This window comes from Elephas maximus, chromosome 25, assembly GCF_024166365.1.
Source record: "Elephas maximus indicus isolate mEleMax1 chromosome 25, mEleMax1 primary haplotype, whole genome shotgun sequence".
Classification (NCBI taxonomy): Eukaryota; Metazoa; Chordata; class Mammalia; order Proboscidea; family Elephantidae; genus Elephas; species Elephas maximus.
In genome coordinates, this window is record NC_064843.1 from 10,077,048 (window position 1) to 10,220,856 (window position 143,809).

A 143,809-nucleotide genomic window follows, 5' to 3' on the forward strand; every position below is an offset into this window, starting at 1 on the left:
GGACAGCCCCAACTCGGCCAGAGGTCGGCGTTCCCGTTGACGCCCGCGAGGGGGCGGAGAGGCCGCGTACCGCGCCTGCGCAGCACAGCGCCTATAGCGGCGGCCCCGGGAACTGCCCCAGAACTGCGCCGGCGCAATCGCGCGGCGCTAAGGGGAGGGGTTTCGTTGCGCCGCGCGCAAGGACGGGGAAAAACCAGACGGGATAGGGCGTGAGTCCGCGCGTCGGGGACGTCCAGGCGTCGGCCCACTGCGCCTGCGCGCTGCCCGCCGGCCGGGGCGGCTGGGGGGTGGGGCGGGGGCAGGTGTTGCCTCTTTGCATTCTTGTACCCTAGCGCGGCCCGGACATCGCCCAGGTCGCCGGCACCATGAAGATCTGGACGTCTGAGCATGTCTTTGAGTAGGTTTGGGGGTAGGTGGGCAGGTGCGGTTAGGAGTCGGGGCGAGGCAGGAGCCCCTTCAGGAAGCTTCCAGGCGTCAGGCCTAGTGAGGAGAGCTGAGCCTGGGCCCCACAGGGTTCTGGGTGCGGGGGCGCCAGGGTCACGACCCCGTGGGCGGGCCAGTAAGGACGCCCCGGGCTCACAGGCCCCTCCACGGGCGCAGGGAGCGAGAGAAGAAGCCACTTCCGGCCCCCCAGCCCGCGGAGGCCTGGGGGGGGTCACGGGGGCGTCGCGGAGCACGTGGGCTTGACAACGCTCAAGGTTCCGGCGGAGGCTCCTGGTTGTGACTTCCGGCCTTGCAGAACCGTGCAGGGAGGTGGCCCCGAGGGTCCAAGAGGAAGGTGTGGGCTTAGTGAGAGCCGAGCTGCCTGGCCACCTTTGCGGTGGAATTCTTAGCTCGGAATGTGAACTTCGGGTGAACTCAGGCCACCAGGATGCGAAACCTTTCCCATAGCTCGTTGACCTAGGGAACCAGCCTTGAATTCGGAGCCCAGAGTTTAGGTCTGGCTCCCCACGAAGTGTGACCTTGGGTTACTCATTGTCATGCCAGAGATGGAGATGATGGATAGTGTCGTGAGGGCCTACCGGATGGTGTGAGGGATCTTGGGCGCCACATTCAGTCATAGCTTTTGGTTTGTGTGAAAGCTTTCATAACAAAAATAGGCCGTAAGCCAGTGGATGTTAGGAATCAAAGCCCATTCAGGTTCTATGGTTCCATGTACAAAAGAATCACAAATATAAGCACCTATATTGTTTTTCTCCTAAATAAATAGTTTCCCATTTAATCCATCATCTCACTGATTTGAGATGCCACTTTTGTCATAAACACTGTTGTGACTCAGATGTACATAATTTTCTGAGCTATCTGTTGCGTTCTACTGATCTTGCTGTCATTGCCACACTCTTTTAATTATTATAGTTTTGCATTATAGTTTACTTGAGTTTTAAAAAGTGTTTTTGAGAGCAATTTTAAAAGAAGTTGAAACGCTTTTACATACTGGGTGAATCAGACACATCTGAGAGTCCACTGTATACTGGAAAGTATAGAATATTAAGATCATAAGGAACCCTTTCCTCCCTAGTGTTTGCAGCCTTAGGTGGGGGGTAGAAAAGAGGGACCTTAATTTTATAGTCTTTCTGATGTTCTTTAATCTTAGCACTTCCTTCTCTACTCAATTTCAGTGCCTGGGACCGTAGAGGATTTCTTTCAATCTTGGTCTCGCTGGGAAGGCTTCAGGGGTTCTTGACATTTTGTTTCCTTAGAACTTTCTTCTTCCTTCTCTTCTCTAACCCTCCTCAGTCTGCCTTATGCCTTACCCAACTCTACTGTCTTTGCCTGTTTCACTTTTTCCTCTCTTTCTCCCCTTTAGTGTAAACATCCAGTAAGGCCTGTTGTTAACCTTCCGTCTTAAGTTTCATTAGTAATTCTTAATCCTTTCTCTCTTTGTCTCTCTCTGTCTCTCTCTTTGTTACAGATCTCTCTGAGATTCGGTGAAGCTTCTGGGATCCTCCCAGAAGATAGACATACTTACATGAACATAGTCCATGTACATGTATGCTTTCTCCCCAGATAATCTGGGCTATTTGGTCCAGGTCCCAGCTGATACTCATCTATGGCACCCACATCTGTACCTTCAGCTCTAGCCTCTCTTGAACTTCAGATCCTTATATTTGGGTGCTATCCAGGCATCTTTTACCCATACGTCTCACAGGCACGTCACACTCAGCATCCCTGAAATTAGGTCCTTATCTCCCCTTCCAGCTTACAGTCTCCTGTGTTTTCATCCTGAGGAAGTCGCTATCTAGCAATGACTTCTAAGTGGTCATTCTGTGTCTTAACCAACTTTGATTGGGTAAGAAGCCTAGCGTGTAGTTGGTGCCCTGCTGAATTCATTCATTGAGTCCTTCATGTGTTCCAGGCATTGTGCTATGAATTGGTTGCGTTTTGATAAATAAAAGAGACATTGTTCTGCCTCGGTTGCATTAACAGTGTGCCTGCCTCATTTTATAGGTGAAGAAACTGGGCAGGTTAGTAATCACTAAGCCACAGGTGGGTTCTTCTGACTGCACTTTGATCCTGTGGCCTCCTTGGCTGGGGCTGTTTCATTGTGAGATTTTTTTCACATAGCTACGTAAAAGTTAATTGTTAATGAAGTTAGTTGCTGGAAGACTGTTAATCGCACTATGCATCCTTCGTAATATTTGAGCTAGTTAACATGTTTCCTGAGAAGTCTGAGTCCAAGCTAAGTCAACGTCGCTATTTTCAGGTCACCTCAGAGAGGAGAGAGGCACTAAATTACAAATAATATGTAACCACCCTGAAGCCATGCAATTATTAATTTTTCCGAGGGGGTGAGGGAAAAGATAAGTGCATGGAAGTCAGCTACCCAGGGTATATGGCTGGATGAAGACCAGGAAAAGGTTCACGTGATTTTCATTTTAGATAGTTGCCTTGGTAACAGAGTGCTAGACCTGTGTGCCTTTTTTTCGTGGGACTGTTTAGATTTCTGAAGCCGCTCCGTGTATATACCTGTGTTGATTGCTGAGTAAGGCTTGAGATGAAGAACAGAATGAGGTTCATTTGTAGACTATTAAAGAGCATGTGAAAATATTAAAAACGGTGTCACTGGTTGTCCAGAGTTCTGGGAAGTGAACAGTGCTGAGGTTTTCCTTCTGTTGACAAGATGTGGTTGTCAGTCTGAGTTCTCTGAAAAGTTGCAATACAGTATTGTCTACCTGTTTGCTTTTAGAAAAATAAAAGTATTGCTGTGGTTTCTCAGTCAGTGTAGCTCAAAACATTCTCTCCAGGTCTGGTCATTTTCCATTATATGAATAAGGACGGCGTGAGCACATGGGGCCAGAATCTGACTTAGGTGGACTGAGTCACCCTAACACTCATTATAGTTAACTGGGGGCTCTTTCAAAAAGGCTGTCTTCTGTACCAGCATCTTCCTCACATAAGCTGTAGAGTGAACACATGGGTATCACATTTTGAATCGCCCAAATCCATGCACTTTTCCAAGAAAATAAATAGGCTGCAAGTTCTCAAATGGACGTGAGAGCATCTCAATTTCAGTCTTAGGTGCTAAATAGGTGCTTAGTATATCAGGAAGGAATATTAGCAAATGACACATGAGGAGTGCCATAAGAACATGTTATTGTATTGAGTGACCTTTTGTAAAACAAATCAGAATCACTCCTTTGAGAGAAACAGTGGATTAAAATGGGCTTGGAGGGGCCACTGTTGTTTATTACCTTAATAGAGAGAAAAATGTGTTTTTAATATCATGGTATTTAAATCAGTAATGTTTTGGACCTTTTTGCAATACCTAGGAGAATTTAAAGTGCCTGTAAGTTCTCTTACTCTTGTTGCTTCCTTATATCTTCATAGAATTGGGGTCAGATGAAAGAATAAACAGTGTAATAACCACAGTTTTTGCCGTTTATTTCTACAGAATATAATTCTTAAATGTATTTTTATGAGTCAGTGACTATAGGAACAAAACTTACTCGTGAAAGTTCATAATGGTAAACAGGAAGTACTGTTACAGAAACTACTATAATGCTCTGTAAGCCATTTTAATCATTATAGACATTAGTTTTACCATATAGCCCTGAGCTGCAGAAATACATGTTGAAAATGTAGACTGATCCCACTCGGCTGATGTTTCAGAAAGTAATTTTTCCTAGGTAAACTAATTAAACTTCAGTTTGTTCAATTAAAGTAGTTCACTTCTCAGAAAAGAATAACTTGATAGGTTATAAAAATCGTGTAAGTCGTGTGCATATTTTAAAATGTCTCGTCTTTCTGGTTCATGCTGGCAGCCACCCCTGGGAAACGGTCACGACAGCTGCGATGCAGAAATACCCCAACCCAATGAACCCCAGTGTCGTTGGCGTCGATGTCCTGCACAGACACGTGGATCCCTCTGGAAAGCTGCACAGCCACCGGCTTCTCAGCACAGAGTGGGGCCTGCCCTCCATCGTGAAATCTGTGAGTGGGTCTTCTTGCCTGCACAAACGTGGCTGCCGTGGAGAAGTTTCTAAACCACATTAGAATTTCAAATAGGTTTGTGGGAGCACATTCTGAATGTCATTTTTGCATCAGTCCAAATTATATTATAATAAACTTGAGTTATGAGTGTATAATGAATTGGAAATATTATTACAGTCTTCATGAAGGCACCGATAAAACCTTCTGAAGGAAGCCAGCTAATGCTGTATAATCTGAAAGGAGTTAAATCTGCTTTTCCTGTTTTTGCCAGCAACTTGAGATCAAAAATAAGATGTAGAAGGAGTGTCTGGTCCTGCCTGCTAGCTCCTGTGGTCAGTGGTGGGTTGTACACATTAAGTAAAGAGTATATTCTCAGACCTTGCTGTTGACACATTCATTCCAAATTCTGGTCCTCCTTCCCAGTGAACACAACAGTTGAGTTACGAGCGAGCAGGCTTTAGTAAGCTGGTTTTTAACCACCAGGAAACTGGAATGCCAGTTTATCATCATGTGACAGAAAGACTGGTGTGATTAGTGGATCCAGTTTTCTGTAAAGGTTCTCTCTAGAAGGTGGGTCCACTCAGAAAACACAAGTGCACATTTCTGAGCAGGAGTTCTCCAGTTGCTTCCTCTGCACAAACCACTGCATTAGATAGTGGAGGCGCAGAGCTGAGTGGGCTTGGGATGCGCCTGTGGTCAGCGCAGGGTGTCCTCCATCATGACATGGCTGTTTGTCTGAAGCATGGAGCCCCCACACCCTCTCTAGGAAGATACTGGCGGTCGCTCTTGGGCTCTGGTCTTTTTTAGGTGCCATGTGTGCCCGCACCCTTGGTTTCTGTAGTTCAGCTTCACCATAGCAGTCCCTGCATGCTGCTCTTCCTGCATGCCTTTGCAGTGGGCTGGCTCTTCATTGCCTCTGGGAAAGAGTTTGTAGCTGGCGGTCTCCACTCCTCCATGGTGTGAATTCCCATTGCTCTCAGATGGGCCTCCTTTCTGATCTTTGTCTCCTCGTGTTTTTTATGAAACAGGTTTTTGATTCAAGACATAATACATTTTTACCCTCAGAATAAAATATTGGTATACTCGGTAGGAATTCCTTCTTCTGGTTGCTAATTCTGAATGTTTTACTTAGCTTATTGGTGCAGCAAGAACCAAAACATATGTGCAGGAACACTCTGTGGTTGATCCTGTAGAGAGGACAATGGAACTTAAATCTACTAATGTAAGTTTTGGCTCCCTTTTGTTTTAATCTGAACTTTGGACTTAGTCTTTCATCTCTTGTAAAGTTGTTTATAGGTGAATATACCTTCTTCCACATGGTTTAGATAATCAGTACTTAGCGGCTGTGTGTTGCTTGTAGCTGCCTTCCCCTCCTGCTCCCATGGTCCCAGCTAGCTCTAGGGGATAAAACCCACAATAAGATGAATTCAAGGAATGCATATAGTCTTAGTGTCACTATATTCTTTCTCAAATTTATTGATTTTATTAAAAAGTTGACAGTCAACAGATTTAAATTGTTTCTGTAGCAGTATCAGTGGTTTATTTATTGTTGAGTTTTTGTTTTTGTGTGTGTGTGTGTGTGTGTGTACGTAGCTAGTAAGATTTTGGTTTCAGGGTTAATTTTGAAAACATTTTTCATCTTAGTTTCCAAAATGGTTTAACTATGTTTGTTTCGTTTTTTTCATTGTATAGATTTCGTTTACAAATATGGTTTCAGTAGATGAGAGACTTATATACAAACCACACCCTCAGGACCCAGAAAAGTAAGTAAAAAGTGTTTTTAACAAATTCATTTCACAGTTGGTTGAATTTTTTTTACCAAATACTTCTTTTAAAAAATGAAAATTGGGTCATTCTGGAGCTGTGTAAGTGTGTTCTCTTCTAGAACTGTTTTGACCCAAGAAGCCATAATCACTGTGAAAGGAGTCAGCCTCAGCAGTTACCTAGAAGGCCTCATGGCAAGTACCATATCTTCAAATGCTAATAAAGTAAGTAAGCTGCTTCCTCAGCATGCAGGGTTCCCTCATTTCATGTCATGGAGGAGCTTGGTGCTGAGTTTGTGCTTGTCCTTGTCTGCAGACTCTTTCAACCACCATGCGGCAAGAGCTGTGTAGCATAAGGCAGCTGTTTGCACAGTCTCTGGGTCTGACCCTTACCAGACTGTCAACCTTGGGCATTTCAGTTAACCTTTCAGTGCCTCAGTTTCCTGTCTGTGCAGCGAGGATTAATTTCCCATTCTGCTGGGTGTTTGTGAAGAGTAAACGAGAACATACAGAAAGCTTGTGGCCCAGGGCCCAGCATGTAGGAAGTGCTCTGCTGGCGTGTAGCTGTGTTGTCATCATTTAAAGCAACCTTGTTCATTATCGCACCCTTCCCCCAGATCTGTTTTAGACATTTTTTCCTAATTGTCCTCCCCATGAGATTTTAATACCACAGAATCTGTCCTTTATACATAAAAAAGAGATTCTTTTTCTCTACCACCCCTGAGCTAATTTTTGTCCCATTGGTTTAAAGCAAAAGTAAACTTAGAGAAAGAGATGCTTAATGCACTGTTTATAATACATGCTTATTTATAATTATTTATAATTATTTATAATGCATGCTTATCTATAATAAATTCTTCAGCAGTCAAAAGAGACTCACTAGATGCTTCTCCATGTCAAGCAGAGTGTTAGGCTAGGCTGGGGATGTGGTGGGGAGCAAAGCAAACGCGGTCCCCAACCTCGTGGATCCAAACACTGAGAAGCGTGTCATTAGGAAAGGAAAGGAACACAGAGGTATGAATGCTTGATGAAGCCATGGCTGGGTGGTCAAGGGGGTTTTTCTCCCTGTGATGTTTCTGGTGAGCATGAAGGGGGAGTGGGTAGTCATGAGGGGGCCAGAAAAAGTAGGTCAGGCAGAGGAGCTGTATGGGCAGAGCTTCTGAGATGGGAAGCAGGGGATGCTCTTCTCAGTCCTTCTCCAGGAGGGAGGGGCAAGAAGAACGTCAGGGGCCAGATCCTGCAGGGCCTTGTAGAGGATTTTGGTTAAAATGTGGACAGTTCTCACCTCCAGAAAAATCATGAAATAAGACATCACTGTCATTTAATTGTAGGTTCTTTTTAGAACATCTTTTGCATACAAAATAAAAATCAGTTCATAGATCAGGCCAGTTGCTCAAGGCATTTGATATTGGTAGATAGCATTAGGGAAGAAAAAACCAGTACAAGAATGACTGTTCATGAGGCTTCGGTGGTTATCCCTGTGACACTCCTTGTTACTTCCTGGTGTGCTGTTGATTTGATTTGCTTTGCTCTCACTTGGTAACAGTAAATGAACTGACACTTTTTTAAGGGCCGAGAAGCCATGGAATGGGTCATCCGTAAATTAAACGCTGAGATTGAAGAACTGGCAGCCTCAGCCAGAGGAACCATGAGGACCCCGATGGTGGCAGCAGCATTTGTAGAGAAATGACAGCAAGAGTGGTGTGCGGCAGCAGGTCCCAGGTCTCCATGCTGACAGCATATTTATTTGTTATTTAAGAAATACAATTGTATTTTAGGTAGACCTTTTTTTGTTTTTAATAAGCTGGAGAAAGTCTGTGTGACTTCAGATCCAAACAAAGCGGTGCAGGGCTTCTAAACTAAGAGGGATCATCTGAAAATAGTATTATTTGAAATGACCTTCTGTTTTGAGGGCTCCAATATTTATGTGAAAATTTAACAGTTTTTGAAAAAGGACTTTGAAATTGATCTTGGCATATAGAATCTGCTGAAGGTAGAATGTGAAAGCTTTCCATGCATTGGAACTCTACCTGGCTTTGGACCAACCCCAGAACAAAGCAGAGCCACTTTCGGGTACACAGGCGGCCCTGTTGCACTGGATTTCAACAAGCATGTACAAAGAAGCTCACTTTAAAAGGAGATAGTGTATACTTTTAAAAAGCCATATTAATTTGTATAAAATACCTTGCTCTGCTATAAACCACCATTTAAAAAACCACAGTGCTTTGATTAGGTACTTAAATGATATTTTTGGAGTGAAAATTATTATTAATGTATGATTCCAACAAAAATATGATTTTATTGTATTAAAGAGTACTGTATTGATTTGCCAAAGTTTTGTAACTTAGTAGAAGTATTACCTTCCTTGGATTTGTACTTGGAAAAGTCTCTGTGATTTAGTATGCTGTACTGTGGGCTGCCTCTGTTCACTGACAAATAAAGTCATTACCTGAATTTTGCAGCACTCTAAACAGAAGAACAGCTGTTCACATCTTTTAGCATTTCACATTTGCCTAACTTATAAATTGCCATGTGTCGAAATCATGGGTCTGTAATTGCTAAAGCGTGATATGTCAGGTTATTTGAATATAATTACTTTTTGAAGTAATTCTGACCACAAAACATTTTTACATGAAGAGCTGTACATCATTTGAAATTACTCAAATGATGTCTTGATCTGAAGCATAAATTCCAGGTACTTAATGTTTTTAATAATACGGTGCCGCTGCGGGGTGTAGGGGGTGGTGGGGAAGAAAAAAGAATGTAAGAAAAATAAAAGGATTGACCTAAGCTAACCACTGATTGAATTGCACTGCAGCTTCTGTCTTTGGGAAGTCCTTATTTTGGATGCCAGAGGGCAGCTGCAATCGGAAAAACACCATCCAGTAAATGTATTTTATTTCATATTTTGTAGCAAGTAATTATCAGCACTAAATAATATCTTCGATACTTTCAGTTGTTGAATTCAGCGTGTTTCTGTTAAAAGGTGATTAGCTGTTGCCTTGACTTTAATACTTCTAGTCAGATTTCCTATAAAAGAGACCAGCTAGTATATGTACATAAACCACAGAGACAGTATACCAACCTATTAAAAAATAACTTTTTTTCTACTTAAAATATTGTTTAGCTTGAGATTTCTTAGGATATTTGTAAAAGCAGGTTAAATCCAATAAAGTTTCTGATTATTTTTTGTAAGCAGAGATGGTTTTTACAACTGAAGTAACATTTCAGCTAAACAAAAAAATAAACAAAGCATTGTTAAATATTAATATTTGATAAAAAGTTGCTTTGTGTAATTTACTTAAATTAGACTTGTTCTGGAACAGGTATAATGTCCTAATGAGAAAAGATTTCTAAACAAATTCTTTATCCTTTGATTTTTTTTACTCTGATCTAGTGGTAAAATTCTACAAATTTTCATTTTCTAATATGTCACCTTTTTAAAATAGCTAGTAATATACAGGTTTTACTTGTTAAAATACACAACAGGCAATTGCATTTAAGAGGACAAACTGGAATAGACTGTAGATTAAACGCTTGGACTATTGAGCATCTTATCAGCTATTTAATATTAAAAATGTAAGTTACAGGAATTAAGGGAAACCTTTCTTGTTAATAAAAACTTTCTATTAACTGTGATGTTTTTCCTGATTACAATCTCTTTTTTAATAAAAGTGGAGAGCAAAAAAAAAAAAATTTTTTTTTCCAGGCAAGAAAACCCTAATTGCTACAGGCCATACATATATGCCTGTATTGTGAGGTTAAGGTTTCCTTCTCTAAATTAGAAACATTCAGGGTTTTTCATTGCCGCTGTGGTATTTCTCTTGCCTGTCCAGCTTTCCGGCCCTCGCGTTTTATTCCCGCTCTATCTCTGGCCACTGTTTTCCCCCTCCTGGGTTACACCCTAAAACTAGAGTGTCAGGAAGAACCGGCATGCTTGCTGGCTGAGGTTCCACTTGTGTTCCTACTATGTGTATTTTTAATGTAACTCCGGGGAAGCAGATGCTCAACTGGTTTCTGAGTTTCAACCACCAGGACCCGGTTGTCTTCCTACAGTAGAGGGGCCAAGCCAGCTGCCGCTCCCTGTGAACGAGACATAGGGCGACTTAATAGGGCTAGCCGCCGCGGTGAAAGGCATCTCCGATGCGCGGCGGGTCCCTGTCCCGTCGCCCGGCCGTAACCAAGGCGGCGGCCGACCCGGCTGCTACGGCGCTGGCTTCGCAGCCCGGCTCCAACACCACGCGGTGCCTCGCTCGCGCGGGGCGGGAGACGAGCGCGAGCTGCTGCCTTCCTGCCCCGGCTGCCCCCGCCTGGGGCACTACGGAAGCCCGAGGGGCACAAGTGCGTGGCCTCCGCGGAGCCAATCGGCGGCCGCGGGCCACCGGCCCACCCGGGGATTGGTACTCGGGCCCGGGCCGCACGCCCCCATTGGCTCCGACGCCGGGGAGCTTTCCCGGCAGGGCGGCAGGGGCTGTTATTGGAGGGAGGGGCAGGGTAGGAGCGGCGGGATTGGCAGTTCCTGAGGCCCCGCCCCTTCCGCTCGCAGACCTGACCTTCCGTCGCTGGGCAGCCGGCTGATCCGACATTGGCGGTGTCCTCGCGATTCGGACCGACGAGCGCCTCCCTCGCGACATCATGGTGGCGTATTGGCGACAGGCTGGGCTCAGGTAGGTCGGGGGCTGCGGGGGGCGGTGCTGGGCAGGCCTGGTCGGGGGTCACCCCGGGCAGGCGCCGGCGCATGCCGCCCTCGGTGCCCCGACAGCCCGCCAAGATGGCGGCTCTGCACAGAACTCGGCCTGCCCTCGGGGGGAGTGTGCTCAGATCTCCGTCCACTTCCCCGACCTCGGGCTGGGGACGAAGCCCATCGCTCTTTTTGGCCTCGTCTCTAAACTGGGCCGGCAAACCCTGCCCCTTCCTACCTTGTAGCATCAGACAGAACATCAGCGGAAACCTGTGCCAGATGTGTAGACTTGGCAAGGAATGAGCAGTTCTTGTCTAAAGCAGTCTTTTCTTTCTGAATTATGTGTGGTTTATGTTGTAAAAGCACTATGGTTGCATACACTTTGGGAAATCAAAAGGGTGATCAGATTCGCTGTGACCACTGTTAGCAGTTATCGGCTTTCCAGCACGGAGGTGGGGCGTTCAATGTTGCGGATACTGACTTCTGTTGGTCTCAGATTTCCTTGTATGTAAAGTGGGTGAAGGTAAAACAGGTGATAGCCCTGTTGCACTGTAGAGAGCGCTGTGCAAAGGTGAGTGGTGGCCTTTGGAGAGATCGAGTATGGAGCCCTCTCGAGGAGTAATGGGAAAACCATTGGTCTAGGTGTCACACCTGATTGCTTTACCTGCCCACTGACTGAACAGGTGACGTAATCTATCGTTTGACTAGGTGTAGAACTTTCCAGTGGCAACATCCTTTGAGCATATGACTACCATACACAGCCCGATAACTCGAGAGCTTCTTGGCTTGCAGAGGTCAAGCATAGTTTTGTAGAGTTGAAGGGATGATGGTCCTGTGGTTAGATGCCATGTGTTGAGCACCAGCTCGACTTTCCTTTGTAGTGACAATTATCGCGATCCACCAAGGCAGCTGTTACTCTCCGTTTGTTTTATTCTTTTGCTCTTACAGGTAAATAAAGAAGCCAGAAAGGTTGCAGCTCGCCCAGTTAGTAAGAGTGGAAGCAAGCATTAGAACTCTCATCTCTGACCCCCAAAACAAACTAAAGCATGAGAAGAGACAGGATTCCCCTCCCCTTCTTGTTTTCAAAAAGTGTAAAAAGTTAGCTGACGTCTTTTGGGAAATAAGATGTTCATGGGAGTCCATCTCCCAAACAGGAAGCAGGCTTTTAGATATTTTACAAGCATTGATGATGTTCTCCAGGGACTTTTTCGTTTAGAAACCTTGATGAGGAGCTGTTTTGAGTGGCATACTTGTGAAGCAAAATCCATTATTCTCAGGAAAGCTTTTAAATGATCAGAGTAAGAACTGTATTATTTCAAAACACTTTTTTGTCTCTTAATTATATTTACATCACCTTATAAGAATAATATAAAGATTTTAAATAGAGGGGAAAAAAGTCCTGTTGTAATCTCTATATTAACTTTTGGTGTATTTTCTTGCTTGCACTGGGGGATTTTAAAAAATATTTATGCGTCTTTTATTTTAAATTAGTAAAACTTCATTAAAGAGAAAACACAGTACAGAGGAGAAAAACCAAAGATCACCCACCCAGATATCAGTTGCTACTCTAGCACGTTTCCTCCTAGTGTTTTTCCTTCTGCTGTTAGTCATTTATAAAGCTAGTTCTGCAGTAATGTACAGCCGAACCAAAATGAAAGGTATAGGGAGAAAAACAAGAACACAGTAATGCAGCAGTCTGTTTGGATCATTGATAATTAATTTTCTCTTTGTTCTCATTTTTTTCCCAGCTACATCCGCTACTCCCAGATTTGTGCAAAAGCAGTAAGGGATGCAATGAAGATTGAATTCAAAGCAAATGCCGAGAAGACATCTGGGCACAGCGTAAAAATTGTAAAAGTGAAAAAGGAATAATCTGTAAGTCACTGGTTTACATAGAAGAAAAGTTGCATCTTAAATTTTTTTTAGAGCACCTTAAAACTCAAAGCATTTTTAGTCTTGAATTCTCTTTTTTTTTTTTTTTTGGCCAGTAAGTACATTTAGAAGTTAGTTAGTGGGATAATAACTTAAAGCACACAGGTTACAGAAGTCTGGCATAATCAAGAATGTTGTTTCGGCCCTGACAAGTGGAAGTAATTGGCACATTGGTTTTCGGTTCATTTAGCAATGCCTAGGTACAGAGCCATCTTATTGTAATTAAACTTGTTTCATTTGTCGGCACAAAATCAGATACTTGGGAGGATAAACTCCCCCACTTCTGTAATTGCTATTGGAGTTACATAAGAACCAGTGGCATGAAAAATTACAGTTCTTTTCATTTTTATTTCCCCCACATTTGCTAGTGTTCTCACAAATCTCTGCTTCCTGAAAATAAAGGCTAGAAGTACAGGCAAGGGTCCTACTGTTTTATCAAGTAACAGAATCTACAAGACCCTGTAGTGAGTAGTATTTTGCTAAATTTATGCTTTCAGAGGGCTTGGTTCATTTTACTTCTTCAAAGATGTTAGTGATATAAAGTTACAGTTCTCGTGCAATAAAAAGACAGTTTTATACAGCTTGTGAGTTAAGACTTTTATGCTCCAAACTAAAGTGATTTGATCTCTAAACTACTCTGTTGACATTGTTACTTCAAAGATAAGCAAGGCAAATTATCGGAGAGATGTTTTTCAGATTTAATTTTCTTGTTTTGCTTTAAAAAAGCCTCAGACCTACAGTAGCAAGGCAGTGTGATAAATATTAATCCTTCAGCAGCTTGTGGTTATGAGCAATTTTAGTTATCGGAACTGTCTCCCCTAAGCACTTTTCATTTTCATTTTGAATTAGTAAATATTTTATTACAAGTCTAGAGATGTAGTGTTTTGAATTTAGCCCTTGTTTTAGGGGCTCTCTGTCTTATCTGATATGTTGGGTTGTTTTGTTTTAACAATGAGCTAACTGAGAAAATCACTTAGCTTCCCTCTGCAGCGTCACCGAGCCAGGCTCTGCATCCAACTCTGGTAACTTTGTGATGTCCTTGGAGTCATGAAGTAATGTCTGGCTCCTGTAAACAAAATAATGACCCCTGTACGTTACATCCTACAGGAGATGGGACCCTACCCCATTAGCACAGAGGATTTTTGTGTCTTTTGAAGGCAAAGTGATTTCTTTACTGTTAGGGGAGGGTTTGAGTTTACTTAGCAGGGAGATGCTGTCCGGCTAAGGCTGTACATGTGAGCCAGCACTCTGTACAACCGAGTACCAGGGCTCAGCCCCAGCCAGGTGAATGGATGCCACGGTTCTATTGCTGAGTTTATTTCCCATCATTGTCTTGCATTTTTAAGAGAAAACAAAGGACTGGCAACTGTTGCATCTTCTTTTTCCTCCTAGACCCTGACTAACACTTGAAATGCTGCATTCCCAAGGTGAAGACCTGTGGGCAGCGTTGTGGCAGCTCCATCCGGGGGAAAAATGCCTGTCTTGTTCACAGATTGACAGTGCCAATAAATGGAAGTATGGTTCACTCTTGCTCTTGGTTTTTTGTTTCCGTCAGACTTTCTCTCCTTGTCGGAACTGTCTGCACAACTGCACGATTATGACACACAAACGGGGTTTTTGCAGAAGGGAAGGGAACACACTTAACATCTGGTGACCAAAGGGCAACAGAGAGCATTTTGAAAATGTCTCAAAATGGAAAGTTCTGTTTCTCATGACATTAATTGGTGGTGTCAGTTAGCCACTGTCATTGGGACCGTCTCAGCCCCTTATCTTTGAGTCGCAGAGGTCTTGTCCGGGTAGCAGATGGGTCATTATCCACTGTCCTCGTCCTTTTGTGTAGGCTGCAGCATCTCCAGATAGCCCTGCTTTTAGGTAAAAGCCGAAATAAAAGTAAGTGCTGAAAGCACAGATTAGAAGCCCAAATCCTAAACTAGCACTGATATGTAGTGTACACTTCCAGCCTACAGAGGAGTGCTCCTAACATCAGTCTTTACAGCAGCACCAGATGCTTTCATATTGTTTGATAAATGAATCTATATTCTGGTAGCATCTCATAGGAAATGAGGCAAAGCTCTTCAATAATTTGCTTATTGAGTTGACAGCCGAGCTGAAATTGAAATTGAAGGTTCGTGCTTGCCGGCTGAGCGTGATGATCACAGCTCTGTGGCGTTTGCAGGGTGATTCATTTAGTCATTAAAAGTTTAGTGATGAAGAATTGTTACAAGGGTTTTGGTTTTCTCTTCCTCTGAAACTTGGAAGCACTTGGCCGAGTGGAACACCGTGGCAGAGTTTAACTGCTTAATGTTAATTCTGTTTGTGAAGAATGGAGGAACTTCGGCAGGAGGTTTGGAAGCACCGTGCAGCTTCTGCACTAGTGGAGTTCGTACTGTGGAACTTAAGCTCACAGTAATGGGTCAGGGCAATTCCTGGCAGTGCTGAGGATGAGCTGAAGGAAATGTCTTTGCCCGGGGCTTCCAGAGACGACCTCTTGTCCCAGCCCCAGCCTGACACTTGACATCCAGGTTTTATTCATTCCAGGTTAGGGCATGGGTGGGCAGTACCCCAGCTGGACGGGAGAGCAACGCCCCCAGGCCCTGGCAGGTCCAGAGCCCCTGGAGTCCTTTACCTCAGGAGTGTCTTGCTGTTTTGACGTCAAAGCACCTCTGTGTTGGGGCTGTGGTCTCCAAGACTGAGGTTCTAGGAAGCACCCTTCATTACAGGGAACAGGGATAAATGAACCCCAAGGCTACGGGGCCTTTCTGATACCAGACGAAGACAGTCACTAATAGGCAAAGGGCTAAGTTACTTCCAGGCAAGTAATTAGAAGTCATTTATTACCAAGGCAGATGGGATAATGGGAGCCGAGGGTTAGGGACAGGGCTTCTGATACAGAAAGAAAGTAACTGAGTAAAAGGCAAATGTATTGCCTAGCAAAGGCCCTTGGAGCCTATCTATCTCTCCGATTTAAAAAAGTCCCGATAGCATGCTGAAATATGCTCCCTGCATCCTGGCCTGCAGGCTGTCTGTACCCAGTACTGTGCCCAAGTTTCCTGGGGACCCTGGTCAGACCTAATCGTGGGTCTCTTAACTAGTCCGTGATCTCTGAGGCAGTGAGTTAGTGCCGTTGTGAGTGGAGCGAAGGAGTCGAACAAGCTCCAGATGCTGTGAGTCTGTCCTCTCCACTCAAAGCCGTGTCGCCGTAGCAACCATACCGCTCAAGGAATGAGCGTTTCCAAACCAGAGGGGACAGATCTCTCTTGGTTTCTAGTTAATGTTTTGTTTTCCTTTGTTTTAATCTATTTCTACCATATGAAAGAGTAGGATGGTGAGATGCATTTTGAAATATTTTTAACTACTTAAATTAATCAGTCTGGGCAGTTAGACTCCAAGAAAAGGAATTTATTTAGTCTGAAATAAAGCAGTTTAGCCATTTGAAATTGAATTTCTTGGTACTTCAATGATTACTATTGAGCAAACAAAAATCTTTGCAGCCATATAAATCAGCAGGTTTTTTTTTTTTAAGATTTAAATCCGTGTCTTCCCTTGCATCTTTGTAATTGCTTTTTTAGATTTGAGAGAGAAAGTGCTAAAGGAAACAGTGCCTAAATTCTTACATAATCCGAGGTTGTAAATCAGCCTCTAAGGAACTTAGGAATGTCAGACCCAGAGTGGGTAGCTGCAGTTCTCAGTACATGTGCTCTTGAGTTCGGTGCCTCTTGAACTACAAGTACAAAGTGTTTGAAACAATGGGTTTTGCTTGTAATTTTTTTTGTAGGAAGTGTTTAAAACTGGGTTTTTTTTTTTTAATTATTATTTGTTTTAATTTTGTCTATAGGAGGCTTGTCGGTGCTCCCGATGACAAGGCTTTCTGTGTGTGTGTGTGTGTGTGTGTGTGTGTGTGTGTGTTTCAGCTATTCCCTTGAGATGAATTAGTGAAGAGTGAGATTTCGCAGGGCAGCCAGGTGACATCTAGCTGCTTTATTATTGTAGATTCCAAACACAGGTCAGGACCTGAGAACCCAGGTGCCCACACGCACCTATCTGTCCATCCCCTCTCCTCATTACCGGCTACCCACGGGCGGCATCCGAGAGCCGAGTAGCAATTCTAGAAGGCCGTTAAAGCCCTCACGGTTACCGTGAGGCAAGGCGGCTGTGCGTCAGAGCTGGGTAAGCTGTAATTACGAAGTATGGGTGATTTATTTGATTGCGCGCTTGTGTATTCGGTCGTGCTGTAATGTGTGCAGATTAAAACCGTGTAATGGCTAATGCTGTGTCATCGTGCAAACATTTACGGCAACTTCTGCAAATTAATTTGAACTAAAAGTTCCCTAATGAGATGACGCCCTCCATCCCCGGGAAGGACACTGCAGCTGCCACTGCTTAATTCCAACTTGTGAATGGTTGCTGAGGGCAGCCGGGTGCCCTTTCTCAAAGAGCAAAGAGGCTGCCGAGCATTTTCGGGGATGATGGCAGAATGAAAGTAAAAAGGCATTTCAACAAAGCCTGTACAAGGAAAGGCAAAGACAATCATTAATGAATTCCCAGAACCCAGCACTGACCAGAAACTTAAAATACACAAATATGTTAAAAGCTCAGCTCTTCAGAAATAAAGATCAGACCACCGGGCTTCTTTAGTTTTGCCTGTCTCTGTTTTTTCTTTTGTGACCGGGTGTTTTTGTGGCACGGGCACCTGCTTTCTCCTGTGAACGTGCTGAGGTCTACACAGCGTCCACACATTTTACTAGTACCTGTTGACTCAGTGCATGTTAGTTAGAGCACCTCATCTATTCGTTAGTCACCTGAAATTTCCGGAGGCCAGCAAGCACAAGAAAGAGGTAGGAGGCTGGGTGCCGTTCACAGAGTCTTAGCCACCGGGGTGCCAGGCCAGGATTCCAGGGTGTGTGTAAGTGCCACTAAAGAGTTAAAAATCAGTGTTACCCACAGTGGCTCCCCACAAACCCACATGTGCAGCCCGATGCCTGGCACCCTGCTATGCAAACAATGAATACCCAAGACACTTTTTTTTTTTTTAAATAAAGAGCACTTTATGATAAATTCACTTTGCTATTAGAAGAAAAGTTAACAGAGTGCACTGGCAATCAAGCCCTTCAAGGTGACTAAATGCCAGCAGAAGACCCCAGTGCCTATCAGTTCTCCCCCCACCCCTCTCCAAGCAAATAGCGAGTTGTGTCATTCAGGGCGTTGCAGTGCAGAACAGGCTTCGGATGCTCGAGGGAAAACACTAATCTTCAGAGAGCTTCTTCCAAACGTGGCTGTGCTGTCCCTCCAGCTGATGGCGTCCGCCAGGCAGCTTCTCTCTCCTTAACGTCCCTTGTCTTCTGGCCCGGCCTCCTCCCCCTCTGCAACCCCTCCATCTTCCTCCAGAGCCACCTTGGCGTCTTGAAACCGTTGGTACTCGGACACCAGGTCATGGGTATTGCTCTCCGCCTCTCCAAACTCCTGGACGTCCATGCCCTCACTGGTGTACCAGTGCACAAATGCCTTCCTTCTGAACATGGCCGAGAACTGCTCCGAAACCCTGCGGAACAGCTCCTGGATGGCCGTGTTGTTGCCTAGAAAGGTGGCGGCCATGCTGAGCCCCCGGGGCGGAATGTCGCAGACGGCCACCTTGACGTTGTTGGGGATCCACTCCACGAAGCAGTCGCTGTTCCTGGTCTGCACGGCCAGCAGCTGATCATCCACCTCCTTGGTGGACATCTTTCCCCGGAAGATGCAGGCCACCGTCAGGTAGCGGCCTCGGCGCGGGTCGCAGGCTGCCATGATGTTGCGGGCATCAAACATCTGCTGGGTGAGCTCGGCCACCGACAGGGCGCGGTACTGCTGGCTGCCGCGGGCGGTGAGTGGGGCGAAGCCAGGAATGAAGAAGTGCAGGCGCGGGAAGGGCACCATGTTCACCGCCAGCTTGCGCAGGTCGGCGTTGAGCTGGCCCGGGAACCGCAGCGATGTGGTGATGCCGCTCATGGTCAGGGACACCAGGTGGTTGAGGTCCCCGTAGGTGGGTGTGGTCAGCTTCAGGGTGCGGAAGCAGATGTCATAGAGCGCCTCGTTGTCGATGCAGAAGCAGGCGTCGGCATTCTCGATGAGCTGATGGATGGACAGCACGGCGTTGTAGGGCTCCACCACGGTGTCGGAGACTTTGGGCGATGGCATGACACTGAAGGAGTTGAGGATGCGGTCGGGGAACTCCTCCCTGATCTTGCTCAGGAGCAGTGTGCCCATGCCTGAGCCCGTGCCCCCGCCTAGGGAGTGCACAATTTGGAAGCCCTGCAGACAGTCACAGCGCTCGCTCTGGCCCCTCACCAAGTCCATCACGCTCTCGATCAGCTCGGCCCCCTCGGTGTAGTGGCCCTTGGCCCAGTTGTTGCCCGCCCCGGAGTTACCTGTGGCAAAAACGAGGCATCAAGTTACCTCAGGAGCCCTGGTGGGGCCACCGTTAAGGGCTTGGCCGCTAACAGCAAGGGTGGCGGTTTGAACCCATCCAGCAGGATAAAGGCCTGGCGATCTGTTCCCGTAAAGATTACAGCCTAGAAACCCTATGGGGCAGTTCTACTCTGTCACATGGGGTCACCATGAATTGAAATCAACTCGATGGCAACGGGTTATATCAGTCCTGAAGGAGCCCTGGTGGCAGAGCAGTTAAGCGCTCAGCTGTTAACTGAAAGGTCGGCAGTTTGAACTCACCCAGCAGCTCCACAGGAGAAAGTCCTGGCAATCTGCACCTGTAAAGATTATAGCCTAGAAACCCTATGGGGCAGCTCTACCCTGTCACATGGGGTCCCGATGAGTCAGAATACACTGGATGGCACCCGGTAACAACAAACGACAAAGCTGCCTTGCCCAGAGTAAGGTGGTGGTGTCAGAGAGAAGGTACCACTAGGAGGCATCCTCATCTCTTCCTGGTAGAACCTTCTGGAAACACCTACTGTGGATAAAACTATCAGGCTGGAAAAGGGCTCCGAGTCTGCTAGATCGGATGCTGTCCATCGTCCCAGGCTCCAGGTCCACCAAGACAGCTCGAGGCACATATTTCTTACCTGTGTACAAAAATAGGAAGAAGCCAGCGAGATTGTTTTTCTGAAAGTTAATGTTTCCTCCAAATAGAACTTTGTGATACTGGTCCAAAAAAAAAGAAAGAAACCAGGTGTTTCAGAAGGGGATCTTTGGTACGGTGGGGATTTTACCACCTTCCATCATATCCTTCCCCATCCACAGTCACAAAAATCTATAAAATACCTTAAAAGTACTTTTTTCACTGTTGCTTTGTTAGTTGCATGGCCAGTGATAGAGATTCTGATCCTTCCTATTGGAAATTATTCTGGTTTTCATTTAAAAACAACCAAAAAAAAGGGATCTTAAAAAAATACTTAGGAATAAGTCCAACAAGGGACGTAAAAGCCCTATACAAAGAAAACAACAAAATACTATTGCAGGAAACCAAAAGACTATATAAATGGGAAAACGTACCATGCTCATGGGTAGGTAGACTCCACATCATGAAAATGTCAATTCTACCCAAAGCAATCTACGAATACAATGCAATTCTGATTCAAATATCAACAGCATTCCTTAATGAGATGGAAAAATTAATCACTAACTTTATATGGAAAGGAAAGAGACCCTGGAGAAGTAAAGCAGTATTGAAGAAGAAGAATAAAGTAGAAGGTCTCGCACTACCTGACCTCAGAATCTGCTCTACAGCTACAGTAGTCAGAACAGCCTGGTACTAGTACAACAACAGATGCATTGACCGATGGAACTGAATTGAGAACCCAGATATAAATCCATGACCTATGGCCACCTGATCTTTAACAAAGGCCCAAAGTCCATTAAATGGAGAAAAGACAGTCTTTTCAACAAATGGTGCTGACAAAATTGGATGTCCATATGCAGGAAAAAAAAAAAAAACAGGACCCATACCTCACACCATACACAAAAACTAATTCAAAACGGATCAAAGACCTACCTAAATATAAAACCAAAAGCTAAAAAAAATCATAGAGAAAAAATAAGGTCAATGCTACAGGCCCTCGTACACGGCATAAATAGGATACAAATCGTAACTAACAACACACAAATTAGATAACTGGGATCTTCTAAAAATTAAACACTTATGCTCATCAAAAGACTTCACCGAAAGAGTAAAAAGAGAACCTACAAAGTGGGGGAAAAAAATTGGCAATGACATGCCCACAAAGGTCTAATCTCTAAAATCTATAGGAAAATCTAACACCTCTACAACAAAAAGACAAATAATCCAATTTAAAAAAGGGCAAAGGCTATGAACAGACACCTCACCAAAGAAGACATTCAGGTGGCCAACAGACACGAGGAAATGTTCATGATCACTAGCCATTAGAGAAATGCAAATCAAAAATACAATGAGATACCGCCTCACCCCGACATTACTGCTGTGAATAGAAAAAACAGAAAATAGCAAATGTTGGAGAGGCTATGGATTAGATTGGAACTCTTATGCACTGCTGGTGAGAGTGCAAAATGGTACAACCATTTTGGAAAATGATATGGTGCTTCCTTAGAAAGCTGGAAGTAGAAATACCATATGATCCAGCAATCCCACTCCTAGGAATATATCCTAGAGAAATAAGAGCTGTCACACGAATACACATATGTACACCCATGTTCATTGCAGCTTGTTCACAATAGTAAAAAGATGGAAACAATCTAAATGCCCATCAACAGATGAATGGATAAATAAATTATGGTACATACACACAATGGAATACTACACAATGATAACGAACAATGATGAATCTGTGAAACATCTCACAATATGGATGAATCTGGAGGGCGTTACACTGAGTGAAATAAGTCAATCACAAAAGGACAAATTTTGTATGAGATCGCTATTATGAAAACTCATGAAAAGGTTTACACACAGAAGAAACAATCTTTGATGGTTACATGGCAGGAGAGGGATGGGGAGAGAAAAACACTAACTAGACAATAGGTAAGTGGTAACTCTGGAGAAGAGCAAGACAGTACACAATACTGGGGAAGTCAGCACACCTTGACCAAGGCAAGGCCATGGAAGCTTCACAGACACATCCAAACTCCTTGAGGGACTGAGTTACTGGGCTGAGGGCTGGGGACCATGATCTTGAGGGACATCTAGCTCAATTGGGATAACATAGTTTATAGAGAAAATGTTCTACATCCTACTTTGTTGAGCAGCGTCTGGGGTCTTAAAAGCTTGTGAGCGGCCATCTGAAATACTCCACTGGTCCCACTCTGTCCAGAGTGAGGGAGAATGAAGAAAACCAAAGACACAAGGAAAGATCAGCCCAAAGGACTAATGGGCCACACCTACCACAGCCCCCACCAGACTGAGTCCAGAACAATTAGATGATGCCCAGTTACCACTACCGACTGCTCCGACAGGGATCACAAGAGAGGGTCCTGGGCAGAGCTGGAGATAAATGTAGAACCAAACTCTAACTCACAAAAAAAGACCAGACTTACTGGTCTGACAGGAGAAATCCTGAGAGCATGGCCCCCAGACACCCTTTTAGCTTAGTACTGAAGTCACTCCTGAGGTTCACCTTTCAGCCAAAAGCTGATACTAACAGGCAGTAATACCCATACCTCAACCATGTATATGAGACCAAATGGGCATACCAGCCCAGGGGCAAGTACAAGAAGGCAGGAGGGGACAGGAAAGCTGGACAAATGAAAATGGGGAGCCCAAGGTCAAGAAAGGGAGAGTGTTGATGCATCGAGGGGTTGGCAACCAATACCACAAAACAGTATGTGCGTTGTTTAATGAGAAACTCATTTGCTCTGTAAATGCTACAGCACAAATAAATAAATAAAATAGAATCAAAACAAAAAACAAGACTTAAACAAAGTGCCTAAACTAGGAGTCCTGGTGGCAAAGTGTTGGACTGCTAACCAAAAGGTCATGGTTCGAATCCTCCAGCTACTCCAGGGGAGAAAGATGTGGCTGTCTGCTCCTGTAAAGCTTACAGTCTTGGTAACCCTACTCTGTCCTATAGGGTCGCCACGAGTTGGAATCGACTCGAGGGCAATGGGTGCTTCATCCGTTTTGGCCAAGAAGTGTGCCCTCCCTCCCCGGCCTCTCCCCAGGCCATCACCGCTGGGCCTCTGTGTGTCATGTTTGTATGCGTGCCTCCTGGGCCTCTACTCTTTCTCTGGCCCGCCCTCTGGCTATCAGACGGCGCTCTAAGCTGAGCCCCCAGCCCCCACACACCTACCATGGGCCTCGTTGTAGTACACGCTGATCCTCTCCAGCTGCAGGGCCGAGTCGCCATGGTAACTGCCTACAGGGTCGATGCCGTGCTCCTCGCCAATCACCTCCCAGAACTGAAAGCAGGAGGAGGTCAGTGTCGGGACCCGAGAGCCTCCAGGAGCTCGCACGAGCCCCCGAGAGGCAGCAGAAAGAACACCAGGAAAGGAGTCAGCGCCCGAGAAGCATCTAGGCCAGCCAGACCCTCCCCAAGAGCGTCTGTAGGACCTTGTCCTAAGTGGCCTTGCTGCACCATAATTCATTTTTTGCCTTTACTAACTGCGAATGCAGGTCTCTAGGTGGCACAAAAAGTGTTCGCTCCTCAACCGCTAACCTAAAGGTTGGGGATTCCAGCCCATCCTTCGGATGAAAGGCCTGGCGATCTGCTTCCGTTAAGATTGTTGCTGTTGTTAGGCGCCCTCGAGCTCGACAGGATGAAACGTTGCCTGGTCCTGCGCCATCTATTAAGATTACAGCCAAGAAAAGCTTATGGGGCAGCTCTACTCTTTAACACATGGGGTCCTTCCTGTCCTGTGGACAGGAAGGCTGCTTTTTATGCCCACCTGAGTTCCTTAAATAAAATGTCAAACACATAAAATATTAAATTGGCTTTTGCTCCTGTTAAAATTCAGGCCGTGGTCCTCATTAAAGCTGTTGTTTCAGAATTTTCCATCAGCCAATGTTTCTCTAATTTCGCCATGTACTGCTCCAAACCGGGGAAGTGCAGGCCCCACTACATGAAAATCAGCTGTATGTTTATCTGCTTCCACGATAATAACTAATTTCACTTTGGGGGATTATTTTTATGCAGTTTTCCCACAAGCCCATCAAGAAGGACTCTCTGCAGGATTTTCGGGGATGTGCATTTTGGTAATCAGGTGTGCACACGGTACGGAATTATGCCTCGCTCTCCTCTTGTAACTGTGAAAAACATACTGCACTCTCAGTCACATGTCTGATATTTATTATATAGATATGCTCCAAGCGCTTAATATGGAAGCAGTTGCTGGGATGGCTCCTTTGATTGCCCTGAAGAAGCACATATTCGAGTGCAATGAAAATATATTCACTTATGTTGAAATCCCCAAGGGTGTTTTCCCAACCATAGCTTGCAAGTGAGGGCTCCACTCTCGCCACGGTATTAATAACAAGTCTGTACTTTATAGTAAATTACCACCACTGTTCAAGGAGCCAGAGAATAAATAAATAAGTGTAGGTTCTATGACACCACCAATTAAATGTGTCTTAAAGTTTTGATGGCCCCAAATAACAAGGAGCCACCAGGGCTTTAACCACTGGGCCACATGACTGGGGCGGAAGCTAAGACCCTATGTAGGCCCTGCACTCTTTTCTGTTGTCCTCACTCTTCTAAAGCTGGGACATAATTCTCGGAGAGAGGACAGTGGTGGTAATTTACTATAAAGTACAGACTTGTTATTAATACCGTGGCCAGAGTGGAGCCCTCACTTGCAAGCTATGGTTGGGAAAACACCCTTGGGGATTTTAACATAAGTGAATATATTTTCATTGCACTCGAATATGTGCTTCTTCAGGGCAATCAAAGGAGCCATCCCGGCAACTGCTTCCATATTAAGCGCTTGGAGCATATCTATATAATAAATATCAGATATGTGACTGAGAGTGCAGTATGTTTTTCACAGTTACAAGAGGAGAGCGAGGCATAATTCCGTACTGTGTGCACACCTGATTACCAAAATGCACATCCCCGAAAATCCTGCAGAGAGTCCTTCTTGATGGGCTTGTGGGAAAACTGCATAAAAATAATTCCCCAAAGCGCGTGCGTTGTCATTACCGGCGTCTTATCACCGTGGCATGAAAGGAGGATGGCTTCTTCTCAAGCAGTAATAGTTTTTGCTCCAGGTTTAAAACACACCTGTATTAACGACTCTTAGCTCGCTCAAAGAACTATCTAAAAGGGATCAAATCGACAATGGTAACCAGAAAGATTAGATAGGAATTTTAGGGGGCAATGAGTTTATGTTAATGGAGGTGGAACAGCCCGGAAAAGGAGAGTGAGAATGGTCGCACAACTCGAAGAATGTGATCAAAGTCACGGAAGTGTACATGGAAAAGCTGCTGAGTTGGTGTATGTTCCACTGTGTAGATTCTCAACAACGACAAAGAAAATAAACTATTAAAGCAAAAATTAAAAATAAAGCAAAAGATTTCGTTCTTCCAAAACAAAAGAAGCCAAGCCCACTGCCATCAAGTCAATTCCAACTCATAGCAACCCTATAGGACAGAGTAGAACTGCCCCATAGGGTTTCCAAGGTTGTAATCTTTACAGAAGCAGATGGCCACATCTTTCTTTTGCAGAGTGGCTGGTGGGTTCCAATTGCAAATTCTCTATAATTCATACCAGTAAAAAGTAATTTTCAAATAGCCAAGAGAACAAGTCAGATAGATGTTACATTATAAATTATTGGTCATCTTCAAATTAGGGCTGAAGACCTTGAACTCTGTCACCTGTTTTCTTGGTATTACCCAATTCAGTTAGGCACTTTACAGAAAAATTTAGGAGGAGGATATTCACTCATTTCTATTTCAGAGGGTGTGCTTCAGTTATTTCTGCTACTGTACAAGAACCTTGTACCTCTTAAATTTTTCTTGCATACTAAATAGAACAGTAGTTGACTTGTCTTAAAAAAAAAAACAGTGCTATCGAGTCGATTCCTATTCATAGCGACTTGTCTTAGTTTATAACAAACAAATATACAATAACAATTTTGCTAATCAGGTGTGCACACAGTACGGAATTATGCCTCGCTCTCCTCTTGTAACTGTGAAAAACATACTGCACGCTCAGTCACATATCTGATATTTATTATGTAGATACGCTCCAAGCGCTTAATATGGAAGCAGTTGCTGGGATGGCTCCTTTGATTGCCCTGAAGAAGCACATATTCGAGTGCAATGAAAATATATTCACTTATGTTAAAATCCCCAAGGGTGTTTTCCCAACCATAGCTTGCAAGTGAGGGCTCCACTCTCGCCACGGTATTAATAACAAGTCTGTACTTTATAGTAAATTACCACCACTGTTCAAGGAGCCAGAGAATAAATAAATAAGTGTAGGTTCTATGACACCACCAATTAAATGTGTCTTAAAGTTTTGATGGCCCCAAATAACAAGGAGCCAAAATTGTCTTAGTTTATAACAAATAAACAAATACAACAAATGTGGGAGAGGAAGGAAAGACACTTCAGTGATATGGCATACGGAGTTTCTCAACAAACTATGGAAAACTGTTTTGGGATAAATTATTGTTTTTAGATATGGAAAGTTCCTCACTAAGATGATGGAAGGAAAAGTGGTTGACTTGTGTATTATACAGATGTGATTATCAGCAAAATTAACGTTAATTAAATTAACCCCCTGAGCCTTTACTATTTCCTGTATCTCTAACTAAGAGTGTTATTGCTTACTAAATCAGATTTTAACAAGCGCACCCAATCTGCTGGGCCCCTTGTCTTCCCAGCTAATTGATGGCACTTTCTTCGTTGGCTACACCTAAGATCATTGTGAAGCTAGCCTGAGTCAGCGGACGTTTCTTACCTTGGCTCCGATCTGGTTACCACACTGGCCAACCTGGATGTGTACGATTTCACGCATTCTTGCTCGGTGCCCAAGTCTAAGCTTTCCACCGGGTCCTCAGGGTCTGGGAGAGCCACTCGTCACCCGTGTGAGCCTGACACCACTCTGGTCATCCCAGTTGACCAAGCCACCCACACAATGTGACCCAGGGTGTGTCCCGCCCAGTCAGGCTCTCCCACCCCCAGGGCTTCCTTACTCACTGCCCATCATGGTCTGGAAGGGGGTGTGTTATCTGTTCCTCACAGAACATTGCCCGGTCATTTCCTAGAGTGCAAGACCAGAGGCAGCCTGTGTGCACAGGACCCCCTGGAGGCCTGGCCATCCTTGGTGGTCTGGGGCACCAGTGTGGACTCTGGGCTCCTGGCTGGTGAAGTGTGTGGGTACCATAACTGCCCCTAGCTTGCTGGGTTGATGGGATCCACCTCCAAGAGCTGTCCCCATCCAAACCAACCATAAACTAACTACTTTGGCCAGCCCCATCACTTGGCAGATGAGGCCATGATTTCCCAGAACTTGATGAGACTTAGCCAAGGTTACCCAGCCAGTAGGAGTGTCCCATTGTCTTAAGCCTGCTTCCTACAGATGGCGTGTAGCCACTGGGACCACAAGATGACCTTGGGTGGAACATGGGTGGACAGTTTTTATTTTAAGGTGTGTGCTTCATTGTTAACAGGAAAAAAAAAAATCAAACTAGTGTTTACGTCAGTCTAATAACAATGAAGCATCCTTGGGTGGTGCAAATGGTTAACATGCTTGGCTGCTAACAGAAAGGTTGGAGGTTCAAGTTCACCCAGAGGTACCTCGGAAGAAAGGCCTGATGATCTGGTTCCAAAAGGTCACAGCCTTGAAAACCCTAGGGAACACAGTTCTACTCTGACACATGGGGTCACCATGAGTCAGAATCGACTCCATGGCAACTGGTCTTTTTTTTTTTTTTTAATAATTTTTATTGAACTTTAAGTGAACGTTTACAAATCAAGTCAGTCTGTCACATATAATCTTATATACACCTTACTCCATACTCCCACTTACTCTCCCCCTAATGAGTCAGCCCTTCCAGTCTCTCCTTTCGTGACAATTTTGCCAGTTTCTAACCCTCTCTATCCTCCTATATGCCCTCCAGACAAGAGATGCCAACACAGTCCCAAGTGTCCACCTGATACAAGTAGCTCACTCTTCATCAGCATCTCTCTCCAACCCACTGTCCAGTCCCTTTCATGTCTGCTGAGTTGTCTTCGGGGATGGTTCCTGTCCTGGGCCAACAGAAGGTTTGGGGACCATGACCGCCAGGATTCCTCTAGTCTCAGTCAGACCATTAAGTCTGGTCTTCTTATGAGAATTTGGGGTCTGCATCCCACTGATCTCCTGCTCCCTCAGGGGTTCTGTGTTGTGCTCCCTGTCAGGGCAGTCATCGGTTGTGGCCAGGCACCAGCTAGTTCTTCTGGTCTCAGGATGATGTAAGTCTCTGGTTCATGTGGCCCTTTCTGTCTCTTGGGCTCATAATTATCGTGTGACCTTTGTGTCCTTCATTCTCCTTTGATCCAGGTGGGTTGAGACCACTTGATGCATCTTAGATGGCTGCTTGTTAGCATTTAAGACCCCAGATGCCACATTTCAAAGAGGGATGCAGAATGTTTTCATAATAGTATTATTTTGCCATTTGACTTAGAAGTCCCCTTAAGCCATAGTCCCCAAACCCCCGCCCTTGCTCCTCTGACCTTTGAAGCATTCAGTTTATCCCGGAAACTTCTTTGCTTTTGGTCCAGTCCAGTTGAGCTGACCTTCCCTGTATTGAGTATTGTCCTTTTTTTCACCTAAGGTAGTTCTTATCTACTAACTGATCAGTAAATAACCCTCTCCCACCCTCCCTCCCTCCCCCCCAACCACGAAAGTGTTCTTCTCGGTTTATACTATTTCTCAAGATCTTATAATAGTGGTCTTATACAATATTTGTCCTTTTGCCTCTGACTAATTTCACTCAACATGATGCCTTCCAGGTTCCTCCATGTTATGAAATGTTTCACAGATTCGTCACTGTTCTTTATCGATGCGTAGTATTCCATTGTGTGAATATACCACAATTTATTTACCCATTCATCCGTTGATGGACACCTTGGTTGCTTCCAGCTTTTTGCTATTGTAAACAGAGCTGCAATAAACATGGGTGTGCATATATCTGTTCGTGTGAAGGCTCTTATCTCTCTAGGGTATATTCTGAGGAGTGGGATTTCTGGGTTGTATGATAGTTCTATTTCTAACTTTTTAAGAAAGCAACTGGTCTTTTAATGATAATGATAGGAAGCTTCCCTTCTGAATTTGGCCAACGTTGGTCATGTGGGAAGAAAAGTGCTGGTTTGGGGGAGGGGAAGCTGAGACGTGCTGCCCCCGGCTCATTCAGCTCAGGAGGGGCGGGGGGAGGCAGGATGAGGACACAGTCCTGAACCCCAGGGACGTGGGCAGCCATCACCCCTACCCGCACCACCCCACAGGACATGGACCCAAAGGCAGGTGGGGTGACCTGGATTTGGGCTCCCCCTTGCCTCAGTGGATGGTGCACTCCTGAGGACCGACTCCTCTTGAGTCCTCAGCCCAGACCTGAATCTGCACTGACTCGCACGTCCCATGCTCTTTTTCAGCCTGTTGAGGCCAGAGATGTGAGGCCCGTGATGCCAGCAGGATGTTATGGAAAGTGGAATGTTGGGAGGGAAAATCACTTCTGCTGACCCAACCACAAACTGAAGGGGCCTGAGCTATGCAAGAGAAAGAGCCCAGACGTGGGATAAAGGCTGGACCCTTGCATGATCCTGGATTGGACCTGGATGGGCGGCTGTGGGGTGGGGCACATTGGGAGGTGGGGTGGTGTGGAAAGCTGCTATAGCAGAGTTATCTAATGCTGCTGTAACAGAGATACCACAAGTGGATGGCTTTAACAAACAGAAATTTATTCTCTCACAATCTAGAAAGCTAAAAGTCTGAATTCAGGGCGCCAGCTCCAGGGGAAGGCTTTCTCTCTCTGCCAGCCCTAGGGGAGGGTCCTTGTTGAGATCCCAGCCTCCGGGCACCATTACCAACCCCCAATTTGTACGTAGAGTAGCATGAGCCACCTCCCCTTCTAACTGGTTTCTCCAGATGTTTTTGAGGCAATTGGCCAACTTCCTGCCCAAGATAAAAAAACAAGAGGCTGGGGTTGCAGACCACAGAACCAGTTAAGACCAGCTCTGGCCTGCCTAATGTGCACAGAGCCATCAACCCCACCCTCTGGGTGACCCAGAACTTTTCTCCTGCCAGATGGAACCAAACTTTAGTGGCCCAAGATTGGGGGAATACTTTCAGAAGCCAGGGGTCCAAGCCTAAGGTTCATTTTGAGAGACACCCCACCTTTTGGACTGAGCAAGTGCAGATGATGGAACCACCCTGGGAACGTCTTTTTAGGACCAGACCAATCAACGACCTTGTGCCTTTCCGCAGGACCTGTCCCCTCATAAATACTGCTTTGGCCATTTTTCAGGGAGCCATCCTGGTGACGACAGCCTTGGTGTGCTCATTTGCTTGGTGAATCAAACAAAGTTGCTTCTTTCACTTTCACCATTTCCTGTTTCTATGACCACGCTGAGCACACCTGGAACAGTCCAGTTATATTGTCCTCAATCTTCCCCGATAGAGGAGCTTCTCAGCACAGAGACCCTGGGTCTAAAAAAAAAACGTGCTATTCTGGCTCTTGTTTCTTGGCTGTACGAGGTCCCCGTGTCCCTCTGCTTGCTTCTCTCTCTGCTATATCTCAAAAGAGATTGACGTAATATACAACCTAATCTTGCAGATTGAGTACTGCCTCATTAACATAACTGCCGCCAATCCTACCTCATTAACATCATAGAGGTATGATTTACAACACAAAGGAAAATCCCATCAGATGACAAAATGGTGGACAGTCACACAGCACTGGGAATAATGCACTAACCAAATTGACACACATATATTTGGGGGACACAATTCAATCCATAACAGCAGCAGAGCTCTTAACCACTGAGCAAACAGGGCTCTATAACCACTACTAAAAAAAAAAAAACCCCAGTGCCACTGAGTCGATTCCTACTCATAGCGACCCTATAGGGCAGAGTAGAACTGCCCTGTAGAGTATCCAAGGAGCGCCTGGCGGATTTGAACTGCCGACCTCTTGGTTAGCAGCCAAGCTCTTAACCACTGCGCCACCAGGGTCTCCATAACCACTATAGGGGTTAGGATTTACAGCACATGTTTTTGGGGACCCAATTCAATCCATAGCATGTTGCAAGATCCATATTCCTGAAAATTTCCCTGCTCCAATCCGAGCTCCCACAGGATTCCCAGATGCTTCCATCCACCCCCCTGAAGGGCAAAGAGAAGGATGAGCAAATCCCAGAAGAAGAAAAGCACATGATTTAAAAACACGCACAGGATGGGCCCCCAGCTTTCACAGAAGTACCCCATCTTCCATCCCGTGAGCCTTTGCCGCTTTCCTCCTCCAGCCCCTGCACCTCCACGAGCCCCCTGTTATGGACTGAATCGTGTGTCCCCCAAGTATGTGCTGGAATCCTCACCCCTCTACCTGTGGGTGTGATCCTGTTGGGAAATAGGGCTTTCTTTGTTATGTTAATGAGACCCTGACAGTGTAGGGTAGGTCCTAACCCTAACCACTTCTGAGTTAGGAGGAGCAGCCCAGATAAAGAGGTGGGAGTACAAACGGGGGATGGGGGGGGAGGGAGGACAGAAACACATGTGAGGACCACGCCGGGCTAAAGGAGCTGAGACAAGGACCTTCCCCCAGAGCCGGCAGACAGGGCGCCTTCTCGTAGCCGATGCTCTGAATTCAGACTTCTAGCCTCCTAAACTCATAGTCACTATGAGTCGGAATTGACTTGACGGCAATGGTTATGGTTACAGTTAGCCTCCTTAACTGTGAGAAAACAAATTTCTGTCCGTTAAAACCACCCACTTGAGGTATTTTTGTTATAGCAGCATTAGGAGACTAAGAAGGAGCCCTGGCAGAGCAATGGGTAAGAGCTCAACTGTAACTGAAAGGTTGGCGGCTCCAACCTGGTGATCTTCTACAAACGTTGTTGTTAGGTGCCGTCGAGTCGGTTCCGACTCATAGCGACCCTACATACAACAGAACGAATTATTGCCCGGTCGTTCACCACCTTCATGTCCTGTAGAGATTTCAGCCAAGGAAACTCTATATGGCAGTTAGGTCTCCCCGTCACATGGGGTTGCTATTAGTCGGAATCGACTTGAAGGCATCAAACAACAATAATTTGGAGACTCCCTCCCCAACTGTATTTATCAGAGAGCAAAGCTCAAAGGCAGCAGCCCTGCCCTGCTGGAGCTTCCAGAAGCTTCCATCAGCAGTTCCTGTGCCTCACCTGAGCCCAGCACTTTAGTGGCCGTTGTCACCCACAGCCGTGTTTGCTCATTACTTCTACACATGCCTTATCTCCACACCCACCTGGAACTGCCGTATCACTGCACCCCCGAGCCCCCAAAGTGTCTGCCAGGTACATAACAGGCCTTCCATTGGTGTTTGTCAGGTGGACACCAACAGCTGGACAAGTTTCAGCAAAGACACTCGGCGCAGCGCTTTGTCTTAAAGCCAGTAACATATTAACCCCGGGTGCCTCCAGCTCATGGATGGCTGAGAACTGAGTGCAGGGCACACAGATGCTCCGTCCCCTAAGCGTTGATTGTAGACTGGGGAGAGAGTAGCCCCAGCAAACTATGTGGGCCATGGCCCTCCCGGCCAAGCTGCTGAAAAAGGCCGTGTTGACCACCCACTGCTGGCTGCAAGCCGCTGGTCTGGGCCTGGGGACGCATTTGATTTGTGTTCATTCTTTGCTTATGAGCAGGACCCAGTGTGTGTCTGCCCCCCCACCTCGCCCTGAAGCACATTCCTCGTGGCAGGCTCAGTTTGCTTAGGGAGGGAAAAGGCCAGCTTTCCAGATGGATGCTTAAAAGGTTTTTCTGTTAATGGGGCAGTTGGCAAAAAGGGGGGAAAGAGAAAACCTGTTTGCTTTGAGTTCCGTATCGCAGGCGGTGTTTACTTAGGCCCGCCGGGTGCTGAGCTTTGGACACCATGCTCTGGAGAGAGACTTGGGCAGATGCTGGAGTCTGGGGGGAGTGGAGGGGTCTGCAGACCCCCAAAGCGGACCTCCACCGTGTGCTGACCGGACCCATCACCCCCAGCCCTGAATTCTCTCCTCTATTAACTGGATAAGGGCCCCTGAGCTGCCAGCTTGTGGTGAGGACTGAGCGGGCGTGGCTGGCCCCCAGCACAGTCCCAGGCAGTATTTTCCAAGTTTGGCTTGCAGGACAGGAGAAGAGGTGGGTTTCTACACACAGGCCTTTCTGTTCAGCACCTGTGTGGTGAGAACCTACTGCATGCCAGGACTCATGTTGGGTGCCATCAAGTCGATTCTGACTCATACTGACCCCAAGTGACAGTAGAACTGCCCCATAGGGTTTCCTAGGCTGTAATCTTTATGGGAGCAGATCGCCAGGTCTTTCTCCTGTAGAACCGCTGGGTGGGTTCGAACCACCAACCTTTCAGTTAGTGGCTGAGTGCTTAATCGTTGTGCCACCGGGGCTCCTTCAAAACTGATATAACCCATTGCCATCAAATCGATTTCGACTCATAGCAACTCTATAGAATAGAGTAGAACAGCCCCATAGGGTTTCCAAGGCTGCCATATCTTTCTTCTGTGGAGCAACTGGTAGAACCCAAAACCAAACCCAGTGCCGTCGTCAATTCCAACTCAGAGCAACCCCATGTACGTCAGAGTAGAACTGTGCTCCATTGGGTTTTCAAGGCTGTGTGACCTTTGGAAAGCCAATTGCAGGCCTTTCTTCCAAGGCACCTCTGGGTATGCTCAAACTGCCAACCTTTTGATTAGGAGCTGAGTGCTTAACTATTTGCACCACCCAGAGACACTATAGGGATGCCACCCAGACCAAAGCAAATCCATTGCCCTTGAGTCGACTCCGACTCATGGCTACCCCATGTATTACAGAGTACAACTGTGCTCCACAGAGTTTTCTTGGCTGTAACATTTATGGAAGCAGATTACCAGGCCCTTCTTCTGCAGTGCCACTGAGTAGGCTCAAACCGCCAGCCCTTTTGGTTAGTGGCCAAAAGCAAACCATTTGCACCACCCAGGAGCCTATAGGGGACACAGAGGGCTGCTGTTGGAATTTAAGATATCTGGGTAGAACATAAACCAAGCCCATTGCCGTTGAGTCGATTCTGACTCATAGGGACCCTATAGGACAGAGTAGAACTGCCCCTTAGGGTTTCCAAGGCTGTAATCTTTATCATAGCAGACTGCAACATCTTGCTCTGACAGAGCAGCTGGTGAGTTCAAACCACCGACCTTTCGGTTAGCAGCCGAGTGCTTCACCACTGCGCCACCAGGGCTTCTGGGTAGAACGTGGCGGTGGGAGATGAAGGAATGGAAAGTCCCCGCCCTTGGTCTTTCTGGATGAAGGTACCTGGTCCCCTGAGGAAAGAGTTCTCCTCCAACTGCCAATTTTGTAAAAGCCAGTGGAGGGGTGACAACCTAGGGTCTCAGTCCAATCCTGGTGGCCCCTCCTGGACCCAGGTGAGAGGTGTCCTTGGAGAGGCTGGCATTAACCCAAGGTCTGTTCTCATTCCAGGCTGAAGGTGACCCCCAGCCCTGAGCTGCAGCAAGTGATTAAAACTAGTTGCTGTGATGAATGACAAAGACTTCTGCTCCTCATGGGGCCCAGCCCCAGACAGAGGCGGGTTAGCAGGGCACGTCTCCAGTGGCTGGCAGCTCGGCTGCGGGGGCGGAGGGCAGCAGCGATGCTCCCTCTTAGCATGCACGGTGGATACTCCTGCACACAAGGCTGCTGCCAGCTACAGACAACGAGGTGATGAGTGACAACCGGCCCTCAGCCCCAAGCTCCTGCTCCTCCGCAGAATGACACGGTCAGCACCCATTAGGAGATGTGGTGGCAGCCAGGCTCTTTCTACTTGACACTTGGGTCTATTGTGGGAGCAAAACTGAGAAGATAAGGAAAGCCAGTGTCACCCAGAAAACCCACATCAGCGGCATCCAGACTCCCCCCACTCCCCCCGGGAGATGTCCCCTGGTGGTCAGATGGAGCACCCTCCCCCTTTCCATTTGGCAAATTAAATATAATTAGGAGAAAAACAGAGTACTCAGAGAATTCATTGATTTCATCCGCCCCTGAGCTTCCACTTCTGAGTGTGTTGAAGTTCCTTGAATAACTTAGGGAAGATTGTTGAATTACAGTGTTTGCTTGTGATTCAGAAGCAGAAATTTTTCCAAATGTCTTCACAAGAAGATGACATGTGAGGGGCCATTATACGTGAGTCAGCTGGGTGTGGGCCGACGATCAGATGCACGCGCTCCCTCTTGTACTCCCCTGCGAAGCTCAAGCTCGTTCCCTTACTGTAAAAGTAACTCCTGGAGGGTGAATAAGCAATGACAACGGAAGGGGACCAAGAGGGCACCGCTGTTTACCATGAAGCCAGGTGGCCCAACATCATGGGGCAGCTTTGGGCTTCTCCCGCCACCACTGGAATGCCCCAGTCTGTCTCCACCACACTGGACACCACAGCCCTCCAGCCTTCACGCCCAGGGAGCAAGCCTGCCTGGCTGTGTCACTGAGACCATTGGTAATCAGCATCTCTGACTGGCAGAAGGAACAAAGACACACCCACCCACACCACCACCACTTCCCCTGAGATGGGCTTCCATTATTCTGAAGGTAGATGAGCCTTCTCAATGTCCTCTTCCTCAAATCCTAAGGTATGTGCACCTACTGATGTCGCTGGGTGCCGTTGAGTCAATTCCGACTCACAGAGACCCCTTCTGACAGAGTAGAACTGCCCCATAGGGTTTCCTAGGCTGTGATCTTCACAGGAACAGATTGCCAAGTCTTTCACCTGCAGAGCCACTGGGTGGGTATGAGCGCTTAACCATTGTGCCACCAGGACTCCTTGCAACTACTGATAAGCCCTGGTCTGGGGCATGCCCGGAGATAAGCTTTGGGTCTGTACCTGGTGCTGCAATCAGACACTGTTTCCAGCAGGTGTTCAAGCAATCTCTCTGGGATGAGTCTCAGGAATCCCCTCGTTTACCCAACAAATACTGCTGAGGACTGTTCAGGGGCTCAGAGCAGTAGAAAACATGGGGTCCCCCTCCAGGGACTGGGTGAGTGATAGCTGCACTGACTTCCCCTTCTGCTGGCGTTGCCAATTCCGCTGCCTCCATCTGTCACCCGCTGCCTCCTTTAGCCCTCATGGCACCACCTTCGAGCTAAGGGATGGTTCTCTCCATCTTACAGAAGAAGAAACCATGGCTCAAGTCTCAGGATCCTGTGGCAGGACCAGAACCTGAATTGGACACCTGTCTCAGTCACCTAGTGCTGCTGTAACACAGATACCACAGGTGGTGGCTTTCGAGAACACAAGGTTGTTCTCTCACAGTTCTGGAGTCTGCAAGTCCCAGTCGAGGTCTAGGCCATGTGGATTCCTTCCTTGTCAGCACTCCTTGGCTCACAGAGGATCCTCCTGTGGCATTTGTCTTCCCCAGTAGTTTGCTTCCATGTCTAATCTCCTTTTTGTAGCTCACCAGTGACTAAGCTTGCAACGCACCCTACACTGATAAGGCTCCATTGACATAACAAAACTCTTTTTCCAAACTGGATCACCTTCACAGGTACAAACCCAAAAAAACACACTCATTGCTGTCCAGTGGATTCGACTCATAGCAACCCTATAGTTCAGAGGAGAACTGCTCCAAGGTTTCCAAGGAGCAGCTGGTGGATTCAAACCCTGATCTTTCAGTTAGCAGCTGAGCTCTTAACCGCTGAGCCACCAGGGCTCCAAGCTCCACAGGTATAGGGGTTCAGATTCCAGCACATATCTGGGGGGTGGTAGTGAGGGAGGGACACAATTCAATCCATAACAACCTCTGAATTGAGGGCCGCAATCCGCAGTGTCTGAGACAGGCCCACCTAAAGGCCTCCAGGTGGGTGTTGGTCCCAGGAGCCTGCCTTCATCGTCTGTCACCTGTCACCTCACCTCTGGCCCACACATGGGACCTGCCAGCCCCACCCCTCAGACATGCACCCCACGTGTTCACTCTCCCCTCCTCCACCACACTCTCCCCCGCTGACCACCCCCCTCACTTCCTGCCATCTCATCGCACTACCCAAAGCCATCAGAGGAATGGTCTAAGACAGACACAGATGTCCGCCACCCTCCTGGGGTCACATCTAGCTGCTTCCCACAGCTGACAGTCTACCCAGCTCCTCCAAGATGTGGACACCTGCTGAAGCAAGCAGGTGCAACACCTGCGAGAGGGGCAGGGAAGCCAGACACGCCTTCAGCGGAGGTACAGCCATGCCGCAGAGGAGAGAGGGGGTCGGGAGAGTCTCAAACTGGGTGGTCCTAAGCTTCAGTGTCCAGGGAGTCCTGCAGCTGGCAGGAAAGGGCCACCTGCGGGCAGTGTGGCCTGGGCGCCCACATGCTAGTGGCTTCACAGTACAGCAGTGGGGCTGTGTCCACTTGGCTCCCTGGAGACGTGGAGCTGTGTTTTCACGACCACCCAGCCCACTAGGGTTGTTGTGTGGCCCAGCCCCTGTGACACTTCTGCACCCCGCGGGCCCTTCCTCCAGCATGCTATGTCCTCATCATTCACCCAGCTCCCTAGCCCCGAGACATTCAGCCCAGACCTAGCTCTCCAAAGTGCTCTGGTCACTAGCACATGGCCCATCTTACTCTTTTCTGGCACTTTCTGCTCCCTGAGAGTTTTCTTTTTCCTGTGTGTTCCCACTCAAAGGTCAGCTCCTTGGGGCAGGAACCCTGCTCACTGTGGTGCCCCCGTGCTGAGGACGGCATTGGGCACACACTAGGTGCCCCCAAAGGCTTGCTGACCACCAGACTTTAGTGTGGAATCGATGGTGGATGATCACGCTCTAGATCATCCATGGTGGACATCATGCGCTCTCTGGGCTCTTTGCAAGAGCTTGTGGCTGTCCATGGCTGAACAGCGTGAGTGTCAGGCCAGGTGACACCCGGCTTGCTCTAGGGGACCCCAGGGGCCCTCGTCCACTCCACAGAGAGGGTGGGCAGCCGCCGCTTGGCAACAGGAAAGGAGCAGCGGCATGGTGGGAGCTGGGAAAGTGGCAGGGCCAACAGGAAGGCCTTTCCTGCAAAGGCCTCGGGACTCAGCCTGAGTGTCTGCCTCACAGCCACGTGGACATGGAATAAGGGCCCCTGCATTTAGCTCAACAAGCCACTGGGCCCCGCACACTCCAGTGGCCTCGCCGACACTCCATGACCGTCAAGATGCACTGGTGTCCAGGACATGGCTGGGCTCTGAAATGTGATACCGCAGCAGACAAGTGCAGCTCACTGGGCAGGGGCCAGACAGGAAGGAGGAAGAGGAGGGAGAGGATTCGGGACCCTGACGCTTCACTCACTCTATATTCTCCTCCTTCGATTGGAAAGTTGGCCATTCCTGGCCTAACTGTAAAATGAACACGTTGTTCTCCACATGTGACCTTCTTCTGCCACGTTGTTGTTGGCTGCCATGGAGTCAGCCCCTGACTCCTGGTGACCCCAAACCCAAGGGAATAAAGCACTGCCTGGCCCTGCACCATCCCCTGGACTGGCTGTGGATCAGATCACTGGCTGATTTTGGAAGTAGATCACCAGGCCTTTCTGCCTAGTCCCTCTTAGTCTGGAAGCTCCTCTGAAACCTGTCCAGCCCCAGAGCAACATGCAAGCCTCCACCGACAGATGGGTGGTAGCTGCACATGAGGTGCGTTGCCTGGGAACCCAACTGGGGTCTCGAACACACAAGGTGAGAGCTCTACCCTGGAACCACTGCCCCTTCTCTTCCTTAGGCCCTTAATGACCTTATCTGGCAGGGCCTCTGTAGAGGTCAGAGAGCCCAACACCCGTGTCTAGCAGCCATGCAGCTGACCTGTTCTGTGATACCACTCTGTGCCTCATAATCAGAGTTTGGTTAGGTTTCTGGCTGACCCCTCCATGGAACACGCTTCGGGGACTCTGCTGAAAGGGCATAGTTTCAGGAACCTCCTGAATGGCCTAGCCAGCCAGCTTCTCAAACAGCGTTCAGCAGTTGGACACACATCTATTACCCAGAGCCAGGAAGTTCAAGTCCTGAAGAGCCCCGGTTCCGCCTGGCCTCGCTGCGTTTGACCTGTCACGAGTGCTGAAGAAGTAGATGGCAAGTGAGTCATGTTTGGTTTCACTTCCTTCTTCTTGGCTCCATAACTATGGTTTCAAATGTACATCCTCCCTCCCTGGCCCTACTTTCCCATCGTTTTCTGAGCTTGAGCTGCTTCCATTTCAGGGGAAATCCCTAAGCCACACCTGGCAACTGGGGCTCCCTCTTCATCACCACCCTCCCTCTTTACCCACACCAGATAGGATACCGAGGAGCCTACTCTTTGAGATTCCACCTTAGTCACCCCTCAGAGAAATTCCAAAACCAGAAAAACCAAACCCATTGCTGCCGTGTTGATCCCCACTCACAGTGACCCTGTAAGACAAGAGTAGAGCTGCCCCGTAGAGCGTCCAAGGCCATAATCTTTATGGAAGCAGACTGACACATCTGTCTCCCAGGGGGTGGCTGGTGGCTTCAAACACTGACATTTCAGTTAGCAAATGAGCCCTTAACCACTCCGCCACCAGGCTCCTTACGCTTCTTGATCTCTGTGACCTTCCCGTCCCTCAGTGTGACCCTGGCCAGTTAATTGTGACCAGCTGGAGGCCCCGGGCTTGGAAGGGCTCCTGATCAGCAGGTGAGGTCGGTTATGGTCTTAATCTGCAGGGTGCTCAATCAGTGGAGCACGATATTAAGCAGCTGCCCCCATGTCCCAGGGAAGAGGAGGCGAGTCTTGAGCCCACAGGGACAAAGAGGCTTTCCGGAATGGGCCACTTTTTTCTTCCTTTTTTAATTCTGCTAAGTATATAGGTAACAGATCATTTGCCATTTCTACGGTCTCCACACGCACAGTTAGGTGACATTCATTACATTCATCATGTTGTTCATTCATTGCCATCAACCATTCCTGAAATTTTCCATCACCCTTAACAGAAGCTCAGTGTCCCCTAAGCATCTGTCTTCCTTCCTCCCTCCCTCCCACCCACCTCTGGTATCCGCTAATAAACTTTGGTCTCTATACACTTGCCTATTGTAGATATTTCCTGTAAGTCGGATCATTCAGGATTTGTCCTTTTGTAACTGACTTATTTCACTCAGCATGATGTTTTTAAGGTTCATTCACATTGTGGCATGCATGTATCAGGACTTCATTTCTCTTTATGGCCGAGTACTATTCCATTGTATGGGTGGACCACATGGTGTTTATTCATTCATCTGTTGATGAACATTTGGGCGTTTTCACTTTTTGGTTATAGTGGATAATGCTGCAATGAACATTGACGCACAAGTATTTGTTTGTGTTCCTCTTTTTTTTTTTTTTTTTAGTTGTGCTTTAGGTGAAAGTTAACAGCTCAAGTTAGTTTCTCATACAAAAATTTATACACACATTGTTATGTGACGCTAGTTGCTATCCCCATAATAATGTCAGCATGCTCCTCCTTTCCACCCTGTATTTCCCGTGCCCATTCAGCCAGCTTATATCCCTTTCTGCCTTCTCATCCCGCCTCTGAACAGGAGCTGCCCATTTAGTCTCAGGTATCTACTTGAACTAAGAAGCGCACTAACTCTTCATGAGTATCATTTTATGACTTATAGTCCAGTCTATTCTTTGAAGAGTTGGCTTCAGGAATGGTTTTAGCTCTGGGTTAACAGAGAGTCCGGGGGCCATTTCTTCTGGGCTTCCTCCAGTCTCAGTCTGGTCTTTTTAGTAGAATTTGAGTTCTACACCCCACTTTTTTCTCTTGCGCCCTCAGGGACTCTCTGTTTTGTTCCCTGCCAGGGTGGTCATTGGTGGTAGCCAGTGTTTCTCCTTGTAATTCTTTTGAGTATATACCTAGGAGTGGAATTGCTGAGTCATATGGTAATTCTATGTTTAGCCTTCTGAGGAACAGCCAGACAGTTGTCCGCAGCTGCCGCACCATTTTCTATTCCCACCACCAACAGATAAGTGTTCCAGTTTCTCCACATCCTCACCAATGCTTGTTATTTTGCATTTTTAAAATCACAGTCATCCTAGTGGATGTGAAGTGACAGCTCATTGTGGTTTTGATTTACATTTCCCTAATCAAATATTGAATATACTATGGACTTCTAGGAGAGCAAACAAGCCTATCTTGAAAGAAATACAGCCAGAGTGCTCCTTGGAAGCGAGGATGGTGAGACTTTGTCTCACATACTTTGGACATGTTATCAGGAAGGACCAGTCCCTGGAGAAGGACATCATGCTTGGTAAAGTAAAGGATCAGGGAAAAAGAGGAAGACCCTTAATGGGATGGATTGACACAGTGGCTGCAACAATGGACTCAAACATAGCAACAGTTGTGAGGATGGTGCAGGACTGGTCAGCATTTCGTTTTGTTGTGCAAGGGTCACTATGAGTCGGCACCTAACAACAACGACGACTAATGATGTCAAGCATCTTTCCATCCGCTTGTTGGCCATTTGAATTTCTTCTTTGGTGAAGCGTCTATTAAAGTCTAGAGTGGGCCACTTTTTGTAGCTGTGTCCCTTTTGTTGGTTCTGCCCGCCTGCCCTGGCGTCTCTGGGTAGGGGAGACAAGTCTTGGGCCCAAGTGACCAAGAGGCATCCTGAACTGGGCCTCTTGTTATGGCTTGTACCCCTTTTGCCTGTAGCACCCACCCTGGGTCTTAGGTCCGGGGGAACAAAGAAGCTTCCCAAAGGGAGCCCCATGTGTCTGCCCAGCTCACAGGCCAAGGAAGCCAGTCTGGCATGTCTTATACCTTCTACATGTGGTGGACCTTCTCTGAGCATCTCAGGGTCTCTTCAGAGCATCCCAGGTCTCCCAGCACTAAACAATCAAAAACCAAACCCACTGCTGTTAAGTCGGTTCTGACTCATAGTGACCCTATAGGGCAGAATAGAACTGCTCCATAGGGTTTCTAAGGAGTGCCTGGTGGATTTGAACTGCTGATCTTTTGGTTAGCAGCTGAACTCTTAACCACTGTGCCACCAGGGCTCCCTCCCAACACTACCTGAGTGGATAACCTCATAACTGGGGCACGTCTCTACCCAAATGTCAGGGACCAGAGCCCCAGACATCACAGCCCCATCAATGAGGTCTCAGCCTTGGGGAGCCCTTTCCCGCCATGGCTCCTATCTCCCCAAGTTGTAGGATGTGTGGTTGGACTTAGCCACCATTGTGACCCTGTCTAGGGGTGCTCAAGGGGTCCCCACACTATCTTCGCCCCTCAATATTGTGACCACTTTGGTTGTTCTTTAGCAACAGTGAGGTTTTCACTTTTTCTTTGAGGGAGACCAAATCCCAACCCATAGGAAGACCCCACCTGGTGAAATCAGGCAGACAGTTGAGCCTGGGTTTCTTTTTCAACTTGAACAACCTAAGCCACTTTAGTCATAGAGGCAAAGGAAAGTTGATGGAGGAGGAAAGCCCCAGTCCGGCCTCAGCTGGCAAGTCCCTTCCCACACCTTTGACATCCCAGGCCACAGGACATCTGTTGTGACAACAAGCTCTGGAAGCCTTTTTCCCTCACCTTGCCCCTTGCCTCTCCCCACCCTGGCGCGCGCCTGACCTCTCAGAGCTCAGATGAGGGCCTCAATCACAACCTGACATCCAAGAAGACAACAGACAAGTCAAGATAGAACCCAGGCCCACACTTTGCCTCAGGGACAACTCTTCAGGAACGAAGTCTGAAACTTTTGTGCTGAAGAAGAAGGGCCTGACCTTTGCCTCTCAGACCTCTCTGCTCTTACAAGAGCTGCTGGATCCAACCAGTTCCCAGCCCCACCTGAATCCACAGTTAGTTACCTCAGTGCCTCCAGGGCACTTACGTCAAGGGAGAAGACTGGGAGGCAGCCATTTTGATTTTTGAGTGCTGTGGTGGTGCCCGCAGAGCCAAGGGCCGTCAGAAAGCCTGGGTGCCCACTTAGTAGCAGGGATGAGCCGTGTGAAGGCATAGGAGACCCCTCTAGCAAAAGTCGGGAGACTTCCAAAGAACCAAATGCCTGGGCCCTTGTCTTACAAAGCAAAAACCCATTGCTGTGGAGTTGATTCTGACTCATAGCAACCCTATTTTTTTTCATAGCAACCCTATAGGACGCAGTAGACCTGCCCCATAGGATTTCCAAGGAGCGACTGGTGGATTTGAACTGCCCACCTTTTGGTTAGCAGCTGAGCTCTTAACCACTGTGCCACCAGGGATCCCTTACAAAGCAAAGGAGGCTGTTTTCTGGCCTGCTGACTAGGTGGGCACCCACAAGGAGCAGGAGGGAGGAAGAAGCTCTAAAGTTATGAAACCAAGTCCTGAGGTCCCACTTCTGCTTTTGGTTCCCCATTTGACTACTTGGATTTTGTTAGCAGGAAGCCTCCTCAAGCATCTTTGGAAGTCAGTAATGTGGGAATAATGATTTACTTGCAAGTGGAATTTTCCTCTGAGGCATTTTCTAGAAGGATCCCACCTTCCTTCTCTGTGAAGAGTAAACACCTGCCCAGAAAGGGGGGGGGGGATGGCTTTGGGACCAGGGTACAGAAAGCCAGGCCAGCCATAATTCTGGGGGGACAGTGGCTTTCTCGCCAGATTTGGTGGGATCCCTACCCATTCCTGGGGAGGTCTGGGCCCTCATGTGGTGCAGGGCAAGTGGTGGGGTCCAAAAATCCAGGGCTGTGGGGGAGCCCTTCAGGCTCTGCACCCCCCATGCCCGAGGCAGGGCACCAAGAAAGTGAATCCAGTCTGAATAACGTCCTCAGTCACCAAGCCACGGAGGCCAGCGGTGGCATTTACTTTTGGGATCAAGTCTGGGGTTCGGCTCCAAGTTTGGGCGCAAGGCCAGCGTCTACACGGCCCAAGGCGCAGAACGGGGTGCGGGGCGGAGCCGGGGTCACCGGGGCCAGGGCGCCATCGGACTGCCCCGCCCCGGGGGAGTGTCCCGGGCGCGGCTGCCGCCTTAAGGGCCTGTGGCGTTGGGCCGGGGCGAGAGCAGACCCGGCGCGGGATCCGGAGCGGGATCTGCAGCAGAAACCGGAGCGGGACCCGGAGCAGGACCCGGAGCGGGACCCAGAGCGGGACCCCGAGCACCACCCGGACCGGGGCCTGGAGTGGCGCGGCATGGCGTCGTGCAGGGCGCGCCTGCGGGCGCTGCTGCTGCTCGTGCTGCTGGCGGGCGCGGCGCGGGCCGGCCTCTACTTCCGCCCGGGCCACAGCTGCTACAGCCCCCGGCGTGGGGACCCACTGACCGCGCAGGGCCGCAGGTCAGGGGGTCGGGCGCGGGAAGGCGGCGCCCCCCGCTCGGGCTCCGGAACCTAGACCCTGCCCGTGACCTTGGGGGCTCAATCCACCCCCGCTTTTGGGGGTCACCTGGCGTTTGCGGGGCTGGGCAGGCCCCAACTGTCCCGAAAGCCCGGCCCGGGTCCAGGCCTCTGGGCTTCCCACCTGCCTGGTGCCTGGGGCTAGCCCCCAGCACCCTCATTTTGGAGAGTGTACCCCCAGCTCCCTCATTTGGGTTCATTTGGGGGTCTTGCCCCAGCTCCCTCACTGGAGAGCTTACCCGCAGCTGCCTCATTTTGGGAGCCTTGCCCGCAGCCTCCTCATTTTGGAGGGCTTGCCCCCAGCCTCCTCATTTTGGGGGTCTTACCCCTAGCTCCCTCATTTTGGGGGTCTTGCATCCTCACTTGGGGGCACCCTGCCTCTTTCTCATTCTTCGTGCCTTAGGCCCCTGGTGGGTGATGGAGGCCCTCACTCAGCACATTTTGGAGGAGGAGGAGCACCAGGGAGGGCCCCTAGTCCATGGTCCCCCAGGGGTGCCCAGCTACTCCAGGGGCCCCAACGCTGATTTTGTTGGTGATGGTCTCTTCCCAGAACCTACCCCCGGCCTTATGAGTACCTGTCCCCGTCGGACCTGCCCCAGAGCTGGGACTGGCGCAACGTGAAGGGGGTCAACTATGCCAGCATCACCAGAAACCAGCACATCCCCCAGTACTGTGGCTCCTGCTGGGCCCACGGCAGCACCAGCGCCATGGCAGGTAGGAGCCCAAGGCCTGCTGGGTGATGGTAGGATGGCTGGCCAGCGGCCCCATGTCAGCATGGTGGCCGGCCAGTGGCCCAGGGGCCGGCGCCTGTAACCCCAGGCCAGGGTGTGCCTGAGCTCTGGCCTAGGGAGCTGGCCTTTACCCCTGCCCCTGCCCCCTCCGCTTTCTGAGAGGCAGAGGGCCCAAAGGGACACAGCTGGGTTTTGGGGAGGTCTCCAGGGGCAGGTGGGTGGTAGGCAGGACCAGGACTAAGTCTAGAAAGAAACAGCTCCTACATGCCCTCTGTCCCCAAAAGCTGTGATCCCAGCCACTCTGGAATGAAGCAGAAATGCCCAGTCACCTAGGCCCCTGCTGCATTTGGGGGCAGGGAAGTGAAACTCTCTCCGGCAGCAGTTAATATTGGAGAGGGTGGAGTGAGGGCTGCAGCCTGCTTCTACTCTGTCCCCGCCCCGCCCACACATTAGCCTTTCTAATCTGAACCTTAGCCCTGGTGGCGCAGTGGTTAAGAGCCTGGCTGCTAACCAAAAGGCTGGAGATTCAAACACCAGAAACTCCTCCAGACAAAGATGAAGCAGTCAGCTTCTGTAAAGATTTACAGCCTTGGAAACCCTACAGGGCACCTCTACTCTGTCTTATAGGGTCGCTATGAGTGGAAGTTGACTTGACAGTGTTGGGTTTGGTTTTGGGTTTAATCTGAACCTTAGCTTCTGGCTGCAGCGGGTCGGGGTGCCCACAAGGGGACCCAGGGGAAGTGGAGGCCCACCACTCAAGGAGCAGGCTGCCTGCTGTGCCCGCCTCAGGAGAGAGGCTGTTTCTATTCCTTCTCTAAAAGCAGAAATTTTCAAACCAGCCTGGGGCTGTGGTCAGCCTAGGCCTGAGCTGGTGGCTGAACCCTGTGATTGGGGTTCCCCACTGGTGGGGACCCTCCCTGGCCAGGTCCTTCCCAGGCAGGACTGTTGTAGAGATGGCCTTGTGTTAGCGGCATCGGTAACAAGCGTGACCATTGGCCCTTGCCCAGGTGTGGTGACAAGCCCTTGTATGTGTCTCATCTTACTGAAGCCTTCTGGCTGCCCTGGTGGCCCCCAATTTGCAGATGAGGAAACTGAGGCTCCCTGATGGAGGTCAGGGGCTTGGCCACACTGTGAGAGACAGCAGGAGTAGAGCTGGGCTTTTGGCCAGGACCTTGTGGGCTCTGTCTTTAGAACCAGGGATTTCTGCTCTGGGGTGGGTCAGGACCAGATGGACTATCTCCAGGCTGTGTCTTTTGGGCCAGGGATTTCTGCTTTGGGGTGGATCAGTACCAGACTGTTATCTCTGGGCTATGTTTTTAGGACCAGGGATTTCTGCTCTGGGGTGGGTCAGGACCAGACAGTTATCTCTATGCTGTGTCTTTAGGACCAGGGATTTCTGCTCTGGGGTGGGTCAGGACCAGATGGACTATCTCCAGGCTATGTCTTTGGGGCCAGGGATTTCTGCTTTGGGGTGGATCAGTACCAGACTGTTATCTCTGGGCTATGTCTTTAGGACCAGGGATTTCTGCTCTGGGGTGGGTCAGGACCAGACAGTTATCTCTGGGCTATGTCTTTAGGACCAGGGATTTCTGCTCTGGGGTGGGTCAGGACCAGATAGCTGTCTCCGGACCCTGAGCCAGCCAGCTCTAGCTGTGGCATCTGGCAGAGTCCGCTGGGTGGCCCAACTCTGTCTCCCCTTGGAGATCCATGAGAAAGAGGCCCCTGGGTGGAGCGTACTTCTGAACCTTCCAGAAGGCAGAGGAAGGGGAGTGGTGGGCTGAGGCCCACTCTAGGGTATCCGAGCCCCAGTGCTCAGAGACTGGGGCCTTGGCCTACTGGGCAGGCCCCTCCGCCTGGGGTGGGGCAGATGTGCAGGCCTCAGAGAATGTCGAACGAGAGCCTGCATCCCAAGTGGGTGTCAGGGTGGGAGGCCCAAGGGATCAGGGTAAAGGCCCGGGGTACTACCCACTGAGGAACCAAAAAGGCGTTTGTGGAAGAGGGCAAGGGTGGGGCAAGGAGGAGAGGGGAGAACTGGAAAAGTCACCTGGGGCCCTGCTCATGGCCTGGTGGGGCCCCCGAGGGAACTTAGGGGATGGCCTGAAATAAGTGCTGTGTATAAAAGATTTTAGGTGTGGTGGAGGGGGCTGGGCGGGCCCCAGAGGTTCCGCCCCATCGCATTCTGGAGTGAGGGCTCTCCTAGTGGACTTCGCTTCACCCCTTGGCCATTCTTAGGCCTCTAACATCTCCCCAGCAGTGGAGGCCCTGAGAAAATAGAAGCCGCCAGAAGGGGACTTTAAGGGGCACCTGCCAATCAGTCACCTAGCACAGTTAGGCCATAGTTTGCCTTCCAGTCACTGATGCCAGTCTTGCCCGTTCTATCTTCAGAACACGTTCAGACTTCATCTTCTCTCCTGGCACTACAATGCCCTGCCCTGGTCCAAGCCACCGTCGTCTTCTACCTGGACACTTGCAGTAGCTTCTCAGTTGGGCTTCCCACTTCCACCCTTGCCTCCCTCCCATCTGGTCTCAGACACATAGGGGAGCCTGTTAAAACCCAGGTCAGGTCAGGTTGCTCCTCTGCCCGAAACCCTCAAATGGGTTCCCTTGTTCAGGACCGAACCCGTACTTGCCCTACAAGAGCCTGGGGTCTGGCTCCTTACGACTTATGGGACCCATCTCCCCACAACTCTCTGCTCTCTCAAAGGGGTGAAGCGTGGTTCTTCTTATGCCAGATACACTATCTAGAACCTTCCTTCCCACAAATCCTCACAGCTCCCTCCCTCTCGCCTTTGGACCTTACCTCCAAGAGGTCTTTCTTACTGATAAACCCCCCTTGTTTTTCTTGATAGCCTTATCTGCTTTATGCTTTACATATTTCTGTTGTCTGGCATCCTCCACTATATTAGTTTCCTGTGGCTGCTGTGGCGCCCTGGTGACACAGCAGTTAAGAGCTCAGCTGCTAACCAAATGGCCAGCGGTTCAAATCCACCAGCTGCTCCTTGGAAACGCTATGGGGCAGTTCTGTTCTGTCCTCTAGGGTCTCTATGAGTCGGAATTGACCCAATGGCAATGGGTTGGGTCATGGCCGCCATAACTAATTACCACAAACTTGGTGGCTAAAAACAACAGAAATTTATTCTCTGACGGTTTTGGAGGCCAGAAGTCTGAAATCAGTGTGTTGGCAGGCTTGTGCTCCCTCTGAAAGCTCATAGAGGAGGCTCCTTCTTGCTTCTTCCAGCGTCTGATGGCCCCAGATGTCCCTTGGCTTGTGGCCGTATCACTGAAATTCAGTCTCTGCTTCCGTCTTCACGTGGCCCTCTGCTCTTCCTATGAGACCACCAGTCATTACAACCAGGACCCACCTGATTTCAGGATGATCTCATCCCAGGATCCTTAGCTAATTACTTCTGCGAAGACCCTCTTTCCAGATAAGGTCATTTTTTGAGGTTCCAGGTGGACATGGATTTTGGGGGGTACCAACTCACTACCCTCGCTCTACAGTGAGATTAGTGGGTAGAGCTTTTGGTCTGTTGGGGGAAGAACCTTCCAGGCAGAGGGAATGTGAAGGGAACGTTTGGGGAAGGGGCTGTGGACGGCGATGGTGAGTTCCAGAAGGCACAGGGCTGGGTAGGAGAGGGGCTGGTCAGGGGCCCCAGGGATATGAGGCTGGGTGGGCTGTGGGTGGGAAGGACCAGTGGAGGGGCTGCTGCTGGGCAGAGAAAATGGGATTTGGTTGGAGCTGACTTGGAAGTGGGAATATGAGATGAGGGGAAGCAGCTGAGGCGGGGTGATTGGGAGCTCATTGTCTTGTGAGAGGGGGACAGCAAGGTGGCCAGGGAACCCAGGTGCCGTTGTCCAGTGGGGCTGTGGATCTACCTCTTGGATTTGTGCGTGGAGACGGAAACAGACTGGCCAGCAGTGTGGGGCCCGGTGTGGGGCGGTGGTGCCCCCTGTGGCCCCAGCTGCCCCCAGGGATGTGTGAGCCAGGCATGCGGGCAGTGAGGGACAGAACCCTTGCACCCCCAGTGCCGCGGCCTGGGCACGAGGCAGCTGTGGGCACTGGGCCCTCGGGTGGGGCTGCCAGCCTTCCCTTCCTCTTGGACAAGTCAGGCCCCCAAGCCAGGGTTCCTGTACCGCCCTCTCCCCATGTGGGCCACGAGGGCAGAGCCTGTGTCATCTTCTGGTAATCCTGCATTTACTGCCATCTTGCAGGCAAGGTGCTGGGGACCCTGTAGATACCAGGACAGGGTGCCTGCCCTCATGGTGCTTACAGTCAGGTAGGAGGACACAGCCTTGGAGTGGGGGAGGTCAGTCAGAGCTGCTGTGTCTGCTTGGAAAGGGCTCTGGCGGCAAAGAGGCCATGGAGGCACGGGGATCACAGGGAGGGGGTGGTGGGCCAGGCCAACGGGTGGGAGTGGATGCCGCCTGGCCTGACCCCGCCCCGTCCCTGTAGACCGGATCAACATCAAGAGAAAGGGCGCGTGGCCGTCCACCCTGCTGTCTGTGCAGAACGTCATTGACTGCGGCAATGCAGGCTCCTGCGAGGGCGGCGACCACCTGTTGGTGTGGGCCTACGCCCACAATCATGGCATCCCCGACGAGACCTGCAACAACTACCAGGCCAAGGACCAGGGTAGGCCCCCCCACCTCCACACCCTCCCCAGGGGCAGTGCAGGGACAGCAAAAGCAGGACCAGATGGCTGGGCCCTGCTTCTGGGATACGGAGAGGGGCCAGGCAGAGGTGAGGGCCTGGCAGGGAGGCTTGGAGCCCCCAGCCTCCATGTCTCATAGTGTGCCACGACCTTCTGTCCCCATGGGGACAGAAGGTGGAGGCACCTGGAAACTGTGTCAGGACTGCCATGCTGGCGTTTGGCTGGTGCTGGGTGGTGTTGGGGGGCCTCTGACGGAGCTCGTAGGGTGCAGTGGCCTGGGGGAGGAGAGAGCCAGCAGGCAGGCGCCCTGGAGCTGGAAGCCAGCAGCACTGGAACCAGCCTGGGCCTGGTTCCCCGGCGCCTCTAGGCTGGGCACCCAGGTGTGTATGGGCTGGGGGCGGGGAGGAGCAGCCCCCACTGGCCCAGACTGCTATAGTTGGTGCCTTCCCCTCAGGCTGCTCCTTAAAAATGCAAGGAAACGGTCATGCCCCAAATCTGTCAGAACTCCCTCACAGCCAAGCTGGGGAGCTGGGGAGCTGGTGAGAAGGCACAGGAGCCCTGGATGCCCTCCTGCCACCCCCACCCCGGCCTCCTCATCCATAAGAGTTTGCTCCCGGCTGTGCCCTCTGAACCACACCCACGGGCACCCCTGCCTTGCCTCCCAGACCTTGTTACCCAGCAGGAATTCTCCCAGGCTGGTTGGGTGAGTCCTTTGGTGGAGGGCAGGCAGGCTGGTCCCTGGGGCTGGGTCCGCTCTGCCCGGCTCTACCTGAACTGGTCTTATCCAGCACAGGCCGGTCTTAACCCAGCAGAGGCTGGCCCCCCTGGTCTCCCCTCATATGACAGAACAAGTGGGACGCGCAGGAGCTGAGGGTTTGCAGTAAGCAGACCTGGAAACCCTGGTGGCATAGTGGTTAAGAGCTATGGCAGCTAACCAAAAGGCTGGCAGTTCGAATCCACCAGACACTCCTTGGAAATCCTATGGGGTAGTTCTACTCTGTCCTATAGGGTCGCTATTAGTTGGAATTGACAGGCAACGGGTTTGGTTTTGGTTTTTGTCTTTGCACTGGCAATGTGGCCACCCGCCCACTGCTTCTGGTTGTGCTGGGACTCAGGCATTAGTGTCCAAGGGACAGTTAACCCAACAGTTTCATCCTCAAGGAGGGTACTGTCTCCAGGGGAGGGGGACAGTTGTGTGACAGTGACAGAAGAGGTGGCAGACCTGCGGGGTGGGGAATCACGCGGGGTGGAGGGGGAGTGCCTCACAGCCTGAGACTTTTTTTTCCCTTAATTCTTAATGCCTCCTTAAACCAGAATAACAAAAGAGGCTTATTTCTTTTTCAAATGTATTATCCTATTTATTCGCTAGCCAGCAATAGAAACATCTTATGTGCTAATAACTTGATTACGCTTAATTTTCAGCTATAAAGTGTGAAAAGGTCTTTAAAGGACAAGAAAAAGGCTAACTGTTGAATGCCTACTGCGTGCTGATTAGCAATTGTCTTTTCCACCAATGCCTGGGGAAGGACGTTTTCCTAACTCCTTCTCGGCTGAACGGAAAGCATTAGACAGCACCTGATACCAAGATGATTTCTGTTATTAGCTCATGAACGAGAGGCTAAATTAGAGAGGGGGACAGTGTTTGGGGGGGGCTGGGGCCCTGGCTGATGCCTTGCCTCTCCCCCTGCAGAGTGTGACAAGTTTAACCAGTGTGGCACATGCACAGAATTCAAAGTGTGCCATGTCATCCAGAACTACACCCTCTGGAAGGTCGGCGACTACGGCTCCCTCTCCGGGCGGGAGAAGATGATGGCAGAAATCTTCGCTAACGGCCCCATCAGGTAGGTGCTGGAGGCCTGGCGGCTGGCCGGGGCAGGTCACCTCTTCTCTGCCACAGGCCAGGCTTGCTCCTCAGTCTTGCCACACGGCTGCCACAGGGCTTCATGTCTCAGCTCTTTTCTTTTAAGTAGAATTAAACTAATGATTCCGCCCCTCATAGGATTATGGTGAGCTTAAGACTGTATCTACATATATACCATACTAAACCAAATCCAACCCGGTGCCATCAAGTCGATTCTGACTCAGAGTGACCCTAGAGGACCGAGTAGAACTACCCCATAGTGTTTCCAAGGAGCAGCTAGTGCATTCGAACTGCCGACCTTCTGGTTAGCAGCTGAGTTCTTAACTACTACACCACCAGGGCTCCCGTATATATACATATATGTATAAATTTGGAGCCCTGGTGAGCAACTCAACTGGCTGCTAACTGGGAGGGTGGTGGTTTGAGCCCACCCAGTGGCTCTGCAGGACAAAAGACCTGGCGATCTGCTCCCATAAAGATTAACCCCTTGCCTTCCGATCAATTCCAACTGATAGTAATTCTATAGATCAGATAACTACCTAATAGGGTTTCCAAGGCTGTAATCTTTACAGAAGCAGAGTGCCACATCTTTTTCCCATGGAGCTGCTGGTGGGTTCGAGCCGCTGACCTTTCGGTTACCGGCCAAGCCCTTAACCACTGTGCCACCAGGCCGCCTCCATAAAGATTACAATCTAGGAAACCTTGTGGGGCAGTTCTGCCCTGTCACATGGGGTTCCAATGAGTCAGAATCCACTCGGTGGCACCTAACAACATGTACATATGTGAAAAAGGGTCCAGAGGTATACCAAGTGCTATGGAACTATTTAGTGGTATTGTTGCAGTAGCAAAGATGCTAAGCAAATAAAATAGGAGAAGTTTATCCCGAATCATCTGATATGTGACCTGAACTGGACTGACAAATGACAGGATCAGATCACATCTAACAATGGCCAGGTCTTTAAAGTGGTACTTTTTGAACTGCTTGCTCTCAGCTGCGGGATCATGGCGACAGAAAGCATGGATAAGTACACTGGCGGCATCTATGCGGAGTACAACGAGGCGGCCTTCATAAACCACATTGTCTCGGTGGCTGGGTGGGGTGTCAGCAACGGGACTGAATACTGGATCGTCCGCAATTCGTGGGGTGAACCATGGGTAAGCTGTTCTCACTTTCTTAAGCACACACCTAGAAAGGGATTCCGGTGCTCACTTCAGGGGCTCTGCTGGCCTTGTGGCTGACTGCAGCACTGAGCACCGGGGTGTCTGCTCTAGCATGGGGGTCTCTCGACCACGGCACTAGTTAAGCTTTGGGTTGGCTACTCCCGTTGGGGGCTGTCCTGTGCACTGAAGAGGGTTTAACACCATCCCAGGCCTCCACTGCTGGACGTCAGTAGTCCTTGTCCCCCCATCTCACTCCCCATTATGACACCAAAAACATTTCCAGATTTTGCCAAATGTCTCCCTGGGAGGCAAAACACCCCCGAACAAGAATCACAGCTTTAGGGATGTCAGTCTATTCTTTCACAACCACTCCTCCTTTTTCCTGTCATGGTTTCAGACTCCTATGTCAAATAGTTTTTTCAAAAACACTTTTGAGTTGGGTCCCATGCCCAGGGGAGATAATTAGCTGTCAGAGTGGCATTTCTAAGGCCTGGCAGTAACCGTGAACAGTGTCGGGCACAGACGCGCGTACTGTGAACGGGGAGTGATTAACGTGGGAGAGACAAAATGCCAATCCTGTGCGTTGAGTGGCTTTGAGCGGGGTGTTAATAGGTAGATAAGTCATCTGGTCTAAGAAAGTCAACATGTTTTGTCACATTAATTAGCTTTTGGCATACAGGGCCACGTACCCCTCCTGTTAAATATTAGCCAAGTAAAATATTTCACAAAAGATATTTCTGGCTCAGGGTCATGGGAAAGGCTGAAGAGGCAGCGGAGCAGGTGGTTTGGATCTGCATAAGGGAGGCAAATAGAAACTTCCACCTATGTTAGGAGCTGAAGGGGTTTGTCAGGGGAGGCGTGGGGAGGTGACCAACAGCCCTGCTGTTCCTTACAGGGTGAGAGAGGCTGGATGCGGATTGTCACCAGCACCTACAAAGGCGGGAAGGGCGACCATTACAACCTTGCCTTGGAGAAGTCCTGCACTTTCGGGGACCCCATCGTCTAAGGCAGCTCTCTGGAAAACTAGCTTGTTAAGGAAGGGGACCATGAATGTAACTGGGGAGAAGGGGGGACCTATCATGCACAGCAGGCTGGGGCTGCCTGGTGTGAAGGAACTGGGGTGACCCAGTATCAGATGTATGGATACTGACCGAGTATGGCCAGCACCACGTAGCTGACAGTGTTCCTCAGTCTCAGGCAGAAGGACCTAGCCCCTGCGGGAGGGGCGGGGGGGAGGGGGTCTGTGGAACGACCTGGCCAGGATGGGGTCTGCAAAGACATTAGCTTATTTGACCTCAGTTTTCTTCAACAGATGGCTTTGCAATTTTCTATCTGGCAACTGTGGTGTGTAACGTGGCATTTGCGCTGTAAAGTAATTCAGATTTGTCACCAGTTCTTGTTGCCTTGGAATCAATGGAGAGAGGGGTAGTAACTTCTAATTGCCCAAGTGACGAATAAAATACAAGACTCTACACAAGAGCTGAGCCTGAGTGTGCCTTATTTATACAGAACCGCAATGTTAACAGCAGAATTGACGCCTTTCAACCCAGCAGAAAGGCTGTTTTTTAAAAATTTGCTTTAATTTACCAACAGCAATTTCAATAAAATATCAATTCACTAATTTGCTTCCTTTGAGAAAATTTAAAAGTCAGCTTTGAAGACAGTTCATTTTGACACCTGTTCTCACAAGTGAAGCAATCAGTATCTCGGTTTCTGAGCTCCTCCCCTCCCCGGACCCAAGAATGGAGTCATCCCGAGAGGAACAAGAACCCAGCACACCAGGGAAATGACACTGCTAACAGGGTGAAGGGCCGGCACTGGGTGCGCAGCCGAGAAGGGGGCATCCTTGACAGCCGTTTCCCTCCCACCAGGGTCCATTTCCAAGGTGCTGATCCAGCCACTCCAAACAAGTTTCTCGGAAGGGTTTTTCCGCAGATGTTCTGGAAGGTTCTGCTTCAGCTCTGGCGGCTGCTCTCAGTTCACCATGATGAAGTTAGATTTGCAGTGAGCTTTAACAGAAGGGAAACAGTCACTGGGTTGGAAACAGGAGGTACAAACGGCATTTCGTATTGCAGTGAAGGCACACTCATGCCACCTCACCAATGAATTCCGTGACAGGGTCGTGCTCGCCTTCCGTTTTAATGGTGCCTGCAATGCTGTCGTTCTCCAGGATGGGGAGGAAGAGCTGCACAAAGTCAGAGGTGTACGGGGGGGCGATGACATCCAGCACCTAGGAGGGAAAGCGCTGGGCTGCTCCTTTTCCTCAGCAGGACGTGCAGGCACCGCACAGACACACTGAGGAGATGGCAGCCGCTGGGGAGGATATCACCCGCCTGCCTTTCTCTGGCTGTCCTGGTGGCAATACCAGCCTCGAGCATTAAGACCCCAGGGTGGCAATGTAGGTAAAAGCACGTGCTACAGCTTCCGGGAGGTGGGGGTGCTGGGTAAATGGGTCTCATTGTTGTCCCCATGGTTATCGGAAAGCACAACTCTGTTAGACGCGAAATCACAGCCTAAAGAGCAGCACCAGGGTAAATGGTACAAAGCATGAGACAGATGGTGTACTGCTGACCTCAGTGACAAAATAACGAATGAGGGAAATGTCAGTGTCCAGCTTCTCCAGGCACTTTCGGATGTAACTGACCACAGGAAGTACATAGCCTCGACTCAGCAGGTGAACCATCCTGTCCAGCAGGGTCTTCTTCAACTCCAACTATAGGCGTGGGGCAGGGGAGCCTGTTAGAAGGGGACCCTGCCTCCCGTCTCAGTCCCCACGAGAAGCCCCAGCAGTCACCGGCTCACCTGCTCCATCACATCCAGCTGCGAGTGCTCGGTCTCAAAGAGCTTGACCAGTAGCTGCAGGACCTGGGGGTGCAGGAGCTGGTGGCAGGTGCTGATCTGCAAACAGGCCGGAAGCCTCCCTGAGCAGGTGGCCGCACTATGGGCCCACGCTCAACTCAGTGCAGAGAGCAGCTGTCACTGTTACCGCCACCACTGCTGACAAGGATGGCCCTGCCACCCCAGCCCGGGACTGGTCAGCCTCCAGGCCATTCCTTATCCTTGCAGTAACACTCAGTAAACAATGAGACACCTACAGACTCAGTGAAACTAGTTCTTTAAGAGGAAAATCCTCATTTAGGATGGAAATGACTAGCTTTGCAGAGGACATCTTCTGAGTCACAGAATGACGACACTGCAGTACCAGGCTGAAAAGCACAGCACAGATACACCGGCAGTGGGAGTGCCCCTCCACCGCGCCTACCTCATCCAGTAATGCCAGGTGGACTGGGGTGTGGTCAGTCTGCAGCTGAAAGTACCGTGGTTCTGAGACGGTCCAATCTACCCACTTCAGGACACCCATTGCCACCACAGGAAACCTACACGTGAACCAGGGAGAATGCTTCCTTTAAACAAATACTTAAACACCAACACATGCTAGAAAAGCCCTGAGGGGTAGGAAGGGTATGACACAAACACACGCCCCCAAGCTGCTCTGACAATTCACTCTTCGCTCTGGCTTTCCAGTGGGGAGCCAACCAGGGGAGAGTCAGATGACATGCGTGTTCCCTCAACCGTGCGGTGCAAGAACCTGAATTCAACTCTCTGTTCACCTGCAACCACTTCATCGGCTTGAAAGGAACAGATTAATGCGACACACGCAGCTGACCTGGGGGACCCGGCTGAAGTTTACCTTTATTTTCTCGGTCCAGAGTATAAATAAATAGGAGGAAGGTTCAGACAGCTGAGAGGACGTGCTTCGGCGTTTCTGGGGAACGCCTACAGACATAACTGGAAGCGTCACAAGTCATCCTAGCTCAGCAGTGCTTTGTTGGTCGAACTTTTACTATGAACAATCCTCTTTCTTCGAATTAATCTTCCTAACTCTGGCTGGTCTTCCTTTTACTTACTGAGTCCAATTTGTGAGGGTTTACTGAATGTCCTTCTAGCAAGTAAACACCTGAAAATTACTCATGCTGCTAAAACTGTTCACAGTTCTCTACATACTTTTGAAATGTAAAAACCAAGTAAAAGGAGTAAGTATCTCTGAAGCTTTAGTTTTTTTTTTTTTTTTGAGCTTTCACTATGAAAATTCAAGCCACCTTCTCCCCAAAGGATAAGGGTGTCCTCTGCTCACCGGATACACTGATACAGTGTGCTCAGCTCTGCCACCAGTTCAGAGGCCCCTTTGTTCTCATTGCAACATAAGTTATGAACAGTTTCAACAGCTTTCGATGTTGACTTCAGCTCATCTTTATTGATGCTGACTCGCTTGTTCTGAAACACACACAGAAGTCGACGGACAACCCAGGCAGAGCAGACCCTACAATCCAGTTATTGGGGATTGGCCCCTCTCTCTGCAAACCCACCTCCCTGCCTCTGATGCTAGGAGTTAACTGAATGGTCAAACGTCACAGTCCCACAGGGTATAGGAATGAGCACCCAGTAAGATGGGTGTTTGGCTGTGGCTTACAAAATCGGTTCATTTCTTTAGTCACACTTCACATTACAGTTTGCAGAAGTATTAGAGATACTGCACACATTTTCCTTAAGATGTTTAGCACTTTGACTATTCCATGAACAAACAACAGAAATAACACTAGATCGTCTCAAGATTTCTTGCAGCCCAAATTCCCATATACCACCAAAGCAGAGCAGGACATTTATCTCCCTGAAAGTCCCGGAACTCTCCACACCACTCGTACCTTCTTCCAGGTCTCCACCACGCTTGCTGCATAGGCCAGTATGTGGATGTACTTGTGTTTGTGGTCCTGGTTGATCCTGGCCCCAGGTTTAAATAGTGACTGCATGAACAGGTCCAGGAAGGCTGGCACCCGGATCTGCAGAGACACAAACGGCTCCTTTAAAGGGATCTGGGACAGAGACGGCAGGTGAGTCCATGTGCACTTATGAACAACAGACGGACGGACGGCCTTGGTAGTGCTCTGTAAACAGCAGGTGCTCAAACATGGCTGAGGGCTGAGAGTGTGATGGGGAGGTAGCCAGGAAACAACAGCAGCGTTTTAACAGGAACTGCACTCAGTGACAGAGAGAACTAGAGAAGCGTGGATGTTCCAAAACAAGCCTTCCAGCGATAACAATTGTTATCATTTATTAAAATGAGGAACAACTTGGGGGAAGGAAGACAGGATACTTAGGGGGCACTGAGCTTCTATTAAGGGTGATGGAAAAACTCAGGAGCAGCTCATGGTGATGGCTGAACAATGTGGTGGACACGATTAACATCACTGAACAGTAATGGCACTTTCCACAATAAAGACAGAGAGAGAGAGAGAGACAACTTACTAGCTCCACAGGAGGTGGGTCCATGCTTGTAAACATCTTGAACAGGACCGTGATGTCGGCAGGGTTCAGGGCACCTTTGGACAGCATTGCTCCCAGAGCCTGGCACGCACGGGGGTAGGAAGCGGCCGTGCCTAAGGCCAGTGTGATCTGACTCGCGTCGTGGCCCCTGAGATGGTCACAGACACCGTTACGAATGAAGGAAATTTTCCCTTTTCTTTTCTGTACTTTGTACTTGAATTGCCAAGGTCCGTTTGTTGTTTGTGTTTCTGTCGCCTGCTGGTATACTGACTAGCTGACCCGTAAAACAACATTTAGGGCCAACTGGGAAAGAACGATTCAAACAGAGCTTGCAGACTTGATCGAAGGAACCACACACTTTTTAAATAACTTAAGACTCCATTAGTAGTAGAAAAAGGAGTCCTGGTGACACAACGGTTAAGCGCTCAGCGGCTAACTGAAAGTTAGCAGTTCAAACCACCCCATGGCCCCGAGGGAGAAAGACCTAGCGATACGCTCCTGTAAAGACTACAGCCTAGGAAAGCGTATGGGGCAGTTCTACTGTCAGATGGAGTCACTATGAGTGGGAATCAACTTAACGGCACCCAACAACAACAGGATTAGAAAACAAAACTACCAAGAGCTAATTTTGTTCTGTAAGGTTTGAACCACAATATATCAGATTACTGAATAATTATTTAAGAACTGTTGTTATTTCCTATTGATGAATCCCTATATGAAACTAGAGATTCCTGAATCCAATGAACTGAAGAATAATCGAGCACCCTAACAAAAGGTTCACCAAAGCAACACGCTAACGAGCAAGCTCTCCACAAGTATTTAAAATTAGCCCGACTCTCCCAGATCTACTGGATAAAAGGAAGTCCACTTCCCTTGTCAGCACAGGAGGCCCCAGACGTTTGGGCAGTGGGGAGCTCCTTGGGGAGCACAAGGGAGGGACAGGTGGGCAGAAGCGCCACTCTTACTTCTCCTGGGCAAAGCGCTGGACCTCCTGGGCGATCCTGCGCACGGCTGAGCCGCCCTGCTCCTCCTGGGCCAGCACGGACATCATGGCCTGGGCAAACAGGTAGGTGTGCTCCCCGTGACACACCATCTTCTGAAAAACACAGGGAGAGAGGCTTTGGGTCGCCCCGTGGCAGCGCTGACAGGCAAAGACAAGACAGCATCTCCCAACCAGCTTCCTCATGGAAGGTAAAGAACTCACAGCAAACTCAGGGAGATTTTTTTCCAGGTTTTCTTCTCCTCCATCTAAAATTGTAGCTAGAGAGGTACGGAGCACCCTGGAAAACACTTCTAACTGCTGGCAAGCTGTGGACACGCTGGTGATCTCCCCTTGGTATCCTGCATCAGAAATGAGCTACGGCCCAGAGAGAAGAAGTCAGACAAAGCGCCAATGTGCAGGGACCACAGAGTCCACAGAAAGCTGGCCTATCATCAGTGTTTGCGGTGAGGGAGAGCCAGCAAGTACCGCTCCAGGGGCCTCAAAGCTTTTATTCTGAGCCTGGTTCCCACTCAATGGACGAGTGACCCGGTCTAGCCATTCCTCTCTTGGTTTCTTCCTGTGTGAGATGGAGGGGCCAGACCTGGCACTCTTCAAAGGGTCCTCTCAGAACACAAATCCCTCCGTCGCTACGTACCTGCCAAATCCTAAAGCACAGTCAACGTTGAGCCAAAAACACAGGCACAAATTCTATGCCTTGCCTTTCTCAAATTTAAGGCTTCCAAAGATAAGTGGTGAAGACTGTTACCAAGATGCAAATATACTTCAAAGGAAAAAACACCAACCAACCAAAAATCACCCTTGCTCACAAACACTGTCATCTCTTCTCCAAGCCCAGCGTGTGTCCCACCTTCACCGTGAAGTTGAGCATCAAACAGTCGGGATGGGCTTCTGCCAGCTTGTAGAAGAGATCTCTCCACGTGGTGTGTGCGATCATCTGCTCAAGCCATGCTGGGGTCTGCCAACAAACACACAGTAAGAGCAGAGCCCTGGCTTTGCTGAGCTGAAGACAACATTGTATCAACAACCAGCGGATATGGCAGGTGGAAGGGCCCCCCAGGAGCCTCCAGCTCTGTCCCTGGAGACCCCAGAGCTGGTCATGGCTGCAAGTTAGCTGAGTGGCAGAGCTAGAGTGCCTGAACGCCCCTCACAGCTTTCAGAAGATCTGACTCAACACAAGTGGGACTGAGAGATGCTTCTAGGAGTATTCCAGAGTCCCAAGTAGCCTGCACACAGTGGGGGCACACCACACACAGAGAGCTCACCCACAACCAGCTGTACGCCCTTGGCCAAAGAGAAAAGGGTAATTTTTTAATTTTTTAAATTTATTTGTTGTTGAAAATATACACAGCAGAACATACACCAATTCAACAATTCCTACGTGTACAATTCTGTGACCAATGATTACATTCTTCAAATTGCGCAACCATTCTCTCTCCTTTTCCAAATTGTTCCTCACCCAATAACATAAGCTCATTGCCCGCTAAGCTTCCTATTTTTCCAGTTCTTGTTGTCAATTTAATCCCATATAGATAATTCTTAAAAGAGCACAATGCTAGAGGCAGCCTTTTTTCACTAATTAAGCTAAATTTTGTATGGTTTTAAGAAGACTTCAGGGGATATTTTTGGTTTAAGGTTTAGAGATTACCTTAGAACAATCGTTTCAGGGGTTCATCCAGCCCCCATGGCTCCAGAAAGTCTGGATTCCATAAGACTCTGAAATTCTGTTCTATAATTTCCCCATTTTGATCTTCTATAGAATCTTTGATCAAAACGGTCAGTAATGGTAGCTAGGGACCATCCAGTTCTGGTCTCATGGCAAAGGACGCTGTTGTTCACAGAGGTAACCGGACACATATTCCATGAGAAAAGGGTAATTCAAATAGTGCAGGTGATTTTCCCATCAACACACGTGACAGTGATGAAAACATCTCTCTCAACCCCCCACCGTGTGACTGGACCAGGGCAGCACTCTGAACCCGCTGTCCCACCTCTGCCAAGGCCAGGCTTCCATGGGCTGCTCCCTGCCACTGACCGAGCACAGCAGGGACACTGAGGCAGGCCTGTTCCTCTGAAAGGCAGGCCTATTCCTCTGAGACGCGGAGTCCTGAGATGGGCGGCTGTGACGTGAAGACCCCCACTGCCCTGCTCACCTGTCCTAGGACTGCACTGCATCTAAGACCTTTTCCACCCACCCACCTTCCTTCCCTCCCATCGCCTTCCTGGGACAGACCTGCAGCACTGTCTGAAAGCAACTCTGGCCTCTGCCAGCCCCTCCCCACTTGCCCTCACAGGTGTCTCCTCAATAACCTCTTGCCCATCTTACACCTGCTTCTCAGAATGACCCTCACTGAGCCCGTACCCTCAAGTCAGCAGGAGACAGGACAGTGACCCTGCTGCTCCTCCAGCCCACCTCTGCATGCGGGCCTCTCACTTCCTGACCACCGTGAGGGAAGGGCCAATCCGACCAGGTTCAGCTTCTGTCTCCCACCCTGCTGGCAGTACCACGCCATCCATTACCTATGTAACACGCCACACCTAGGAACTAGCACTAGAAAAAGTAAAGGTTTTCCTCACCTCGCCTTCTTCAGTAAAAATAGAGTCTGCTTTGCGGGGGTCGAAATGTTTGATGAGTAAACTCTTCAAGTGATTTTCCACAGTCTCCTGAACCTGCACTGGCTCAACACCTGAGAGGAAGTACAAACAAGACGGAAAACGGCCATCTCGCAACTCCACACATTGTTCCAGAAAAAGGGTCACAATTGTGTATGTGAATCAAGTGTCACAACATTGCCTCTGTTTAGGCCTTTGCAGTGCTTACAAAAGGGAATGTGTACGCATTATCCTCAGTGATAAGACCCAGGATGCTCTACCCTTGTCTACACAGAAAAGACAGTGCCATCTTCAAATCTCGCTAAGGACAAATGGTCCAAACAGGCAGGTGACAGGGTGGAAAAATATCCCCCATAGAGAGGCGGTGAGAAGAGGCCAGCCAGGAGCGGCCCCCTCGTATCTAGTAAGTGTGACAGTTTTGCAAAGCAGTGAACCGGCTCATTTCCAGGCAGTCCTTGCCTCGGTGATGTCATCTGTACCTGCTCAGTGGCTTTACAGTAAGGCTCTACTTTGATCATATTAGGTCAAAGCCATAATTGTACCCAGGTCCTAAACTATCCATCATTTACTGCTTGAGAATGACATACTGAACATCCACTGTCTAATCCTGTAATTCTCCAACATCACGGAAAACAGCTCAATGAGAATCAGTTTGCAGGCGCTCTCTAAACCTCAATTATTGAATCAAGATAAGAATCAAGCAGACAAAGGAAGACAGGTAAGAAATTCAGTCTCTACGTATACAAGTCTTACACAGCAGGGAAACAGAGAAGGCCTTCCCAATTTATCAGCATTACGAAGATCCAACAGTCTATTAAAAAGTGGGAAGGGGGACAAGTGAGGGCGGGGCCCCCCAGCACCTGTCTGGATGAGCCACTCGGCCAGCAGGTTCACTGTCTGGGCCACAGCGGTGTAGTTCTCTGATAGGAGCTGGATAACATTCTCTGGAGACCCTCCTGCCTGAAAATACCTAGAGAAAGTAAGAGAGCAGCTATTAAACTGCAGTGAACACAGGTGGGCATGAAGCTGGCTGACAAGAGGGACAGGGAGGGAGACAGGTGGGTGCTTAAGGTTTTTAAAGGGGAGAATCCCCTAGATGCCCTGCACCCCAATATCACATTACTTTTATTTTTACATATTCTCTTCTGGCTCTGTTACAAAGTTTTCCCTAAATCGTCCCCCTGACCTTCCTCCCAATACAAACAAGCATACCCGCATACCTCTTGAGAGTGTTAAAAATGGAAGGTTCCATGATATAATCTCGGGTAGAGAATTTATGCAGGCATTCCTGCTGCACCTCTGCATCGTCTTCTCCTTCTCCATAGTCGTCATCCTGCTGCTGGGAAATGCCATGAGCCATGCAATTTCTTGTTAATATAAATATCATGTAATAACCTCACCTTGCTGTTGTTTCCTGCTGTAGATTTAATCCTGACTCATAGCGACCCTATAGGCCAGAGAACTGCCCCTTAGGGTTTCCTAGGCTATAATCTTTAAGGGAGCAGATTGCCAGGTCTTTACTCCAGCAGAGCCACTAGTGTGTGTTCGAACCACCAACCTTTTGGTTAGCAGCCAGTGCCACCAAACCAAAACCCACTGCTGTCGAGTCAATTCTGACTCATAGCGACCCTACAGGACAGGGCGGAACTGCCCCACAGGGTTTCCAAGGGGCGCCTGGCAGATTCGAACTGCTGACCTTTTGGTTAGCAGCCATAGCCTTAACCACTACGCTACCAGGGTTTCCATTGTGCCACCAGGGGTCCTTAATCTTACCTTCAATCTGTGTAACACTGTTCCTAAAGTATTCCACACACGTTACTTATCTGTCTTTCACAACAATCTCATGAAGTGGGCAGAGCAAAGACTGAGTGGCTAAGAAAATACCTCTGGAATTACTCCAAGTGGGCAAGCTGGGAGCAGCATCCATTCCCTCTCTGTACATCCATTCCCTCCTCTGCTAAACAAACACATAACAACAGTACCTACTCCCTTTAGGCTGCTGTGAGGAGTCTGTGAGCTAAATTTTGGCAGTGTTATGCATACTATGACATTTTGTAAGAGCTCAAAAGACGTTAGCTATTGTTCTCATTACTATTATTTCAGACATGTACTTTAACACTTTCTAATCAACTTCTTAAGGAGCCTTGGTGGTGCAGTGGTTAAGCACTCAGCTGCCAACTGGAAGGTCAGCAGTTCGAACCCACCAGCCACTCTATGGGAAAAAGACGTGGCAGTCTGCTTCTGTAACGATTACAGCCTTGGAAACCCCATGGGGCAGTTCTACTCTGTCCCATAGGGTCCTATAGGGTCACTATGAGTCAGAATGGACTAACATTACAGCAATGTGTAATCAAATTCTTACAAAGTGATTCTTGAAGGCACAGCCATAAGTTTATTATCAGAAAGCAAAACATCGCTGGCTTGCCTTGACTCAGCATGCCTGGCTGATTCTTGTCCCAATCTGCTTATAGGCAACTGAATAATCTTAGGCGAGTCCCCGAACCTAAGGGCCAGGTAGGCTTCTTCATCTATAAATCCACCAGGTTCTGTCCGGCTCTGATGCTGGCATTCTAACAAGCAGATGCTTTTTGAGCACCTGCTCTGTACCAAGCACCCCAGGAAACACAAGAAAACTCTATGAGACAGCTTTGTCTGTCCAAAAAGTTCACACGCTAGTAAGAGAAACCTGACTTACTCTAGTAGAATGGAGTTAAGAGCTGGGCCAGGGATCAGCAAACTACGGCCTAGGGTCAAATCCAGCCCTACCCCCAGTTTTTGTAAATAAAGTTTTACTGGAACACAGCCACATCCATTCTCTTAAAAACAACAACAACAACAAAAAACCATTCTCTTACTAGTGTCTAAATCGTCACAGCTGGCCCAATAAGCAACATCATGATGAACGGAGAAAAGATCGAACATGTCGAGGATTTCATTTTACTTACATTCACAACCAACACCCACGGAAGGAGTAGACAAGGAATCAAACGACACACTGCACTGGGCAAATCTGCTGCAAAAGACCTCTTTGAAGTGTTAAAAAGCAAAGATGTCACGTTGAGGACTAAGGTGCACCTGGCCCAAGCAATGGTGTTTTCAACCACCTCATATGCATGCAAAAGCTGGACAATGAATAAGGAAGACCGAACTATGGTGTTGGCAAAGAATACTGAATGGATTGGGGGGCAGAGCCAACATGGCACTACAGACAGAAGCACCACACTGTCCCTCCACAGCAAGGACCCAAAAAACTATGTAAAACAGAGACAAACATCAATCCTGGAAACCTAAGGATAAAGAACTCAACCAAGCACCAAATGGAATAAGAAACTGACAGAGAACAGAGAGTGAGGAGAGATAGGAACTGCAGGTCCCTTATCAGCTAACGCAGCACGGATTTGACATCCTGGAACCCCTCAGCCACCAAGAATGGCAGACAGAGAGTATAGGAAGGCAGCTTCACAGAGATTCCAGAGGGAGACAGAGCACCCGGTAACCAGGGATACACACTTTCTCACCTCCTACCCTTCTTTCCCCTGCTTGGCCTCTGATGCTTTCCAGCAGGTCATGGTCATTCAGCTGGGGAGACACTCAGATCCTTCAGTGCCATTTTTTTTTGTTGCCTTTTTTTTTTTGGCTTCTTATCTCTGTCTCCCACCTCCTTCCTTCCCTTTCTCTCAAACACCTGGCTCCACGTGCCATCTCCTCCCCTTCTTGACAGCCTGCGTAGCACCACCTGGCTGAGGAGCCACTTCCCTGGTCCGCACTGCCACACCCGTGGGCTCCCTGGGGGCATTTCTTTTCTTTTTGGTTTTTCTTTGTTTCTCCGTTTCTTGTCTCTCTCTACCTTCCTTCCTACCCTTCTGAACACCGGGCGCCATGTGCTATCTCTGCTCCTTGATGGGCTGTGCAGCGCCACTCGGCTGGGGACTCACTCCCAGTGGGTTCCCTGGGGGCATTTTTTTCCCCCTCAGTTCCTTGTCTCTGTCTTCCTTTTTCCCAACCACCTGTCATCTTTTTTTTCTTGGTTTCTTGTTTCTCTGTACCTTCTTTCTCACACCCACTTAGCTCCACACATCACATCCTTCCCACTCCCTCCTGCCTATCTGCACCGTCCACTGAGCATCACATCCCAGAGCAGCACAGGCACAGTCTACCAGAACCTGCCCCGCACTGGCCCCAGGCCCCACCCTATTGTTCCCAGTACATGCTGCAAACAACCTATCCCAAACCCTCCCCGTCCACTGGACCTGCCCTGCTGCACCATAGCTGAGCGACTGGCCCTGCCCATTGGACAAGGTGGTGAGAAGCACTGTACACACAGATGAGGTAAAAACAAATGCCCAGCCCATCTGCTCAGACATAACCAAATAAAACAAAAAGAGCAGGATGAAACAAATCTACAATCAATAAAGAAAGAAAATAACGAACGTCCCGAAGACAGCAGACAGTACTGAAACATATGAAAAAACAGGATAGGACGGTTCCAGTAGGCATCCAAAATAAAACACTAGATGGCCTTCCAGTAGAACAAACGGCACTGGAACTACCTGATAAGGAATTCAAACGTCTAATATTCGAGGGGATACAAGAGATGAAGGAAAACACAGACAAAAATGAAGAAAAAATAGAATCATAGAAAATACAGACAAAATCATGGAAAAGACAAACAAAACAACGGAAGAATTCAGGAAAATAATACAGAAACAAAATGTCAAAATAAACTCACAATTAGAAATCATATAAAAACAGCAATTAGAAATCCCAAAGATAAACAACAAGAGTTCAGAAATGGACAGTGTCACAGAAGGTTTTAGGAGCAGTAAACAATAAAAGACAGGATAAGTGAAATCGAAGATAAACCCTTGGATATCACTTTGAGGAAAAATCAGAAAAGAATGAAGAAACCTTGAGAACAATGTGGGATACAATCAAAAGCTAAAATTTACAAGTGTTCGGAGTTCCAGAACAGGGGGAGAAAACAGAAACCACAGAGAGGATCACTGAAAGATTGCTGACAGAAAACCTCCCTAATATCATGAAAGATAAAAAGCTGACCATGGAGGAAGCTCAATGAACCCCATATAGGAGAGACCCCAAAAGAAAATCACCAAGGCATATCATAATCATACTCGCTAAAACCAAAGACAAAGAAAGAATCCTCAGAGCAGCTCAAGAAAAATGAAAAGTCACATACAGAAGGGAAACAATAAGACTAAGCTCTGTTTACTCCGTAGAAACCACGCAGGCAAGAAGGCAATGGAATGACATATACAAAACCTTGAAAGAAAAAAACTGCCGACCAAGAATGATGTATCCTGCAAAACTTGTTCAAGTATGATGGTGAAATTAGGTCATTTCCAGATAAGCAGAAATTAAGGGAATATGAAAAAAACAAAACAAACTTACAAGAATTATTAAACGGAGTTCTTTGGTTAGAGAGCCAATGACATCAGACGACAGCTTGAATCTAGGACACAAGACCGCATCAGACAGATAGCAACCTAGGTAATGAACTCTCAAAGATAAAACAAAACTAAAAGATTTACAACAGAAAACCAGAGAAGTTAATCTGTAAATGACAACAATGTGAGAACAATAAGAGAGGGAATAAACAGTGTAGGTAGAGAACTTTCAAATGGAGAGGAAGTCAAGGCGATACCAAGTAATAAAAAACTGGTTCAAACTTTGAAAAATAAGGGTAAATTTCAAGTAACCACAAAGAAAATTAAACCTACTTACCAAAATAAAGAAAAACAAAGTCCCACTAAACACAAAATCTACAAAAACTAAAGAAATGACGGAAAAAAACCCACAAACAAAAGGAATTCAGCACAGGAGAATAAGAGGAACAAAGAAAACGTTAGCACCACATTAAAAAAAAAAAAAGGCACTACAAAACGACAGCAACAGACTCACAACTATCAATAATTACACTGAATGCAAACAGCCTAAATGCGTCCACCATAAGACAGAGTAATACAATGGATTTAAAAAACAGGACTCATCAACATACTGTCTACAAGAGACACACCTTATAAACAAAGATAAATTTATTAAAAATCAAAGGATGGAAAAAATATATTAAGCAAATAGAAAAAAGGGCAGGAGTGGCAACACGAATCTCAGATAAAATAAACTTTAAAACAAAATCCACTACGAAAGACAAAGAAGAGCATTATACAATGATTAAAGGGACAATTCATCATGAAGACCCAACCATAATAAACATCTACGCACCCAATGACAGGGCTCCAGAATACAGAAAACAAACTCTGACAGCACTGAAGAGAGAAACTGACCGCTCCACAAAAACAGCTGGAGACTTCAACACACTGCTCTCCGTAAAGGGCATAACATCTAGAAATGAACTCAACAAAGATACAGAAGATCTAAGGGCCACAATCAGCCAACTTGACCTCACAGACATATGCAGAACACTCCACCCAACAGGTGCAAAGTATACATTCTTGTCCAATGCACATGGAACATTCTCCTGAACAGTCCACATCCTTAGGCCACAAAGCAACCTTCATGAAAATCCAAAACACTGAGATAATACAAAGTATATGCTCTGATCACAATGCCATCAAAGTAGAAACTAAACAACAGAAAGAGCAAGGGAACAAAAATCGAATACATGGAAATTGAACAACACCCTGCTTAAAAATCATTGGGTAATACAAGAAATCAAAGACGGAATAAAAAGATTTCCTAGACTCAAACAAGAATGAAAACACATGATACCAAAAACCTTTGGGACACAGCAAAGGCAGTACTCAGAGGTCAATTTATACATAGCAAGAGATGCACACATCAAAAAAGAAGGAACAAAATCCAAACATTAGCTACACAACTGGAACAAATAGAAAGAGAACAGCAAAAGAAGCCCATAGCTATCAGAAGAAAGGAACTAATAAAGATAAGAACAGAAATAAATGAAACAGAGACTAGAAAAACAATAGAAAGAATCAACAAAACCAAAAGTTGGTTCTCTGAAAGTATCAACAAAATCGACAAACCACTGGTCAAATTGACAAAAGAAAAACAGGAGAGGATGCAAATAACCCAAATAAGAAATGAAATGGGGGACATTACAATAGGCCCAACTGAAATAAAAAGGATCATAACACAGTACTATGAAAAACTATACTCCAACAAATTTGAAAACCTAGAGGAAACGGACAAATTTCTAGAAACACATTACCTACCCAAACTAACACAAACTGAAGTTGAAAATCTGACCGTAACAGAAGAAGAGATTAAAAAGGTAATTAAAAAAAAAAAAAGATTCCAACAACAACAAAAAAAAGCCCTGGCCCAGATGGCTTCACTGGAGAATTCTATCAAACATTCAGAAAAGAGCTTACACCAGTATTACTCAAACTATTTCAGAACACAGAAAGGGAAGGGATACTTCCAAATTCATTCTATGAAGCCAGCATAACCCTGATGCCAAAACCAGGCAAAGACACCACAAAAAAAGAAATTACAGACCAGTATCTCTCATGAATATAGATGCAAAAATTCTCAACAAAATTCTAGCCAACAGAATTCAGCATCTTATCAAAAGAATAATACACCACGACTAAGTGGGATTCATACCAGGTATGCAAGGATGATTCAACATTAGAAAACCAACATAATCCGCCACATAAATAAAACAAAAGAACCACATGATCATCTCAATCGATGCAGAAAAGGTATTCGACAAAGTCCAATACCCATTCCTGGTAAAAACTCTCAATAAAATAGGTACAGAAGGGAAATTACTCCACATAATAAAGGGCATCTATATAAAGCCAACTGCAAACATCGCTCTTAATGGAGAGAGGCTGAAAACATTCCCTTTGAGAACAGGAACAAGACAAGGGTGCCCTTTGCCACCACTCCTATTGAACACTGTGCTGGAAGTCCTAGCTAGAGCAACAGGGCAAGGAAAAGAAATAACCGGCACCCAAATGGTAATGAAAAAATAAAACTGTCCCTATTTGCAGATGAAATGATACTATACATAGAAACCCCAAAGACTCCATAACAAACAGATTCAGCAGAGGAGCAGGATATAAGATAAAAGATAGGGGCATACGAAAATCAGCTGGATTCCTATACACCAATAAAGGGAACAATGAATATAAAAGGACTACTCGAAGGATGAACAAATCGGTCTTGGAAGAAGTACAGCCAGGATGCTCCTTAGGAGCAAGGATGGTATGACTTTGTCTCATGTATTTTAAACATGTTATCAGCAGGGACCAGAGGCTGGAGGAGGACATCATGCTTGGGAGAGTCAGCAAAAAAGAAGACCCTCAACAAGACGGACTGACACAGCAGCTGTAACAATGGCCTCAAACATTGCAGCGACTGAAAACGGTGCAGGACCTGGCAGTGTTTTGTTCTGTTGTACACAGGGCCACTGTGAATCGAAACCAACTTGAAAGCGCCTAACAACAACAGTGACAACGTCTGCTTCCCCTTTACTATGGCAGAGTAAGAGCAGTTGCCACAGAGACCTGCACGGCTTAAGATATTTACACTCTGGTCCTTTTCAGAAAAGCTTGCCTGCTCCTGGTCTAGACTAACATTCTGAAAGTAGTGCTTTGGGAGCAGATGGCACATGATGTCTTCAAGGGGAGACTGGGAGTCTCTTCCCAGACCACACTGGTGGGAAGCCTTGAGCGAGGCTTCACCCAGAGGCTCATCCTTCCGTGTCTGTACTCTCCGGCTGCTATTACCACATCTTCTCTTGGGTCATGTCACCCCCCCTCCGCTCATAAACCTAGAATTTACCCCAGGTCTCTCTCCTAAGCTCCAGAATCAAATACTCAACAGTCTGTTCTCAATTCCATTTGAATGTTCTGCTAGTACCCCAAACTCATTAGATCCAAAACCAACATCATCTAGTCCCTGAAAACAGATCTTCTTCCTAGAGTCCCTATTTCAGTAAAGGAGCCCATCGTATACCTGCTACTCCAAATCAGAAACCTGGGCGCCGTCCTTAGTTCTTCCCTCTCCCCACCCCACATCTTGTCACGAACACCCATCAGTTCTCCTTCCCACACATCCACGCACTTTGGCCCCTTCTCCAAATTTGCCTCCACAGATCATCTTCTGCATTTCTGCAGCAGTAGCAACCGTGCCCTAGGGCCTCCAGCCTTCCTTTCAATCTTCTTTCATGGTGATGCCACAGTTATCTTCAGAAGCCACAAATCTGATGCCACTCTTCCTGCTTAAAGTTTCCTATCTCCCTCAGGAAAAAAAAAAATCCTAGCTCTTTACCCTTGTCCTTCCCACTGTTCACCGGTCCAGTGTCATTCTTGCTGCTCCCCATACGCAACCTGCAGCCAGACTGAATTACTTGCATTTCAGTAGCTCTTGGTTTCTGAGCTTAACTTCACAGTAGTCTCTTTATACATCTTCCTGCCTCCAAGAAGCCATCTAACATGGAGTCAACTGCACAGAATTTGACACACGACTGATCTATCACTATCTTTCAAAATCCAGATCATGCCACTCCTTCTCTGTCACCTCCCCTGACACTCTCTTGCTCCTCCAAGCAGTCACGGTTAGAATGAACGTGAACTGAACATCTGGGCCATCCCTCTCATCAATGACAGCCCACTAGGATCACTGAGCCAAATTAGAATCATGATTAAAGTTCTCCACCAGTGGGGCCCAGACCTGGCTCTGCCATTCCCACTTGGGTAAGCTAGGGCAACTAACTTGTCTGTTCAGTCTTTAAAATGAGGGCATTGCTGCCCTGGTGGTGCAGTGGTTAAGAGCCCAGCTGCTAGTCAAAAGGTCATCTATTTGAATCCACCAGCCACTCCTTGGAAATCCTACAGGGCAGTTTTACTCTGTCCTATAGGGTCGCTATGAGTCGGAATCAACTCCACGACAACAGGTTTGGTTTTCTGGGTTTTGGACTAGATGACCCTAAAGACATACCCCAGTTCTAACATTCTATGACCCAAAGGCTCAATGTGACAAGTACTATGATATTTTGAACAGGATATCCCAAACACCAATCCAGCACTAAGACCCTAAGTTTCTCTCATTTGGACCATCTCGGTGGTCAGCAGTGGGTTAAAAGTGGCAATGGAGACAGAGGATCTGGGTTTGGAGCCCCACTCCCCTATTTACGAGTTCTGGGACCTTGGGCAGATAACCAAGTCTTTGTGCCTCACTGTCATCATTTACAAAATGTGCAAAGTGACACCCAACTCCAAACTTGAGGGTGGAGTGAGATAATGCATGAAAGCACCTAGCACAGGCTCGCAATGAGCTAACTCTGACTCTTTACCCACACCACTGTAATCCTCCAACACTGCACAACAATCCAACATGCAAATCCACTTGTGTCGCCCCTGCCCTTAACTTTCCAACATGTCATTTTTCAGCAGCTTTCAGGGGTCCTTCAGAACCTGTTCCCTACCGTACCTCATGCCACTGCCTCCACAAGGCAACTAACCACACAGGACTTTTCAGTTCCAGAAATACACCTCTATCTTTGTACCTTGGCTGTGGTGCCCTCTTCTCACCACCATCCCCTTTCAATGAGGTGAACCCCATTTCATCCTTTCTTCCTTCAACGTATTAGCCCAGTACAGGTAGTCCCCAATTTATGATGGGGTTCTGGTCCAATGGCTCTATCATAAGTCGGTTCTGACATAAATTGAATATTTTATTTTTAAAAAAATTATCATTGCCTTTTATCAGTATCTTTATAAATCCAATCTTTGTCTTTGGGGGTTGGCATGAAAATGACATCACCAAATTACATGCAGCAACACTGTATGTAGTACGTATTACTCATGACAAGATGCACGGTCCTAACTTGAGTACATCATAAGTCAGGGACTACCTGTATTTCCCAAAGGTAACTAATCTTAAACTCATGTGAACAAGGCAAATTCCCAGGCTCCATTCCAGACTGACTGGATCACCGTCTCTAAGTGAGGGGCCCAAGAAGCTTGACACATGGAACTCAGCTGAGTCTTACCATTAGAATAAGGCTGTATGCTTTCCAACCCCTATCTTCAGGGGATGGTGACCCTGGTGGCACAATGGTTAAGCATTTGGCTGCTAACCAAAAGGTTAGTGGTTCGAACCCACTCAGTGGCTCTGAGGAAGATAATACCTGGTGATCTGCTCCCGTAAAAATTATAGTCTAGAAAACCCCACGGCCTGGCTCTACTTTATCATCCGGGGCCACTATGAGTGTATGAGTGGAATCTACTGGAGGGCACCCAACAACATATTCAGGGAAGAGCAGACCGGTTGCTGCCCTGTTCTCACACCAAACCCTGGAAGGCCACTGCTGGAAGAGCCTTTCAAAGCCATTTAGCCCAAAGTATAAATTAAATCTGCCCCAAACCCTGAAAAGCTTATAGTTCACAAACAGTAACACACATGTAAAAGTACCCAAAGCCGTTGCCGTGGAGTCGATGCTCACTCATAGCAACCCTACAGGACAGAATAAAACTGCCCTAGAGGGTTTCCACGGAGCGGCTGGTGGATTCGAACTGCCAACCTTTTGGTATCCAGCCAAGCTTTTAACCACTGCACCACCAGGGCTCCAAGAGTGCCCAAAGCTCTACTTTTCCCACATGATGCTGACTTGGAGTTTTCTGAAAGAGTAAATTATTTTAAGAACCTCTGCGGTTCTGGAGACCCTGGTGGTACAGTGGTTAAGAGCGGCATGCTAGGCTGCGAACCCAAAGGTCAGCAGTTCAGATCCACCAGCCACACTTTGGAAACCCTATGGAGCACCTCCACTCCGTCCTTTAGGGTCGCTATGAGTCGGAATCCACTCGACGGCAACGGGTTTGGTTCCGTGCAGCTCCCAGCCTAACCGTCCGGAGTTTGTAGCCTAGCCGCCTTGGGGGCTAGAAGTGCGCGGGCCCCAGGTGAGTGGTCAATAGGTCAGGTCATGTCCCCATGAGTAACCAGCACCTCTCCAGTCAGAGACCCAGACCCTCACCGGGCGCGGGAAACTGAGGCACCAACGGTCAGGGACCTCCCGGGCCTCCTCGGCAAGCCAGGGTGGGTCCCATTTGGTCCCCCATCCCTATAGTAAAGTGAGGGAACGAAGGGCCCTTGGGCGGACAGCGGCGTGCGGGGGGCAGCCGGACCAATTCGGCCGGAGGGGGTGTGAGTAGGGGGTGTGGTCGGGGCCGCGGTCTCCCGGGCGGGGCAGGTTGTGCTTGAACCACTCGGTGAGCACGCGGGCCGACCCGCCGGCGACGGAGACCGGAAGTCCTCGTCGGGGGGTGCCCCCCCTCACCTGGCCGCCGTCCGCCTCGTCGCCCCACTCGGCCGCGTTTCCGAAGTAGTCCTCATCCATGATGGCTCCCGGCGCGGCCCCCGCCACCCTCTTCGCGAGCGAGCACGGCGCATGCGCGCGCGCGGGGCGGACGGACTGCGCAAGCGCGGCCTGCGTCCCCGCCCACCGCAGCCGCGCGCCAGGCTCTAGGCGGAGGGGGTGGGGTCAGTGAGCTTCCGTCCGGACCTAGGGCTACCGGTCACTTGTGGCTCCACGTGCTCAGGCTGGCTTGGGGCGGGGCACGGGATAAGGGGACGTCCGAATGGAACCTGACGGGGTTCCAGGAACTTTGGCTCCAGTAGAAGTTTAGAACTAAGCTCAGTCTGGCGTGGGTTCACTCCCAGCTCTGCCCCTTCTTCACTGCGCCTTTGGCCAGTCCTATGTGTCCTCGACAGCAACGGGTTTGGTTTTTTGGTTTTGACCCTTGCAACGGCAGTTTTGTCGTCTGACTACTAGGGACAGCAAGCGCAGGGCCATTATCCTTCCAGTATCAAAATCCATTGCAGGGGAGTCAATTCCGACTCATAGGGACCCTATAGGACAGAGTAGAACTGCCCCATACGGTTTCCTAGGCTGTAATCTAGGCAGATCGCTAGGTCTTTCTCCTGTGGAACCGTTGGTTGGTTCAAATTGCTGACTTTTCTGGGTAGGCAAGAGCTGCGAGGGCTCTTCCTGTCACGTGTAGAGCCCACGAAAATATTTTAATTTTTTATAAAATCGGAAGAAAAAACGAGTAATATAATAATCTACCATAGACTGTGTAAATATAATTGGTATGAGGATATCAACAAGTCATAAAATACAGTTTTTTTTATAATGGAAGAAAGGCCTACAAGGCAAAAGGGCCTAAAAAAAAAAAAAAAAACCAAGCCATTTGGCCCTGGAGTGGATCCCATGTGTCAGAAAGAGTAGAAAGCTCCATAAAGTTTTCTTGGCTGTAAGCTTTATAGGAGGGGCCTTGGTGACGCAGTGGCTAAGCCCTCTGCTGCTAACTGAAAGCTTGGCAGTTCAAACCCAGCCAGCTGCTCCAAGGGAAGAAGACCTGGTGATTTGCTCCCATAAAGCTTACAGCCTAGAAAACCCTATGGCGCAGTTCTACTCTGTGACTATATTTAGGGAAGCAGATCATGAGGCCTTCACTGAGTGGGTTCACACCACCAATCTATAGGTTAGTAGTGGAGCGCTTAACCGTCTGTGACACCCTGTTGTTGCTGTTAGGTGCCGTCAAGTCGGTTCCGACTCAGTGATCGTATGTACAACAGAACGAAACACTCCCCGGTCCTGTGCCATCCTTACAATCGTTTTGCTTGAGCCCATTGTTGCAGCCCCTGTGTCAATCCACCTCATTGAGGGTCTTCCTCTTTTCTGCTGACCCTGTACTTTACTAAGCATGATGTCCTTCTCCAGGGACTGATCCCTCCTGACAACATGTCCAAAGTATGTGTCTTAGTCTAGTGCTGCCATAACAGAAATACCATAAGTGGATGGCTTTAACAAAGAGAAATTTATTCTCTCACAGTGAAGTTGGTTAAAAGTCCAAATTCAAGGTGTCACCTCCTGGGGGAGGCTTTCTTTCTCTGTCGGCTCTGGAGGAACGTCCTTGTCCTCAATCTTCCCATGGTAGAGGAGATTTTCAGGCACAGGGACCCCAGGTCCAAAGGATATGCTCTGCTCCTGGTGCTGCTTTCTTGGTGGTATGAGGTCCCCAACTCACTGCTTGCTTCCCTTTCCTTTTATGTCCTGAAAGATAAAAGGTGGTGCAGGCCCCAGCCCGGGGAAACTCCCTTTACCTTGGATCAGGGAGGTGACCTGAGTAAGGGTGGTGTTACAATCCCACCTTAATCCTCTCAACATAAAATTACAATCACAAAATGGAGAACAACCACACATGACCTAACCAAGTTGATACACAGATTTGGGTGGGGGGAGGGGCACATAATCTATGACATTCCTCCTGGAGGTCCCCCAAAAATCACATTCTTGCAGCATGCAAAACATACTCATCTCATATCATAGCAAAAGTCTTAGTTCCAAGTCGAAAATCTGAAAATTCATCTTCATCTGTAAAATCTGGAATACAAATCATCTGCTTCCAAAATACAAGGAACAAGCTAGACATTTCTATTACAAATGGGAGAAACTGGAGGAAAGAAGGGATAACAAGCACCAAGCAAGTCAGCAGAACACATTACATTAGCCCTCAAAGCTTTGAAAGTAATCCTCCGTTCTCTGACACAATTTACACAATAACCCTGCCCTCCAGCCTCTAGGTATTGGCCACAGTCTCTGGATTCTGAGTGGAGGCCTCTTGGCCCTGTGCTTCAGCTCTGCCTTCCAGGCACACTGGGACAGCAACTCTGCTGCCCCGGCTTTAGGCACACCATTCTCCTAGTCCATCTGAGTGGCAACTCCACCCTTAGAAACACCGGAGGCCATGGCTCCACCCTTTGAAACCCCTGAGGTCATGGCCATACCTTTTGAGACTGAGACAGCTCAGCTTCTTGTGTTCCTTGTCTCTTGAGCTTCTGTTTCCTGGTTTCTTGGCTTCTCCGCTCTTTGGGCCTCACACCCACATCTGCTCTGCTGGGGCAAGTGTTCCAAAGCTTAGTAGCTCCACCAGTAAGTGCCCGGAGGCACCCCACTCTGCCGGAAAGCCTCCTGCGCACAGGCACTCAGCTCTCTCACTTCAGTTCCTGATCATATGCAACCTTTTGAAATGGTTGAACACCGACTAATTCTTTTTGGTATTGTGACTCTGTGTATTCCTTCCAACTTCTCTTGATACTTCTTGTGTCATTTAATATTTTCCCTGTAGAATCCTTCGCTATTGCAACTCAAGGCTTGAATTTTTTCTTCAGTTCTTTCAGCTTGAGAAACGCCGAACTTCTTCCCTTTTGGTTTTCTATCTCCAGCTCTTTGTGCGTGTCAGTATAATACTTACTTTGTCTTCTCGAGCCACCCTTTGAAATCTTCTGTTCAGTTCTTTTACTTCATCGTTTCTTCCTTTTGCTTTTTAGCTGCTGAACGTTCGTGAGCAAGTTTCAGAGTCTCCTCTGCCATCCATCTTGGTCTTTTCTTTCTTTCCTGTCTTTTCAGCAACCTCTTGCTTTCTTCATGTATGATGTGCTTGATGTCATTCCACAGCTCATCTGGTCTTCGGTCCCTAGTGTTCAACACGTCAAATCTGTTCTTCAGACGGTCTCTAAATTCAGGTGGGATATACTCAAGGTCATATTTTGGCTCTCGTGGACTTTCTCTGATTTTCTTCAGTTTCAGCTTGAACTTGCTTATGAGCAATTGATGGCCTGTTCCACAGTTGGCCCCTGGCCTTGTTCTGACTGATGATATCAAGCTTTTCCATCATCTGTTCCCACAGATGTAGTCGATTTGATTCCTATGTGTTCAATCTGGTGAGGTCCATGTGTATAGGCACCATTTATGTTAGTGAAAAAAGGTATTTGCAATGAAGAAGCCATTGGTCTTGCAAAATTCTATCATTCGATCACCAGCATTGTTTCTGTCACCAAGGCCATATTTTCCAACTACCCATCTTTCTTCTTTGTTTCCAACTTGCACATTCCAACCACCAGTAATTATCAATGCATCCTGATTGCATGTTCGATCAGTTTCATACTGCAGAAACTGATAAAAATCTTCAATGTCTTCATCTTTGGCCTTAGTGGTTGGTGTGTAAATTTGAATAATAGTCGTATTAATATTATCCTATCACTGACAGCTTTGTACTTCAGGATAGATCTTGAAATGTTCTTTTTGACGATGAATGCAACACCATCCTCTTCAAGTTGTTATTCCCGGCGTAGTAGACTATATGATTATCCAATTCAAGATGGCCAATGCCAGTCCATTTCAGCTCACTAATGCCTAGGATATCAATGTTTATGTGTTCCATATCATTTTTGATGATTTCCAATTTTCTTAGATTCATACTCCATACATTCCCCGTTCCAATTATTAATGGTTGTTTGCAGCTGTTTCTTCTTTTTTTGAGTCGTGCCACATCAGCAAATGAAGGTCTCAAAAGCTTTACTCCATCCATGTCATTAAGGTCAACTCTACTTTGAGGCAGTGGCTCTTCCCCAGTCATCTTTTGAGTGCCTTCCAACTTGGGGAGCTCATCTTCCAGCACTATATCAGACAATGCTCCACTGCTATCCATAGGGTTTTCACTGGCTAATTCTTTTCAGAAGTAGGCTGCTGGGTACTTCTTCCTAGTCTGTCTTAGTCTGGAAGCTCAGCTGAAACTTGTCCTTCATGGGTGACCCTGCTGGTATCTGAATACCGGTGGCATAGCTTCCAGCATCACAGCAACATGCAAGCCCCCACAGTACGACGAACTAACAGACAGGTGGGGGTGCCACCCTAGGTCCCACAAAAGTCATAACACAGTCCTGGAAGAGAGGACCTGCTTCTTCGTAGGAGGTCTGTGAAAAGACAAAAGAGATGATGCTTTTAAAGCCCTCAGCACAGTTCCTACACGTAGTAAACCCAAAACCAAACCCATTGCCATGGAGTCAATTCCAACTCATAGTGACCCTATAGGACAGAGTAAAACTGCCCCATAGGGTTTCCAAGGAGTGGCTGGTTAATTTGAACTGCTGACCTTTTGGTTAGCAGCCAAGCTCTTAACCACTCTGCCACCAGGGTTCCAAGTAGTAGGGGGGTCAAAAACTCATAGCCGCCAGGATGCTCAGGGAGAGTTTTTGAGCAGGGAGGCCAACAGCATCAGATGTGCATGCTTTGACAGGTGAAGCCACGGCAGCAAGGAATGGGCTTCAGAGAGGAGCCCTAAAACATTGATCATAGCAACCATTTGTGAGGGCTTCTCTGTGCTTTCCTGCATTCCTCCCCTTGTTCCTTCATCAAGTGTTTATTGAGAGTCCCCTAGGTGCTGGCACTGTTCTGCCCACTGGAACTCAGTGGTGAGAAAACTGGACACGGTCCTTGCCCTGGTGGAACCGACAATCTACCGATGGAGATGAATGGGAAACAAACCGACAAAATAATGACAGATGGTGACCAGTGCTAGTATTCTGGGCTAGCAGGAGAGAAATGGTCAATGTGCTCAGCTGTTAACCGAGATATTGGCAGTTTGAGTCCACCCAAAGGTGCCTCAGAAGAAATTCCTGATGATCCACTTCTGAAAACTTGGCCCTTGAAAACCCTATGAAGCAGAGTTCTACTGTGACATGTGGGGTCTCCATGAGTCAGAACTGACTCAACGGCAACCAGTAGTTGGTTGGCTACTTGGGGCAGTCAGAGAAGGCCTCTCTGGGAACTACATTTGATCTGAGGTCTACACAGTGAAAGAGACTCAAGCAAGCTAGGGCCAAGGAGAGAGTATTTTTAGGAGGGGAGCTGCCAGGGAAAAGGCTTGGTGTATGTCCTTGGAACAGAAAGGCACTGGCACCTGCTGGGGCAGCAAGAAGCTTGGTTGAGCTGGGAGAGGCAGGCGGGGCCAGATGGTGGGGAGGAAGGATTTAGCACAATAACTGTGTAAAGCACCAAGCATTCATGTAGTGAAAAAACCAAACTGAGCCCATTGCTGTTGAGTAGATTCCGATTCATAGTGACCCTATAGGGCAGGCTAGAACTGCGCCATAGGATTTCCTGGATGGTAATCTTTATGATTCCAACTCATAGCCACCCTACAGGGCAGGCTAGAACAGCACCATGGGCTTTCCTAGATTGTAATCTTTACGGAAGCAGATAGCCAGGCCTTTCTCCCCCAGAGTGGCTGGGTGGGTTCGAACTGCCGACCTTTCGGCTGGTTATCAGCCAACTGCTTAACCACTGTGCCACCAGGGCTCCTTGCACATAGTAGGTGCTCAGTAAGTATTAGTTATTAGAACGGCAATGAAGCATTTGGTTTGCTTGCTTTAAGGGGATGACAGGATCATACATGGATTATTTGAAGCTGCTTCTCTTCCCATAGGTGACACAGGAGGCCTGACAGAGGAGAGCTAGGAGCCAGGAACGCAAGTTCAGGGGCCTCGGTGAGAGTTCACGGGGGCTGGAAAGGGGCTGTGAGATTGGGGTCAAGTCTGCAGGATGTGGCGGCCTTGGGGGGAAGGTACTGCTGAGACTTTCAGCCTGCAAACCTAGGTGTCTGAGTCAACTAGGCCTGCCATAACAAAAAATACCACGAGTAGTGGCTTTAAAGAACAAAATTTATTTTCTCACACTTCTGGAGGCTGTGAGTCCAAATCTGAGTCTTGGCTGTGTCAATTCCTTCTGTGGCCCTCTCTCCTAGTTTCTGGCATTTGCCAGCAATCCTTGGTGCTCCTTTGCTTGCAGACCTGTTCTGACACAGCCTTTGTCTTCTCCTAGGTGTGCATCTCTGTGTCTGACCTGCTTTTTATGAGACACCACTCAGAAGGGATTAGGCTTAGGACTCACTGTGCTCAGGTATAACCTCATTAACAGAACAAAAGAAATCCCCTATTGCCAAACAGGGTCATATTTACAGGTCCAGGGGCTTGGACTTCAACATAACTTTTTGGGGGACGCCACATGACTTTTGAGGGGGGATACAATTTAGTCCTTAACATCGGGGCTGGTGCACTGCTGAGTTAGGAGACCTAGGAGAGGGGCAGGTTCCCACAGGGGACGGTAAGGACTTCAGATTGGGATGTGCTGCATCAGAGGTGCTGACAGAAGGCCCAGACGGAGGAGCCTCACAGGTGGTTGGAGGCGGAAGTCTGTGGTTCCAGATGCAATGAGCTCCAGCTCCTATTCACAAGATTCAAGTGTATTAAGTTAATGACTTCCCCGCTGTTGGCTTGTTTCACAGTTCGTTTTCATGTGCTTTCTGAAAATGTTGAAAGAATGGATGGCTGTTATACTCCTACTACTCAGATTTAAAAAAAAAATGTGTCTGAATTGAAAGCAGGCAAATGAATATATGTATAACTAATTGCTCCTACAGAATTGGGGATTACTTAACTCACCTGTCCCTCAACCAAAAGCTTACTGATTATTTAAATGCATTAATAAACAACCCGTCATGAAAGTGTTCCATTCAGGCTGAAAGTCACAACAATTTAGAATAATTGGGTCTATTGGCCTTGCCTCCTGAGATACTGTTGACCTATTATTTTTGAAAAACCGTATATAGAATGTCCAAATTAGCTTGCATTACTTAAAATAAACACCCTATACTCAGTTAAAATATGTTCCTGTTTAAGAAAAGTCCATTTATTTAATCCTTTCTGGAGATATTTACTGAATATCACGGGCTGGGAATCAGACCTGAGCTGGAGACAGTCAATCTAGCGCTAACCACAGGAGAGAAAGAAGAAAAACGTCTCTGACGATAGAGAAAATGCAAGGAGGGGCTTGACCTAAAAGAGAGGTCAAGGAAGGCCTTGCCAGGGAAATGATGTTTGAGCCGAGACAGACAGAAACCTGGAGACCAATGACAATTGGGCCCAGTGGGGAAAATAAAAGATAACAATACAATAAAATGGCTGGAGGGCAGAGAGCAAAATAAGAGAGAGAGAGAGAGAAAGTGCCAGACAGGTACGCAGGAGCCAGGCAGCCTAGAAACTTGCATGGGATTTGGACTGTATTCCCAGGGTGATGGGTAGCCATTGAAGGTTGTTTTTTTTTTTTTTTTAATAATATTTTATTGTATTTTCGGTGGAAGTGTACACAGCAAAATTGGTTCCCATGCAACAATTTCTACACGTATTGTCCAGTAACACTGGTTACATTCTTCACATTGTGCCAGCGTTCTCATTATTTACATTCTAGTTGTTCCCATAAACCTAGTCTCACAGCCCCCCAACCTTCTCATTCATGCTTTAGAGTATTTGTTGACTGTTTGGTCTAAATAGATGATTTTTTAAAAGAACGCAGCATTCAAGGGTGATAGTCACTACTTTATGGGCTAACCTGTTATTTAGGTAAAAGATGACTTGAGGGGACAGTTTCCGTTCAAGGCTTAAAGACTGTCATGGACTGAATTATGTCCTGCCAAAAATGTGTGTTATCAATTGGGCTGGGCCATGATTCCTGGTATTCTGTGATTTTCCTATATGTTGTAGGGAGGATGGGCGGCAGTTGTGTTAGTGAGGCAGGACTCAACCTACAAGATTGGATTGTATTTTGAGGCAATCTCTTGAGATATAAAAGAGAGAAGCAAGCAGAGAGACAGAGGGACCTCATACCACGAAGAAAGCAGCACCAGGAGCAGAGCACATCCTCTGGACCTGGGGTTCCTGAGGAAAGAAGTTCCTAGTCTGAGAAAGATTGTTGAGAAGGCCTACAGAGAGAGAAAGCCTTCCCCTGGTGCTGGCGCCCTGAATTTAGATACTTAGCCTACTTTACTGTGAGGAAATAAATTAGTCTTTGTTAAAGCCATCCACTTGTGGTATTCCTATTATAGCAACACTAGATAACTAAGACAAAGAGTATCTCAGGGCAGTAGTCTCGGGAACCACTGAGGGCTTTTAAATACAAGAGAGATGTGATCAGATAAGGGGTTTCCAGAAGGCCTTTCTGGCTGCCATGTGCAGAAAGGTGAGGGAGGAAAGCAGAGGTCGGGAGACCAGTTAGCATGCTGTTGGTGAGACATCCAGGTGAAACAGATGGTGACCGAGATTAAGGCAGTGACATGAGGATGAAGTGGACACATTTGGGAGTGGTCAGGAGGCCAGTCAGATGGAGCTTAAAGAGGCTTACCCAGTAAGGGTATAATAAGCACAAAAATATTTAACTTCTTCATCTTATACGTTCACGCCTCAGCCCACCCCCATCTACCGTTGCTCCCTTTCACACCACTGAACTACACCTGCCAGTGTTACCACTTGTTCACACCTATATGAAATCCATGCCCATTTTTCATATCTGCCTTTATCCTATTTGATCTCTTAGAGGTTACTAACACAGATGAGAGCTCCATCCTGTTTGAAATACTGTCCTTCCTCTGCATCCACAGCACCATTCTCTCCCCGTTTTCCTACCACCTAATCGGCTTTTGTTTTTCAGACTTCTTACCTTGTTCTTCTTCTACGTGGCCTTTAGATATTGCAGTTTCTTCATGATTCAGGCTTGGACCTCTTCCCTACTTCCACTTTCTACCCAGAGGAGCTCATCTATCCCACATCTATATGCTGAGAACTCTCCAATTTGTATCTCCAGCCTTGGTGTCTCTGATCTCCACACTTGTGTGTCTAACTGACTTAACTGCCTCTTGATCTCACCATTGGGTTTCCCCATGGGTATCTATCTCAAAACTCTCCGTGAGCACACAAGCACAGTGCTCACGCTCCTTTTGCACTCTTCCTGTCTCAGAAAATGGGGCCGTCAGCTCTGCAGTTGCCAATACCAGACACCTGGAAGTCACTCCTAACTTCTGCCTCCACCTCCCAACCAATCCAAAGGCAAATTCTGCATCAGTTCCAAATCTATGCATTTGTCTCCATCTTCACGGCCACTATCTTAGTCCAGGTTCTACCAGTTTTCACCGGAACACATGCAATAGTCTCAAACTTCTGACTCCATTTTTCCTTGCCCTATTACAGTCCATTCTCCAAACAGCAATGCAGCAGTTTAAAAAATATATCCACAATTTTTTTTTATAACTGTATCTTCAGGAGGTAGAGCTTAATTCTCCTTCTCGACTGTGGGCTGAACTCGATGCCTCGCTTCTAAGCAATAGAATATTGCAGTAGTGACAGTGCAAGACTGCGTAGACAGGTCATAAAAAGACATGGCACTTCCATCTTGGTTGCTCTCTCTTTTGGATCAGCCACTTTGGAAGAAGACAGATAGCATGTGTGACAGCTAAGGTTATGTGTCACCTTGGCTGGGCCATGATTCTCAGTGGTTTGGCAGTTATGTAATGATGTAATTTGGCAAACGTTGGATTGATTGCTTTTCCATAATGTAATCACCTCCATGATGAGCTCTGCTATGAGCAGCCAATCAGTCGTAAGAGGTTTCCTCGGGGGTGTAGCCTGCACCCAATACATATGGACATTCTGGCAAAGCTTACTGGCTTTCATTTGCTGTGGATCCTGCATCCAGCTCATCACCATCTGACCCCTGGTTCTTGGGACTTGAGCCAGCAGCCGGCTGTATTGCCTGCCAGTCTTGGGATTCATCAGCCTCCACACCCAATGAGCTGGTGGCCTGCCGTCTGACCTGCCCATCTTAGGTTCATCAGCCTCTGTAGCTAATTGAGTCAGGAGGAACCTCCAGCCTGATGCATGACTCTTGGACTTGGGACTTGCCAGCCTCTACAACTGTGTGAGCAATTTCCTTGAGATAAATCTCTCTCTCTCTCTTTCTCTCTATACCAAACCAACCAAACCCAGTGCTGTCGAGTCAATTCCGACTCATAGCAACCCTATATATATATGTGTGTAGTTTTGCTTCTCTAGAGAGCCCAGTCTAAGACACCATGTCAAAAGAAACCCTATGGAGAGACCCATGTGGAGAGGAACTGAGGCTTTTTACTAACAGCAAGTAAGTGGGCTTGGAAGTGGGTTCTCTGCTCCTGGTCAAATCCCAGCTGATATCTTGATTGTAACCTTGTGAGAAACCCTGAATCAGAACTACCCATCTAAGCTGCTTCCAAATGTGTGACCTACAGGAACTGTAAGATAATAAATATTTTATTGTTTTAAGCCAATAAATTGGAGGTAATTTCTTTTGCAGCAATAATTAACTAATACAAGTATCCAGGGTGCTCTTTTAAAGACGCAAGTCAGATCATGTCCTTCAGTGGCTTCCCATTTCACCTGGGAAAAAACAATCCATTTTCTCCTACTTGGCATGATGACAGATTGAGGTCAAAAAACCTTCTCCCCAAAAGCGGCTATCAAGCTGGACAAAATTGTCAAAAATAACCCCTGAGAAAAAAAAAATTTTTTTTTTTTTAGCTGAGAAGCACTTATTAATGTGTATCATTAAACTTCAGGTGAGAACCTGTGTATGCTCCTATTCTTGAAAACAACAAGGGAAATACGATTAATGACTAATTTCTCATCAGAAACAAGGAAGGCCGAAGGCAGTCAAATGACATACTCAAAATGCTGAAATAAAACACTCACTCAAGGATTTTATATCCAGCAAAACTATCCTTCAAAAGTGATGGTGAAATAAACGGAAAACAAACACTGATAATTTAACACTAGTGGGTTGGATTATTGAGTTTGTATTAGCACAAAGGTTGAAAGAGGAAAAGGGGATATATTGGAGCAAAGTTTCCATATTTTACTTAAAGTTAGTATTTTCCTGAAGTAGATTGTGCTAAATTAAGATGCATATTGCAAACCCTGGCACAATCACTAATAACATAACTCTAAATAGTAAAAGAAAAAGATTCAAAAGGTGAACCGAAATGGTTCACAAAGAAGGAGGCAGTAAAGGAGAACAAGAGTCATGAGATAAATAGAAAACAAGTAGCAAAATGACAGGCATAAATTCAATCATATCAAAAATTCCATTAAATGTGAATATTCTAAATAAGTCAAAAGGCACAGATTGTCAGACTGGACGAAAAGGCAAGACACAATTATATAATGTTTACAGCAGAAACACCTTCGATTCAAAGGCACAAATAGGTTGAAAGTAAAGGGATGGAAAAAGATATATTACGCAATCAGTTTTTTAGAATGACTGTGTCTTGGTCTATGTATAGGTTCCGCATTTCATTTTACTTGGATCAGTAATCGATGCCCATAGAAACAGCAGTCAGGAAATCAAATGATGTATTATACTGTGCAAATCTACTGTAAAAGACTTCTTTAAAGTGTTAAAAAAAAAAAAAAAAGATGTCACTTTGGTGACTAAGATGCACCTGATCCAAGCCATTGATGCATTTGAATTGTGGTGTTGGCGAAGAATATTGAATGTACCATGGACTTCCAGGAGAACAAACAAATCTGTCTTGGAAAAAGTACAGCCAGAACGCTCCCTAGAAGCAAAAATGGCGAGACTTCATCTTGCTTACTTTGGACATATCAGGAGAGATCAATCCCTGGAGAAGGATATCATGCTCGGTAAGGTGGAGGTCAATGAAAAAGAGGAAGACCTTCAACAAGATGAATTGACACAGTGGCTGCAAAAATGGGCTCAAGCATAGTAATTGTGAAGATGGCAGGGCCTCTAAGACTTGGAACCTAACAGCAACAACATACAAGCAGTGACCATAAGAGATCTGGAGTTTCTATATTAATATCAGACAAAATAGACTTTAGGGTCAATACATCAGCCAGACAAAACAGTTATAAATGTATGCACACCCAACAACAGAGCCTTAAAATTTATGAAGCCCAAACTGACTGACTAAATTGAAAGGAAAAATAGACAATTCAGCAATAATAGTTGAAGATCTGCCATGGATTGAATTGCATCATATTAAAGTCCATGAGTTCATAATGATATCTAAAAAATAACTGGTCACGGTCTTGGCTTGAGTTCTCTTCCCTGGATACAAAAAAAAAAAAAAAAAAGCAGAGACTGAGTCAAGGGTCTGCATGTATGGGTAGTTTAATATTTTCAAACCAACATTTATTTAGTTCAACTTATTTGTCTTTTACCCAGAGCAAATTCAACCCTTATTGTAGCGAAATAAATGTTGAGTTTCTTACTCAACTTCATGTTGCAGGTGATGTTTTAATGGCAACAACAACAAAAAATACTAGCCTCACACTACCTAGAAATGGAAGAAAAGAAAAAGTTTGCTCATGAAATTTACTATTAAATAACCCACATTTATAAAACACTACCCTAAGAATTATAATTCTACTGGGCCTCCATTTGAGCAGTTGTATAATCACTTAACCACAGAAGTGAAATTAAATGATAGAAAATTCGAAATTTGTTTAGAAGACAGAGAAAAAAAATTGCCATGTTTCTGGATCAATGGAAGAGATTTGTTATATAGCAACAACAAATCGACACTATTTAGAAATCAAATAAGAAGGGTAAAATTTTCTATTCAGATTCATATTTATATAATGTGTATTTATAAAACATCCTTTTAAGCTTCCATTTGAACTATTGGATGATTACTTAAAAACAGCAATAAAACCAAAAGAGGAAAAATTCAAGATCATTTTAGAAGGATAAAAATATTCTTGTGGTGGTTCTGGATTATTTTTGTGCATCTGGTAACTCTAACAAAAATACTATAATTACCGTACCTAAAAATAGAGTAAAATGGAAGCAATTAACTTATAAAAGTCACATGTAAATTATCTGCAGTTAATATAACATTACCCTAAGAATTATGATCTTATCAATCTTCCACCGAGCGATTGATAATCCCTTGTTATTAGATGCCATCAAGTTGTTTTTGACTCAGTTACTCCGTGTGACAGAGTAGAACTGCCCCATAGGATTTTGTTGGCTGTGAGTCGGAATTGACTCAACAGCACACAACAACAACAATCTTTACAGAAGCAGATCACCAGGTCTTTCTCCCACAGAGCTGCTAGGTGGGTTTGAACCACCAATCTGTCGGTTAGCAGCTGTCTTGGTCATCTAGTGCTGTTATAACAGAAATACCACGAGTGGATGGCTTTAACAAAGATAAATTTATTCTCTCACAGTCCAGTAAGCTAGAAGTCTGAATTCAAGGTGCTGGCTCCATGGGAAGGCTTTCTCTCTCTGTGGGCTCTGGAGGAATGTCCTTGTGATGCATCAGTCTTCCCTTGGTCTGGGAGCAACTCAGCGCAGGAACCTCAGGTCCAAAGGGCGCAGTCTGCTCCTGGCACAGCTTTCTTGGTGGTATGAGGTCCCCATGTCTCTCTGCTCGCTTCTCTCATTTATATCTCAAAAGAGATTGGCTTAAGACACTATCTAATCTTGTAGATCTTATCAACATATATGCCACTGATCTGTCTCATTACATCATAGTGATAGGATCTACAACACACAGGGAAATCACATAAGATGACAAAATGGTAGATGATCATACAATACTGGGACTCACGACCTAGCCAAGTTGACAGATATTTTGGGGGTGGGGGGGAGGACACAATTCAATCCATGACAGCAGCCAAGTGCTTAACTGTTTGCAGCACCAGGGCTTCTTGTATAATCCCTTAATAACGATAAAGTAAAAATAAGCCAGTTGCCATTGAGTTGATTCCAACTCATAGCAACTCTAAAATAAAAGAGCAAAAAATCGAAATTTCTTTAGTACAAAGATAAAAGGCATCTCACTATGGTCGTGGACCATCAGAAGCAGACTCATTGGAGGGTTAGATCGACTTGGAAGATTGTGTGGACAGAAGATTGAATGTAGCACATGGTGTAGACATTTCTGGAGACCAGTGCAGGATATGTTGCTGTTGTTGATTGTTGGCCCCTGACTCATGGTAACCCCATGTGCGATGAATGAAATACTGCCTGGTCCTGCCCATCACTATGATCAGTTGCAGATCGAACCATTGTGATTCATAGGGTTTTTTTGTTGACTGATTTTCAGAATTAAATGGCCAATCCTTCCTAGTCCATTTTAGTCCAGAAGCTCTGTTGAAACCTGTTCAGCATCATAAACCCAATGCAACCAATGCCGTCGAGTCGATTCCGACTCATAGCGACCCTATAGGCCAGAGTAGAACTACCCCATAGAGCATCATAGCAACACATAAACCTCCACTGGCACGCACACAGGCCAGGAATCAAAAGCAGGCCTCCCGTATGGAAGGTGAGAATTCTACCACTAAGCCAACAATGCCCCCTGTGGAGGATATGCTAAGCCAGGAAAGTCCCTTGGTGAGGAAGATTCCTGGGGAGATATGTCCTCACTTTCCAGAATAGGGGGAAGGACAGGTATCCTCTGCTCAGGAGCTGCACACTGGGGCGCCTTGGTAACATCCAGCCTCTGATGGGAGGATGAGGTGGAGGAACATTCAGGCTGACTCCAGAGAAGGTCCTCAAGGTTAGCCTGTGTGAGAAGCACCAGGATATTCGCTCTTGCTCTCCTGAAGGAATTGTTACATCAGGATGTGGTGGCCTATAAGTGGCTCTTTCTCCTGTGGTCCTGACCCTGGGGTGGCATCTGGTCTACACTGGTACCAGACCCAGGATCCCAGCACAATTTATAGCCAAACATGCTTCCTTCCCCGGGCATCTGGTCAACCAGAGGATGCCTGGCGGTCCTCTGTCAAATGCTTCATTCAGAATATCAGAGACATAAAGATACTTCCAAAGTGTTTAAATTCTCCATATATATATACAGAGAGAGAGTTATTAGAGTACCTCTTGAGTTATCAGAGTACTTCTCAGCCAACACAGCTCTCAACCCATTATCATGACCTCTCCTTTCATGGCAACAAATGGGCTTTGAGAACAGCCATGATTCTTAAAAATTTTTCTGAAAGAATTTTGCCTTATATATATATTTTTCACTGTTCCTACATGTGCAATTCAATGACATTGATTACATTCTTTGAGTTGTGTAACAATAAGCCAAAATACAACCTTGAATATATCCCAACTGAATTTGGAGACCATCTCAAGCATAGATTTGAGAACTAATGACTGAAGACCAGATAAGTTGTGGGATGACCTTAAGGACATCACACAAGAAGAAAGAAAAAGGTCGGTAAAAAGACAAGAAAGAAAGAAAAGACCAAAATTGATATCAGAAGAGACTCTGAAACTTGCTGTTGAATGTAGAATAGAGAAAGCAATGGAAAAAATGATGAAGTAAAAGAACTGAACAGGAGATTTCATAGGGTGGCTCGAGAAGACAAAGTAAAATATTATAATGACAAGTGTAAAGACCTGGAGATAGAAAACCAAAAGGGAGGGAACACTCTTGGCATTTCTCAAGTTGAAAGAACTGAAGAAAAAATTCAAGCCTTGAGTTGCAATTTTGAAGGGTTCTATGGGCAAAATATTCAACCATGCAGAAGGCATCAAAAGAAGATGGAAAGAGTATACAGAGTCACTATACCAAAAAGAATTTGTCAACATTCAGTCACTTCAGGAGGTAGCATATGACCAAGAACTGACGGTATTGAAGAAGTTCAAGCTACACTGAAGACATTGGCAAAAAACAAGGGTCCAGGAATTGATGGAATACTGATTGAGATGTTTCAACAAATGGATGCAAAGCTAGAAGTGCTCACTTATCTGTGCCAAGAAATTTGGAAGACAGTTATCTGGCCAAGCGACTGGAAGAGATCCATATTTGTGCCCATTCCAAAGAAAGATGGTCCAACAGAATGTGGAAACTATCAAACAATATCATTAATATCACAGGCAAGTAAAATTTTGCTGAAGATCATTCAAAAGCAGTTGCAGCAGTACATTGACAGGGAACTGCCAGAAATTCAAGCTGGGTTCAGAAGGGGACGTGGAAGGAGGGATATCATTGCTGATGTCAGATGGGCTTGGCTGAGAGAAAATACCAGAAAGATATTTACCTGTTTTATTGACTCTGCAAAGACATTCGACAGTGTGGATGATAGCAAATTACGAATAACATTGAGAAGAATGGGAACTCCAGCACACTTAATTGTGCTCATGTGGCACCTGTACATAGGCCAAGAGCCGTAAGGTTTTCACTGGCTAATGCTTTTCAGAGGTAGACCTCCAGGTCCTTCTTCCTAGTCTGTCTTAATCTGGAAGCTCAGCTGAAACCTGTCTGCCATGGGTGACCCTGCTGGTATTTGAATACCGGTGACATATTTTCCAGCATCACAGCCACAGGCAAGCCCCCACAGTATGACAAACTGACAGACGCATGGGGGAAGCTAAAATATTGTTTGGTTTTGAGAAGACTTTCAGGGATTTTTTGGTGTAAATTTTAAAGATTATCTCAAGGCAATAGTTTCAAGGGTTCATCCAACTTTCATAGCTCTAGGATGTCTGGAATCCATGAGCATTTGAAATTCTTTTCTACAGTTCCCCCCCCCCACCCACCCACTTTGATTAGGATTCTTCTATGAAATCTTTGATCAAAATGTTCAGAATTGTAGCCAGGCACCATCCACTTCTTCTGGTCTTATGGAAAATCAGGCAATTATTCCTGGAGGCAGTTAACCACACATTCCATATCCTCCTCCTATTCCTGACTCTCCTTCTTTTTTGTTCCAGGTGACTAGAGACCAATTGTTGTGCCTTAGATGGCTGCTTGCGAGCTTTCAAAATCTCAGTCACTACCCATTGAACTAGGGGGTAGAACAGAAGCACTGAACATGTCAACAGGCCAGTTAACTGGGATGTCTCGTGAAACCATGACCCTAAACCTCCAAACCAAGGAACCAAATCCCACTGGTTTTGGGTTGTATATAAGCAGCCTCAGCAGCTACTTGTTTTTATTTTGTTGTTGTTGTAAATATATCTATCACACAACTTTTGCCAATTCAACTTTTTACAGGAGTACAATTTATTGACATCAGCTAAAATGATCTGCTGTGCAATCCTACCCTTAATCAATGCAATTTTCCCATCACTGTTAATCCCCCTTTTCCCTCTCCCTCCCACCCCTGGTAACCACTAATAAACTTTGGTCTCTATACATTTGACTTTTCTTGTCTTTTTATGTAAGTGATGTCATACAATATTTGTCCTTTTGTAACTGAGTTATTTCACTCAGACGCCACCCATATTGCAGCATGTATCAGACTTCATTTCTCCTACTGTCTAAGTAATATTCCATTGTTTGTATGTATCAAATTTATTTTATCCATTCATCTATTGATGGACATTTAGGTTGTTTCTACCTTTTGGCTATTGTGAATAGTGCTGCAATGATCATCTTGTACAAGTATCTGTTTGAGTCTATGCTTTCAAGTCTTTTGTGTATATACCAAAAAGTGGAATTGCTGGGTCATATTTTTATGGTAGTTCTATTTTTAGTTTTTGAGGAACTGCCACACTGCTTTCCACAACGGCTGTACCATTTTGCATTCCCACCAGCAATGGATAAAGGTTCCTATTTCCTCACATCCTCATCAACATTTGTCATTTTCTGTTTTTTTACCTTAGCCATCTTAAACCAAACCAAACCAAACCCATTGCTGTCGAGTTGATTCTGACTCATAGCGACCCTATAGGACAGAGTAGAACTGTTCTATAGAGTTTCCAAGGAGTGGCTGGTGGATTCAAACTGCCGACCTTTTGGTTAGCAGCTATAGCTTGTTGTAAGCTCTTAACCACTACACCACCAGGGCTCCTAGCCATCCTATTTGGAGTAAAATTGTATGTCATTGTGGTTTCGATCTGCATCTTGCTGATGGCTAATGATGTTGAGCATCTTTTCACGTGTGTTGGCTATTTCAATGTTCTTTTTGGTGAAACATCTATTTAAGTCCTTTGCCATTTTATGATTGAGTTATTTGTCTTTTTGTTGTTAAGTTGTTGAAGTTTTATTTATATTTTGCTTATTAGATTCTTGCTGGATATATGGTTGCCAGATATATTCTCCCAGTTGGTAGCTTGTTGTCTTAGTCATCTAGTGCTGCTATAACATAAATACAACAAGTGAATGGCTTTAACAAAGAGAAACTTATTTTCTCACAGCCTGGTAGACTAGAAGTCCAAATTCTGGGTGTCAGCACGAGGGGAATGCTTTCTTTCTCTGTCAGCTCTGGAGGAAGTTCCCTGTCATCATTCTTCCCCTGGTCTGGGAATATCTCAGCGCAGGAACTTCAGGTTCAAAGGACATGCTCTGCTCCCAGTGCTGCTCTTTTGGTGGCATGAGGCCCCCATGTCTCTGTGCTCACCCCTCTCTTCCATATCCTAAAAGAGACTGGCCCAAGACACCTTCCAATCTTGTAGATCCCATCAACACAGCTGCTGCCAATCCATCCCATCACATCACAGTGTTAGGACCTACAACATGTAGGGAAGTAACATCAGATGACAAAATGTTAGTCAATCATACAACACTGGGAATCATGACCCAGCCAAGCCAATGGATATTTTTGGGGGACACAACTAATCCATGACATTCTACTCCTTGGTCCCCCAAAATTCATGTCCTTGCCACATGTAAAACATATTCACCCCATAATATCAAAGCAAAAGTCTTAAATCAACTCCAAGTCCAAAATCCAAAAATTCTTCCTCATCACAGAGAACCCCTGAGGAAGCAGGAGAGCAGTGGGATGCAGACCACAAATTCTCGTAAAAACACCAGACTTAATGGTCTGACTGAGACTAGAAGGACCCCAGAGGGGTCCTTCTGTTAGCCCAACACAGAAACCATTCCCAAAGCCAACTCTTCAGACAGGGATTGGACTGGACTACGGGATAGAAAATGATACTGGTGAAGAGTGAGCTTCTTGGATCAAGTAGGCACATGAGACTATGTGGGCAGCTCCTTTCTGGAGGGGAGATGAGAGGGCAGAAGCTGGCTGAATGGACACGAAAATAGAGAGGAGGAAAGGAGTGTGCTGTCTCATTAGGGGGAGAGCAACTAGGAGTACATAGCAAGGTGTACATAAATTTTTGTATGAGAGACTGACTTGATTTGTAAAGTTTCACTTAAAGCACAATAAAAATTAAAAAAAAAAAAATTCTTCCTCATCTGTGAAATTAGAATACAAGTTTTCTTCTTCCAAAGGTACAACGGTGCAACAGGGAGTCACAAGCTAGACATTTCCATTACAAATGGGAGAAACTGGAGGGAAGGAAGGCATAACAGGCACCAAGCAAGGTAACAGAGCACATTACATTAGCCCTCAAAGCTTGAAAATAATCCTTTGTTCTCTGAGACCATTCACACAACAGCCCTGACCTCCAGACTCAGGTACGGGCCACACTTTCCAGATTCTGAGAGGAGGCCCCTTGTTTACGGGCTTCAGCTCCACCTTCCAGGCCCACTAGGATGGGAACTCTGCTCCCTCGGCTTTAGGTGCACCATCCTCCTAGCCCATCTGAGTGGTGACTCCACCCTTAGAAACACCAGAGGCCATGGCTCCACCCTTTGAAGCCCCAGAGGTTGTGGCCATAACTTTTGAGACTGAGGCAGCTCAGCTTCCTAGTTCCTTGGCCTCTAGGCCCTTGGGCCTTACGCCCACATCTGCCCTGCTGGGGCTAGTGTTCCAAAGCTCAGTGGCTCTACCAATAAGTGCCTGGAGGCACCCCACTCTGCCAGGAAGCCTCCTGCGCACAGGCACTGAGCTCTCTCCCTCCGTTGGTTGGCTCCAGTACCTTTTTGCATCAGTCTCCTGGTTCTGATGCTGTCAGTTCTCTGTTGCTGTCTGTTCTCTGCTGCTGCTGCTTCTCTGAAGTTGCCAGTCCTCTGCTGTTGCTGGTGCTCTGCTGCTGCCGGTCCTCTATCCATTCACAGTTTCAAAACCGCTTCCACATTTTAGGTTTCTGTTAGAGCAGCACCCCACTCTGGGTACCAAATTCTGTCTTAGTCATCTAGTGCTGCTATAACAGAAATACCATGAATGAATGGCTTTAACAAAGAGAAATTTATTTTCTCACAGTCTAGTAGGCTAGAAGTCCCAATTCAGGGTGTTAGCACCAGGGGAAGACTTTCTCTCTCTGTCGGCTCTAGAGGAAGCTCCCCATCTTGAGTCTTCCCCTGGTCCAGGAGTATCTCAGCACAGGAACCTCAGGTCCAAAGGACATACTCTGCTCCCTGCACTGCCCTCTTGGTGGCATAAGGTCCCCATGTCTCTGTGCTCACCCTCCTGTTCCATATCCCAAAAGAGACTGGCCCAAGACACCATCCAATCTTGTAGATCCCATCAACACAATTGCAGCCAATCCATCCCATGGACATCACAGTGATAGGACCTACGCCACATAGGGAAATAATATCAAATGACAAAATGGTAGACAATCACACAACACTGGGAATCATGACTCAGCCAAGCTGACAGATATTTTTGGAGGACACAGCTCAATCCATGATAATAGTCTTTTCACTTTTTTTGTAATGTATTTTGTTGAACAAAAGTGTTTAATTTTTATTTATTTATTTTGTCTTTTGCTGTTTGTGCTTTTGTTATTATATTAGACAATCCATTGTTAAAATCTAGGCCTGACAGTGCTGCTCCTGATTTTTCTTCTAAGAATTTTATGGTTTTAGTTTACACATTTAGGTTTTTAATCCACTTTGAATTTTTTTTTGTGTATAGTGTGCAACATGGATCCTGTTTCATTTTTCTGCAAGTGGAAATCCAATTTTCCCAATACAATTTTTCAGAGAAACTCTTCTTTCCCCCCATCAAATGGCCTTAGCACCCTTGTCAAAAATCAGTTGACCATAGTGACCAAATTACTGGGTTGAAGGCTGGGGACCATAGTCTCAGGGGATATCTAGCTCAATTGGCATGACATAGTTTATAGGGAAAATGTTCTACATCCTACTTTGGTGAGTAGCGTCTGGGTCTTAAAAGCTTGTGAGCAGCCATCCTTTTAACCCAGTGCTAAGGTCACTCCTGAGGTTCACCCCTCAGCCAAAGATTAGACAGGCCCATAAAAAAAACAATTATACACGTATCTCAACCATGAATACAAGACTAAATAGGCACACCAGATCAGGGGCAAGAACGAGAAGGCATGAGGGGACAGGAAAGTTGGGCGAATGGAAATGGGGAACCCAACGTAGAGAAGGGGAGAGTGTTGACACATCACAAGGTTGGCAACCAATGTCACAAAACAATATGTGTATCAATTGTCTAATGAGAAACTAATTTGCTCTATAAACCTTCATCTAAAGCACAATAAAAAAAAAAAAAATCAGTTGACCATAGATGTGTGGATTTATTTCTGAATTCTCTATTCTATTCCATTGGTCTATGTGTCTATTGTTATACCTGTACCAGGCTTTTCGGTTACTGTAACTGTATAGTATGTTTTAAAATCAGGAAGTGTGAGTTCTCCTACTTTGTTCTTCTCTTTCAACATTGCTTTAGCTATTTGGGACCTCTTGCCATTCCTTATAAAACTGAGGATTTGTTTTTCTATTTCTGTAAAGAAGGCTGTTGGAATTTTGATTGGGATTGCTTTGAATCTATAGATTGTTTTGGGTAATATTGATGTCTTATCAATATTGATTCTTCCAATCCATGAACATTGAACATCTTTCCATTTATTTAAGTTTTCTTTAATCTCTTCCAGCAATGTTTTATAGTTTTCGTTGTATAAATCCTGCACATCTCTAGTTAGATTTATTCCTAGGCAGTTTGTTCTCTTTAATGCTATTGTAAATGCAATTATTTCCCTAATTTCTATTTCTAATTTCTCATTCCTGATGTATAGAAACCCAACTGATTTTTGTTAGCCTCGTACCCTGAAAATTTGCTAAATTCCTCTATTAACTCTAGAAGTTTCGGCTTATATTTTATAGGTATCCAGCTCTTCATATGCGTGGCTGATCTTGTCACTTTCTTTGGAAAGATCATTTTTTACCTTTTCAGGGTAAATTCACTCTAAGTTAGATATTTGGTGAAAACTCATTCCATTTTCATGATGCAGCTCAGGAATGACTTGAAGTTTGCACTGGACCCATTCCCTCTCCCATTTTAACAGTGTTTTATCTGACTGCAGGGAGGTTTTCTCAGTTTGAAAACTTTTAATATGATCTTTTGGTGCATCAGTTATTGTATCTTCCTCAGTTAATTTAATGTACACACCGTTTCTTTCTTCTTCAAGAGTTTAAAAATAAATATTTAACTCAGCCACATCAATCAGCTTTTTCAAAATTCCTTTTGATTCATCTTCCAGGATGTCCACTTCCTGATGCATGCATTATATCCAACTCCAATTTCCCACCAACATTCTTATTTTCTCCTTGAACAGCATGCAGCCCAATCTCTCATCTTTAGCAAGTGTCAACTCAGAGACTCAATTTGGCTCTCTTCAGAGTTTTCTAACATTTTTTTTCTGTATAATGAGTTTTCTCATTTTTCCCTTTCCACCCTTCTGCTTCTTGTGAGAGCAACTTTATCCTTCCCTGGACATGGAAATTTTCCTCCAAAACATCTCTTAGTGCTGTATCTGAAGTAGCTGTTCTTTCTTCTGATGGAATTTGAAGGTTGTTTTGGTTACAGCTACTTGAAATTGGATGTGTTCTGAAGCATCGTTTAAAGACTAGGTCTTTCTCATATTGTCAGCCATCAGCTCAACTTCTAAATGTTGAGAATCTTTTCTCCTTTCAGTTCCTTTCTAAAACAATTTTCAGTCCATGTAAAGTGTTAGAGCTTTCTAGATCTTTATTGATGGCTCTCAATTTTTCGTATTTCTAATAATTTGTTCTATTAAAGTTGACTCAAGGCTTCCAAATTAGTCTTTAAATAGGTTAAGCTTCTAAAAAACGTGGTGTCTTTCAGGAAGGAGTCCTTGGGTGCTACAAACAGTTGATGAACTCAGCTGCTAATCGAAAGGTTGGAGGTTTGAGTCCATACAGAGGTGCCTCAGAAGAAAAGACTGGCGATCTACTTCCTAAAAATCAGCCATTGAAAACCACATGGAGCACAGTTCTACTCTAAAACACGTGGTTGCCATGAGTTGGAACTTTTTTTTCCCCCCTCCAGAAAGGCAGAAATACCAGGGGCCAGTTTGTCTTTCTTTGACTAAAGGAGATTTTTAATGATGAAAAATCACCAGCCAAGAGGGAACCAAGGGAGGGCTAGGGTCTTTAAGAAGTGAAAAGCAGACGGTAAAGAACAAAATGTCAAACTGATAAAATTCTGGAACTCAGTTGCAGCTGGATATTTCAGGGCAAAAATAAAGCCATGCCACATGTTGAGTGTGATGGTTTTAAAATATGCCCTCAAGTTCTTTAATACTCCCCCCTTGAGGAGGTGGAGCCTAATTTCCCTCCACTGAGTGTGGGTTGGATTTTTGTGACTCCTTTCTAATGAGGAAGTGACGGTGTGGGACTTCAGCGGACAGGGTCATGAAAGCCCTGCAGCTTCTACCTCACTCTCTTGGATTTCTTGCTTAGCTGCTAAATGAATAATTTCTTTTAGAAGGATCAGCACAAAGCTGGTTCCTGTGAGGCAGAAGTTAAAGATGTCCCAAATGTCCAGCTTTTCCAAACTGCTGTACCACTCCTTCATCTCTAATATCAACTACTTCCTGTCCCCTCAATACTCTCCCTCCTGTCTTTGAGCTCCTTAATTTGCTGCAAAGTCTCACAGAATTCACGAACTGTATAAAGAAAATGGCTCACATGGTTTTGGAGGCTGACAAGTCCCAAATCCATGGGTTAGGTATAGGCTTCTCTCAACCCATGTGGCAGTCTCACCATCCTTGCTTCTAAGGAGCATTCTGGTTGTACTTCTTTTAAGAGAGATTTGTTCGTTCTTTTGGCAGTCCAAATATTCTTCCCTAACACCACAATTCAAAGGCATCAATTCTTCTTCAGTCTTCCTTATTCATTGTCCAGCTTTTGCATGCATATGAAACAATTGAAAACACCATGGCTTGGGTCAGGCGCAGCTTAGTCCTAAAGGTGAGTCTTTCCTTTTCAACACTTTAAAGAGGTCTTTTGCAGCAGAGTTGCATGATGCAATGCATCTTTTAATTTCTTGACTGCTGCTCCCATGGGTGTTGATTGTGGATCTAGGTAAAATGAAATCCTTGACAACTTCAATCTTTTCTCCGTTTATCATGATGTTGCTTATTGGTCCAGTTGTGAGGATTTTTTTTTTTTTTCTTTATGTTGAGGTGTAATCCATACTAAAGACTGTGGTCCTTGAGCTTCATCAATAAGTGCTTCAAGTCCCCTTCACATTCAGCAAGCAAGGTTGTGTCAGCTACATAACCTAGGTTGTTCACGAGTCTTCCTCCAATCCTGATCTCCCATTCTTCTTCATATAGTCCAGCTTCTTGGATTATTTGCTTAGCATACAGATCAAATAGGTATGGTGAAAGTATACAACCCTGACGCACACCTTTCCTGACTTTAAACCATGCGGTATCCCCTGTTCTGTTCAAAAGACTGCCTCTTCATCCATATATAGATTCCTCACAAGCACAATTAAGCACAATTCCCATTCTCCACAATGTTATCCATAATTTGTTATGATCCACACAGTTGAATGCCTTTGCATAGTCAATAAAACACAGGTAAACATCTTTCTGGTATTCTCTGCTTTCAGCCAAGATCCATCTAACATCAATGATATCCCTAGTTGCCCATCCTCTTCTAAATCTGGCTTGAATTTCTGGCAGTTCCCTATTGATATACTGCTATAGTCGCTTTTGAATGATCTTCAGCAAAATTTTGCTTGCATGTGATATTAATGATTTTGTTCAACAATTTATGCATTTTGTTGGATCACCTGTCTTGGGAAGTGGCATAAATATGGATCTCTTCCAGTCAGTTGGCCACGTAGCTGTCTTCCAAGTTTCTTGGCATAGACAAGTGAGCACTTCTAGCACTGCATCCATTTGTTGAAACATCTCAATTGATATTCCGTCAATTCCTGGAGCCTTGTTTTTCACCAATGCCTTCAGTGCAGCTTGGACTTATTCAGTACCACCGATCCTTGATCATATGTTACCTCCTGAAATGTTTGAACATAGACCAATTCTTCTTGGTATAGTGATTGTGTGTATTCCTTCCATCTTCTTTTGGTGCCTCCTACTTTGTTTAATATTTTCCCTGTAGAACTCTTCAGTACTGCAGCTTGAGGCTTGAATTTTTCTTCAGTTCTTTCAGCTTGAGAAATGCTAAGTGTGTTCTTCCCTTTTGGTTGTCTATCTCCAGGTGTTTGGACATGTCATCATAGTACTTTGTCTTTTCTAGCCGCCCTTTGAAATCTTCTGTTCATCTCTTTTACTTCACCATTTTTTCCTTTTGCTTTAGCTATTCGGAGTTCAAGAGCAAGTTTCAGTCTCTTCTGTCATCCATTTAGGCCTTTTCTTTCTCTACTGTCTTTTTAATGACCTCTTGCTTTCTTCACGTATGATGTCCTTCCACAACTCGTCTGGTCTTTGGTCATTAGTGTTGAACACGTCAAATCTCTTCTTGAGATGATCTCTAAATTCAGGTGGGATATACTCAAGATCGTACTTTGGCTCTCGTAGACTTGTTCTAATTTTGTTCAGTTTCAATGTGCACTTGCATATGAGTAGTTGATGATCTGATCTGCAGGCAGTCCCCGGCCTTGTTCTGACTGATGATATTGACCTTTTCCATTGTGTCTTTCCACAGATGTAGTCAATTTGATTCCTCTGTATTCCATCTGGCAAGGTCCATGTGCATAGTCCCCGTTTATGTTGGTGAAAAAGGTATTTGCAATGAAGAATTTTTGGTCTTGCAAAATTCAGTCATGTGATCTCCAGCATGGTTTCTATCACCAATACCATATTTTCCAACTACCAATCCTTCTTTGTTTCCAACTTTTGCATTCCAACCACTAGTAATTATCAGTGTGTCTTGATTGCATGTATGATCAATTTCAGACTGCAGAAGTTGGTAAAAATCTCCAATTTCTTCATCTTTGGCTTTAGTGGTTGGTGAATAAATTTGAATAATAGTCATATTAACTGATCTTTCTTGTAGGCATATGGATATCATCCTATCACGGACAGTGTTGTACTTTAGGATAGATCTTGAAATGTTCTTTTTGAGGATGAATGCAACACCATGCATCTTCAAATTGTCATTCCCAGCATAGTAGACCATATGATTGCCCGATTCAAAATGACCAATACCAGTCCATTTCAGCTCACTAATGCCTAGGATATAGATGTTTATGCATTCCATTTCATTTTTGAAGATTTCCAATTTTCCTAGATTCATATTTTGACATTCCATGTTCCGATTATTAATGGATGTTTGCAGCTGTTTCTTCTCATTTTGAGTTGTGCCACATCAGCAAATGAAGATACCAAAAGCTTGACTCCATCCGTCGTTAAGGTTGAGTCTACTTGGAGGAGGCAGCTCTTCCCCAGTCATGTCTTGAGTGCCTTCCAACCTGAGGTACTCATTATCCAGCACTATATCAACATTCTGCTGCTATTCATGTTTTCACTGGCTAATTCTTTTCAGAAGTAGACCACTGAATCTTTCTTCTTAATCTATCTTATTCTGGAAGTTCAGCTGAAACCTGTCCATCATGGGTGACCCTGCTGGTATTTGAAATACCAGTGGCTTAGCTTCCATCATCACAGCACCTCACACAAGCCCCAACAGTATAACGAACTGACAGATGCATGAATAGTGCATTGTCGCACTCAATCATTGTGTGTAAGTCACAGAGACCATGGCTAAAAGGGCCATATTAAGCAGTTCATTACGCTGCAGGCCACCCCCTGGCTCTTTTAGCCATTGAAACTTTCATACTTGAAAGATTGACTTTCCCCTCCCAATCATTTTACCAGGCCAAAATAGTTATTAACAATTAGTCCCGAGTCCTAAGGGTGAAGTTACTTGGATACTAGCCATTCAGGTCTGTGGCAGGTATCCACCTGATTTGGTCAGGTTCTCCAATAGTTCGTCTCATCTTCATCCTTTCTGGCCTCTGATAAAATTTAACTGAGAGAAGATTATTCCCATGCTCTGAGTCTCTCTTGAGTTATCAGCATAAAGTTAGGTTTCCCCAGCTGCGTAACGCATTTATTTACTCCTTAACCTTCAGCTATTACTTTTCTTTCTTTCTGTTTGTCATTTATTTTCACCCAAACTTTTCTACCTTGGGAAAGGACAACAGGTTCAGCTTTAGCAAGTGCTTCCCTCTCAGTCCACTCTTATTCATGTTGGGTAGGGTTACATAAGCACAACACTAGTGGGCTATCATGCTCACTAGGCAATACAGCAGTATTCACTGTCAATCCCAATTTTCCCAGATGGGGGAAAGGTACAATTCATCCCATCAGGCCCTTGGGGATTCTGGCACACATGTTGAGGTATATAGTTATCATCTCTCGTTTAGGGATTACCCCTGCTTCTGGCACCCACAGCTGCATCCCTGGTCCTGGAACTGCAGCATCCAGCAGGAAAAAAGTAATTTTAGGTGATGTGGGAAAGAACTGTACAGTGGCACCAGCATCTTCCCCCACCTCCTGTTCCCCAGATACCCCATAGAAGTCTGTCCGATGGTGATTCTCCCTTTGTCCCCCTCATGTTGAGTGTGAGCACACACTCACGAAGACATGTGAGCCAGCCCTTCATGTCTTTATCTCCCCCCTTTTTAGATAACAAATGTTTCATTTGCCCATTCCAATTCTCTGTCAAACCATTACTCTGAGGGTGGTATGCAACATGGTATGTCCATTTAATATGATGTTTCTTGGCCCATTGCTGAACCCTGTGGGCTGTAAAATGTGTTCCTTGGTCTGATGAAATATAACTTGGTGGCCCAAATTGGTACAGTATCTTTTGATCCAATCCCTTAATGGTGTTTTTAGCTTTTGTATCTATCATGGGATATGCAAACCCCAGTCTAGTGTAAATATCTATTCCTGTGAGGACACATTGGTAGCCACCTGGTGCCACCAGCATCATTGGTCCAATATAATCAACTTGCCAGCTATGTGCAGGGTCTTCGCCCTAAAGAGTCTGTCCCATAGCCATCTGCAACCTCTGTCTTTCTTGCTGGCAGACAGAGCAATCCTTGTTGGCATTTTATACCTCAGAGGGTACGAAGGAGATGTGTCTAGATTCAACTCATCTCTGCATTGCTTTAGCACCCCCATGTCTGCTCATTTCATGGACCCAATTAGCCAACTGAAGTGAGTGTACCAACAGGCCCACTTGCTGATTCCAGTCGCCTTCTGATCCGGGAAGGGAGTTTTTCTGAAGGGCATTTACGTGTCCTACTCTGATGCACCCTCTAAGTTCCCAGAGTGTTTTCCATAGGTTCATGCCCCACACAGGTGCCCCCTTAATAGTCCAATTTTTCTTTGCCCATTTGCCTAACCATATAATAGCCAGGCCATTGACAACTGCCCATGAATCAGTAAAAATCCAAACATATGGGCTCTCATCATTGCGCAATTCTCCCATCACAGCTAGGAAGACAGCACACAGTTCAGCCCATTGGACTGACCTGTTCTTACCTCCTTCAATTAGAGTCTTTCCATCTGTAATAGCTTTCCACATCACATGTTTTTCATGTATCCTGGAACTGCCATCTGTGAACCAAACAGCCTTCTGCTAGTCAGCAGAAAACTGTTCATAGGGCACTGTCCATGTAGCAATGTGCCCCAGCAGCTTCTCAGGTGGTTCCAGCATAGGACCTGTGGGAAAAGAGGCTACCTGCTAGTGGAATTGGTGGGCACCTCCCTGCATGCCCCAAGTAGCTTGTTCTTATCTGAACCATTTCCATTTTATTATGGAACTATTTTGGGCACTGCCTTCCTTAGAGAGTGTTTTTTTTTTTTTTTTTTTTGACATCGCTCATGACATTATGTGTATTTCAGGTCTCATGATGATTTTATGTCCCTCTGTCATTGAGGCAGTCTCAATCAAGGCCCAATTTCAGCAGAGTAATTGCCTTTCAAATGGCGTGTATCATGCTGCAGCATCTGGAAACTTTCTAGTCCAGAATCCCAGTGGTTGCCATAAGGCAGCATTCCCAGGTTTTTGCTGTAAGCTCCAGTTTGCATAAGCACATGTGGCAGACACCTCCAAAATCATGTCTGAATATGGATCATAAAGGCTTAAGGCAGGGAGAGTGAAACCACTTTTTGTAATTCAGACATAACCTGCTATTGCTCTGGCCCCCATTTCGATGCAGTTTTCTTCCGAGTGATTTTATGGATGGAGGCCAACAATATTCCCAGATCTGAAATATGCATTCTCCAAAACTCAGATAAACCAACCAAACCTTGGGCCTCCTGCTTAGTCTTGGGGGTAGGTAGCGACCACAACTTATTCTTAGTTACCTGTGTAAAGACACGGGTGGCTCCTGCCCAAGTTATTCCCAAGAATTTCACTGTTTGGGCAGGGCCCTGGATTTTTGCTGGATTTATTAACCAGCCTGTTGGTCATGTGGGCCGCCACTGTATTCAAATCTGCCCTAGCCTATTCTTCCGTGTTTGATATTAACACAATATCATCAATATAACGTATCATTATACTGAGATCCACACTAAGCCCAAGTCTCTTCTAACCAAACTATGATAGTAAGCTGGTGAATTCAGGTAATTCAGGGAACCCTATGGCAATATAGTAAAAGTAAGCTGAGATCCTTCCCACGTGAAGGCAAACTGTGGCTGGCTCTTTTCTGAGATTTGTGGTGAGAAAAAAGCATTTGCAAGATCAGTCACTGAGTACCAGTCCCCTTTAGTGTGCTGTGTTTTCTGTACCACTGATACCATGTCTGGAACAGCCGAAAACACAGGTGGCACTACTTTATTTAGGCCTTAATAGTCTACCGTCCCCCACGTGTCTGTCAGTTTGTCATACTGTGGTGGCTTGTGTGTTGCTGTGATGTTGGAAGCTAAGCCACTGGTATCAGCAGGGTCACCCATGGTGGGCAGGTTTCAGCTGAGCTTCCAGACTAAGACAGACTAGGAAGAAGGACCTGGCTGTCTACTCCTGAAAAATTAGCCAGTGAAACCTTATGAATAGCAGTGAAACACTGTCTGATAAGGTTCCAAAAGATGAGCCCCTTAGATTGAAAGGCACTCAAGACATGACTGGGGAAGAGCTGCCTCCTCAAAATAGAGTCAAACTTAATAACATGGATGGAGTCAAGCTTTTGGGACCTTAATTTGGTGACATGGCACAACTCAAAATGAGAAGAAACAGCTGCAAATATCCATTAATAATAGGAACATGGAAAGTACAAAGCATGAATCTGGGAAAATTAGAAATCTTCAAAAATGAAATAGAATGCATAAAGTTCAATATCTTAGGCATTAGTGAGCAGAAGGACTGGTATTTGTCATTTTGAATCTGACAATCATATGGTGTACTATGCCACATCTACAAATTGAAGAGGAATAGCTTTGCATTCATCTCAAAAAGAACATTTCAAGATCTATTTTGAAGTATAATGCTGTCAGTGATATAATATCCATATGCCTATAAGGAAGAACAGTTAATATGACTATTATTCGAATTTACACATCAACCACTAAGGCCAAAGATGAAGAAATTGAAGATTTTTACCAACGTTTGCAGTCTGAAACTGATCAAATATGCAATCAAGATGCATTGATAATTACTGGTGATTGAAATGCGAAAGTTGGAAACAAAAAAGGATAGGTAGTTGGAAAATATGGCCTTGGTGATAGAAACAATGCTGGAGATTGCATGATAGCATTTTGCAAGACCAACAACTTCTTCATTGCAAATATCTTTTTTCAACAACATAAAAGGCAACTATACATGTGGACCTCACCAGACAGAATACACAGAAATTAAATTGATTACATCTGTGGAAAGAGACAATAGAAAAGCTCAATATCATCAGTCAGAACAAGCTCAGGGGCCAACAGTGGAACAAACTAATAATTGCTCATATGCAAGTTCAAGTTGAAGGTGAGGAAAATTACAAAAAGCCTACAAGGGCCGAAGTATGACTTTGAATACATTCCACCTGAATTAAGAAACCATCTCAAGAATAGATTTGACACATTGAACACTAATGACCAAAGACCAGAAGAGTTGTTGAATGACATCAAGGACTTCGTATATGAAGAAAGCAAGCCGCCCCCAACCAAAAAAAAAAAAACCTATTCCCATCGAGTCGATTCCAACTCACAGTGACCCTATAGGACATAGTAGAACTGCCCCTTAGGGTTTCCGAGGAGCTACTGGTGGATTCAAACTGCCAATCTTTTGGTTAGCAGGTGTAGCTCTCAACTACTGCACCACCAGGGCATTAAAAAGAAAGAAAAGATCAAAATGGATGTCAGAAGAGACCCTGAAACTTGCTCTTGAACTTTGAGTAGCTAAAGCAAAAGGAAAAAATGATGAAGTAAAAGAGCTGAACAGAAGATTTCAAAGGGTGGCTCAAGAAGACAAAGTAAAGTAATATCATGAACTGTACAAAGACCTGGATAGAAAACCAAAAGGGAAGAAGATGCATTTCTCATGCTGAAAGAACTGAAGAAAAGATTCAAGCCTCAAATTGCAATATTGAAGGATTCTATGGGGAAAATATTAAACAAAGCATGAAGCATCAAAAGAAGAAGGAAGAAATACACAGAGTCACTGTACCAAAAAGGATTGGCTGACATTTAACCATTTCAGGAGGCAGCCTATGATCAAGAACAGATGGTACTGAAGGAAGAAGCCCAAGTTGCACTGAAGGCATTGGTGAAAAACAAGGCTCCCGGAATTGATGGAATACCAATTAAAATGTTTCGCCAAACGGATGCAGCACTGGAAGTACTCACTCATCTATGCCAAGAAATTTGGAAGACAGCTACCTGGCCAACCGACTGAAAGAGATCCATATTTATGCCTATTCCCAAGAAAGGTGATTCAACCGAATGTGGAAATTATTGAACAGTATCATTAATATCGCACACAAGCAAAATTTTGCTGAAGATCATTCAAAAGTGGTTGCAACAGTACATTGACAAGGAACTGCCAGAAATTCAAGCTAGATTCAGAAGAGGACATGGAATGAGGGATATCTTCGCTGTTGTTAGATGGATCTTGGCTGAAAGCAGAGAATACCAGAAACATGTTCACCTGTGTTTTATTGATTATACAAAGGCATTCAGTTGCGTGGATCATACCAAATTATAGATAACACTGCAAAGAATGTGAATTCCAGAACACTTAATTGTGTTCACGAAAAACCTATACATAGACCAAGAGGCAGTTGTTCAAACAGAGCAAAGGGATGCTGCATGGCTTAAAATCAGGAATGGTGTGTATCAGGGTTGTATCCTTTCATCATACTTTATTCAATCTGTTTGCTGAGCACATAATCCAAGAAGCTGGACTAGATGAAGAACTACATGGCATCAGCATTGCAGGAAGACTCATTAACAACCTGCAATATGCAGGTAACACAACCTTGCTTGCTGAAAGCAAAGAGGACTTGAAGCACTTAGTGATGAAGATTGAAGACTACCTACCGCTTTCAGTGTGGATTGCACTTCAACATAAAGAAAACAAAAATCCTCACAACTGGGCCAAAAAGCAACATCATGGATAAAAGATTGAAGTTGTCAAGGATTTCATTTTACTTGGATCCACAATCAACACCCTTGGAAGCAGCAGTCGAGAAATCAAACGACCCATTGCCTGGGGCAAATCTGCTGCAAAAAGATCTCTTCACAGTGCTCAAAAGCAAGGATGTCACTTTAAGGACTAAGGTGCGCCTGGCCCAAGCTATGGTATTTTCCATTGCCTCATATGTGTGTGAAAGCTGGATAATGAAAAAGGAAGACTGAAGAATTGACTCCTTTGAATTATGGTGTTAGCAAAGAATATTGAATATACCATGGACTACCAGAAGAACGAACAAATCTGTCTTGGGAGAAGTACAACCAGATTGCTCCTTAGAAGTGAGAATGGCAAGACTTCATCTCACGTACTTTGGACATGTTATCAGGAGGGACTAGTCCTTGGAGGATATCATGTTTGCTAAAGTAGAGGGTCAGTGAAGAAGAGGAAGACCCTCAATGAGATGAACTGACACAGTGGCTGCAAGAACAGGCTCCAGCATAACAACGATTGTGAGGATGGCTCAGGAGTGGGCAGTGTTTCGTTCGGTTGTACATATGATCGCTAGGAGTCAGAACCGACTCGACTACACCTTACAACAACATAACAGTCTACTGTTGGCCTCCATGAGCCAGCCATCTGCCTTTTGCATGGGCCACACAGGGATGTTATACAGAGAATTTGTTGGCACCAATACTCCAGCATTTAACATGTCTTTATTTAAAGCAGTAATCTTTTGTCCACCAGGTATAATTTACTGCTTCAAATTAACAACCTGAGTGACTTTGGAGAATTCTAATGGTTCCCATTTAGCATATCCAATCAATAGTGCCCTAAGGGCAGACGTACATGCCTTCAGTTTTACAATAGCAGGTAGAGTGAGTGTTCCTCAATTAGACATAATATCAATACCAATAATACATTCAGGTAAGGGAGACGCAACTACTTCATACAAGATCTATTTAAATCTTCTAATTATCATCCAAACTTTCACCGTAGTCCCAGCAACCATTGCATCCCCACACCCCCCGCCAGTCTAAATTTAGGCGACTTCAAGATTTTATTGATAGGTTTTGGGATTACAGTACATTGAGCTCCTGTATCCAGGAGCCCCAAGAAGATCTTTTCCCCACTCCCGGGCTGTTTCATCCATGCATGTACATATGGCCTTGGGTCCCCTGCTGGGGGCTGGAACAGGACACCCTGGCCCCCTTGTCAATCCTTGTTTTGATCAGCTAACTGAGACCCTGCTTCAAATAGTCCCAGGTGGGACTTCCCATCATTAAATTCCTCCCTTCTCAGGTGAATAGAACAGACTTGTTTAGGCCTCTTTAACCCTGGGGACCAGCAGAAGTTTCTGTTGGTCCGCCAGACCTCCTGTAGTGCTGCATTAGAACGTTTGTCTCAACTCCATCAATGTCTGCTATATTCATCCCATTTCTTAATAACCATCTAAAAATCTCCATCCTGCTGGGGTAAGTTCTTTCCCCATTGCCTCTTCCCATTCTCCTATGAATCACTCTTATGTTTCTGGCATCTGTAAGACCCATGAGGGGAAGCTGTACCAACAGGTCCGACAAGACTTTGTTTCACAGTAAAAAGGTTACGTGGGGTGCCCATGTAGAAGGAGCTCCCTTGATTGCTGTATCTGACATGACCTGTGTAAGGCGCATACTCATTGGATGAAAATCCTGATCACCATAAAGCCATTCCAGCATGGCTAGCATTAGCAGCATGTCAGTTTCTTCCTCTGGAGTGTTCCATTGGGTATTTAGAGGGAGAGAGGAGCAGTGTCCCTTCTCAGGCTAAACAAAACTGCAAATTTTGTCTGGTCCACCAGGCTGGCTGTCCCCTCCGGGTTAACCTGCTGTGTAACTGGATCTTGTATCATCATTCATGACTGTTCCATAGTGAATTGTGGGTCCTGCATCAACCCAAACATACTCTTCTATTCTGCAGCAACCAGAACTAAAGACACTCTCCCTAAATTAGTCACTCTCACAATTCATTTTAGTAATGGTTCCTCGGGAAGCTGATGATACTGATCTACAAATTGAAGCAACTCCTTTACACTATACTCCCTGATTTCTATGGTTTCTTGGTTTTGCCTGTTTGCCTCCCAGACTACCTTCTTGGAGACCAGTGATTCTCGAGGAACTTACCATTGTTCTGACAAGATTTTTCCTTTCTGGGTCAGCCCTGAGACTAGAGGCTATAGCTCTAACTGGACCAGATCTAGGCTTAGTTCAATGCTAAAATAGCCCCTACATTCTTTTCCCTGCTGTTGCAGCTATCACTGATAACAGAAACTAAAGAATCGTATGTCTGGCTCTTTGCTTATCACTATATATTTCCACGTGAATCTAACTAGCCAATTCCTCAGGAGCTGGATCCACCCCTCCTAAATCCCATGAATAGCTTTTTCCTTGGATAAACTGCAACGTAACAGCTGCTTCTAATCCATGGGTTTTTTTTTTTTTTTTTTTCCCATCCAGAAATCAAAGGTTTCTCATTCTTCCGTTTATCCCCCTTTTTTCAAAACCACATATTCCAGTGAGTCTGGGCTGCTGCACTGAAACATTCTAACACCAGCTAAATGAATAATTTCTTTTATAAGAACCAACACAAAGCTGATTCTTATGAGGTGGAGGTTAAAAATGTCTCAAATGTCCAACTTTTCCAAACTGCTGTCCCACTTCATCATCTCTAACATCAACTACTCCCTCTCTCCTCAGGATTCTCCCTCCTGTCTTTGGGTTCTCTAATTTGCTGCAACATCTCACAAAACTCATGAACTGTATAAAGGAAATGGCTTAGGTGGTTGTGGATGCTAGCAAGTCCCAAATTCGTAGGTCAGGCATAGGCTTCACCTGACTCATATGGCTACCAGGGCAGACGAACCCAAACCAGCAGTTCACACTACTGCTGGCTCACAAGGCTGAGGAAGCCAGTGAATCCTAGAATCAGCAGGTCAGACAGCAGGGCTCTGGTTCAAGTCCCAGGAACTGAAGGTCAATTGATCACCAACCAGACACAGGATCCAGATTCAGAGAGACAGAGAGAGAGCCTCACCAGATCATCCACACATATCCACATGCCAGGAAAGGGCATAACTTGAGTCAGGGTGAGACTTAAGTTGTGCCCTCCTGCAAGGCTGTGATGCAAGACGCACCCTACACCAATCCTGCCTCATCAACATGTAGAGGTCAGGATCTACAACAAAAAATGGAGGAAAACCATACAATATTAGAAATCATGGCCTAGCCAAATTGATGCATAACCCCAACCATCACAGGTTCTGTATACCTTATTTGCATAGGCCCACTCAATCATTGTGTGTCACAGAGATCATGGCTAGAAGGACCATATTAAGCAATTCATTACACCACAGCTGACATGTCACAAGGACCCTCAAGCAGTCCATGGAGAGGCCCACGTGGAGAGGAACTGAGGCCTCTTACCAATAGCAATGTGAATGAGCTGCCATCTTGGAAGTGGATTCTCCAGCCCCAGTCAAGCCTTCAGATGACCACAGCTTTCCTTGGCTCAAAGTTGGACCATGTATTCCTACAATGTGAAGATTTGGAAAAGGTGAAATTAGCAAAGAATGTTGAAACCCTTGGTGAGGACCTCTATGACTCCTCCCAAACCCCATTCCATGCATAGTCAAAGCAGACCAAAGACAAAGGAGAGCATAATCTATCCTGGGGCAAAATTCTTCTTCACCTGTGAACCTATTAAATCTAGACTATTTTTTTTTTTTTACAAGTTATCTATTTCCAGTGTACAATTGTAGAACTGGCGCAAGGTAGACATTTCCATTACAAACGGGAGAAATTGGAGGGGAACAAGGGAAAACAGGCACCCAGCAAGTCCAAAATTCAGCGGAACAATTTACATTAGCTCTAAAGGCTTAAAAATAACGCTCTGTTCTCTAAGACCACCTAGGCAATGGCCCTGCCTTCTGGGTGTTGGCCATGCAGTCTGGATTCTAGGTGGAGGCCTTTTAGCCCTGGACTCTAGTTCCACTTTCCAGGCCCACTAGGATGGCAAATATTCTCCTTGGCTTTCGATGGCCCCATTCTCCTGGTCCATCTGAGTGGAAACCCCACTCCTTCAGCCCTAGCAGGCCCCATTCTTCTGCACCTTAGCCATGGCAGCCCCATCCCCTCAGCTTTGGGCAGTGGCCCCATCCTCTTGGCCACACTGAAAGGCAACCCCACACTCTGGAACCGAGCTGGTGAAGATTTGACTCTTTGAAACATAGGAGGCCATGACTCTACCCTTTGACACTCCAGAGGTTGAAGCCCCACCCTTTGAGACCAAGGCAGCTCTGCTTCCCATGCTCCTTTCAACAGTTCTGCTGATCTCCAAGCTGCTCCACGATGATTCTTTTCTTTTCTTGAAGGACAACACATGTAGCACCTTTGGCCTGTTTCCTGCCTGTCATGGATTGAATCGTGTGCCCCCCAAAATATCTATCAACTTGACTAGGTCATGATTCCCAGTATTGTGTGATTGCCTGCCATTTTGTTATCTGATGTGACTTCCTTGTGTGTTGTAAATTCTATCAATATGATGTTAATGAGATGGATTAGCAGCAGTTATATTGATGAGATCTATATGATTAGTGTCTTGAGCCAATTTCTTTTGAGACATAGAAGAGAGAAGTGAGCAGAGAGACAGGGGGCCTCATACCACCAAGAAAGCAGTGCCGGGAGCAGAACATGTCCTTTGGACCCAAGGTTCCTGTGCAGAGAAGTTCCTAGACCAAGAGATGATTGGTGACACAAACTTTCCTCCAGACTTGACAGAAAGAGAAAGCCTTCCCTTGGAGCTGACACCCTGAATTTGGACTTGTAGCCTACTAGACTATAAGAGAATAAATTCCTCTTTGTTAAAGCCATCCACTTGTGGTATTTCTTATAGCAGCACTAGATGACTTAAGACACTGCTTGTAGAATTTCAAGAAGCAGACAACATTCTTTCCTTTCTTTCTCTGTCTCCCTCAGTTTTCTGCTGTGATAGTTGGTTAGATCTATCAGTCACAGGCTTAATCTCTTTAACAAAAGATTGTGTAGTCATGCCCTTGGTGGAAATTCTAGAACAAGTATCCTTAGTTTGTACAACAGAATTTTCCAAATCTTTAAGTTTTGTTTTCATTTTGCACAGTTCATTTTTAAATCCATCTCTTTTCTTTCACACTTTACTATAAGCAGCAAAGAGAAACCATACACCCCCATTAAGATCTTGCTTAGAAATTTTCTCAGCCAGATACCCAAGTTCCTCACTTACAAGTTTTACCTTCCATCCACCATCTACATTATTTAGACAAGTCCTTTGCCACTGCATAAAAAGCGTCACCCTTCCTCCATTGTCCAGTCACATGCTCATCATTTTCTTTTAAAGCCTCACCAGAAGCACATTTAACATCCACATCTCTAACAACGTTTGTTGTCGGTGCCATGTATATTCTCTAAGATGATGGAGACTTTCCCTATAGCTCTCCTCACTTCCTTCTGAGCCCTCACCAGAATTGCCTTTGACGTCCATAATTCTACCGATAGTCTCTTCAAGGCAATCTAGGCTTTTACTATTACGCACCTTAAAACTCTTCTAGCCTCTACCCATTACCCAATTCCAAAACCGCTTCCACAATTTAGGTATCTGTTAAAGCAGCACCTCACTCTTCCAATACCAAATTATTCCTTAGTTATCTAAGTACAGCTACAACAGAAATACCATGGGTGGCGTTAACAAACAGAAATTTATTTTCTCACAGTTTAAGAGGCTAGAAGTCCAAATTCAGGGTGCTGGCTCTAGGGGAAGGCTTTCTCTCTCTGTTGGCACTGGAGGATTGTCCTTGCTCTTCTGTTTGTTCCCTGGTTCCTTGGAGATCTTCGTGTATCTCTGCATCTATCTTACCCCATCACTGCTTCTCTTGCTTGTTTAATCTTTTATATCTCCAAAGAGATTGACTCAAGACACACCCTACACCCCTTCTGCTTCCTTAACATAACAAAGACAACTCATTCCTAAATGGGATTATATCAACAGGCATAGAAGTTAGGATTTACAACGCATATTCTTGGGAACGCGTTTCAATCCATAACAATGTCCTTCTCTGGGGATTGGTCCCTCCTGATGACATGTCCAAATAAGAGAGGCAAAGTCTTGCCATCCTCACTGCTAAGAGCATTCTGGCTGTATTTATCCCAAGACGAATTTGTTTGTTCAATATTCAATATACTTCACCAACACCACAATTCAAATGCAACAATTCTTCTTTGGTCTTCCTTTTTTGTTGTCCAGCTTTCACATGCATATGAGGCAATTGAAAAGACCATGGCTTGGGTCAGGTGCACCTCAATGTGACATCTGTGAATTTTAACGCTTTAAAGACATCTTTTACCTCTTTGGAAACGCTGGTAGCATAGTGGTTAAGAGCTATGGCTGCTAACTGAAAGATTGGCAGTTGGAATCCACCAGGCACTCTTTGGAAACTCTATGGGGCAGTTCTACTCTGTCCTATAGGGTCAGCATGAGTCGGAATCGACCTGATAGCAAGGGTTTTTTTTTTTTTTTTTTTTTTTTAACCTCTTTACCCATACTTTAGGGGGTGAGGGAAAGTTCTCTTCTTTTTAGAACATGGGCTGGGAAGATTTGTCTAGTACAATACTTCATTTGATTTTGACTGCTGCTTCCATGGGCATTGATTGTAGGTCCAAGTAAAATGAAATCATTGACAGTGTCAATCTTTTCTCTGTTTTTCATGATGTTTCTTATTGGTCCACTTATGAGGATTTTTGTTAAATTTTTTTTTTTTTTTTTTTTAGGGTTCAGGTGTAATCCATACAAAGGCTGTAGTCTTTGATCATCAGTAAGTGCTTCAAGCCCTCTTCATTTTCAGCAAGCAAGGTTGTGTCATCTGCATATCGCAGGTTCTTTTTATTTTTATTAATTTTGTTGTTGTTGGCCTCGGCATAGTTTTAATTATTATGAATCTAGTTTATTCAAGGAGAGACAAATGGTTTGTGGAGTTCCTGCCCTTCTGGAGGAAAGGAACCGCATTCCTGAGAAGCTTAGCCTACTGGAAGACACATTTACAGCATAGCTTGGGAAACATTTGAAGGAAGCTGTCTCTGAACTGTTATGCTGCTACAGGGTAGAGGGGCAAGCAGACACTTTGCTGCTGGCTAGAAACACCGCAGCAGGGTGGGACATCAGATAGTTTAATTTTGAAACAATCACAGGAAAAATGAGTGAGGGGAGGGAAGATAACACAAGGGTGCCCCGTAGGCACATTCTGAGGAACCATCTAGAATGTGCCAACCTGAAGGACAGAAAGGGAAGCATTTATCTACCCCCTGGCTCTTGTCCCCCATAGGTCAAGGGTTGCCCCATGGGGCAGTATCTTCTCCGAACTTGCAGATCACCCAGGTGTGAGTGACTTGCAGTTTTCTGCAATTGTTCCATGTCACAGTGTCTGAGGAACCCTGGAATGGAAGAAGAACAGCAGCAGGGCCAGGTGAGTTGGGGAGCTGCCAGATTTCACCTGTGCGAAGCTGGGTGCTGCAGCCATGGCTGGGTAAAGGGGGACCAAGAGTCTGCAAGGTGATGCACATGACGTGTCCAATCTATCACCTTCGGGGATGCTAGGGTACTGATCCATTATTCTGGGAACTGAGAGCTAAAAGGAAAGAGTTTTGCCTCTCTTGTCCGAGTTACCATGTACTTTAAGGCAACTAAATAGAGTTGGAATGTTCTCTTTTTTTGGACCCAAAAACCAAACCCACTGCCATCAAGTCGATTCCAGCTCATAGTGACCCCAGAGGACAGAGTAGAACTGCACCATAGAGTTTCCAAGGAGCACCTGGTGGATTTGAACTGCCAACCTTTTGGTTAGCAGCCGTAGCAGTTAACCGCTACACCACCAGGGTTTCCTTTTTTGGAACAGAGGCTGGCAAAGTATAGCCCCTGGACCAAATCTACCTCATGGCCTGTCTGGTTTTTTTGATAGACTTTATTATTTAGAGCAGTTTTGTTGTTACTGTTAGTTGCCATCAAGGCGGCTCCAACTCATGGTGACCTTAAGTATAACGGTACAAAACGCTGCCTGGTCCTGCGTTATTTTCATGATGGTTGGCATGTTTGAGTCCATTGTTGTGGCTACTGTATCGCTCCATCTTATTGAGGATTTCCCTTGTGTATGCTGACCCTCCACTTTACCAAACGTGATGTCCTTTTCTAGTGATTGGTCTTTCCTGATGTTGAGTCCAAAGCAAGTGAGCCAAAGTCTTGCCATCCTGGCTTCTAAGGAGCACTCTGGATGTACTTCTTCCAAGACAGATTTGTTCATTCTTCCAGCAATCCACGGTATAGTTAACATTCTTCAGCAACACCACAGTTCAAATGCATCAATTCTTCTTCTGTCTTCTTTTTCATTGTCCAGTTTTTTTACATATATATTTTTAATAATTTTTATTGAGCTTTAAGTGAAAGTTTACAAATCAAGTCAGTCTGTCACATATAAGCTTATATACACCTTACTACATACTCCCACTCACTCTCCCCCTATGAGTCAGCCCTTCCAGTCTCTCCTTTCATGACAATTTTGCCAGTTTCTAACCCTCTCTACTCTCCCATCTCCCCTCCAGACAGGAGATACCAACACAGTCTCAAGTGTCCACCTGATACAAGTAGCTCACTCTTCATCAGCATCTCTTTCCAACCCATTGTCCAGTCCCTTCCATGTCTAATGAGTTGTCTTCGGGAATGGTTCCTGTCCTGGGGCAACAGAAGGTTTGGGGACCATGACCACCGGGATTCCTCTAGTCTTCATTGTCCAGTTTTTATACACATATGAGGTGATTAAAAAGACCATGGCTTGGGTCAGGTGCACCTTAGTCATCAAAGTGACATCTTTGCTTCTTAAAACTTTGAAGAGGTCTTTCGCAGTAGATTTACCCAATACATTATGTCATTTGATTTCTTGATTCTGCTTTGGTTTGCAGAGAAATTGTGCAGAATATACGGAGAATTCTCATATATTCCGTCTCCCTGCTGCACACAAGTTCTCCTATCATTAACATCTCGCATTCCTGTGGTGCATTTGTTATAGTTGACGAACCAACATTGATACGTTACCATTAACTAAAGTCCATAGTTTACATTGGGGTTCACTCTCTGTGTTGTACATCCCTGTGGGTTTGGACAAATGCATAATGTCGTATGTCCACCATTACAATATCTTGCAGAATAGTTTCGCTGCCCTAAAAATGCCCCGTGCTCCATCTATTTATCCTCCCTATCCCCCTGAACCCCTGGCAATCACTTATCTTTTCATTGTTTCTACGGTATTTTCCAGAATACCGTGTACTTGGAATCATACAATATATAGCTTTTTTTCAGACTGGCTTCTTTCATTTACAATATGCACTTAAGGTTTATTTCCTCGTTTTTGTACTGACCTCTAAGAATTTTTCTTTTTTACATTTTAAAGGGCTGTAAAAAACAAACAGAATAATATTCAATAGATTGTATGTGGCCCATCAAGCCTATTTACTATTTACTGTCTGACTTTTAACAGAAAACATTGGCCAACTCCTATTTTAGAAAGAAGTTTGGCATTTAATAAATGAAGAAGAAATGATAGACAAATACTACCAGTCTTTTGCAACCCAAAAGAAATAATCGTTCTCAGCAATGATGATCAATAGCTGCTAAAGCCATTGGGCAGGATCCTGATGGGGAAACATTATAATGATGGATCTGGTGATGATGCCTGGGCCACTTACTGCTGTTCACACCACAAAAAGGGACGACTGGACCTCATGTGTGCGCTGTAGGAAGCAGCCACTCCCAAATAGAAGTACACTTGCCTAAACAGGTAAACTGGGTCTGATTACTCCTCTTGATCTACCAGTGTACAGGGATAGACAGAGAAACACATTAAAAGTCACCACAGAAATGCAATAGCACAATCTAGAAGGTGGAGGGCGACCTACTTCTGTAAATGCAGCCATTGAAAACCCTATGGAGCACAGTTCTACTCTAACACACATGGGGCCACCACGACAACTCAACAGGAACTGGTTATTCTCTCTATTTTTGTTTATGTTCTAAGTTTTCCTATATATAGCCCAGTCTGGATGAGGTATCCACCCTGGATCAAGGAAATGTGGTGGGAGGCGGAAGGTATCATGTGATACAAAATGGCTCCCAGGGTCCCACCATTTTTAAAGTGATTCTCATTGGCCCAATTTAGATTGGGTGTCAACACCTGGGCCAATTAAAAGTGGTCAGGGGACAGTATTATGTTCTACAAAATGGCTGCCAGGGTCCCACCATTATTGTTTAACATACAGAGCTGAGGAAGGAATGGTTTCTAGAAAAAAAAAAACAAAAACAGAGAGACACTGAGTAGCCATACCAAAGGAGTCCACTATAGTCCACCCCTTGCCTACACATCCTTTGCTGCAGCTCCACAGCCTTGTCAGTACTTCCTTTGCTAGGTTTTTGTTGTTTTGGGTGTTAGGTTGTTTTTATTTTGTTTCATTTTTTGTTTTGTTCTTGCCTTATTGGAATCACATGTGGCTTTAATTCACCTTTCCCTAATGACTAGTGATGGTGAATATCTTTTCAGGTGCTTATTTGCCCTCTGTATATCTTCTTCGGTAAATGTCCATTCAAATCTTTTGTCCATTTTTATATTGGGTTGTTTGTTTTCTTATTATTGAGTTATGAGAGTTCTTTGTATATGTAAGTTCATTATCATATGCATGTTTTGCAATTATTTTCTCAAAGTCTGTGGTTTCTGTATTCATTTTCTTAACAGGGTCTTTCAAAAAGCAAGAGTTTTAAATTTTGATGAAGTACAATTTATCATATTTTTCTTTTATGGATTGTGTTTTTAGTGTTATGTCTAAGCACTCTTTGCCTAACCCAAGCTCATAAAAATTTTCTCTTATGTTTTCATCTAGATGTTTTACAGTTTTGGGTTTTACATTTAAGTCTATTATCCATTTTGGGTTAGTTTTTAAAATTCACTATAAGATAGGGATCAATTTTCATATTTCTTCATATAGACGTACTATTATTTGAGCATCATTTGTTGAATTACTTTTGTATCTTTGTCAAAAATCAGTTGGCCATACATGTGTGGGTCTTTTTTTTGGACTCTCCATTCTATTCCATTGATCCATATATTTATCCTTTCACCAATACTACACCGTATCGATTATTGTGGCTTTATAGTAAATCTTGAAGTCAGCTAGTTTGAGTTCTCCAACTTCGTTCCTTATCAAATTATTTTGGCCCTTGTTTTTTTTTTTTTGTAGCTCCTTTGCCTCTCCCCATAAATTTTCTTTTTTCTTTTTAAATTGTACTTTAGATAAAGGTTTACAGAACAAACCAGTTTCTCATCAAACAGCACACACATTGCCACATGACATTGGCTAACAATCCCACGACATGTCAACGCTCTCCCCTCTCAACCCTGGGTTCCCTATTACCAGGTTTTATGTTCCATCCTGCCTTCCATTCCCCACCCCGGGGCTGGTGTGCACTCCCAGTCCCGTTTTGTTCCATGGGCCTGTTCAATCCTCAGCTAAAGGCTGTACTCAGGAGTGACCTCATTACTAAGCTGAAAGGGTGTCCAGGGGCCATACTCTCAGGGTTTCTCCAGTCTCTGTCAGGCCAGCAAGTCTGGTCTCTCTTTTCGAGTTAGAATTTTGTTCTACCTTTTTCTCCACCTCTGTTCCGGACCCTTTATTGTGATCCCTGTCAGAGAAGTCAGTGATGGTAGCCACCATCTAGTTGTACTGGACTCAGTCTGGTGGAGGCTGTGCTGGATGTGGTCCATTAGTCCTTTGGACTAATCTTTCCTTTGTATCTTAAGTTTTCTTCATTCTTCCTTGATCCCGAAAGGGTGAGACCAGTGGAGTATCCTAGATGGCTTCTCACAGGCTTTTAAGACCCCAGATACTACTCAGCAAAGTAGAATGTAGAATACTTTCTTTATAATCTATGTTACACCAATTGAGCTAGATTCTCCATATAAATTTTAGACTTAGGCTGTCTATTTCTACAAGAATCTTTCAAGGATTTTAATTGGAATTGCATTGAACTTATAGGTCAACTTTGTTAAAATTCACATTTTTTAAAAAATAATTTTTATTGTGCTTTAACTGAAAGTTTACAACTCAAGTCAGTCTGTCACATATAAGCTTATATGCACCTTACTACATACTCCCATTTACTCTCCCCCTAATAAGTCAGCCCGCTTCCTCCTTCCAGTCTCTCCTCTTGTGACCGTTTTGCCAGTTTCTAACCCTCTCTACCCTCCCATCTCCCCTCCAGACAAGAGATGCCAGCACAGTCTCAAGTGTCCCCCTGATACAAGTAGCTCACTCTTCATCAGCATCTCTCTCCAACCCATTGTCCAGTCCATTCCATATCTGATTAGTTGTCTTTGGGAATGGTTCCTGTCCTGAGCCAACAGAAGGTTTGGGGACCATGACCGCCGGGATTCTTCTAGTCTCAGTCAGACCATTAAGTCTGGTCTTTTTATGAGAATTTGGGGGTCTGCATCCCACTGTTCTCCTGCTCCCTCAGGGGTTCTGTGTTGTGCTCCCTGTCAGGGAAGTCATTGGCTGTGGCCAGGCACCATCTAGTTCTTCTGGCCTCAGGATGATGTAAGTCTCTAGTTCATGTGGCCCTTTCTGTCTCTTGGGCTCATAGTTATCGTGCGACCTTGGTGTTCTTCATTCTCCTTTGATCCAGGTGGGTTGAGACCAATTGAAGCATCTTAGATGGCTGCTTGTTAGCGTTTAAGACCCCAGACGCCACACTTCAAAGTGGGATGCAGAATGTTTTCATAACAGAATTTATTTTGCCAGTTGACTTAGAAGTCCCGTTAAGCCGTAGTCCTCAAACCCCCACTCTTGCTCCGCTGCCCTTCAAAGCATTCAGTTTATCCCGGAAACTTCTTTGCTTTTGGTCCAGTCCAGTCGAGCTGACCTTCCATGTATTGAGTATTGTCCTTCCCTTCACCTAAGGTAGTTCTTGTCTACTAACTAATCAGTAAATAACCCTCCCCCTCCCTCCCCCCCTTGTAACCACAAAAGAATGTGTTCTTCTCAGTTTATACTATTTCTCAAGATCTTATAAGAGTGGTCTTATACAATATTTGTCCTTTTGCATCTGACTGATTTCACTCAGCATAATGCCTTCCAGGTTCCTCCATGTTATGAAATGTTTCACACATTCCTCACTGTTCTTTACAGATGCGTAGTATTCCGTTGTGCGAATATACCATAGTTTATTTAACCATTCATCCGTTGATGAACATCTTGGTTGCTTCCAGCTTTTTGCTATTGTAAACAGTGCTGCAATAAACATGGGTGTAAAATTCACATTTTAATAATATAGAGTCTTTCAATCCATGTACACAAAATATCTATCTGTTTATTTAGGTCTTATTTGAATTCTTTCATCAGGATTTGGTTGTTCTTAGCACTCGAACTTTGCACATATTTACAGATTTTAGCCTATGTATTTAATTATTTTTGGTGTTCCTATAAACAGAACTTTTTAAGTTTTCATTTTCTAATTGTTTGTTGCTAGTGTGTAGAATAAGGAAGACCACAGAAGAATCAACACCTTTGAACCATGGTATTGGTGAAGAGTATTGAATATAGCATGGACTGCCAGAAGAACAAACAAATCTGTCTTAGAAGAAGTACAGCCAGAATGTTCCTTAGAAACAAGGATGACAAGACTATGTCTCACATACTTTGGACATGTTATCGGGAGAGACCAGTCCCTGGAGAAGGAAGTCATGCTTGGTAAAGTGGAGGGTTGCCATGAGTTGGAATTGACTGGACAGCAACTTGTAATTCAAAGGCATCTTGTGCAGTGGCTGAAGTACGTATTTAATGGGATGTGATGGAAATCACCAAACATACCCCTTCTGAGTGTTTTATGGTGGCAGTGATCTGTATTTTCCTCAGAAATTGATATTTTTGAAGAAAGGTCCAGTGTTTTCCTCTCGGCCCCCACCTACTATGATGGAACTTGCTTTATGCCTTCGAAAGCCACTAAGGGGATTCTGCCTGATACTCAGGAGCTTAATCCCATCTGTTTATATCTGAACAGGAAAATAGCCTCAAGATGGGATTGCCATAGGTAGACTTGACCGGAACTTCATTCATCTCTGGAGCTATATAGTCCTAACTCCAAATGGCAGACTATGGTGATGTCCAGGGTTCCTAGGATCCCAGTAGCTATCATTAACTTGGATCCAGTATCCAGTAGACCAAAGGTTTCAGCATGTCGATTCTCCTGGGTACTTTCTCTTTGGAGAAGGTGAAGAAGAAGGCTTGTAATTTACCTTGGTGCTTACATCGCTCGCAAGGTTACCTAGCATCTTCTTTATTCTGAACTGGAAACGCTGGGCCAAATCTATGGAAATACCTATTCTGGTCAGTTCATATAAATGTGGTCTTTTATATGAGCTTATGTGGTCTTCGATTCGACGGCACTGGGTTTGGTTTTGGTTTGGTTATGTGGTCTTTTGTGATCCAACTCTGGGAATTAGATAAAAGGCCTCGCTTTCTTGTGTCTCAACCTTCTTAGGTTGGGACTATTTTCGTGAGACCTGGAGTTGTGTTTTTATTTTATTTTATGGCCACATAAAAAAGAATGGGTTGCCTTCATTTTAATTCCTGGGAACCATAAAATTAATTAACCACAGCTTTTAAAGATCTCTGAGCATCACACTATTTTGTGATATCTAATCGCCTAGTATGATAACTAGATCCACTTTGCTTCTGGAAGTTAACAGTGGCCACCTGGACCAAGCCATCTCTATCCCTTCCCACTGCCACTGTGAGATCAGTGATACCTTCCCAACTGCAGCCCCTAACACCACATTCCCATCCTAGGAGAACAGCCAATGAAAGTCCACTTAAAAGACTAACCTCTTCCTCACCTATCTCAATGGAGAGTCTTCTAGGGCTTGATGGGAGACACAGTAAGATGAAGTTGGATGAGTGGGAAGCATAGGGTAGTTCCAGTTCAGCATTCCTGTCTCCTAAAGTCATCGAACTTTTTCCTTTATCTTATGCCAAAGTGTTTCTGGTCTCTCCACGTCATTTTGCACAGAGCAGCATTCAGGACATTGGCCAACCTAGCAAACTGTTAAAGCAGCTTCCTTGCCTCCTGAAAGAATGCACACATACCAACAACTCATCCCAACCTTCCATGCCTGAGTATCCTTTAGTCCATTCTCATGAATATACCTAAGATACAGGACCATACGAATTATCAAATTTCTACTCTTCCTTTAAGGTGTAACTTTTCTTTTTCCTACCCTGCTTCTGCATTTCACTCCCAGACCACATTGAGTTTGAATTCTGGTTACCAGTCAAGCAAAAATTTGGAGAAGGAGGGTATGAGAGAAATGATTATCTTTCCCTGAATGGAAGGGACCCTTTCTTAGGGAGAAGAGACACAATAAGGAGTGTTTCAGAGTGGTGGGACTGCTTTTGGATATTGCCATTCTAGTTCCATCTTGCCAGGCATTCTCTCTTTCTCAATCATTGCCCTAACTTTCAACTTAAAGTACCGTAGACTGTGGATTCGACTGTGTTAGTTCAGCAAGCTGTATGGCCAGTCTTAGATGGGTTTAGTTTTCAGCAGTCTTAGGCCTACTTATAACCAGACAATTCATCCTTTTAAAGTGTACAGTGTAGCAGTTTTTAGTATATTACCAGGTTATGCAACCATCACCACTATCTAGTTTCAGGACATTTTATCACCCCCAAGTGAAACCCTGTATCGTTAATATACTCCCCTTCCCCTAGCCCCTGGCAGTCACTAATCTAATTTTTGTTTCTATAGATTTGCCTATTCTGGATAAATAAAAATATAGTTCATACAAATGGATCATACAATATGTGGTCTTTTGTGACTGGCTTTTGTTCACTGTAGGGTGGCTATGAGTTGGAATCGACTCAGTGGGGTTTGTTTGTTTTTGTCTGTTTTGTTTTTTGTTCACTTAGCATAATGTTTTCATCTATGTTGTGGCATGTGTCAGTACTTTATTCCTTTATTTTTTAATTTTATTTTGTTGAGAATATACACACCAAAGCATACACCAATTCAACAGTTTCTACATGTACAATTCAGTGACATTGATTACATTCTTTCAGTTGTGAAAGCATTCTCACCCTCCTTTTCTGAGTTGTTCCTGCTCCGTTAACATAAACTCACTGACCTTTAAGGTTCCTATCTAATCTTTCAAGTTGCTGTTGTCACTTCGATCCCAAGTAGATGGTTCTCAATAGGGCGTAATGCTCAAGGCAGACATTTTTTACCAGTTAAGCTAAACTATTGTTTGGTTTTAAGAAGACTTCGGGGGATGTTTTTGGTTTAAGGTTAAAGATTATCTCAGGTCAATAGTTTCAGGGCTTCAATCCAGCTCCCTTGGCTCTAGAAAACCTGGAGTCCATTTCAATTTTAGATTCTATTCTGCGTTCCTCACCCCTGCTTTTGATCAAGATTCTTCTATAGACTCTTTGATAAAAATGTTCTTTAATGGTAGCCAGGCACCATCCGGTTCTGGTCTCATGGCAAAGGAGGCAGTTGTTTATGGGAGTAATTAGCCACACATTCCATCTCCTCCTCCTATTCCTGACTCCTCTTCTTCCTCTGTTGCTCCAGGTGAATACAGACCAATTGCTGTGTTTTGGACGGCTGCTTGCAAGCTTTGAAGACACCAAAGAACTAGGAGGTAGAACAGAATCATTGAACACATTATTAGGCCAATTAACTGAGATGTCCCATGAAATCATGACACTAAGCCCCCAAACCAAGAAACCAAATCCTGTGAGGTTTTTGGTTGTACATAAGCAGCCTCAGCAGCTACTATTTTTCTTTTTTTTTTTTTTGTCGTTGTTGCAAACATGTCAATCACACAACTTTTGCCAGTTCAACTTTTTACAGGTATACAATTATTGACAGCAATTACGATAATCAGCTGTGTAACCCTACCTGTAATCAAGGTGATTTTTCTATAACCGTTAACCCTCCCTTTTACTCTCTCTCCCACCCCTGGTAACCACTAATAAACTTTGGTCTCTATACATTTGCCTTTTATTTTCTTTTTATATAAGTGAGGTCATACAATATTTGTCCTTTTGTGACTGACTTGTTTCACTCAAGCTCTATCCATAGTGTAGCATGTATCAAGACTTCATTTCTTCCACTGGCTGAGTAGTATTCCATTGTATGTACGTACCACATTTTGTTTATCCTTTCATCTCTTCATAGGCATTTATGTCGTTTCTACCTTTTGGCTATTGTGAATATTGCTACAATGAACATTGGTATCTTCACTCATTTTTGTGGCTGAATAATATTTTATTGTATGGATATACCACATTTTGTTTATCCATTCATCCATTGATGGGTATTTGGGTTGTTTCCACTTTTTTGCTATTATGCACAATGTTATGAACATTTGTGTACACATTTTTATAAGAATGTATGTTTTCAACTCTCATGGGTGTATACCTAGGAGAGAAATTTCTGAGTCACATGGTAACTTTGTATTGAACTTTTTGAGGAACTGCTAACCTGTTTTCCACAGTAGCCGCACCATTTTACATTCCCACCAGCAACGCACGAGGGTTCCAACTTCTCCACAATCTTGCCAACACTTGCTGTTGGTTGTCTTTTTTTTTTTTTTTTTATTAAAGCCATCTTAGTGGGTGTGAAGTAGAGTATGGTACCTTTTATGTAATTATGAAGTGTACAGAATAGTAAATCTGTTTGTAATTGTTTATATATGCACAGAATACTTCTTCATACTTATGTAAGAAACTGTTAACACTGGGTGCCCCCAGGGAGCGAGATGGGATAGTTGGTGGCCAAGGTGAGAGGGAGATTTTATAAACCCTGGTGGCATAGTGGTTAAGAGCTATGGCTGCTAACCAAAAAGTCAGCAGTTTGAATCCACCAGGCACTCCTTGGAAACTCTATGGGGCAGTTGTACTCTGTCCTCTAGGGTCGCTATAGTCGGAATCGACTTGATGGTAATGGATTTGGTTTGGTTTGGTGGTTTATTCTTCTCTAAGTTTTTCAATGTTAGGAAATATGCAGCTATTATCTATATAAATAATTAAGTTAATTTGAACTTAAAATAACATTACGTTTATTGATTTATAGCTAGGGTTGACAAACTATGACCAGTGTATCAAATCTGGCCTGCCAGCAGTTTTTGTATGGCCTATGAGCTAAGAGTGGTTTTCACAATTTTAAATGGCTGAAAAAAATCAAAAGAAGGCTATTTCATGACACATGAGAATGACTTGAAATTTAAATTTCAATATCTATAAATATGGTTTTATTGGAACACAGCCATGCTCATTTGTTTACATATTGCCTATAGGTGCTTTCATGCTACGATGACAAAACCCACTGCCTTCGAGTCTATTCCAACACATAGGGACCCTATAGGACAGAGTAGAACTGCCCCATAGAGTTTCCAAGGAGTGCCTGGTGGATTTGAACTGCCAACCTTTTGGTTAGCAGCCATAGCACTTAACCTCTACACCACCAGGGTTTCTGCTATGATGAAGAGGTGAGAAATTATGGCAGAAATCGTACAGTGCTCTCATCGCTTTACACTGCTGCATGGCATATTACAAATTGCAGTAGTGTGACTATAACTCTAACAGCATTTCAAGTGCCACACACTTCACCATACTGTGATTTTTTTTAAATAATTTTTATTGTGCTTTAAGTGAAAGTTTACAAATCAAGTCAGTTTCTCACATATAAACTTATATACACCTTACTACATACTCCCATTTACTCTCCCCCTAATAAGTCAGCCCGCTTCCTCCTTCCAGTCTCTCCTTTTGTGACCATTTTGCCAGTTTCTAACCCTCTCTACCCTCCCATCTCCCCTCCAGATGGGAGATGCCAGCACAGTCTCAAGTGTCCACCTGATACAAGTAGCTCACTCCTCATCAGCATCTCTCTCCAACCCATTGCCCAGTCCATTCCATGTCTGATGAGTTGTCTTCGGGAATGGTTCCTGTCCTGGGCCAACAGAAGGTTTGGGGACCATGACTGTTGGGATTCTTCTAGTCTCAGTCAGACCATTAAGTCTGGTCTTTTTATGAGAATTTGGGGTCTGCATCCCACTGTTCTCCTGCTCCCTCAGGGGTTCTGTGTTGTGCTCCTTGTCAGGGCAGTCATCGGTTGTGGCCGGGCATCATCTAGCTCTTCTGGTCTCAGGATGATGTCTCTAGTTCATGTGGCCCTTTCTGTCTCTTGGGCTCATAATTATCATGTGACCTTGGTGTTGTTCATTCTCCTTTGATCCAGGTGGGTTGAGACCAATTGATGCATCTTAGATGGCCACTTGTTAGCATTTAAGACCCCAGATGCCACATGAATTTTTTAAATTACACTTCAAGACAAGAAAAGAAGAGAAAAATGGATTTGAATGCCATGCTTATAAGGCATAATAGAGTGTGGATTATTTTGTTATCAAATTATATGGCAAAGCATTGTGTTTATTGTGTGATGACACTACAGCTGTACAAAAAGAATATAGTATACATCAGCATTACCAGACTAAGCACTCATCACAATATTCCCAACTAACAGGAAAATAATGGTTAAAAAATTATAAAATTAAAAACAGAATATGTCGTTATGGCAGAATTTCTTCACAAAAATCAAAAAATGAAAAAGAAGCTGCAGCCAAAGTGAGTTACCAAATGGCTCATTTGTTAGCCAAGCAAGAAAACTGTTTACAAATGGTGAATTAATTGAATCATGTTTGATTCCAACAGCTGAAGAAATATATCCTGGGAAAATAACTTTGTTCAAGAATATTAGTCTTGCATGTAGAATAGTTGCTTGAAGATTTTAGGACTTAGGGAACAGCATCAAAAGTCAATTTAAAAACAGGTAGATATTATGGCTCAGTTGTTATTGCTTATTCAAGAAGTCAATGCCCAACTTGAAGTAACTGAAGAATTAACTTCTATGCCTAATCTGTACGGAGCAACTATGGGTGAGAATATTTTTGAAGAAATTGAGAAAACATTGATGCGCATGACCTGAAGCAGAATCTATTAAGATGTGTTCGAACTGATGACAGTAAAAATATGTATGGGGCAACAAAAAACTTAGATGGACAAATTTACAAAGTTTGTAAAAATTCATTATATTTTTATTTATTATATTATTCAAAAGAGGTACCCTGAGGAAAATATTTCAGTCTATCATGTGTTATTGAAACAGTAATGTCAAAGATAAACTCCATTTGTTCTTGTGGATTTAACCATCATTAGTTCCATGAATTTTTTTTTTTTTTCAGAAATAGAAGTTAAAAATCCTGACTGGCTCTTTCTTTGAAGGTGAAGCCATAGTAAAGCTTTATTGATTTTTTTTTGCCAAGATTGAAATTTTTCTGAACAAGAACCTCCCTCAACCACAATTATAAAATGCTGAATGACACTGGCAATTAGATTTTGCTACATATTTGAAAATGTTGTTTAATGAATTCAAACTGCAATCACAAGGCAAAACAATTCTTATATGCAAAAATGATACTGTGGGGAGGCAGAGCCAAAGTGGCACTATAGACAGAAGCACCATGCTGTCCCCTCACAGCAAAGACCCAAAAAACTAAGTAAAACAGAGACGAACATCAATCCTGTAACCCTAAGTGTCAAATGAAGATACAAAGAACTCAACCAAGCACCAAATGGAATAAGAAACTGAGAGAGAACAAAGAGCAGAGGCCCCCTATTAGCTATTGCAGCATGGATTCACCATCTTGGGCTCCTGTTGGAGACTGGCAGACAAGGAGTACAGGAAAGCAGTTTCATGGAGCTCCCAGCAGGAGACAGAGCACCTGCTCACCTGCCCCACTGCACCATAGCTGAGTGACTGGCCTTGCCCATTGGACAAGGAGGTGAAAAGTACTGTGCCCTCAGACAAGGAAACAACAAAGAACGCACAGCCTGCCTGCTCAGACATAACCAAACAAAACAAAAAAATAGGACAACACAAACAAATCTACAACCAATAAGTGAAGAAAATAACTACTGAATGTGTCAAAGACAGTAGACAATATCAAAACATTAAAAAAAAGGGGGGGACAGGATGGTTCCAGTAGGCATCCAAAATAAAGTACCAGATGACTTTACAGTAGAAGAAAAGCCACTGGAACTACCCAATAGGGAATTCAAATCTCTAATAATCAGAGCTACCCAAGAGTTGAAGCAAAAAGCAGACAAAAATTAGGAAAAAATAGACATATTCATGGACGAAGAAGACGAATTCATGGAAAATAGAGACAAAACAATGAAAGAACTCAGGAAAATAATGCAGGAAAAAAAATGTCAAAATAAATTCACAACTAGAAATCATACAAAAACAATTAGAAATCCAAAAGATAAACAAGAAGACTTCAGAAATGGGCAGTGTCACAAAAGGTCTGAGGAACAGGTTTGAACCAATGGAAGACAGGGATCAGCGAAATTGAAGAGAAATACTTGAATACCACTTTGTTTGGGAAAAAGAGTGAAGAAAAATAAAGAAACCCTGAGAATGATGTGGGATACAATCAAAAGCAAAAATTTGCGAGAGATTGAAATTCCAGAACAGGAAGAAAACGGAAAACAGAGGATCACTGAAGAATTGCTGAAAGAAAAATTCCCTAATACCATGAAAGATGAAAAGCTGACCATCCAAGAACCTCAACAAACCCCACATAGGATAGACCCCAAAAAGAAAATCTACATGGAATATCATAATCACACTTGCTAAAACCAAAGACAAAAAAAGAATCCTAAGGTAAGCTTGAGAAAAACAAAAAGTCACATACAGAGGGGAAACAATAAGACTAAACTCTGATTACTTGACAGAAACCATGCAGGAAAGGAGGCAATGGGATGACATATATAAAACCTTGAAAGAAAAAAATTGCCCAACAAGAATAATATATCCTGCAAAACTCTTATTCAGATTTGATGGTGAAATTAAGACATTTCCAGATAAACAGAAATTAAGGGAATATGTAAAAACCAAAGCAAACATAAGAATTACTTGAGAACAAACAACTTCAGATGACAACCTGAATCTAGGACTCAGTAGAGCACCAGCCAGGTACCAACCTAGGAAATGAACTCCCAAGGACTATTCAAAACCAAAAGATTTACAAAAGGGAGCCAGAGAGGTTAATCTGTAAATGACATTGTCGGAACAATAAAAGAGGGAATAAACAATGTAAGTATAGAACTTTCTAATGCAGAGGAAGGCAAGGCAATAACAAGTAATAATAGACCAGTTCAAACGTAGGAGGATAAGGGTAAATTTCAAGGTAACCACAAAGAAAGTTAACAAATCTACTCATCAAAATAAAGAAGAAAAACATAAAATCTCAGTAAAAAAAAAAAAAATCTACAAAAACAGAAGAAAAATACACGAACAAAAGGAATTCAGCACAGAAGAGTAAGAGAAACAAAGAAAATGTCAGCACCACAGGAAAAAAAAGCACTACAAAATGACCAATAAACTAACACCTATCAATAATTACACTGAACTTAAATGGCATAAATGCACCCATAAAGAGACAGACAGTGACAGAATGGATTAAAAAAATAAGATCCATCATATGCTGTCTACAAGAGACATATCTTAGAAACAAAGATGTAAATTTATTAAAAACCAAAGGATGGAAAAAAATGTTTCAAGCAAACAACTACCAAAAAAGAGCAAGAGCGGCAATACTAATCACAGATAAAATAGACTTTAAAACAAAATCCACCGTAAGAGACAAAGAAAGGCACTGTATAATGATTAAAGGGAAAATTCATCATGAAGACATAACCGTAATAAACATCTACAGACCTAAGGACAGGGCTCCAAAATACCGAAAACAAACTCTAAAAGGACTGAAAAGAGAAACTGACAGTTCCGCAAAAATAGTAAGAGACTTCAACACACCACTCTCAGTAAAGGACAGAACACCTAGATAGAAACTCAATAACACACCACTCTCAGTAAAGGAGAGAACACCTAGATAGAAACTCAATAAAGCTACAGAAAATCTAAAGGATACGATCAACCAACTTGAATGCACAGGCATATATAGAACACTCCACCCAACAGCTGCCAAGTACACATTCTTTTCCAATGCACATGGAACATTCTCCAGAACAGATCACATCTTAGGCCACAAAGCAACCCCCACCAAAATCTGAAACAATGAGATAATACAAAGTGTCTTCTCTGATCTCAATGCCATCAAAGTAGAAATTAACAACAGGAAGAACAAGGGAAAAAAATTACATAGAAACTGTATAACACCCTGCTAAAAAACCAGAGTAATAAAAGAAATCAAAGATGGAATAAAAAAATTCCTAGACTCAAACAAGAATAAAAACACATCATACCAAAACCTTTGGGACACAGCAAAGGCAGTGCTCAGAGGTCAATTTATAGCAATAGATACACACATCAAAAAAGAAGAAAGCACCAAAATCAAAACGTTAGCTATACAACTTGGACAAATAGAAAGAGAACAGCAAAAGAAGCCCACAGCCTCCAGAAGAAAGGAAATAATAAAGATCAGAGCAGAAATAAATGAAATAGAGAATAGAAAAACAATAGAGTCAGCAAAACCAAAAGTTGATTCTTGGAAAGGATCAACAAAATTGACAAACCACTGGTCAAACTGGCAAAAGAAAAACAGGAGAGAATGCAAATAACCCAAATAAAAAATGAAATGGAGGACATTACAACAGACCCAACAGAAATAAAAAGAATCGCAACAGAGTATTATGAAAAACTATACTTCAACAAATTTGAAAACCTAGAGGAAATGGACAAATTTCTAGAAACACACTGCCTACCCAAATACAAAATGATGTTGAAAATCTGAGAAGACCCATAACAGGAGAAGAGAGTGAAAAGGTAATAAAAAACAAAAACAAAAACTCCCAACAACAACAACAAAACCTTGGCCCAGATGACTTCACTGGAGAATTCTACCAAACATTCAGAGAAGAACTTACACAACTACCACTCAAACTATTTCAGAAGAAAGAAATGGGAGGAATACTTCCGAATTCATTCCAGAAAGCCAGCAAAATACTGATACCAAAACAAGGCTAAGATTCCACAAAAAAAGAAAATTACAAACCAAATACCTCTCATGAATATAGATGCAAAAATTCTCAACAAAATTATTCCCAATAGAATTCAACATCATCAAAAAAAAATACACCATCACCATGTCAGATTCATACTAAGTATACAAGGATGGTTCAATATTAGAAAATCAGTCAAAGTAATCCACCACATAAATAAAAGAAAAAAATCACACGGTCATCACGATGGATATAGAAAAGGCATTCAATAAAGTCCAACACCCGTTCCTGATAAAAACTCTTTTTTTTTTTTTTCTTTACTACATTTGCCATTTTATTTTCTGGAGAAAAACAACTAAACAATGATTTCATCCAAAGGGTGGATGCTCCTTCAAAGTCTACATACAACTATTTGTTATGTGGTTAGAGGCTTTTGACCTCAGCATTTATTCCTCTCTATTCTTCAGTTTTTAGTTATGTGCATGTCCTTGCATAATTCAAATGTGTACATTTATATAAATTTGTGCCTAATTTTTGTTATTACTTTATTATTGGATATTTCCCAAAAGTGTTAAGGTTATAATTTACAATGGAGCTCATTCCTTAGAGTACATGTGATTCAACCAATTCGAAGTCTTTAAAAACTTATTTACGTTTGTTCATTTGTTTATTAAATTTTGAATGCAGGAGTCTCAGTCATGGTGTGATTTGCTAGGAAAGAATTTGAGAATCTCAGATTTTCGAGACTTGCAATAGAATAGTTGAAGCAAATTAGAAAAGAATGTGTTAAAGCTCAAAATCCTTTACTGAATACTCTTAATGTTGTCACACATTTATTGCATAACTTTATATTTTACTAGATGTTATAAATTGCTTACCTTAATAAAGTGCTTTTTAGTTTCAAAACTATTAGAAAACAGCCTCATATCAGCCATTCTTGGATCATATGTCCTGAGTTCTACTCTGTCCTATACAGTCACTATGAGTTGGAATCGACTCGACAGTGGTGGGCTTTTTTTAGTGGGATGTCCTGAGTTTTGTTTCCCATTCCATATTGACATCCCATGGGAAAATACTAAAAATGCTGTTAAATGAAAGACTACATTATTTATACGGATGCAATTGAGGATGTTGTCGTACAAGAAGAAATATTTTAAATCTCTTCTCTCCTACTTTTTAGAGGAGTGACTTTAGATAAACTATTAAGCTTCTTTTTATTGCATCTTTATTTATAAAATTGAAATTATATAACGATACCTAAGTAAATTATATATATATATATATATATATATATATATATATATATATATATATATATATATATATATATAACTTGTTTACCATAGTTTGGTACATAGTAAAAAAGTACTGATTAATTTTAAATCTTTTATTATTATTATTTCTTTTACTGTTTCATATGTGGAGTCCCCGATAAAAAAGTTTCTTAGTCCCAAGCTTCAGAAAAAAAAAAAAAACCCTAGAAGAAATTGAAGTGTTTTTTTAGCTTAAAAATACTGGAAGTCATTAGTGACTATGATTCCCATTTAATTTTAAGTTTCTGAAAATTCAAACCAAATATGAAGCACAACTTTAATAACTCAGAAGGATATTGGCCTGCATATCTATCTACCTTTTAAGGTTTCCTCGGTCTTGACCTGTACTATCTGGTGGCATTTTTTTCTAGTTACATTTTATCATTTCACTGTATGCATTCTTATAAATTGATCAATCCTTTGTAAAATCAGGGCATATAGTTAAATGCACTCATACATAATAAAGCTTGGAAGAGATGAACATTTCAGAGACAGGGCTCAAACTTATTTCTCTAATGTAATCTTATTAGTATTCTTGATGTTTGAGGGGAGATGCAAAGAAAAAATGAACTTTTATTCCTCTGAAATTAGTGAATAAACACACTTAACCTTCCCAACAAATTCAATTCAGTGTTAGAAAATAAGTACTTAGGTACATATGTGTGTAGTATATTATTTTAAAGAGTTTAGTAGATAATTTTTCCTAACACAGATGTGAAATGTTTTCTCCAATAAAAAAAGAGTAAAAGAAAAAAAAAAATGACCTAAGAGATGTAGTTGGTGTTACAAAAGAAAATTCAGAGCAAGAAGCAGTTATCTTGTCTTTCTTTCTTTCAAGCCTTGATAAAAACTCTTTTTAAAATTAGTATAGAAAGGAAATTCCTAAACTTAATAAAAGACATCTATACAAAACCAACAGCCATCATCATTCTTATTGGAGAGAGGCTGAAAACATTCCCCTTGAGATCAGGAACAAGACATTTGTCACCACTCGTATTTAACATTGTGCTGCAATTCCTAGCTACAGCAATAAGGCAAGAAAAATCGGTAAAGAAGAAGTAAAACTGTCCCTATTTGTGGATATGATACTATACATAGAAAACCCAACAGACTCCGTGAGAAAATTACTGGAACTATTTGAAAGATTCAGCAGAGTAGCATGATATAAGATAAGCATAAAAAATCAGTTGGATTCCTATACACCAATACAGAGAACGATGAAAAATAAATCAGGAAAATAATGCCATTTATAATAGCCCCTAAAAAAATAAAATACTTAGGCATAAACCTAACCAGGAATGTAAAAGACATATACAAAGAAATTTACAAAATGCTACTGCAAGAAATCAGAAGAGATCTACATAAATGGAAGAATATACCATGTTCATGGATAGGTGAACTCCACATTCTGAAAATGACAATTCTACCCAAAGCAATTTACAAATACAATGCAATCCCAATCCAAATACCAAGAACATTCTTTAAAGAAATGGAAAAAACTAATAATTAACTTTATATGGAAAGGGAAGAGGCCCTGGATAAGTAAAGCTCTATTGAAGAAGAAGAATAAAGTAGGAGGACTCACACCACCTGACCTCAGAACCTACTATACAGCTACAGAAGTCAAAACAGCCTGGTACTGGTACGACGACAGAAGCATTGACCAGTGGAACAGAATTGAGAACCCAGATGTAAATCCATCCACCTATGGTCACTTGATCATTGATAAGGGCCGAAAACCCATCAAATGGGGAAAAGACAGTCTTTTGAACAAATGGTGCTGGCCAATCTGGACGTCCATATGCAAAAAAAATGAAACAGGACCCATATGTCACACTATACACAAAAACTAATTCAAAATGTACCAAAAACCTAAATATAAAACCAAAAACTATAAATATCATAGAAGAAAAAATAGAATCGATGCTAGAGGTTGTAATACATGGCATTAACAGGACACAAACCATAACTAACAGCACACAAACTCCAGAAGATAAGCTAGATAACTGGGATCTTCTAAAAATTAAACACTTACGCTCATGAAAAGAGTAAAAACAGAACCTGCCATCTGGTAAAAAAAATTTTTGACTATTACAAATCTGACAAAAGCCTAATCTCTAAAATCTACTGGAAAATCCAACACCTCTACTACAAAAAGACAAATAATTCAATTAAAAAATGGGCAAAGGAAGTGAACAGGCACTTCACCAAAGAAGACATTCAAGCAGCTAATGGACACGAGACCTCTAGCCATTGGAGAAATGCAAATCAAAACCAGAATGAGATACCATCTCACCCTGGCATTACTAAAAAAAAAAAGAAAAAATCTTTTTTTTTTTTTGCAGGAATTAAAGAAATAACAAATGTTGGAGAGGCTGCAGGGAGATTGGAACTCTTATGCACTGCCAGTGGAAATTCAAAATGGTACAACTATTTTGGAAAATGATATGGTGCTTCCTTAAAAAGTAAGAAATAGAAATATCTTATGATCCAGAAATCCCACTCCTAGGAATATATACTAGACAAATAAGAGCTGTCACACAAATAGACATATGCACACCCATGTTCATTGCAGCATTGTTCACAGGAGCAAAAAGACAGAAACAACCTAGGTGCCCATCAACAGATGAATGGATAAACGAACTATGGTACGTACACACGATGGAATACTACACAACAATAAAGAACAATGATGAATCTGTGAAACGTCTCACAACATGGATGAATCTGGAGGGCATTATGCTGAATGAAATAAGTCAATCACAAAAGGACAAATATTGTATGAGACCACTGCTATAAAAACTCATAAAAAGGTTTACACACAAAAATAAACAATCTTTGATGGTTACGAGAGAGGGGAGGGGTGGAGATGAAAAAACACTAAAAAGACAATAAATTTTTAAAAAATGATATTGTGGTTAAGTAATTCTGCTTTAACTAATGTTATTTAAATAAAAAAATAAGGTGAAGCTGCTTCGAACATTTCCCATGGTGTAAAAGGTTGAAACAAGAAGAAATATCTCCATTCACATACAAATTTGCAGTGCATTTATTTTTCAAGCTCATATTACAACTCAAGCAGTGTTTTTTAGACCTAAATGCAAATGCAAAAGACATCTGCATTTTTAAAAATCCATTTTGCAATTGAGGATCGACCACATAATATTCAGTTGGAAGTGATTCATCTGTCATAGAATAACATGGTAGAAGACAAATATCAAAAGAAAAATCTAAGAGAATTCTATAAATGCCTTGGAAGCAATGATATACTCAATTAAAATGTGTGATATCACCACTTGGCAGTACCTATCTGTTTGGAAAGATATTTTCAAAGATGTTGTTGTTAAGTGCCATCTAGTTGATTCCAATTCATAGCGACTATATATACAATCGACTCGAAGGCACTGGGTTACTGGGTTATATACACAACAGATCAAAATGCTGCCTGGTCCTGTGCCATTCTCACAATTGTTGCTATGTCTGAGCACATTGTTGCAGCCACTATGTCAATCCATCTCATTGAGGGTCTCCCTCTCTTTCATGGATTCTCTACTTTACCAAGCATGACGTCCTTCTCCAGAGACAGGTCCCTCCTGATAACATGTCCAAAGTGTGTGAGAAAAAGTCTTGCCAACCTTGCTTCTAAGGAGCATTCTGGCTGTACTTCTTCCAATACAGATTTTTTCATTCTTCTGGTAGTCCATGGTATATTCAATATTCTTTACCAACACCATAATTCAAAGGTCTTCAGTCTTCCTTATTCATTGTCCAGCTTTCACATGCATATGAGGCGATTGAAAATACCATGGCTTGGGTCAGGCACATTGCAGTTCTCAAGGTGACGTCTTTGCTTTTTAAAACTTTAAAGAGAGATTTTGCAGCAGATTTGTCCAATGTAATGTGTCATTTGTTTTCTTTGCTGCTTCCATGGGCACTAATTATGGATCCAAGTAAAATGAAAACCTTGACAGCATCAATATTTTCTCTGCTTAACATGATGTTGCTAAGTGGTCCCATTGTGAGGATTTTTGTTTTCTTTATGTTGACGTGTAATCCATACTGAAGGCTGTAGTCTTTCATTTTCATCAGTAAGTGCTTCAAGCCTTCTCTTTCAGGAAGCAAGGTTGTGACATCTGCATTTCACAGGTCGTTAATGAATTTTCCTCCAATCCTGATGCCCCACTCTTCTTCCTATAGTACAGCTTCTTGGCTTATTCGCTCAGCATACAGATTGAATAAGTATGGTGAAAAGATACAACCCTGACTCACACCTTTCTTGACTTTAAACCACACAGTATCCCCTTGTTCTGTTCGAGCGACTGCCTCTTGATCTATGTACAGGCTCTAGGAAAAAAAAATTTTTTTTTTTTTTCCTACGTGAGCACAATTAAGTGTTCTGGAATTTCCATTCTTCACAATGTTATCCATATTTTCTTATGATCCACACAGTCAAATGCCTTTGCATAGTCAATAAAACACAGGTAAACATCTTTCTGGTATTCTCTGCTTTCAGCCAAGTTTCATCTAACATCAGCAATGATATCCTTCATTCCATGTCCTCTTCTGAATCTGGCTTGAATTTCTGGCAGTTCTCTGTCAACGTACTGTTGCAACCCATTTTTGAATGATCTTCGGCAAAATTCTGCTTGCCTGTGATATTAAAGATATTGTTCAATAATTTCCACATTCTTTGGAATGGGCCCAAATATGGATCTCTTCCAGCTGTTTGGCCAGGTAATTGTCTTCCAATTTCCTTGTCATAGACAATTGAGCACTTCAGGCACTTCCAAACAAATGGATGCAATGCTTCAAAGATGAAATACATGAAATCTCACTACAGATCTACACTAATAAATGAAAATTTGCGATCTATTTTGATGATGGTGAATACCAGCTTTGGTCCCCAATTAAGCAAAATGTCCCCGCCCAAAATTATATTTATCTCATTAATATAACAGAAATGTGTAGTTATTATTTCTAAGTTTCATCAATTAAAAATTTGGAAAATTTTGTTTTCTCTATGCTTAGGTAAATACCTACATAACAGATTTTTTTTTCTCCCCTTGGCCCACAAAGCCTAAAATATTTACTATCCAGTGCTTTCATAAAACATTTACCAGAGGACTTCTGGGAAGATGATGGTGTGAGCAGTTTTCAGATCCTGACTCTCCCACATGAGCATCAAGAAAGGCAACAATAAATCTCTAATCTCAACTGTGTAAGAACTCTGAAAAGTAAGTGGAGGATTTCAGCAACTTACTACATGCTGAAACAAGAAAAAAGGGCAACTTTTAAATGGTAGGGAAACTTTTTTTTCCTCTTATTTCTGACCCTCCCCCTGCAAGTGTGCCACTGTGAAAGTTGCTGCAGCCCAGTAGACCACAGCTCCCATTCTCTGTGGAAGGCCTGATCTCTGGCTCTGGAGTGAGTAGAGCAGACTTTGCTGGCAGACTGTCAGTGGATTTGTTCTGATCCATTTGGAAACTTTCTGAAGACTGAGGCCTTGGTCTGTCACGAATCAGGGGTCACACAGGGCAGGGAATGGACACTTTGCAAGGTCTGGAAGCTGTAAGCACCCTTAATCATTGGGGGCTTAACGATGAAACTGAAGTAGACAATTAATAACTAAGATCTGAAGGAAAACCCAGAGTGAGACTTTCTTGCAAAAATCGGCACTTTCAAAAGCACCATGTATGTGGTGGAATTGAGAGAGCTACAGACAAGCTCAGAACTAACACATTGTAATAGTCTGATTTTCTAGCTTCAACAACAACAAAAAATCACTAAGTATACAAAACAAAACAAAAAAACAAAATTGGAATTGGAGGACCATTCAAAGGAACAAAATGAAGGGAGAGAAATCATCTCTATGAAAACCAGTGTAATGAGCAGATTAAGAAACCTTGAAAACAACAATATAAAAACACTTAAATAAATTAAGGAAAGCATGGACAAAGAGCTAAAGGAAAATGATACATTAAAAAAACAAGAATGTCAATAAGGAAACAAACGGAATTACTGGCACTAAAAAATACAATAAATAAATAAATTCAATGGAGGAAGTCTACTAGAGATTTAAGCTGAAGAAAGAATCAGTGAAGTAGAGAATAAAACAACCAAAATTGTTGAGTCTAAAAAGCAAAAAGGATAAAAGAAACTGAACAAAACCTAATGAAATTGTGTAACACCATCAAGTGAACCAACATATGATTCATGGGACTTTCAGAAGGACAAGACAGAAAGAAAGGGACATAAAGAATATTTGAAGAAATAAAGGCAGAAAACTCTCCAAATTTGATGAAAGACATAAATCTACAAATCCAAGGAGCTCAACAAACTCTAAGTAGAATAAACTCAAAGAGATCCATACCAAGAAACAAACTCCCATAAAACAAAGATAGAGAATTTCTAAAGCAGCAAAAGAGAAGTAATTTCCACATACGAGGGATCCCCAATAAGATTAAGTGTAGAGTTCTTCTCAGAGACAGTGGAGGCCAGAAGACAGTGGAATGACACATTTAAAGTACTGAAAGGAAAGAGCTGTCAGCGAAGAATCTTACACAGGCATACCTCTGATTCACCATGTGTCTGTCAGTTTGTCATGCTGTGGTGGCTCGTGTGTTTCTGTGATACTGGAAGCTTTGCCACTGGTATTTCAAATACCAGCAGGGTCACTCTTGGTGGACATGTTTCAGCTGACTTTCCAGACTAAGGCAGACTAGGAAGAAGAGCCTAGCAGACTACTCCTGATAAAATTGGCAAGTGAAAACCCTATGAATAGCAGTGGGGCATTGTCTGATATAGCCCCTGAGTTTAGAACGCACTCAAGAGATGACTGGGGAAGACATGCCTCCTCAAAGTAGAGTTGACCTTAATGATGTGGATAGAGTCATGCTTTCGAGATCTTCAACTGGTGATGTGGCACGAGTCAAAATGAGAAGAAATAGCTGCAAACATACACTAGTAATCAGAACATGGAATGTACAAAGTATGAACCTAGGATAATTGGACATCATTATCCAAATGTAATGGAACCCATAAGCATCAATATCCTAGGCATTGGTGAGCTGACATAGACTGATACTGGCCATTTTGGATCAGACAATTATATAGTCTACTATGCCTGGAACGACAAATTGAAGAAGAATGGCTTCACGTTCGTCATCAAAAAGAACTTTTCAAGATCTATCCTGAAACACAACTCTGTCAGTGAGAGGATAAAATCCATTCATCAACAAGGAAGACCAGTTAATATGACTATTATTCAAATTTACACATCAACCACTAAGGTCAAAGATGAAGAAATTGAAGATTTTTACCAACTTCTGCAGTCTGAAATTGATCAAACATGCAATCAAGGTGCATTCGTAATTGCTGGCGATTGACATGTGAAATTTGGAAACAAAGAAAAAGGATCGGTAGTTGGCCTTGATAGAAACAACACTGGAGATCGCATGACAGAATTTTGTAAGACCAACAAATTTTTTATTGCAAATAACTTTTTTCAACAACATAATCAGCAACTGTACACAGGACCTTGCCGGAAGGAATACACAGGAATCAAATTGACTTCATCTGTGGAAAGAGATGATGGAAAAGTAAAATATCATCAGTCACAACAAGGTCAGGGGCTGACTGTGGAACAGACCATCAATTGCTCATATGCAAGTTCAAGTTGAAGCTGAAGAAAACTAGAACAAGTCCACAAGAGCCAAAGCAGGACCTTGAGTATATCACACCTGAATTTAGAGACCACCCTCAAGAATAGATTTGACACACTGAACTCTAATGACCGAAGACCAGACAAGTGGTGGAATGACATCAAGGACTCATACATGAAGAGACCAAGAGGTCATTAAAAAGACAGGAAAGAAAGAAAAGACCAAAACAAATGTCAGAAAAGACTCTGAAACTAGCTCTTGAACATCAAGTAGCTAAAACAAAAGGAAGACATGATAAGGAAAAAGAGCTGAACAGAAGGAGGCGGAGCCAAGATGACAGAATAGACAGACACTTCTGGCGAGCCCTCTTTACAACAAAGACCCAAAAAAACAAGTGAAACGAGTATATTTGTGACACTCTGGGAGCCCTGAGCATCAAAGGCAAGCTTGGACAATGAACTGAGGGGCAGGGGGAGGAACAGACCGTTCAGAAGCGGAGAAGAGTTACCAGAACTGAATCGCGGGGAGCCCCCAGGCACGATTCCCGGAGCAGCGGTGGACTGGTACTAGCGTTTGGCCACAGTTTCCTCAGGGAGAAGCAGCCAGCCACACAGTCTACTCGCACCTCTGGAACCTGAGGAGAACGGGGCTCTCAGCAAAAGCTAAGTACTTGCATATATTTTACCGTGCCCCCCATCCCCAAGCCAGCATCAGCGGCTGAATCCCTGGGCCTGAGATAGACCCTGGTGAGCACCTAGAGCCATCCTCTCGACCTTGGGGAAGGAAAAAATTTGCAATTGGGGGAAGAGATAATTTGCTAGCTCTATTAACTGGGGGAGCTCAGGACAGAAGTGGCTCCTGTCCAGGCATAAACCATCCGTGGACCTTGAGCACCTTTCCTTTCTGCGTGGATCTGTGTGGGCCTATTTCAGGAGAACAGGCAAACTCCAGCCACTTCAGCTGTGCGGTGGAGAAGTGGGTGTTTGACATTTGACATTGCTTTGCCTATTAAACAAGGTCCTCACCTACCCACATCAGGGACCTAAGGACTGGTAGCTCCACTCAGGTCACCCAGCCACCCGTGACAGGGTACAAAGATAACTGGTACCTCCCAGTCCTTACAGCCAAAAACTTTGGTTGCCCATGGTCCCTCTACAGAACCCACACACCAGCACGCTGTAGGGAACAGAGACGCATTTTCCTCAGAGACACTTGGGGGTCGATTCTCAGCCCCCTGCCTTGTTCAGAGTGTGACCCCCTGCTGCAATCAGATACTGGTATATACGCCAATCACCCCTGCCCCTCTAAGACTGTAGGACAGAGCCTGTACCACACACTTGATGATCGGCTACCTGGAAACCTGAGCTGAATTCGTACAAGAAAACTGAGTGGACTCCTAGACTGATATACCTGATAACAGCTCTAGCCAGCTGGGGACAGGACACCAGAGCTCCAAAGGCAAAAATAATCAAGCTAGCTGACTCAAGCAACCCATAGGGGTATACCAAAACAAAACAAAGCAAGCAGCTACGACACAGTAAGCAAGCATAAACTAATACAATAACTTATGGATGGCTCGGAGACAACAGTCAATATCAAGTCACATAAAGAAACAGACCATGATCACCTCAACAGGCTCTCAAAACAAAGAAACCAGGGATCTTCTAGATGAAAGTGCATTCCTAGAATTACCAGATGCAGAATACAAAAGCTCAATATACAGAACCCTTCAAGAAATCAGGAAGGAAATGAGGCAATATGCAGAACAAGCCAAGGAACACACAGATAAAGCAACTGAAAAAGTTAGAAAGATTATTCAGGAACATAATGAAAAGTTTAATAAGCTGGAAAAATCCATAGACAGCAATCAGAAATTCAGAAGATTAATGATAAAATTACAGAATTAGACAACTCAACAGAAAGTCAGAGGAGCAGAACTGAGCAAGTAGAAGCCAGAATTTCTGAACTCGAAGATAAATCACTTGAGCTAATATATTTGAAGAAAAATCAGATAAAAGAATTAAAAAAAATGAAGAAACCTTAAGTATCATGTGGGACTCTATCAAGAGAAATAACCTACGAGTGATTTGAGTGCCAGAACAGGGAAGGATAACAGAAAACACAGAGAAAATTGTTGAAGATTTGTTGGCAGAAAACTTCCCTGATACTGTGAAAGATGAGGAGATATCTATCCAAGATGCTCATTGAACTCCACATAAGGTAGATGTTAAAAGAAAGTCACCAAGACGTATTATAATCAAACTTGCCAAAACCAAAGATAGAGAATTATAAGAGCAGCGAGGGATAAACGGAAAGTCACCTACAAAGGAGAGCCAATAAGAATAAATTCGGGCTATTTGGCAGAACCTATGCAGGCAAGAAGGCAATGGGATGACATATTTTAAAAAATTGAAGAAAAAAATTGACTGCCAAGAATCATATATCCAGCAAAACTGTCTCTTAAATATGAAGGTGAAATTAAGACATTTCCAGATAATCACAAGTTTAGGGAATTCGTCAAAACCGAACTGAAGCTACAAGAAATACTAAAGGGAGTTCTTTGGTTAGAAAATCAATAATATCAGGTATCAATCCAAAACTAGAACACTGGGCAGAGCAACTGGAGTTCAACCCAGACAGAGAAATCCAAAAAGACAAAGCAAGATTATATTAACGAAAAAAAAAAGAAGCCCAACACAGGGTAATGGCGATGTTATTATATAAAAGAAGACAACATTAAAATAATAAAGAGGGACTAAGAAATGTAATCATACACCTTCCATATAGAGAGGAAGATACGGCAATACAAAGAAATAAAAGTTAGTTTTAAATTTAGAAAAATAGGGGTAAATAATATGGTAGCCACAAAGGAGACAAACTATCCTACTCATCAAGATAAAATGCAAGGGAAAAATACAGACTCAGCAGAAACAAAATCAACAAGTATGAGGAAAGGACAATATATAAAGAAAATCTACTCAGCACATAAAATCAACTGGGAAAAAGAAACTGTCAACACACCAAAAAAAGACATCAAAATGATAGCACTAAATTCATACCTATCCATAATTACCCTGAATGTCAATAAAAAGACAGAGGGTGGCAGAATGGATTAAATAACAAGATCCGTCTATAAGCTCCCTACAAGAGACACACCTTAGACTTAGAGACACAAACAAACTAAAACTCAAAGGATGGAAAAATATATATCCAGCAAACAACAATCAAAAAAGAGCAGGAGTGGCAATATTAATTTCTGACAAAATAGACTTTAAAGTTAAATCCATCAGAAAGGATAAGGAAGGACACTATGTAATGATTAAAGGGACAATACCTGAAGAAGATATAACCATATTAAATATTTATGCACCCAAAGAAAGGGCTGCAAGATACCTAAAACAAGCTCTATTAGCATTCAAAAGTGAGATAGACAGCTCCACAATAATAGTAGGAGACTTCAACACACCACTTTCAGTGAAGGACAAGACATCCAGAAAGAAACTCAATAAAGACACGGAAGATCTAAAGGCCACAATCAACCAACTTGACCTCGTAGACATATACAGAACACTCCACCCAACAGCAACCAAGTATACTTTCTTTTCTAGTGCACATGGAACATTCTCTAGAATAGACCACATATTAGGTCATAAAGCAAGCTTTAGCAGAATCTAAAACATTGAAATACTACAAAGCACCTTCTGTGACCATAAGGCCATAAAAGTGGAAATCAAT

General features: G+C 44.5%; 5 protein-coding genes across 6 annotated transcripts; 3 read left to right on the forward strand and 2 right to left on the reverse strand.

The window, feature by feature from the left end:
* The first annotated feature begins 271 nt into the window (after positions 1-271).
* PRELID3B (PRELI domain containing 3B) lies at positions 272-8,007 on the forward strand. The gene is made up of 6 exons (XM_049869718.1): positions 272-397; positions 4,263-4,431; positions 5,564-5,653; positions 6,124-6,194; positions 6,317-6,419; positions 7,765-8,007. The coding sequence occupies exons 1-6, from the start codon at positions 366-368 to the stop codon at positions 7,882-7,884; spliced, it is 585 nt and encodes a 194-aa protein (XP_049725675.1). The 5' UTR covers positions 272-365; the 3' UTR covers positions 7,885-8,007.
* Positions 8,008-10,722: 2,715 nt separating this feature from the next.
* ATP5F1E (ATP synthase F1 subunit epsilon) lies at positions 10,723-14,332 on the forward strand. Its single transcript, XM_049869767.1, has 3 exons — positions 10,723-10,861; positions 12,624-12,750; positions 14,200-14,332. The coding sequence occupies exons 1-2, from the start codon at positions 10,830-10,832 to the stop codon at positions 12,745-12,747; spliced, it is 156 nt and encodes a 51-aa protein (XP_049725724.1). The 5' UTR covers positions 10,723-10,829; the 3' UTR covers positions 12,748-12,750; positions 14,200-14,332.
* A 3,504-nt stretch (positions 14,333-17,836) lies between these two features.
* Positions 17,837-26,864, reverse strand: TUBB1 (tubulin beta 1 class VI). The gene is made up of 4 exons (XM_049869871.1): positions 26,670-26,864; positions 23,061-23,169; positions 19,752-19,862; positions 17,837-19,208 (listed from the first exon to the last, which is right to left on the reverse strand). The coding sequence occupies exons 1-4, from the start codon at positions 26,724-26,726 to the stop codon at positions 18,130-18,132; spliced, it is 1,356 nt and encodes a 451-aa protein (XP_049725828.1). The 5' UTR covers positions 26,727-26,864; the 3' UTR covers positions 17,837-18,129.
* Positions 26,865-43,821: 16,957 nt separating this feature from the next.
* Positions 43,822-54,094, forward strand: CTSZ (cathepsin Z). Its single transcript, XM_049869186.1, has 6 exons — positions 43,822-44,153; positions 44,761-44,924; positions 49,395-49,574; positions 51,284-51,434; positions 52,447-52,609; positions 53,511-54,094. The coding sequence occupies exons 1-6, from the start codon at positions 44,011-44,013 to the stop codon at positions 53,619-53,621; spliced, it is 912 nt and encodes a 303-aa protein (XP_049725143.1). The 5' UTR covers positions 43,822-44,010; the 3' UTR covers positions 53,622-54,094.
* A 71-nt stretch (positions 54,095-54,165) lies between these two features.
* On the reverse strand, positions 54,166-73,937 carry NELFCD (negative elongation factor complex member C/D). Of its 2 annotated transcripts, none has more exons than XM_049869185.1 (15): positions 73,837-73,937; positions 62,771-62,886; positions 62,411-62,520; positions 61,515-61,624; positions 59,788-59,895; positions 59,142-59,294; positions 58,903-59,033; positions 57,920-58,085; positions 57,319-57,453; positions 56,751-56,890; positions 55,878-55,992; positions 55,418-55,513; positions 55,188-55,328; positions 54,716-54,845; positions 54,166-54,624 (listed from the first exon to the last, which is right to left on the reverse strand). In XM_049869185.1, exons 1-15 carry the CDS (start codon positions 73,894-73,896, stop codon positions 54,590-54,592), a joined length of 1,746 nt encoding a protein of 581 aa, XP_049725142.1. In that variant the 5' UTR covers positions 73,897-73,937; the 3' UTR covers positions 54,166-54,589. The 2 variants fall into 2 exon arrangements, with proteins under 2 accessions (XP_049725142.1, XP_049725141.1); XM_049869184.1 differs by having other exon boundaries at positions 62,771-62,889.
* Between the last annotated feature and the right edge of the window lie 69,872 nt (positions 73,938-143,809).

Coding starts and splice junctions, on each gene's coding strand:
- PRELID3B (XM_049869718.1), top strand. CDS start 366: ATGAAGATCTGGACGTCTGAGCATGTCTTTGA. Junction 5,654..6,123: donor TGGAACTTAAATCTACTAAT/GTAAGTTTTGGC, acceptor TTCATTGTATAG/ATTTCGTTTACAAATATGGT. Junction 6,420..7,764: donor TATCTTCAAATGCTAATAAA/GTAAGTAAGCTG, acceptor CACTTTTTTAAG/GGCCGAGAAGCCATGGAATG.
- ATP5F1E (XM_049869767.1), top strand. CDS start 10,830: ATGGTGGCGTATTGGCGACAGGCTGGGCTCAG. Junction 10,862..12,623: donor TGGCGACAGGCTGGGCTCAG/GTAGGTCGGGGG, acceptor TTTTTTTCCCAG/CTACATCCGCTACTCCCAGA.
- TUBB1 (XM_049869871.1), bottom strand. CDS start 26,726: ATGCGTGAAATCGTACACATCCAGGTTGGCCAGTGTGGTAACCAGATC. Junction 23,170..26,669: donor GTAACCAGATCGGAGCCAAG/GTAAGAAACGTC, acceptor TCCTGCTTTCAG/TTCTGGGAGGTGATTGGCGA. Junction 19,209..19,751: donor GCCTGATAGTTTTATCCACA/GTAGGTGTTTCC, acceptor TTTTTGCCACAG/GTAACTCCGGGGCGGGCAAC.
- CTSZ (XM_049869186.1), top strand. CDS start 44,011: ATGGCGTCGTGCAGGGCGCGCCTGCGGGCGCTGCTGCTGCTCGTGCTG. Junction 44,154..44,760: donor CTGACCGCGCAGGGCCGCAG/GTCAGGGGGTCG, acceptor GTCTCTTCCCAG/AACCTACCCCCGGCCTTATG. Junction 52,610..53,510: donor ATTCGTGGGGTGAACCATGG/GTAAGCTGTTCT, acceptor TGTTCCTTACAG/GGTGAGAGAGGCTGGATGCG.
- NELFCD (XM_049869184.1), bottom strand. CDS start 73,896: ATGGATGAGGACTACTTCGGAAACGCGGCCGAGTGGGGCGACGAGGCG. Junction 56,891..57,318: donor TGGTGGAGACCTGGAAGAAG/GTACGAGTGGTG, acceptor TGTGTGTTTCAG/AACAAGCGAGTCAGCATCAA. Junction 55,514..55,877: donor ACCTGGCATTACTGGATGAG/GTAGGCGCGGTG, acceptor GCCTGTTTGCAG/ATCAGCACCTGCCACCAGCT.